Source organism: Ahaetulla prasina, chromosome 1 (assembly GCF_028640845.1).
Source record: "Ahaetulla prasina isolate Xishuangbanna chromosome 1, ASM2864084v1, whole genome shotgun sequence".
Lineage (NCBI taxonomy): Eukaryota > Metazoa > Chordata > Lepidosauria > Squamata > Colubridae > Ahaetulla > Ahaetulla prasina.
The window spans coordinates 368,298,733-368,422,248 of NC_080539.1; the positions used below are offsets into that span (position 1 = coordinate 368,298,733).

Below are 123,516 nucleotides of genomic sequence, written 5' to 3' on the forward strand. Positions count from 1 at the left end.
TGTGAACTGTAGTTGTAAGTCACTTTTTTCAGCACCGTTGTAACTTTGAACGGTCACTAAATCAACAGTTGTAAGTTGAGGACTACCTGTATATACATATACATATGCATATACATACATACATATATATATATAGAATGTGCATATGTGTATTATGTATCTGTAGGGGTATATACTTTCTTTTGAGAGCAGGCAACAATTTCATTTTTAATGTGTACCCACAGTAAAAACTGACAATAAAGGTTATCTTATCTTAGTTAACCCCCATTTTCGTCTTCCTTAGATCCCAGGGACTCTAGCAATTGATGAAGGAGCATTTTTGTAGCTCAGAGTCCTTGGTGCTCACTCTCTGAGAACTTAGACTGAAGTTTATGAACTCTGATCTGGGTCATGTGCTGCAACTAGTTACAAGCTGGTTAAGCTGGCTACAATATGCTGATTTTCCATGCCCACAAAGCCTAGGTTTACAAAATACAACCAGGTTCATCCTCTAAAACAAACAAGCCATATGTTCTGTCTCCGTCCTCACTTTGGAGTAACGAGCTGGCCTACAGCCAGTGGTTACACGGCTCCTATCAATCCTGGCCAAGAAAACTCTGGTGGCTCAACAGACTAAAGCAGTCTGTTGTTAACACAGCTGCTTGCAATTACTGCAAGTTCAAGTCCCACTAGGCCCAAGGTTGACTCAGCCTTCCATCCTTTATAAGGTAGGTAAAATCAGGACCTAGATTGTTGGGAGCAATAAAAGTTGACTTTGTATATAATATACAAATGGATGAAGACTATTGCTCAACGCATTGTAAGCCGCCCTGAGTCTTCGGAGAAGGGCAGGATATAAATTCAAATTTAAAAAAAACCAAAAAAAATGCAGCTGCCTGCCAAACAGATTAAGACTTCAGCTCACTTCGACACGGTTCAGCTAATTTGCTTCCCGTAGAAGTGAGAGCAGTCCCAAAGCTCTTTATATATCCCGTGGGGTGGGGCTCCTGCCCCACCCTTCCCTTTGATGATGCCGCCTCTCTAATCTTCTGAAGCGCGGGTCGGTCCAGGCTTGATTAGTATGATTATCAGCTGCGTCTGTAGGCGTAGTCTGAGGAAGGGAGGAATCAGGGGATGTCGGCCTCATTACGTCCTCCGACTGGCCTGGTTCTGGCTCTTGGAGCCGGGTCAAAGGAATCGGTGCTCCTGAGGTGAGCCTTATCATCCCTTCCCCCTCACTCTCAGAGTCACTTTCGGGCATGGGGCCAGATTCGGAGGCTGGAGCCACACCACCATATAATGACTTAGCAGTGGGGGAAGGCAGCGTTCTGCAAGCGTTATGAAGCTTCAGCCAGCAGGATCAATGGCCAGGGATTATGGGAAATGCAGGTCAAAACATCTGAACAGCACCAGGCTGGCCTTGCCCTGGCGCCGGCCAGCTGTTCTTCTATTTTCCTGTGTTCCGGCTCACACAGAGATCAGCTGGCTGGCACGTATGTGCGTGTTGGAAACCAGAAGACCAGCTGGCGATGGCACGCATGCCCACAGAGAGGGCTCTGCGTGCCACCTCCGGCATGCATGCCATAGGTTTGCCATCATGGTTATATGGGGATTCTGGAGGGAACCTGTTGTGGTCCACCAGCAGCTTGCGGAGCTGTCAGCGGAGTCGGACAGCGATGAGGCGGAGGAAGAGCGTGGGCCAGTCCTGGAGGCTGGGAAAGGCCTGGATGAGGGCTCTACGTCAGAGGCAGAGGTGGGGCCAGGGCCATCGGGGAGTAATGTGTGGACTCCGGAGCCTCCAGAGGTGGACAGTAGTGAGGCAGAGGAACAGGAGGAGCCTGTTCCTAATACACGCATAAGAAGAGCTGCCAGAAGGCAAGAGCAGCTGAAGCAAAAAGGACAACTCGGGAGTAAGGCCAAGAGATGATTGGCCCCTCCCATAAGGCTTAAAATACCAGCAATGGCATTTGGGCTCTTTGCCAGAAAACAATGCTGATAAGACTTGTTTCTTGTCTTGCTGCATTTGTTTCTTGTCAGCGTCTTCTGCTTTTGAACTTTTGCCAAGAAAAGCCTTTTGCAGTTTGCCTAATTAGACCAAGGTTGGTGATAAGACTGAAGAATTGTGTAATGAAGAATTTGCTTTGATTTAGTTTGGACAATGCTGAGAATGAGTTAATTCTCAGCTGTTCTAACAAAGTCTGTTTTTGAACTGATTGCGTCTACTACTACCTACTTGGGCCTGGGTCACAACAGAACTGTATTGATAAGGAAACTTTTCTTATCCAGTTTTGGCTGCTAAACAAAGCATCCATTTTGAATTTGGATTTTATACTTGTATACACAAGTAGTCCTTGACTTACAACAGTTTATTTAGTGACTGTTTGCAGCTACGGTACAACAGCACTGAAAAAAGTGACTTAGGACCGTTTTTCACACTTACGACCTTTGCAGCATCCCTGTGGCCACATGATGAAAATTCAGATGCTTGGCAACTGATTCGTATTTAAGACGGTTGCTTGCAGTGTCCTGGGGGAGGGGGTCATGCGATCATCTTTTGCAACTTTGTTACAACCAGATTCACTTAACAACATTATTACTAACAGCTACAGCGGTTCACTTAACAGCCGTGGCAAGACAAGTCATAAGATGGGGCAAAATGCACTTAACAACAGCCTCACTTAGCAACAGAAATTTTGGGGCTGAATTGTGGTCGTACGTCGAGGACTACCTGTTTTTTTTTCCTGGGCCGGGCGACTTAAAGACCAGAAAGCTATGTTGCGTGCAAAGCACACGAACCATTTGACTAGAAATAAGGGAAATTCTGATGCTATTTCAAACATGCTTCCTACTCAGAATTTCCTGTAGCTTTGGTTCCACTACCTGATCCTGAGACTTAGACATACTAAGCAGAAATGCAAGTTAATTCTCTTCCCACCCCTTTCCTCTAATCTTTGCCTGCTTTCTCATCGCAATCACATGAACCGAGAATTTGCAGAGTCATAATGCCCTCCGCAAAACAGCAAATCCGTTTCACGCGCCTCCGATTATGAGGCAATTAGCAGCACAAAGGGGACAGAGAACAACGGATTGTGCCAGAAGGGAGACCTCGGATTTCATTTTTACAGCCTAGATTTATCAATCCATGATAAACCAGGGTCAAAACAAGACAAGCCCTGGCACCAGGGATTTGTTCAGCTCTTCCCACCGGCCTCCAGAGAAAACTTGGTGAAGGCAGACGATGCTGTGCATTTTGGGGGGAATTGCAAAAGAGCCAGGGAGAAGATAAGGTTGCTTTCATACATTCAATGTTTTATCAAAACCAGACTTTCTCTTCACCCAGAAGCAAATATACCCAAAAGAGAAAAGAGAAAGAAAAATGATATACCCCAGTGGTGGTATTCAGCCAGTTCAGCCAAACCGGTAGCGGGATCTGCGAGTGGGGCCCGCCCACCTGCTCACCCGCTATGCCAGGGGTCTCCAACCTTGGCAGCTTTAAGCCTGGCGGACTTCAACTCCCATAATTCCCCAGCCAGCTTTGAAGTCCGCCAGGTTTAAAGCTGCCAAGGTTGGAGACCCCTGCACTATGCCATCCTTTTTTATTTTTAATCAATTTTTTATTGATTTCCCCCCCCCACACACACACACATACACCCTCATATTTTATGAACAGAGTATTGGCCATATCATATCTTATACAACTTAACATGTCCAAATACATTTGACTTACCGTATATACTCGAGTATAAGCCGAGTTTTTCAGCACGTTTTTTGTGCTGAAAAAGGTCCCCTCGGCTTATACTCGGGTCTATACGGCTTATACTCGAGTTTTTGTTTTTTTTAAGCCCCTCGGCTTATACTCGAGTATATACGGCTTATACTCGAGTTTTTTTTTCTTTCTTTTTTTCACATTTTACCGGACGGCGTGGGGAAGCCCTGCCGGTGCAGTGAGAGGGCGGGGCGGGGGAGCCGCCAGCCTTCTCAGCTGAGGGAGGGAGGGTTTCCCCAACCGGTAGGTGCCTCATTTCCCACCCTCGGCTTATACTCGAGTCCCCAGTTTACCCCAGTTTTTGGGGTAAAATTGGGGACCTCGGCTTATACTCGGATCGGCTTATATTCGAGTATATACGGTAATTACAATTTCTGCCAAAATATTCTTTTTCCATATTTTTAATCATGTCTTAATATTTCTATGCTCATTTATATAAACCACATCTTCTTTCGCCCTCAAGTTCTAATTTCTCCATTTTTACTAATACAATATTCTCTTTGGTTTTTAACTAATTCAATTTTTATCCTGATATATTCAAACATGTTCAGGGGGTTGTCTTTCCTCCATTTCAACTTTTCTGTTTTACAGCAATCTTTCTTCTCTTTCTCATTCCTCTCCCTCCCTTCTTTTATCCTTCTTACTTTCTTCTCTCCTTCTCTACTTCCCCTTCCTTTCTCCACCTCCTCCATTCTTCCTCCCTATCTAACCTTCTCTCCTACTCTTATTTCCCCTCCCTTTCTTCCTCTCCTCTTCAGTTTCTTCTTTTCCTCTCTCTCCTTCTCCCTTGCTTCCATCTCTCTCCTCCTTCTTAGCCACTTTGCCATCCTATTTAGCCACTTTTTCTAAGCTGCGCACATGCGTGCAAGCCATGCGCACGAGCAAAACACATGTGCAGAAGGCTGGGCGCATGTGCAAAAGGTGCACAGTCACATTTTTGATGTGCGGAGAACCGATTGTAAACTTATGTGAAACCCACCTCCGATATACCATGTATTTCTCATCCAGAAGTTGCTTTATTTTTCCTGGAGTTTAAAAAAAAACACCAATTTTGCTAGAATTCCTGTTTTTCGTGGAAACAGATTCAGAAGTGTTCAGAAACTTTAAACAATCAGAACAGCTCAGAAAAAGCTTTTATGATCTTAACTAGCAAAACCATCAAAGGACCAAGAGAAGCAGCAGGGCCAGACACTGTACTCAGTTAGTTAGCTCACAGTGCAGGGGGTCCTCCATTTACGACACAATAGTACCCAACATTTCTGTTGCTAAGTGAGACAGTTAAGTGAATTTTGCCCCGTTTTACAACCTTCCTTGCCATAGTTGGGAAGTGAATCACGGCAGTTGTTAAGTGAGTCACACGGTTGTTAGGTGAACCTGGCTTCCCCAGTCATATTGCTTGGCAGAAGACGGCAGAGGGGGATCACACGATTCTGGGACACTGCAAATAAATACATACCAGTTGCCTAGCACAGGGGTCTGCAAACTTGGCTCTTTTAAGACTTGTGGGCTTCAACTCCCAGAGTTCCTCAGCCAGCAAAGCTTTTTTAAGTCCACCAAGTCTTAAAAGAGCCAAGTTTGCAGATCCCTGGCCTAGCACCCTAATTTTGATAATGTCACCGTGGGATGCTGCAATGGCGGTGTGAAAAATGATCACAAATCCCTGTTTTCTGTCAGTTCTATCTTGAAATGGTCACTAAACAAATGGTTGTAAGTTGAAGGCTACCTGTACTCACTTCTACAAGATGTAATATGAAGCATTTTTTAAAATACATAATTACAGCTATTAGCCATAATGGCCAAATGGCTCTTAATTTGTCATATTTGGAAACGCTGGGATTTTCCCCAGCTGGGAAGGTCAGAATATGAAAAAAAAATAATTTGCTGCACCGGAGCGTAAACCTGAAATCCCAATTATGTTTAATGTTTATAAATTAACTGAAGAGCTTCACGTTAACATCAAAAGGAAGGCTAGAAATATTCCTGGAAAATGTCTCGCTTTAATCTTGGCAGGAACATTGCTCACCTTTTCCCTTCTCTAGCCAACCCCGCATCCCTAAATGTACCGAGGCTGCAAACTTTTCAGCATTTGGCGTACATGGCATCTTCTGGCAGAACCACAATCTTTTCCCAGCCCACCACATATAGGGGGAGGATCTAATCCTGACCCAAAGAACTGCTTGTGTGTAGTTCTAATGTTAAGGTGGAGCAAAACAACAACTCAATTGTGTTAAGTGGAATCCTTGTTGCTCTCTCAGCTTGGCTGATTAAGCTATTGCTTTCTACTTGACTGTTTGTTTGGTGTTAAACCCTGCTTATCTGGGTATTGGCTTTTTGTTCTGTAAGTCTTTTTGTTCTCCTCAGGGTTCTTTAAGGATTTCTTGAATGAGGTAGAAAGGCAATTTAACTTGTTTGCATTCTCCAATCAGGGGACAACCAAGGAGAAACCCACCCCCACCAACATGGGCAGACCAACAGGGAACAAATCCCCCATTCTCACTTGCATGAATGCTGTTAACTAATTTGGGTAACAAATACTGACAGGGTAAGCCGCTAGAACATAAATTGAGAACAAACCCCACGCCCTAGCCGCACTGATGATGTTACCTAGTTGGGTAATGAAATGTCTACAAGCAAGCCACCAAGCGCAGAGAGTGCCAAGGAAGGACCCCACAGTTCAACCCTGAGGTGCCGATTTATTTTCCCCCATTACATGTACATTTTCACAAAAGGCAGCCTTGAGTAACTGTGGCTTGTTTTTGACTACTGAAAAGCCACACTGAATTATTTCCACAGGGAGGTCAGCAGCTCAAGGAAGTTTCAAAACAGATTCTTATCAACTTGTCAATATATAACTTGTCAACTTATCAATATAGCATGTATGTATAGGCACGATAGGGCAACTAGCTCAGACTGCGCTTCCAAATTCAGAAGCTCTACTTTTGGGGTGTAAAATTCATTATAGTAAAGAAACAACAAACTAGAGCTTGGTCTACAGAATCAGGCTGTCAAAGGAGAAGACACAAAGCTTTTCAGAAGATTTTTCTATATTACAAAGGGACAAATTTGTGGAGTAGGTAGGCTCTTTAAACAGTAGGCACTACAGTTCTACTGGAAGGAAGAGTATCTGTGCAGGGTCATCTTAGGCTTCAGAAGACTTGTGAAGTCCTGATTTATCTAACTAGCCTTAGGGGACAAAGCAATGCGGATCTACAAATCTAGTTCTTTGTGTTTTTGTACTTCTGTTTTAATTCATCTGTGGAGATTCTCAATCATTCAGATTATAGTTGATCCAAAAGGCAACTGGATTTTCTTGGACTTTTTTTTCCTTGAAAACATTTCTCTTCTCGTCCAAGAAGTTTCTTCAGAACGTCTTGAATGAGAAACAAAACATTTTTAAAGGGGGAAAACAAAACCTCAAGAAAGTCCAGTTGCCTTTTGGAAAAACACCTCTGGCATATTCTGTTTTAATTTGTAGTATTTTATTTTTATTTAAGAGAATTTCTACGGCCACCCACTTACTCAGGGATCCTCCTAGAATTGCTTGGATGACTTGCACAGTTGATAAATTGTTTAATAAATATAAAGCATAAAAGAGGGTCTGTTATGGGACATTGACTTTGCGCAGAGGGCTCAGTAGATTCCGTCGTTTTGGCCCTTATCCCTAACTAAAATTTAAAAACCAAACCTGCCCAAACATCTTTAAATGCATTTTGCACACATGTAATTTACCATAATCTACCCCAAGGGCTCAAGGCAGCCGCACAGCTGCAGCTGTTTTTTAATCTAAGAACGGTTCTCTAAGGAGCTCCAATAACCCCAGATCACTGTTTTAAGATAAACAATTAAGAGAATAATTGTATCTCTGAAAGGCATCCGAAGACATTAATTTAAAATTACAAGCACCTGCTCTGGGAAGGGGGTAGCTTTCCGTTTCATGATCCTTCTATACTATACTGAAATTTATACCCTAAAAGCATTACTTTACCCCGGTTGGGGCAGGCAAGCAGCTGCAGAAAAGCAATAACCCTGAAGCCCAAATACAGGTCAATCCTCAATGTACAGCAGTTCATTTAGTGACCATTCAAAGGTACAACACTGAAAAAAAGTGACCAGGGACCGTTTTTTCACACCTCCGAGCTTTCTAAGCAGCCCCATGATCATGCGATTAAAATTCAAGAGGCTTGGCAATTGGTTCACACTTATGACCATTGTTGTGTTCCCCCCACAAAGGTCATGTGATCCCCCCCTCTGCAAGCTTTTGACATGCAAGATCAATGGGGGAAGCCAGATTCACTTAACCACCGTGTTACTAATTGATCAACGGGAGTGATTCACTTAACAACTGGTGCACCAAAGGTCGTAAAATGAGGCAGCACTCATTTAACTGAGCTCTCACTTAACAACAGAAATGTTGGCCTCAATTGTGGTCGTAGGTCGAGGACTACCTGCCCACCCAAAGTATTATGGGGGGGGGAACATGGTTTCTGCCCTTTTTTTCAAAGAGTTCTTGGGAATTAAGGTTTAAGCCTCCTGCAAAGAAGACCTTTGCTGCATTCAATTTTACCCTTTTTATTTTATCTTATTTTATAATATATATTATATATATAATATTTTATAATAATATAAAGTATTTTATAACATTTTATCAATTTTATCTTATTACCCCTTGTGTAACCATCACCTCAGGCACTCCCAAAACAATAAAAGCAATCCCCAAAGCCATGCCATTCTAACAAAAATCAATACAAAAATCATATTTTTAATTTTTAATAAAAAGGAGATTATATGGGTCCTCCAACGTAGCCCTTCAGGGCGGCCGCTCTATGGCCCGACCATAGAAAACACCGCCCATGACTAGAGCGTCCTCGACAAGGAGACGCAACTCCCGCTGACAACTTACCATCACTCTTGTGAGGCCGCGCCCAACCAAGAACCCACAAAGAAGCGTCTTAGAAGCGAAACGCCGCAAACTCATCTCAGCGGCCGGTCTCTCCGCTCCTCCTTTTAATCTGCCCTTCACACCCTCTCCGCCTCCCCGTCAGGGCCAATCACAAGATGGCTCCTCCTCGTCGGCTCCGCCCTAGCCCCAACGGTCGAGAACGCCCCTCCTCAGCCTTGTTGACCAATGGAAGGACGGGGTCGCGTGTTGAAACAGAGGGCTGGTGCCGCCTCCTCTCCGGCTTCTTGGAAAGTACCGTCGTCCATTGGTCGAAGCCTACCGTGATTGGCAGCTCAGCGAGCTAATCCGAAGGAACTGCATCCCCAACTGTTTTGGTCCAGCCGTTAGGCAGCGCGAGCACGTTTAAGTTAAAGTAAACTGTCTGGTGGCTACCAAAACGCGCTCATCCACTAGATCGGGGGTCTCCAACTTTGGCAGCTTTAAGCCTGGAGGACTTCAACTCCCAGAATTCCCCAGCCAGCTTTGCTGGCTGGGGATCTGGGAGTTGAAGTCTCAGGCTTAAACTGCCAAGGTTGAGACCCTGCACTAGATGGCAGCAAAGTAGTAGATCTCTCCCCCCCCCCCCAAAATAACCCAGCACCTTTTTTTCATTAAAAATGTGATAGGCTTAATTATATATCAAACATTATCTCATAAGGTACTTCCTTCAGGCAAGAAGGCAGAAGATTATTATTATTTATTATATTTATATTGCAGCCTATTCGCCCATGGTGACTCAAGGCGGCTTACAGAATATAAAAACCACATTTAAAAAGAGTAAAATGAACTAGAATAGAATAGAATAGAATTTTTATTGGCCAAGTGTGATTGGACACACAAGGAATTTGTAATGTATTTTGAACTTTGAGAGGAAATTTTGGGCGGGAAAATTGCACGTTGCTGATTGGTTGAAGCCTCAACCAAAAGAGTATTTAAAGAGGGTTTTTTGCCGGTTGTGTTCGCTGGGGTCACAATAAACTAAAGAGCTGTTGTCACTCACTGGTCTCCTGCCTCTTCATTGCCCAAACTTAACATTGGCGACGAAGGTGGGATGTTGAGGCAGTGAGATTGAAAAAAAAGAGCTGAAGGAACCAGGAATTCGAAAACCCAGCCAGTTCTCGAAGGCGGAAAATAGCGATGTCCAGCTACACGCCGCCAGCGCCATTTGACCCAGCAAAGGAGAAATGGGGGTCGTACATGGCTCGCTTCGAGTGTTTCCTCGAAGCAAACGAACTACAGGGAGTCTCGGACAATCGGAAGCGAGCATACTTCCTGAGCCACTGCGGTCCAGAGGTCTTCGATACGGCGGAGTCACTCTCAGAGCCAACGCCGGTACAATCGGTACCGTGGCAGACACTACAAACAACACTTCGAGCGCACTACGCACCGGTACCCTCAAAGTTCGTCCAACGTTTCGAATTGAGGCAACGGGTACAGCGAGAAGGCGAATCAATAAGTATGTACATGGCCGCATTGAGGAAAGCCGCAAACCACTGTGAGTACAAAGATTTGGAGGATTCCTTACTCGAACAACTCATTTGTGGGGTCAGGGACATCAGACTACAAAGGCGGCTGCTGTCTAAAAGCAACCTGACTTTAGCGATAGCCCTGGACGAAGCCAGAGCTCATGAGATGTCCGCCAAGGCGGCGGAGACCTTGCAAAAGCCAAACGCGCAGGGTGCCGGGACAAAGACTACACCGGTCCACAGTGAGGAAGTCCAGGCCGAATCGGAAGGTGAGGAAGAGGAAGAGGTGTTCCACACTGGGAGGCTGGAGAGAGGTGACCGGGACGAATGTGTGAGTTGTGGGGGGCAACACCAACGGCAAAACTGCAGATTCAGATAGATAGCTTGGGCCTGCCGAGCCCCCCAGCCTTCCCGCCAAAAATTCAAACCGACCAATCAGAGCGCGGGAGCAGCGAAGCGGCCCGGGATTGGTCCATTAAAAAAGGGCGCGAAGTTAAACCAGACCACTGTGAGAGTGGGCCACGCATCGACACGACTAGAGAAGAAAATATTTACCCAAGTCTACATTGAAGGGGTGCAGTGCCCCATGGAAGTAGACACTGGGTCGTCAATCACAATTATGTCCTGGGACACCATCGTGAGAGACTTGCCAGCGATCGCTAAACGTCAGCTACAAACCCAGAAGCTGAGAGTGCAGGACTACCAGGGGAATCGGATCCCTGTTCGAGGAGCCACATCCGTCCAAGTCAAATATGGACAATTCAAGAAGACCCTGCCAATCACCATAGTAAACGGAACTCTACCGAGTTTGCTAGGGCTGGACTGGTTCCGAGCTTTGGGCATGGGAGTGACCGGGGTCCACAGGAGCGACGTCATCTTCAGAGACGAACTACTGAAGGAGTTCGAGGACGTATTCAAGGATTGCCTGGGCAAGTACGTGGGGACCCCTATTTCTTTCAACCTTGACCCCCAAGTCGCCCCCATCCGGTTAAAGGCTAGGAGGGTTCCATTCGCCCTAAAGCCTAAAATTGACCGAGAATTGGACAAGCTAGTAAGCCAGGGAATACTAGTCCCCGTCGATCATGCAAAATGGGAGACACCCATAGTAACCCCAGTCAAACCGGACGGATCGGTCCGGATTTGCGCTGACTACAAAGCAACGCTTAACAAAGCATTGCAGAAAAGTGCATACCCCGTTCCAGTGGTGCAACATTTGCTACACTCATTAGGGCAAGGGCAGGTCTTCGCCAAACTCGATTTGGCCCAAGCCTACCAGCAGCTACCTGTAGATAGCAGCACAGCTGAGGGGCTTTCAAATGTACGCGACTCCAGTTCGGAGTTAGCGTGGCCCCAGGGCTCTTCCAGAACCTAATGGAGCGATTATTACAGGGCCTGCCAGGAGTGGTACCATACTTCAACGATGTATTGGTATCAGCTGAAAACTTAGAGGAACTCGGGGTAAAACTAAGGAAGGTGTTGGGCATTTTTAGGTCTGCGGGGCTTAAAGTTAAGCTCAACAAATGCCACATTGGGGTGAAATCTGTAGAATTCCTAGGATACCGAATAGACAGGGAAGGGATCCACCCCACGGAGAGCAAGGTACGGGCCATTAGAAAGGCCCCAGCCCCCAAAAATAAAACAGAATTACAGGCATTCTTGGGGCTTGTTAATTTTTATGCGGTATTCTTGAAGAATAAAGCAACAGTAGCCGAGCCGCTACATAAGTTGCTAGCAAAGAAAGCTGTGTGGTCCTGGGGCAGAGAAGAGGCTAGGGCATTTGAGGGGGTAAAAAACCTTTTGTCCAGCAATAGCCTCCTCATCCAGTACAATGGCACGTTGCCACTAGTGCTAGTTTGCGATGCTTCACCATATGGGGTGGGGGCGGTGCTCAGCCATAGGTTACCGAATGGAACAGAAGCCCCTATGTCCTCTGCGGAAAGGAACTACAGCCAGTTAGATAGGGAAGCGTTGGCCATAGTCTCCGGGGTTAAGAAATTCCACGAATACTTGTTCGGGCGAGATTTCGAGATAGTCACGGACCACAGACCCCTTCTAGGGCTTTTAGCGGGTGACCGCCCAACACCCGTGGCACTTTCTCCCAGGCTGACCCGATGGACTATTTTCCTAGCGGCATACTCCTACAAATTGCTCCACCGCCCAGGAAAAGACTTAGGGCATGCGGACGCTCTGAGCAGATGCCCTTTACCAGAGACAATTGAAGACCCCACCCCGGGGACACCCGTCTTGCTAATTGACTCTTTGGACTCTGGCCCAGTCACATCCAAGCAGGTGGCTAGGGCATCTTATAGGGACATTACAATACGGACTGTAATCGGTTGCGTGCAAAGGGGACTTTGCGAAAAAACGATCAGAACTGTCTGTTCAAGGGGGGTGTCTGTTATGGGGGGATAGGGTAGTTATCCCAGAAAAATTACGCGAAAATGTGTTGGAACTGTTGCATGTGGGCCACCCAGGGATTATGCGGATGAAGAGTTTAGCGAGGAATTATGTATGGTGGCCCTTAATGGAAAAGGACATCAGCGACAGGGTAGGGAAATCCCAATCCTGCCAAGAGTCGAGGTCGCTACCCCCTACAGCCCCAGTTAGAGAGTGGGAGAAACCCCAGGGGCCATGGTCCAGGATTCACATAGATTTTGCGGGGCCGTTCCATGGGCAGACCTTTTTAATTGTAGTAGATGCCTACTCAAAATGGTTAGAAATCATCCTCATGAAAAGCACAACGGCCGAAGCAGTAATCACAGTCCTAAGGCATCTATTCGTAACACACGGCCTGCCCGACGCCCTAGTCTCTGACAACGGCCCGCAATTCACGGCAAACCAGTTTGAGGGGTATTTAGCGGGAGAAGGCATCAGACATGTCCTCTCGGCACCTTTCCACCCGGCGACGAACGGACTTGCAGAACTTTCGTTCGGAGCACCAAGGAAGCGCTATCTAGGATAAGTCCAGGCGACTGGCAAACGAAAATAGACACTTTCCTGGCCGTCCAACATAGGACCCCTTGTGTAACAACTGGCCGCAGCCCAGCGGAACTCTTAATGGGCAGGAAACTCAGGTGCCCGCTAGACCGACTAAACCCAACTTATACCCCAGACGGGTACAAGGGTATTCAAGGAAAAACCAGGGAAATGAAGGTGGGTGACCCAGTATGGGCACACAACTATAGCGAGGGCCCAACATGGTTAAAGGGGGAAATTCTGGGCATAACCGGACCCAAATCATACGTAGTAGACATGGAGGACGGCCGGGTATGGAAACGCCACATAGACCAGTTAAGAAAACGTATACCAAACAAACTAGAAACCAAACAACCAGGCCCTGACTACCAATTGTTTGAATCTGCAGCTGACTCAAACCCGAAGCGAGCGGAGGACTTATCTGATTCCGATGAAGTCCAGCGACGCCAACCGGTTCCTCCTGAAGGCAACAGGAACGAATCAGCCAATAATCCAGGGCCGGACGGTCTAGAGGAGGAGCTGGGAGGAACAAACAGTCCCTCCGACCAGCTCGACTCTCTCCCAGAGAATGAACTGCGCAGGTCAGAAAGAGTTAGGAGACGCCCTGTCTACCTGCGTGACTACGTAGAGAAATAGCATGTAAATATTATGTAAATAGAGGTACAAAGCGTTCTGGGAGGGAAGGAGTGTAATGTATTTTGAACTTTGAGAGGGAATTTTGGGCGGGAAAATTGCACTTTGCTGATTGGTTGAAGCCTCAACCAAAAGAGTATTTAAAGAGGGGTTTTTGCCGATTGCTTTCGCTGGAGTCACAATAAACTAAAGAGCTGTTGTCACTCACTGGTCTCCTGCCTCTTTATTGCTCGAACATAACAAGAAGGAAGGACTCCCTGGAGAAGAGCCTAATGCTGAGAAAGATGGAGGGCAAAAGAAGAAGGGGACGGCAGAGAACAAGGTGGCTGGATGGAATCACTGAAGCAATCAGCATGAGCTTATATGGACTCCGGGGGATGGTAGAGGACAGGAAGGCCTGGAGGAATGTTGTCCATGGGGTCACGATGGGTCAGACACGACTTCGCAACTAACAGCAAATGAATAAAATAATATTTTAAAGGGAAGTGGTTGGACTTTTTAAAGGGAAGAGTCCTATCTGTTAAGTTCTGGAAGTAACGAGGCTGGAGACCAGGGTAGTGACAACAGCTCTTTAATATATGGTGAACCCAGCAACAGGCTGGGGGAAAAACCTCTCCTTTTATACAGTTCTGCTGGAGGCTTCGTCCAATCAGCAACGTGCTGATTTCCCGCTCAAATATTTAAAGGCACAAACATGAATACATAACACTCCTCCCCTCCCAGAAAACACTTTGCCTCTATTTACATTTTATTTACATGTTATTTTTCGACGTAGTCACGCAAATAACCTGGCCTCTCTAGTTCTTTCAGACCTGCGCGGTTCAGTCCTGGTGGTGTTTTGAGCTGTTCAAGGGTCTGTTTTCTCCTCCCAGCTCTTTCTAAGCCATCGGGCCCTGGATTATTTACAGATTCTTTTTCTTGGCCATCCGCCCTGGATTACTTTTGTCATTTTCCTGTCGTTTCCTCTGGAACCTGATGGCGTCGCTGGACCTCCGGGACCTCAGCTAAGTCTTGCGCCTCCCCCGGGTCATGGTCAGCTGTGGGTTCAAATAAGGAGGGGTCATAATTTATTTCCTGTGGCTTAGGTTGTTCAGTTATCCGTCTCCTTATCTGATCTATGTGGCGCCTCCATACTCGGTTGTCTTGTAATTCGACCAAGTATGACTTTGGGCCGGTTGCTTTTATTATTTGCCCTGCGAGCCAACTTGGGCCGTCCCCGTAGTTGCGGGCCCACACTCGGTCGCCTATGCCCAATTCCCTTGTTTTGTCTATTCCCCCCTTGTAACCCTCTGGTGTGTAATGGGGACTCAAACGGTCAAGTGGGCACCGGAGTTTCCGTCCCATCAATAGTTCGGCTGGGCTTCTGCCTGTAGCAGTGCTTGGGGTTCTGTGCTGAACGGCTAGAAAGAAGTCTATTTTTGTTTGCCAGTCACCTGGCTTGAGCCTGGACAATGCCTCCTTAGCGCTCCGGACGGAACGCTCTGCAAGGCCATTCGACGCAGGGTGGAAAGGCGCAGAGAGGGCATGTCGGATGCCCTCCTCTGCCAAGTATTCTTCGAACTGGGCTGCCGTGAATTGCGGCCCGTTGTCGGACACCAGAGTGTCAGGCAACCCGTGGGTTGCGAATAAGTGGCGCAGGGCTGCGATTACTGCCTCGGCCGTAGTGGATTTCATAAGTATGATCTCCAACCATTTAGAGAATGCGTCGACAACCACTAGGAAAGTTTGGCCATGGAAAGGGCCAGCAAAATCAATATGGATTCTTGACCAGGGCCCTTGGGGTTTTTCCCATTCCCTGACTGGGGCTGTTGGGGGTAGGGGTCTGGACTCTTGGCAAGCCTGGCATTTCCCCACCCTCTCAGCAATCTCTGAGTCCATGAGTGGCCACCAAACATAGCTTCTCGCTAGCCCCTTCATCCGGACGATCCCTGGGTGGCCCTCGTGGAGTAGGTCCAGTACCTTTCCCCTTAGCTTATCGGGGATTACCACACGATCACCCCATAACAGGCACCCCCCTTGAGCCGAGAGCTCATCCCGTTTTTTAACAAACTCCTTATAGCGTCACCGCAGCGGCCACCCTCTTTGTACCCAACCGAGTACAGTCCTTAACATAATGTCCCGGTATGATGCCCGAGCCACTTCCTTAGATGTGACTGGGCCAGAGTCCAAAGAGTCAATAAGCAGGACGGGCGTCCCCGGCGTAGGGTCTTCGATGGCCCCTGGTAGTGGGCATCTGCTTAACGCGTCTGCATGCCCCACTTCTTTTCCTGGTCGATGCTGCAGCTTGTACGAATAAGCGGCTAAGAAAATAGTCCATCGGGTCAAGCGTGGCGAGAGTGCCACAGGCGTCGGGCGGTCGCCAGCCAGTATCCCTAGTAGCGGTCTGTGGTCAGTCACGATTTCAAAATCCCGCCCAAAAACATATTCGTGGAATTTTTTCACCCCTGACACAATGGCTAGTGCTTCTTTATCTAATTGGCTGTAGTTCCTCTCTGGGGAGGACATCGTTCTAGAGTAAAAAGCTATAGGGGCTTCTGTGCCGTTTGGGAGTCGATGGCTGAGTACAGCCCCCACCCCGTAAGGGGAGGCATCGCAAACCAGCACTAGGGGCAATGAGTTATGATATTGGATGAGCAGGCTGTCACTTGAGAGCAGGTTTTTTACTGCTGCGAAAGCCCTATTTTCCGACTTTCCCCAAGACCAAACAGTATTTTTTCCTAAAAGCCTATGTAGCGGTTCAGCAACGGTCGCTTTGTTTTTTAAAAAGACCGCGTAAAAATTCACTAGCCCCAGGAATGCCTGTAGCTCTGCTTTGTTTTTGGGCGCTGGAGCCTCTCTAATTGCCTTGACCTTGCTCTCAGTGGGTGAATTCCTTTCTTGTCTATCCGTAGCCCAAGAAATCGTGGATTCGACCCCTATCTGGCATTTGTTTACCTTGACTTTAATCCGCTGTCCGAAAATGCCCAGAACCTTTCTCAAACGCCTCCCCCAATTCCTCCATGTTTTCCCTGAAATCAGGACATCATCAAGTAGGGAACTACCCTGGGAGCCCTTGCAGAAGTCGTTCCATTAGGTTTTGGAACAGCCCTGGTGCCACACTCACCCCAAATTGCAATCGGTGCACTTGAATGCCCCCTGTGCGTTACAATCGCTTGGGCTTCTGTGCGGGCGCTCTACGGGCAGTTGTTGGTAGGCTTGGGCCAAGTCTGCAAAGACTTGCCCTCGCCCCAAAGAGTGCAGCAAGTGTTGCACCACGGAACCGGTAAGCGCTTTTCTGTAAGGCTTTGTTAAGCCGCCTTGTAGTCAGCGCAAATTCTAATTGACCCGTCTGGTTTTATTGGGGTGACGATTGGCGTCTCCCACTTTGCGTGATCGACTGGCACCAAGATCCCCTGATTAATGAGCTTATCTAGCTCCTTGTCAATTTTTGGTTTTAGGGCAAAAGGGACTCTCCTCGCCTTAAGCCTAATGGGGCTACCTGGGGGTCTAAGTTGAAGGAAATAGGGGTCCCCTTGTACTTGCCCAGGCAGTCCTTGAAGACATCTTCGAACTCGTTAAAGAGAATGTCTTTCAGGTTACAGTCACTTCTGTAGATGCCAGTCACTCCCATGCCCAGGGCACGAAACCAGTCTAGTCCCAACAGACTGGGCAGGGTCCCTTCGACGATCGTGATGGGCAGGGTCTTCTTGTGTGGTCCGTACTCGACTCGGACGGAGGTGGTCCCTCGAACAGGGATGCGATTTCCTTGGTAGTCGTGGACGCGTAGCCGTTGTGCTTGCAGGTGGCGCTTCGCGACTGACGGCAGTGACTTCGCCAAAGTGTCCCAGGACATGATGGTGATCGCTGATCCCGTGTCTACTTCGAGCCGGCACCGTACTCCCTCTATTTTTGGTTTGGTGAAGATCTTCTTCTCCACTCGGGTCGAGGCGCGGCCTATGACCACAGTCGTTTGGTTTGAATCCGCGCCTTTTTTGTTTGAGCCAATCGCGGGTCGCCTTGCCGATTCCGCGCTCTGATTGGCCGATTTGAATTTTCGGCGGGAAGGTTGGGCCGCTCGACAAACTTGAGCTAGGTGCCCTTTCTTCCCGCACCGCCGACATGTCGCGTCTTTAAACTTGCAGCGTTGGCGCTGGTGTTGACCACCGCAGCTTCCGCATTCGTCTCGGTCCCCTTTGTCGCGTTTCTCGGTTCGGCAGACCCCTTCCTCATCTTCACCGTCGGATTCGGTCTGAACCTCCTCCTGGTGTACTGGGGTTGGCCTCACGCTCGCCTTTGGTGGGACAGGCTTTTGCAGTGTCTCCGCCGCTTGGGTGGACATTTCATGTGCTCTGGCTTCGTCCAGAGCGGTGGCCAGCGTTAGGTTGCTCTTTGCTAGCAGCCGCCGCCGCAAACGGATGTCTCTGACCCCTCGGATGAGTTGCTCGAGGAGCACCTCGTCTAGGTCGCGGTATCCGCAGTCCTTGGACGCTTTCCTCAGGGCGGCCATGTAGTCACCGATGGATTCGCCCTCCATCTGCCTTCGCTCTCCGAATTCAAACCGCCGCACATATTTGGACGGCGTTGGTGCAAAGTGGTTTTTTAGTAAAGTCTGTAGAGTTGGCCACGACACCGATTGTAACGGCGTTGGCTCTGCCAGGGCTTCCGCGATATCAATGACCTCCGGACCACAGTGGCTTAAGAAATAAGCCCTTTTGCGGTTATCTGGAACTCCTTGCAGTTCGTTGGCTTCTAGAAAGCTTTCAAAACAGGTCATATACGTTCCCCATTTCTCTTTAGCCGGGTCAAACGGTGCGGGCGGAGTGTAACTGGCCATCTCCGCTTTTCTGCCCTGTGTTTGCTGGGTTCGGGTCTATCGTGCTTCAGCTCGGTTCTGGTTCTCCTTAGCCTCGAAATCCCACCCTCGTCGCCAGTGTTAAGTTCTGGAAGTAACGAGGCTGGAGACCAGGGTAGTGACAACAGCTCTTTAATATATGGTGAACCCAGCAACAGGCTGGGGGAAAAACCTCTCCTTTTATACAGTTCTGCTGGAGGCTTCGTCCAATCAGCAACGTGCTGATTTCCCGCTCAAATATTTAAAGGCACAAACATGAATACATAACACTATCTGCTTTATAAAGTTTCTTTCCAATTTTTGTGGTTGACTTTGTATTACTTTTATATTTTAGTGTTAATATTTGTCATTTTAATGGAATGATTTCCATTCTCTTTTTTATCTTGTCAACTGCCTACTAGAGTACCTGATAGCGAGATGGGCAGCATATAAATTTAATAAATAGATAATAGCTGCAGACTCAAAGCTGTATAAATTTAATAAAATATCTGTAGGCTACCAATTTATTTACGCTTTCCAAACCCTATAAAAATAAAAACTTTTTTACAAAAATCCCACCATTTATTGGTATTAAATTAATTATGATTTGTAATGATTAAAAAAAACTGCCTATGATTCATATTATGACCCCATATTCGCCGTAAAAGGCTCTGATACGAAAAGGGGGGGGGGAAAGCTGCGTATGAACCTCGCGACGGACGGCCGAGGCTTGCCAGGAAACATCCCTCTCTAATTTTTTTTTTTCGTATCTCTAGGTCCTCGCCATGCCTACAAGGATTGGTCGTTTTTCAATCCTTACCCGGCCACTCGAGGGGAGGGCCCATTGGGTGGAGAGAGAAAACCACAAAGCTGAGTCCTCCTCGCCTGCGCAGAGCGCCGCGCCTGCGCACTAAGAGGGTGGATAACCATGCGTGCTCTCCCGGCTAGGCGGTAAAATGTAGAGGGCAGCGGGGTGAACTGATGCTGAAGCTGCAAGGGACGCTGCGGTGGGGCAAAGGTGAGTGTTGGAGGGCTGTGGGGCGGGGGTGAATGGGAAATAGCGAGTGTGTGGGGGAGAAGTAGCGAGTTCAAATCCAGCCACTGGAGTGGCTGGATTTGAACTCGCCACCCTTTCCTCTCGGGGTGGGGGGTAATAGGGTCACACCTATGCCCACCTTGAAATGTGGATACCTTCCCGGGCCTCGTTGATTGACAGCCCTTGGCCGATTGGGTTGGCTCGGTTTGGTGCTTGAACCGGAGACCACCAGGAGAGCCACCAAGGCTGCCTGGAAAAACAGGAAGTTGAATTCCACGCCTCGGGATTCAGCCAGACAGGCGCCTTTTGTTGATGCTGAGAAACTTGCCCGGATTGCAAGATGAAGAGATCAAGACTCTCAGGCTCAAAGGAGATCTTGCCTGTTATTGGATCTCCCTTGTTACAGGTAGTCCCCGACTTGCTATCATAATTGAGATGAAAATTCCCCTTGCTTTGCAGCACCGTTGTTAAGTGAGTTTGGCCCCATTGTGCAACCTTTCTTGCCATAGTTGATAACTGAATCGCTGCGGTGGTTAAGTTAGTAACATGGTGTTTTGTTTTGTTTTTAATTTGCATTTATATCCCGCCCTTCTCCGAAGACTCAGGGCGGCTTACACTATGTCAAGCAATAGTCTTCATCCACTTGTATATTATATACAAAGTCAACTTATTGCCCCCAACAATCTGGGTCCTCATTTTACCTACCTTATAAAGGATGGAAGGCTGAGTCAACCTTGGGCCTGGTGGGACTTGAACCTGCAGTAATTGCAAGCAGCTGTGTCTGTCTTAGCAGTCTGAGCCACCAGAAGCCCTTAAGTGAATTGTTAAGTGAATCTGACTTCCACATTGAATTTACTTGTCAAAAGGTTGCAGAAGAATAGAATAGAATAGAATAGAATAGAATAGAATAGAATAGAATAGAATAGAATTTTTTATTGGCCAAGTGTGATTGGACACACAAGGAATTTGTCTTTAGTGCATTTGCTCTCAGTGTACATAAAACATGGTAGAATTTTTATTGGCCAAGTGTGATTGGACACACAAGGAATTTGTCTTGGTGCATATGCTCTCAGTGTACATAAAAGAAAAGATACCTTCATCAAGAAAAGATCATCAAGAATCATAAGGTACAACACTTAACGATAGTCATAGGGTACAAATAAGCAATCGGGAAACAAAATTGGTATATTAAATTGTTGTTGTTTTAGATATAACCTGCTCAGTGAAAGCTGTAACAGCTACGTTTGTAGAGTATCCTAAATTTGGTTTGTATTTCTCTTGGGATTGGGTTTGCGTATTGGATGAGATATTGTATCATCTAGAAAAGCAGGTGTGAATATGACCATTAAGAAGATGTTTTACCTTCGTAATGAAATAGGAAGGAACTTGTCCCCCAACCCTTTAAAGCAGGGGTCTGCCATCTTAAACACTCAAAGAGCCATTTGGACCCATTTCCCACAGAAAAGAAAACACCAGGAGCCACAAAACGCTTCGCGTACCTGATTATTTCTTGAGCGGCCACAAAACGAGCATATGTACTTGAATTAAATGTTTTGTTTTATTTTGAAACTTAATTTTTCTTGGATTTATCCATAGTTGGCCTACCGGGGGTTGAAAAGCTCAATAAATCGCGTGCCAGCGGATGTCGCGCATTGGTGGTTGTGATGCATATTTTGAGTGACAGGGAGCCGCAGCAGAGGGGTGAAAGAGCCACATGCGGCTCCAGAGCCTCAGGTTGCTGACCCTTGCTCTAAAGGTTGGGGAAAGGGTGAGGTGAGGACAAAAGTGCTCATCCCTGATTTTCTGTCTTGTATATGAAGAACCTCTTCAATTTTCAGAGTGCCAACCCCAAGCAGATTAAGCAGTCTGGAGCCCAATAAATAAACAGTTTTGCCAGATCTGAAATTGTTTCTTTGTAGTTCAGAGGAACCCATGGTACCCCTTTTGCTTGCTTTGTCCAGCTTATTTATTTATTTTATTTTATTTTATTAGATTTATAAACCGCCCTTCTCCCGAAGGACTCAGGGCGGTGTACAGCCAAAGTAAAAAAGAAACAATGTACAGTTAAAATAAATTTAAAAACTTATTATACAGTGTGGCCGAAATTAAAATAGTTAAAAATCTAAAAGACCCCAAGTTAAAACTAAAAAGAAATTTAAAATTTAAAACTAGACAGTTTAAGAAAGCCCCGCACGAACAAACAGATATGTTTTCAGTTATATACTTCTTCCCCTACCAGCCTGAAACGTGCAGGTGGAACAAATGGATTGATTGCACATCTGTAACCTCCAGAGACAGAGGTTCTCAGGGTGATAGATAGTAAAGGCCTTAAAAAGGTAAAGGTAAAGGTTCCCCTCGGCACATACATGCTAGTTGTTCCTGACTCTAGGGGGCGGTGCTCATCTCCATTTCAAAGCTGAAGAGCCAGTGCTGTCCAAAGACGTCTCCGTGGTCATGTGGCCGGCATGACTCAATGCCAAAGGCGCATGGAATGCTCTTACCTTCCCACCGAAGGTGGTCCCTATTTTTTCTACTTGCATTTTTACCTGCTTTTGAAACTGCTAGGTTGGCAGAAGCTGGGACAAGTAACGGGAGCTCAGCCTGTTACACGGCAGCACTAGGGATTCGAACCGCCGAGCTGCCGACCTTTCGATTGACAAGCTCAACGTCCTAGCCCCCGAGCCGCCGCGTCCCTTAGTAAAGGCCTTACAAAACCCAAAATAGATTGTTATATAAACCAGTGCTTCTCAACCTGTGATCCGGGGTGCCCTGAGGGGGTCCTGATGTCATCACAGGGTGTTTGCAAAGCCTTGAAATGTTATGATTTAAATCTTGGTGGTCCGTGGCCACAAAAGCAGGGGTGAAATCCAGCAGGTTCTAACAGATTCTAGAGAACCGGTAGCGGACATTTTGAGTAGTTGGGAGAACCAGCAAATACCACCTCTGGCTGGCCACAGAGTGGGGTGGGACTGGAGATTTTGCAATATCCTTCCCCCAGGAGTGGGGAGGGAATGGAGATTTTACAACATCCTTCCCCCAGGAGTGGGGAGGGAATGGGGATTTTGCAATATCCTTCCCCCAGGAGTGGGGAGGGAATGGGGATTTTGCAGTATCCTTCCCTGGAGTGGGGTAGGAATGGAGATTTTGCAGTAACCTTCCCCTGCCACGCCCACCAAGCCACGCCCACAGAACCAGTAGTAAAAGAATTTGGATTTCACCACTGCACAAAAGGTATTTAAAGGGGGGTCCATGGTGAAGAAAAAGGTTGAGTACCACCTATGGAAACAATATAAAAATCCACACTGAAACACCCACATAATGGATAAATAAAAACATTGAGCAGCGATACTTACCAATATACTATCTTCTGAAATTACTGGTATATGGGGGAGAAAGGAAGGATGGGAGAGAGGAAGGAAGGAAGGAAGAGAGAAGAGAAGGAAGGTAGGCGAGAAGTGACGAGAGTGGAAGAAGGGAGAAAGGAAGGGGAGAAAAGGAGAGGAAGGAAGGGGAGAAGAAAGAGACGAAGGGAAGAGAGAAGAAAGGAAAGGAAAGGAAGGAAGGAAATCCAATCACAATAAAGCAGTAACAAACCTTTGGGTTTTTTGAAACACTGATTCAGTTTCTCAAATGCTTTGGAAAATAAAACATGATATCAGCGAGAGGCCATCACATAGGCACCAGTGTAATATGTTTGTTTGTTTGTTGAATTTATATTGATGCCTATTAGACGCTGAGCTTGTCGATCGAAAGGTCGGCAGCTCGGCGGTTCGAACCCCTAGTGTCGCGTAACAGGCTGAGCTCCTGTTCCTTGTCCCAGCTTCTGCCAACCTAGCAGTTCAAAAGCATGTAAAAAATGCAAGTAGAAAAATAGAGACCACCTTTGGTGGGAAGGTAAGAGCGTTCCATGCGCCTTTGGCATTGAGTCATGCCGGCCACATGACCACGGAGACGTCTTCGGACAGCGCTGGCTCTTCGGCTGGCTCTTCGGCTTTGAAACGGAGATGAGCAATATCCCCTAGAGTCGGGAACAACTATGTCGGGAACATTATGTTGTGGACGATGTTTTACAACTGGAGGATCCCTGCTTCTCTCTCACCGACCCGTGCGCTCTCACAGAGAGGGTCTCCTCAGGGTGCCGTCGGCGCGGCAATGTCGTCTGGCGACGCCCAGGGGAAGGGCCTTCTCTGTGGGGGCCCCCACCCTCTGGAATGAACTACCCCCCGGACTTCGTCAGCTTTCCGACCTCCGGACCTTCCGCCGCGGGCTTAAAACGTATTTATTTAATTGTGCAGGGCTGAGCTAGATTTTAAATTATTGGTTTTAAATTGGGTTTTATTTGATATTTTAATTCTAAATTTACGGGCTTGTTAGAATCAGTTTTTTAATTGTTTTATATTGTATTTATATGTCTTTTAAATGCCTGTACACCGCCCTGAGTCCTTCGGGAGATAGGGCGGTATATAAATTTGAATAAATAAATAAATAAATAAATAGTAAGTGCTTTGTGCCTAGGCTCCACTGCCTGGGAAGTCAAGAGGGAGGAAAAGCTGTTGGTTTGTTCTCTCCCTAATGGCACTTGGGAACCGATTCCCATAATGCTCGGCCTTCTTTCATTTTCAGGGAGCCTCCGTGTTGGGGTGAGATGTTACTCAACCAGGGTGAAAGAAGAAAGCCGGAAACTATGGTTACATGAGCAGGTGGAGCTGTTGGAAGGTAAGCCAACAAATCGGAATAAAAATAAATGTGTGTGCAGATATTTATGCGCGGTTCGTGTTCAGACCTGGATGCCTACATATTTGATGTATCGATTGCAGTGTATTTGTAGGCCTGCAAAGGGAGTAACTCTTGAGTAGCTTAAAAGGAATGCAGGTAGTCCTCAATTTACGGCCACAATTGAGCCCAAAAGGTCTGTTGCTAACGAGACAGTTGCTGTGCGTTTTGCCCTGTTTTACGACTTTTCTTGCGACAGTTGTTTTTTTATCGTTTATCATTTTTATTTTATTATATAAAATATAATACAATAAAATAAAATAGGAAATTAAGGGAGGGAAAGGGAAGAAGGGGATGTGAAATACAAGGGGGAAGAGAAAAAGAAAGAAAAGGGGACATTGACTTCCAACTCTTCCTGGTCCAGTGCAAAAGAAAGACACTCCAGCCTCAACTTTTTGCTTCTATCTATTAATACATAAAGGTGGCTCAGGGGCTAGGACGTTGAGCTTGTTGATTGAAAGGTCGGCAGTTCAGCGGTTCGAACCCCTAGTGTCGCATAACAGGCTGAGCTCTCGTTACTTGTCCCAGCTTCTGCCAACCTAGCAGTTCGAAAGCATGTAAAAAATGCAAGTAGAAAAATAGGGACCACCTTTGGTGGGAAGATAACAACGTTCCATGCACCTTTGACATTGAGTCATGCCGGCCACATGACCACGGAGATGTTCTTCGGACAGCGCTGGCTCTTCGGCTTTGAAACAGAGATGAGCACTGCCCCCTAGAGTCGGGAACGACTAGTGCAGTGGTTCCCAACCTTTTCTTGTTTGAGGCACAACCTTTTCTTGTTTGAGGCACCCTTGGAAAGCCTTTCAAAAGTTCCCGGCACCCTTATAAGGAAATAGATATTTAAAATCTCCGTAGCTCAAAAGTTCCCGGCACCCTCAAAAGATCTCACGGCACCCCTTAGTGCCGCGGCACACTGGTTGGGAACCACTGGACTAGTGCGTATGTGCGAGGAGACCCTTTACCTTTATCTTTATTAATACATAACTAGCCATTTCTATAGCACCAAATCTTTCTAATCAACAAAACCAAGATCAGAGTTTCATTTCTTTTCTTCACAACCACAAATTCCAGAAGTGATAACCAAATAAGAACATATTTTCCTCTTTAAGTAAAGTAATCAGTTTAACCATTCCTGCTTTATCTTCCTTGCTATGGAAATATTGTGCATTTCTATTTGCACCTAGCAATCTTTGGGAACTGTCACCCACTTTTATTTATAAAATTGTATTGTATTCTTTCAAATTATTTGGCCTTACTGGAAAAAAAAGGGGGAAGGCTTTTTTTTTCTTTCACCCTCCTCTTTCCTTCAAAGTACTAAACTTTTTTTTAAAAAAGCACTTTAAAAAAAACCAAAACTTTCTAATACATCTTATTCTTTGACTTTAACATAGTCAACAGCTTTAAACTTCAACTACCCTATTAGAATATTTTTTTTTATAAACATAAACACAAGGTATTGGTTACCACCTTTAAAGCGCTCCATGGCTTAGGACCGGGCTACTTACGGGACCGTCTACTGCCGGCCTCTATCTCCCAGCGCCCGGTGCGTTCCCACAGAGAGGGACTCCTCAGGGTGCCGTCAGCCAAACAGTGTCGACTGGTGGCCCCCAGGGGGAGGGCCTTCTCTGTGGGGGCTCCTACCCTGTGGAACGAGCTTCCCCTCGGGCTTCGACAACTACCTGACCTTAGGACCTTTCGCCGCGAACTTAAAACCTATTTATTTCGTATGGCTGGACTGGCCTGATTTTAAATTCTAAATTTAAATTTTAATTGAACTTTGATGGGTTTTAAATTTCTGTAATTTTATGGGGTGTAATGTTATTTTAAATTTTCTGGCAAATTTGAATCAGTTTTTTAAGGGTTGTTTTAATTATGGTGTATGTTTCTGTTTGTATTTTATTTGCTTGAGTCCTTCGGGAGAAGGGCGGTATACAAATTAAAACATCATCATCATCATCATCATCATCATTATTATTATTATTACTATTATTATTATTATTATTATTATTATTATTATTATTATTATTATTATTATTATTATTATCATCATCATCATCATTTTTAATCATACAGAGTTTTTCTTTAAACCGGCACATCATTTTCTTTTAACTTTCTCTTGATACAGATACTCTCAAGTACAGTTTGTATTTCTATCTTGCCACAGCTGTTAAGTGAGCCACTGTGGTTGTGAAGTTAGTAACATGGTCGTTAAGTGAATCCGGCTTTTCCGTTGACTTTGCTTGTCAGAAGGTCGCAAAAGGGGATCACACGATCCCGGGACACAGCACTAATCATACATATGAATCAGTTGCAGAGCATTTGAATTCTGATCATGTGACCTTAGGGATGCTGCAGCGGTCGTGTGAAAATGGTCATGAGTCACCTTTTTTTTAGTGCTGCTGTAACTTGAAACAGTCACTAAATGAAGAATTGTAAATCGAAAACTACCTGTACTCCATTCCAGTTGGTGGATTACTTTTCCTAGGAATCTCTTCCAAGCTAGTAGAATATTTCCTGAAAAAGTCAAGTACCTTCCTTTGCTTACTTAGCCACAGTGGTAGCTGTGGCACTTTAGACTTACCGTACATAATTTATTTATTTTATTTATTTATTAGATTTCTAGACCGCCCTTCTCCCGAAGGACTCAGGGCGGTGTACAGCCTTATTAAAACACATAGGAACACAATACATTTAAAATACATTTAAAATGAAATATTTAACCGGCCAATTTAAAACTAAAACGGTCAAACGACCGATATAAAACCCTAAACTATAAAATTATAAATAAATTAATACAGTTTAAAATTCAATTAAAACTAAGTTAAACTAAAATATCAAATTAAAATAATATTTAGGCTAGTCCCGCCTGATTGAATAGCAGAGTCTTCAGTTCCCGCTTGAAGGTACGGAGGTCGGGAAGTTGGCGTAACCCAGGAGGTAACTCATTCCATAGGGTCGGTGCTGCCACAGAGAAGGCTCTCCCCCTGGGGGTCACCAGCTGGCACTGTTTGGCTGATGGCACCCAGAGCAGGCCCGCTCTGTGGGAGCGCACAGGTCATTGGGAGGCTATCGGTGGCAGAAGGCGGTCTCGTAAATAGCCCGGTCCTAAGCCATGGAGCACTTTAAAGGTGAGCACTAGCACTTGAATTGCACTCAGAAGGCTACCGGCAGCCAGTGCAGGCCGCGCAGGATAGGTGTTATATGGGAGCAACGTGATGCTCCCACAATTACCCGTGCAGCCGCATTCTGGACTAGCTGGAGCCTCCCGGTGCTCTTCAAGGGGAGCCCCATGTAGAGAGCATTGCAATAGTCCAGGCGAGAGCATTGCAATAGTCCATAACCACCCCTTAGTGTTTTACTGCAGACTCTGGGCAGTTTACAATGCCAGCCTATTTCCCCCAACAATCTGGATCCTCATTTTGCGAACCGGCGAAAGGACAGAAGGCTGAGTCAACCTTGAGCCCGTCAGAATCGCGCTCCAGGCTGAGGGCAGAGTTCGCCTGCAGTATTGCATTCTAACCACTGCGCCTCTAGGCCTTTTTCCCTCTTCCCTCCCTAATCCTTTTTTGCTTTTGTATCCTGTTCATGAGTCTTTGAGAAGGGATTGCTCTTTTGAATCTCTGCGCAGTGTCCAGATACTTTATAATGAAGGTGGGGGGGGGGGAAACCATGGCCCTTTTATGACTTGTGGACTTCAACTCCCAGAATTCCTGAGCCAGGCAGCTCAGGAATTCTGGGAGTTGAAGTCCACATTCACAAGTTTTAAAAGGGCCACGGTTCCCCAGCCACCCCCTGCTTTATATCATTGGCGCCTTTATATATTTTGTTATGTTCAGCCTACACTGTTATATATATGATATATTTTCTTCTGTCCCTCTCCCCCCCTCCCCCCCCCCAGTATTGGAAGCTAGAGTGAAGCAACTCCGGGCTGATAATGAATCGGACATCCTGAAGCCCAAGATCCAAGTATGCCAGATCAAGAAATTCAATTACTTTCCAGGTGCCCACCTGCAGAAGACTGCCGTACCCCAGACACCTCAGGGCAAGCCCGTCGTCCCAACGGATGAAGCCGCCCACCTCCTCAAAGTGAAAACTTGGAAGGCCAAAGTGAAGATGGAAAAACAAGCCAGTAAAATGAAGCGTTGGGACTTGAATACCAGAACCTTAGAATCTATCCTGTCTTCTAAAACACTGGTGGAAAAAGCTGTTAAGTGCTCCCCGAAATCTGCCACGCAACCTACAGCGGATGGCTCCGAAGCGCAATCGGACTGCAAAATGTCCTTGATGGGGATCCCCGTCTGGGACAAAAATCAGCCTCCCGATTCTTCTGCCCTCCGGGCCTCGGTTGAACCTATGCCGATGCTTAATGGGAGATTGCTTCCAGAAATGAAAATCTTCCAGGATGATATTCGGATGACCATTTTAGCCTACATGGACACTTCCCTGTTCAAGGGCCAGAAGAGGAAAGCCTTGCAGTGTTTGTTATATTTCCACCATACCCCGGGGCTGAAGAAGTTTCTGACTACACAGATGTTCAGTCTCCTCATGTGTCATTACGCCAAGCAGGTTTTCTTTTTTTCTCTCTCTCTCTTTTACTGATACATACTGTCAGGCTTAACCCAACTTGGTCCGTTAGGAAAGAAAGACCCTCGACTCCGTTTGTAGCCAAAAGGTTAACTTTTACTAATAGGCAAGTGGTTATAGGGAGCAAAGCCGGATCTTAAGAGTTCGCGCGCAAATATTCCCTAGTTAAGTTTCCCTTCTCTGTTCCACTCCCCTGTTATCTCCCCATTGTCAGGTCACATTCAAAGATGGTGTTTCGGTAACTCTCCCTGCAATGGCTGGGCAGGCGTTGCATGCTATTTTCCAGGCCTTTGGGATGTCTTGGGACAGCAGGACCACTGTCGGTTTTGCCCCCATATCTCCCTCCCCCCATGACTTATGGCAGGCTGACGTCTAGCGAAGCATAGCGAGTGAATGATGGCAGTTCTGACATAACACACACACACACACACACACACACACACAAACCTTCCAGGGAGGTTGTGTGGCATACAGGTGATCTTCAACATACGACCACAGTTAAGGTTATCATTTCTGTTGCTCAGCATGGTGGTGGTTAAGGGAGTCGCCCCTGATTTTATGACCTTTTTGCCACCAAATCACTGCAGCTGTTAAGTGAATCACGCCGTTGTTAAGCGAATCCAGCTCTCCCCCGTTGACCTAGCTTGTGGGGAGCCAGCTGAGAAAGTTGGTGATCACAGGATGTCCTAGGAATCATGGGCATCAAAAGCGCGGCGTCACGTTGCCGTCACGCGACGTTTTTCCTATTCGCGGAGCTGGGGTGGGAGTGGCCTGCGTGCGACACATCCAGCCTTCAGGCCGCCAATTTGACATCCCTGCTCTAGGATGTCACCATCTTCATAACATACAGTACAATGCCGGTTGACGAGCACCCCGATTTTGATCATGGGGATGCGGCAGTGGTTGTAAGTTTGAGGGAGCGGTCGTAAGTTACCTTTTTCAGTGCCATTGTTTCAACTAAACAAACAGCTGTAAATTGAGGACTTCCTGTGTGCTGTCCTGGGGGAGGAATTTGAACCCGGATCTCCTGAATTGAATATTTGTTTCTTTGAGCCAGCTTGGCCACTGTTGACGGAAGGAAGGGAAGGCCATTCCAACTGGTCAAAGGCCAGCCTGTTTAGAGGGTGGGTGGGTGGGTGGGTGGGTGGGGAAATCTGCCATCCCCTTTGCCCCAAGAGGAGTAAAAATGGAGGGCGTGGGTCATAGACCAAGGTTCTCCAACCTTGGCAACTTTAAGACTTGTGGACGGAAGGAAGGCAGGAAGGAAGGAAGAGAAAGAATGAAAGAAAAAGAAAAAAAGAAGGAAAGAAAAATAGAGAAAGAAAGGAAAGAAAGAAAGAAAAAGAAAGAAAGAAAGAAAAAGAAAGGGAAGGAAGGAAAGAAGGGTGAAGGTCAGCTGGGTGGTAGAGTTTCGGAGTGCAGGGGTGACTGTGAGTAAGTGGGGGGCAGTTGTAGCTTCTCGGTGTGGCAAAGAGCCCCCAGAGTTGTGTGGTGCTTTGGCTGCCTGCTGTCCTTCAAAGTAGGGGTCTCCAACCTTGGCAACTTTAAGACTTGTGGGCTTCAACTCCCAGAGTTCCTCAGCCAGCGGCCCCTCCCTCCCGGAAGTCTAGAGCAGGGATCTCCAACCTTGGCGACTTTAAGACTTGTGGACTTCAACTCCCAGAGTTCCTCAGCCAGGGGCCCCTCCCTCCCGGAAGTCTAGAGCAGGGATCTCCAACCTTGGCGACTTTAAGACTTGTGGACTTCAACTCCCAGAGTTCCTCAGCCAGGGGCCCCTCCCTCCCGGAAGTCTAGAGCAGGGATCTCCAACCTTGGCGACTTTAAGACTTGTGGACTTCAACTCCCAGAGTTCCTCAGCCAGGGGCCCCTCCCTCCCGGAAGTCTAGAGCAGGGATCTCCAACCTTGGTGACTTTAAGACTTGTGGACTTCAACTCCCAGAGTTCCTCAGCCAGTGGCCTCCCTCCCGGAAGTCTAGAGCAGGGATCTCAACCTTGGCGACTTTAAGACTTGTGGACTTCAACTCCCAGAGTTCCTCAGCCAGGGGCCCCTCCCTCCCGGAAGTCTAGAGCAGGGATCTCCAACCTTGGCGACTTTAAGACTTGTGGACTTCAACTCCCAGAGTTCCTCAGCCAGCGGCCCCTCCCTCCCGGAAGTCTAGAGCAGGGATCTCCAACCTTGGCGACTTTAAGACTTGTGGACTTCAACTCCCAGAGTTCCTCAGCCAGGGGCCCCTCCCTCCCGGAAGTCTAGAGCAGGGATCTCCAACCTTGGTGACTTTAAGACTTGTGGACTTCAACTCCCAGAGTTCCTCAGCCAGTGGCCCCTCCCTCCCGGAAGTCTAGAGCAGGGATCTCCAACCTTGGCGACTTTAAGACTTGTGGACTTCAACTCCCAGAGTTCCTCAGCCAGTGGCCCCTCCCTCCCGGAAATCTAGAGCAGGGGTCTCCAACCTTGGCGACTTTAAGACTTGTGGACTTCAACTCCCAGAGTTCCTCAGCCAGGGGCCCCTCCCTCCTGGAAATCTAGAGCAGGGGTCTCCAACCTTGGCGACTTTAAGACTTGTGGACTTCAACTCCCAGAGTTCCTCAGCCAGGGGCCCCTCCCTCCTGGAAATCTAGAGCAGGGGTCTCCAACCTTGGTGACTTTAAGACTTGTGGGCTTCAACTCCCAGAGTTCCTCAGCCAGCGGCCCCTCCCTCCCGGAAGTCTAGAGCAGGGATCTCCAACCTTGGCAACTTTAAGACTTGTGGACTTCAACTCCCAGAATTCCTCAGCCAGCGGCCCCTCCCTCCTGGGAGTCTAGAGCAGAGGTCTCCAACCTTGGCGACTTTAAGACTTGTGGACTTCAACTCCCAGAGTTCCTTAGCCAGCGGCCCCTCCCTCCTGGGAGTCTAGAGCAGAGGTCTCCAACCTTGGCGACTTTAAGACTTGTGGACTTCAACTCCCAGAATTCTGAGAGTTGAAGTGCACAAGTCTTAAAGTCGCCAAGGTTGGAGACCCCTGTCATAGACCACTGGAGTGGGGAAAGCTGGGTTTTCATCCCGGCTCAACCATATATCTTGTCACGTTACCATCTCACCTGTGGCTTTTTGCTCGGGATGGTGAAATACAGGGAGTCCTTGACTTGCAACAGTACATTTAGCGTCGGTTCAGAGTCACAACAACGGCACTGAAAAAATGTGACCCAGCACCATGGTTCAAAGTGGCGACCTTTGCATCACTCCCTACGATCACGTGATCAGAATTCAGACGCTTGGCAGCGGCTTCATATTTATGACGGCGTCGGCGTCCCAGGGTCGTGAGGTCCCCTTTTGCGACCTTCTGGCGAGCAAAGTCGATGGGTTAGCGATAGTAATTTGGACCCGGTTGGAGTCGTAAGTCGAGGACTCCTTGTATTGCAGCAACCCCCACGGTCTCGTGTCATAATTTGAACGCTTGGCAAAATGGCTCGCGTTTATGACGGTCTCAGTGTCCCGGTGTCGTGCGATTCCTTTTTATGACCTCCCAACAAGCAAAGTCATTGGGGATGTCGGATTGACGTAACTGTCTTGTTGCTAACTTAACAACCGCAATTTGACAAAGGTGGCAAGGAAGGTTGTAAAATGGGGACGGAACTCACTTAATAACTGTCTTGCTTAGCAGTGAAAATGTTGGGGTCAGTTGTGATTGTAAGCCAAGGGCTACCTGTATGCGGTATGAATTCATTGTGTGTGTGTGTGTGTGTGTGCGCGTGAGATATACAGATTACCGTATTTTTTGGAGTATAAGACGCACCTTAGTTTTTGGGGAGGAAAATAAGAAAAAAGCTGATCGGCAGGTGGATTGGCCTCCCGGAATACCCCCAATCAGCTGTTCCCAGAGGTGAATTTTAGAAACAGGTTCCTTGGTTGTGAACTCTGCGCTTTGCTTTTTTTGGCTTTTTTTTTTTTTTTTGGCTTTTTTTTCCTGCTTCTGAAACTTCTGAAACTCTTGTTTCAGAAAAAAACTTTTTTCTGCCTCTGAAAGCCTCCGAAACAGAGCTTCAGAAAAAAAGCCTCTGAAGCTCTGTTTGGGAGCTTCTTTTCTCAAGCTCTGTTTGGAAGCTTCTTTTCTGAAGCTCTGTTTGGGGGCTTTTTTCCTGAAGCTCTGTTTGGGGGCTTTTTTCCTGAAGCTCTGTTTGGAAGCTTCTTTTCTGAAGCTCTGTTTTGGGGCTTTTTTCCTGAAGCTCTGTTTGGGGGCTTTTTTTCTGAAGCTCTGTTTGGGGGCTTTTTTCCTGAAGCTCTGTTTGGAAGCTTCTTTTCTGAAGCTCTGTTTGGGGGCTTTTTTTCTGAAGCTCTGTTTGGGGGCTTTTTTCCTGAAGCTCTGTTTGGAGGCTTCTTTTCTGAAGCTCTGTTTGGGGGCTTATTTTCTGAAGCTCTGTTTGGGGGCTTTTTTCCTGAAGCTCTGTTTGGGGGCTTTTTTTCTGAAGCTTAGTTTCTGATGCTTTTTTCAGCCTCTGAAACCTCAGTTTGAAAGGCTGGGCAGGGCTACATTCTTACCCGCTAAGATTTTTACCCTCGTTTTTTGGGGGAAAAGGTGCGTCGTATACTCCAAAAAATACAATATGTGTGTAAGTATATATATGTATATGGTTTATGTGCATTTATATATAGGCAGCATACATAAATTATATGCCTTTATATGCAGCATGTACAGGTAGTCCTTGACTTATGACCACAATGGAGCCCCAAATTTCTGTTGCTAAAAAGACGGCGGTTAAGTGAGTTTTGTTCCACTTTACATCCTTTCTTGCCCCAGTTGTTAAGTGAATCTTTGCAGTTAAGTTAGTAACATGTTTGTTAAGTGAATCCGGCTTCCCCATTGAGTTTGCTTGTCAGAGGATTGCAAAAGGTAAGTCGCATGATCCCGGGACACTGCATCCGTCATAAATCGGTTGCCAAGCATTTGAATTTTGATCACGTGACTATGGGGATGCTGCAATGGTCATAAGTGTGAAAAAAATGGTCACAAGTCACTAAGTTGGAACTTCAAACAGTCGTATGTGGAGGACTACCTGTATAGATTATGTGTTTCTATGCAGAATATCTAAGTTATGTGTTTTCCTTCCTTCCTTCCTTCTTTCCTTCCCTTTCTTCCTTCCTTCCTTCCTCCTTCCTTCCCTTCCTCCTTCCTTCCTTCTTTCCTTCCCTTCCTTCCTTCCTTCCTCCTTCCTTCCCTTCCTCCGTCCTTCCTTCTTCCCTTCCTTCTTCCTTCCTTCTTTCCTTTCCTTTACTTCCTTCCCCTCCTTCCTTCTTTCCTTTCTTCCTCCTTCCCTCCCTCCCTTCCTTCCTCCTTTCCTTCCTTCCTTCCTTCCTTCCTTCCTTCCTTCCTTCCTTCCTTCCTTCCTTCCTTCCTTCTTTCCTCTTTCCTTCTTTTCCTTCCTCCCCTTCCTTCCTTCCTTCCTTCCCTCCCTCCCTCCTTCCCTCCCTCCCAAAGGTGCTTTTTCAAGAGACAACTAGACTTTCTGGTTTTTTCCTTTGAAGATGTTTCACTTCTCATCCAAGAAGCTTCTTCAGCTCTGACTGGTGGTGGGGAACGGAAGGATTTATACTCCTTTGCAGAAAGCTGGTCATTTGCATCCTTTTTGAGCAGGGGTGTCAAACTCAGTTTAATTGAGGGCTGTGGCGGGGGCGGGCGGGCGGGGGAGGTGCCTTGGCCAGCTTGATGTCATTCATGTTGGTGCCTGCGGTGGCCCGAGTGCTCTGCGAATGAAAACGGGCTCCTGAGCTTTGTTTTTGGCTGTGACAGCCTCCTGCAACCCTCTGCCAGTAAAAACAACTCCCGATCTCCATTTTCACTGGCAGAGGCACCATGGGCCAGTCCTTCATTGTTTCCAGGGCAGCCCTGCAGGCTAGATCTAAGCACCCTAGATGATGTGGTATCCCTCCCCCTCTGTTGAGAGAGGACTCTTCAATTTCGACATAATAGCCTCTTTTGATCCTTCTTTGAACCCAGCGGTCCTCTCTGTCCAAAATGTGGACGTTGCTGCCTTCAAAAGAATGCCCGTTGTCTTTTAAACCCAGTCAGAACTGAAGAAGCTTCTTGAATGAGAAACGAAATGTCTTCAAAGAAAAACCAGAAAGTTCAGTTGCCTCTTGGAGAAAAAGAAGAAGAAGAAGAAGCACCTTTGGAACAGGGGTGAGATGCTCCTGGTTCTGACCGGATCTCGCGATCCGGTAGCGATCGTGGCTGGTGGTTCGGCGATCCGGTAGCGATTTCCGAACCACCAGCGACACCCGCCCGCACGGGTGTCATAACTTCCTGGTTTTAACCTGGTTTTTTAACCTGGTTTTTACCTTCTGCGCATGCGCAGAAGGTTTTGCGCATGTGCAGAAGGTCTGCGCGCACATGTGGCGTGTGGACTTCCGATCCAGTAAGTTCACCCCTGCTTTGTGACAACCATGAGCTGGATGGCTGAGAATCTCCATAGACATAGGCACACATTCAGACACGAACAGACACACAATTTGTATGTGTCCGTGTATACAGCTCCAATTTTTTAGTTGCCCTCTTTTATACTGCCTTCCTTAGCAGTCTTCAAGGCAAAATTGCTTTCTGGTCTTGTTATGAAAACCCTAAGAAGGAAAAATGAAAAACGAAAGCAGAGCAGTAGAGGCCCAGCTGCCAGAAAGGCTCCGCTTGGTAGCCACTCCTGCACTCTGCCTCATTTCCATGGAAGACTAATGGCGGTTTAGCCATAATCGTAGAGCAGGGAAAAGTCCAACTTTGGTAACTTTAAGCCTTGCGGACTTCAACTCCCAGAATTCCCCAGCCAGCCCTGCCATAATCTGTTGATTGTAGTTAAATGCATCTGGGGTAACCTTTTTGGGGTCGCGTTTCTGGGTCCACCCAATACGCTAATCCCCAGTCGAGCTTAATGTGTTATATAAATGGGGCCATTGAGTGTTTTTCAATGTTATTTCAAGAAGTAGAACTCCTGTTTTGGATTCTGGATCGTGTTATGGTTCTTTTTTAAGGGATGGGGGATGGAGGGGGGGTTAGATAGAATTAGCCGGATCGAGTCTGTGGTTGCATTTCATTCCTGTTTCCTTCTCTGCTTAGGGTGCGCTTAAGAAAATTGGCTGGCTGTTTTCCATGCTGGAGGAAAATAACCTCAAGCCGAATCAGGATTGTTATATGGCTGTGCTAAATTGCATGGGTCGAATCAACACCAAACCCCATATCATTTCAAGGTAAGGAGCTGCGTTGCTTTTAAATAGTGTTTCTCCACCGTGCCCATGTTAAGGTGTGCACCTCAACTCCAGCATGGCTGGCTAGGGAATCCTGGGAGTTGAAGTCCACACACCCTCAAGCTCTGTCAAAGTTGAGAAACATTTTCTCTTAGAAGTACGACAGTGTTGAGATGCTGTTCCGGTTTGAATTGGGCTGGGAAGTGGGAGGGCTGAGAGTTGGAAGGGACCTTGGAGGTCTTCTAGTCCAGGGGTCTCCAACCTTGGCCACTTTAAGACTTGTGGACTGTAACTCCCAGAATTCCTCAGCCAGCTTTGCTGGCTGAGGAATTCTGGGAGTTGAAGTCCACAAGTCCTAAAGTGGCCAAGATTGGAGACCCCTGTTCTAGTCCAATAATATAAAAAAGAAAAATAGCGCACTAGCTGTGTAGCTCTGAAGATGATACAGCTCACCAAATTAGGAGGCAGTCTTTTCCTGAATACAATCATCCTCAAGTTATGACCACGATTGGGATGAGAATAATCCATTCTTAAGCAAGGCAGTTGTTAAGTGAGTTGTTGTGGCTCCAGCCCCACCCCCCACCCCCACCCCCGGGCCTGGCCCCCTGCCAGAGAGTGACTCAGAGAGTGAGGGGAAAGGGCCGTCAGGGCTCCCTTCTGCAGGGCCGGCTTCCCTGGCTCAGCTCCAAGAGCCAGAGGCAGGCCAGGTGGAACAGGTGACGAGGCCTCTGTCTCCTGTATCTCCTCCCGCCCAGGAAACGCTTCCAGACCCAGCTGAGGACAATCAGTCCTGGTTAGATCCCAGGTTTCGTAGACAAGAGAGGCGGGAACAACAGAAGCAGGGGTGGGACAGGCCTAGAAAGTGCTGAGTCACAGAGCCACACCCCACAGGGTATAAAAGCAGGAGAGGCTGCTATACTGCTTCGTGACGAACAAATCAAACTGCCTAGAGAGAACTTGAGCTGAAGTGCTGCTTATTCCTGACTTCCTGGTTGAGATGCCGGCATCAAGAAAGATAACAAAAAAACCTTGGCAGACGCTCGCTGGGTTGCTGCCAGAGCTGATAGCTGCCGTGGACTCAATTGCCGGCTAATTGAGTCATTTCTCGTGCCTCCCGGACTGAGGTGGGGGGGGGGACAGAACATGAGTCGTGCCTGATTTTACAACCTTTTTCAGCACAACTGTGAAGCGGCTTGCTGCTGTTGCTAAGTGAATCGTACAGTCATTAAGCAAATTCAGCTTCCCCCATTGACTTTGGCTGTCAGAAGCCAGCTGAGAAGGTTGCAGATGATGATCGCAGAACTTGGGGATGATGCAACCCTCATAAACACATGCCGGTTGCCAAGTGCCTGAATTTTGAACACGTGACTGTAGCGATGCTACGACGGTTGTAAGTGTGAGAACCGGCCAACTTTGAACGATCGCTAAGCAAATGGCTATGAGCCAACGGTGTGTGGCAGCAGCCGCCAAAAAAGCCAATACAATCCTTGGTTGCATAAACAGGGGTATGGAATCAAAATCACGTAAAGTATTGGTACGACTTTATAAAACTTTAGTAAGGCCATATCTGGAATCCTGCATCCAGTTTTGGTCACCACGTTACAAAAAAAAGATGTTGAGACTTTGGAAATAATGCAGAGAAGAGCAACTAGGGTGATTGAAGGCTTGGAGATTAAAACATGTGAAGAACGGTTGCAAAAACTGGGTATGGCCAGTCTAGAGAAAAGAAGGACTAGGGGTGACATGGTATTCTAGTTGTCAGGTTCTGGACAGATGCTTGGAAAAAAAGACAAACCAGGTTTCTGGGCGTAGCAATCTTTATCCGGCGCTCCGGCATGTTCCAACCATCAATCACAGAGAAGAAAAATAGTGATATTGCACAGTGCTCCCCTCTACCTTTTAATGTCTCCCATGCTCCACCTGTGACTCCATCCCTCCCCCAGTTGCTCCCCCAACACGCTTTCAGCCTATAGCACAGCCTGTTCTGTCAACCTCCGCCTCTGTCCAAACGATGGCTTAATTAGCCGGCACTATCAGCTCTGGCGGCAAAAGAGCCAGCGTCTGCCAAAAGCCCTCGTTATCTTCCACGACGCTGGTGAGTCACAAACTTCAGCTCTAGTCAATCAGTGGATTTGCCTGTTACAAAGAGACACACCAGCTCTCGCTGCCTTTTATATCCTGTGGGGTTTGGCTCCATGACTCAGCACTTCCTAGGCCTGCCCCACCCTTGCTTCTGTTGTTCCCTTCTCTCCTGCCTACGAAACCTAGGGTCCAGTCAAGCCTGATTGCTGTCAGCTGGGTCTGCAGGTGTGGCCTGGGGAGGGGAAGAGTCAGGGGATGGAGGCCTCATTATTTCTTCCACCTGGCCTGCCTCTGGCTCCTGGAGCTGAGCCAGGGGAGCCGGTGCTCCAGAGATAAGTCCTGACGGCCCTTCCCCCTCACTTTCCAAGTCACTGGCCTGCTTCTGGCTCCTGGAGCTGAGCAAGGGAGACCGGTGCTTCTGAGGTAAGTCCTGACGGCCCTTCCCCCTCACTGTCCAAGTCACTTTCTGGCAGGAGGACCGGCTCGGGGGGCACAGACACAACACAGCCAATACACCGCCCCTAAGTCATGCTGGCTGGCTTAGTTCCTCATACAAGCCGAGACTTAGCAAATCTTCCATGGTTTGGCTCTTTGGGTTGTTCAGCAGCAGTCCTAGTCGATGGCGTGGCCCGGATGAATCCAAATTCAATGTTGGACCCATATGTGAGTCACCAGGCCCCGCCTGAATAACAGCCTCGACTATCATTGAGTTGGGGCTGATGCTATTATTTGAGAGGCCACAAAGAAGAGTGGGGGGGGGGTCATCTTCCAAAGCACCAGAGAAGGCAAGACAAGAAGCAGTGGATGGAAACTAATCAAGGAGTTAAGGAGAAACTTCCTAACAGAACAATTAACCAGTGGAACAGCTGGCCTCCAGAATTTGTGGGTGCTCCATCACTTGAGGTCTTTAAGGAAAGACTGGGCAGCCACTTGTCTGAAATGGGATAGATCTCCTGCTTGAGCAAAGAATTGGACTAGAAGACCTCCAAGATCCCTTCCAACTCTATTCTGATTGGTTGACTACCTGTACCATCCCACTGGGGAATGGTGAAAGGTGCCTCCAGACCAAGCAAGCATCGTGTTAACTCCTGACAACCTGCGGTGCTGGCAGAGAACGACTTGAGATGCCGTGGAAGCAATTCTCAATCGAAGACACCACTCCATCGTTGAAATGCCGCAGAAAAATTACTCGGCGTTGAATCCTGTTACAAAAGATCAGCCTACATAAACGGTCTAGACAAAAGTACAGTCGGAAGCATCCGGCAAGATAAATCACTTTGCAGCAGCCCATAATTGAAATACTACTGTCCTCTAGTCAACTTTCTATCCTTTAATCTTAGGATAATCGTAGAACGTCAAGGAAGGATATTTATGTTGTTGCTAGGAGTCGAAACCACTTGATAAGAGCATAATCAATCATAGACGGTGGCATGAGGAGAATGAATGTTATTTTAAACTAGGTCAGAGAGGCTGCGATAGTGGAAGAACCAAAGCATATCTCAAATGCTTCCTTGGGGGGGGGGGTATCGTAGCCATTCACTACAAACTTTGATTGATTGATTGATTATGTCAGCCATCCCAGCTTGTTCAACTAGAAAAGAAAGACATTTGAATCCGTTGTTAGTGAAAGTACCGGATCTGAGTTTTCGTGCCCAAAGCCTCTGATTAACTTCTTCCCATCTTCCCTGCCTGGTTATCTCCAACTGTCCAATCACATTCAAAAAAATTGTTTTGATAACAGTCCCTGGCTTGATGGGCTGGGAGGTGTTGCATCCCATGGTATGACCTTGGAACAGCCACTCTGGACGGCACAAGGAGTTTTGATTCCTTTTATGTTAGCCCTCCTGCCCCCGTTGCATATGGCAGACTGGCAGCTGGTGAAGGACTGCTCGTGCAGCAGGATGGCAGTCCTGACAGATTGATTGATTAATTGTCCGCCCTCAAGTGATATTGACTCTTGGCAATCACATAAATTGATGTTATCCAGGATAAGTGTTGTGTCTTGCCCGCCCTCAGAGCAGCCGGGGCCTTCTTATCTGCTCCCGAACACGGAGGAATGTATGCCTCCCGGCCTCAGTCCTGGCTCCATGCCCAGACAAACTGCAGAAGAAGGAGCACCTCCCTGCCCCAGCCCTGACTCCATGCCCAGGCAAACGGAGCAGCTAGACCTCTCCCCCTCCTCCACAGCATGTGAGCCTGAGGAGGGTTTATTACCAACAGCTGATTGGAGTGATCCTCGCATCAGAAGATTGGATAGGCGGCGGCAACAGAAGGAAGGGAGGGGCAGGCCTTAATGAGTGCTGAGTCATGGAGCCACACCCCATGGCCTATATAAAGGATCTACTTTCTGGCAGTCTCTGAGTCAGGCAAAAGTCGAACTTATCTTGCTGAAGTCACTTACTGGTCTCCTGCCTGCTCTGAGGACTTTGCTAGGACTTTGGGCAGAGCTGCAGAGGCAAGCCTGATTCGGATTTCCCTGACCCGGCCGTCAGCGGAGGAGTGGGACACGACAATAATCTAATCCCAACCTGGTCTCCCAGTGGTGCAACCCGTCCCATCGTAAATCAACTCCACCCCTTTTACTGCTGCTCGTCTTTTTCTTCCCTTTCCTTCCATCTGTCCCAACTTCTCATGGAAGTTTATGATGCATTCGAAGTAGGATAATTTTGAGCCTGATGATGGATGCCTCGGACGAGAGAAGTTTGGAATGATTTATTCTGTCGTCCATTGGGTTGCTTCCTTGTCTGTCTGCGGGATTCTCAAGAACCGCCTTGCCTCTAGAACAGTGGTTCTCAACCTTTATAGTGCTGTGACCCCTTTAATACAATTCCCCACGATGTGGCGACCCCAACCATAAAATTATTTTCGTTTTGAATTTATCGCGCCTGAAGCCGTATTGGCTAGCGATCTGAACTACTTGCGATTGCCTTGAGGACGGAGGCATTAAAGTGGAGACTCCTCCCCTATTAAGCTTATCGCGCCTGAAGCCAGATTAGGCTAGCGATTGGGAGTGATTGCAGCTGGCTTGAGAGGGAGACATCAGATTTCTCTCTTTTTTAATTCATTGCGCCTGAAGCCGAATTCGGCTAGCGATTTGAAGAGCCCGCAGCTGGCTTGTGGAGTCAATCATTGGAGCGCGATTCTTCAACTCGCAAGTATAGTTCCCATATTTCCGATGGTCTTAGGTGACCCCTGGCAAATTGTCATTCGACCCCCAACGGGGTCACGACCCACAGGTTGAGAACCGCTGCTCTAGAAATTGTGGGTCCTCCATCACTGGAGGTTTTTGAGAAGAGATTGGACGGCCATTTGTCTGAAATGGTATCGGTTCTCCTGCTTGGGGCAGGGAGTTGGCTTTGAAGACCTCCAATTTTTGTGTTCTGACCCAGGCTTCCTTAGAAAGTATAAAGCACAATCTTGGTCCCGCAAAACCTCTTTTATTTATACGTCTGTAAATCACTTTCATTTACAGTCCGCAAGGCTTGATAAACAATCTTTCAAAGGAAGGTTGTCAACACCCACCTATCTCACGTGGAACGCTGACAAAGAGCTAATTTCCAGACTTAGGGCAAGGCCACACTTGGCACAAAGTCACAAACAGAATTTTCAAATCTTGAATCAGCCAGATGAACTAATTGCTTCTTGCAAAAGCTCACGTCCTGTTTGTGTCAAGGTTCCAGAAAAACCTCTTCTGCATAAAGAAAACTCAGAAGCCATTGTCTTTAAGAGTTCTTTACTAGCATGAGGAAACTGGCACACGATGAGTGAAATTCCAAAACTGAACTTCCGGATTCTTTTCCCAGTTATACAACCCCCAAGAGTCCCACCCCCCTGACCCCTTTGATGGTCACATGGTCCCACGTTCTCCCAGTTCATTCGAATATCTTCTCGCCACTCTTCCTGCAGATGTGAACACCATCCGACCTTGACCGCCTGAAGAATGTTACCATACCCCTCAGCCCCCCTTCTTCCCCTCAGGGGAAAAATGTGGCAGCGTCTGGAAACCTAAAGTCTAGTATGGTTTCCAGGCCTGACAGGCGTCCCCCCTTGGAAAAGAAGCTATATCCTAGGAAAGAAAACAAAGAGTTGATAAAGAAGAGTGTCAATGGTCTACACTTCCCTTCTACCCCCCCCCCTCCCCTCTCCAAGAGGTTTTTTAGGTTTGTCAGGGAAAGTGTCGTGAAATTATTTAATCAAATTGTCCGCATTTACTTTCCAACTTTTGACCCAAGTAGATTCAGAATCCAGGCCTGACAGTTTGCTTCTCTTTATGTCTTATGGGAGGGGCCAATCATCTCCAAGCCTTACTCCCAAGTCCACCCTGTTTTCTTAATTGTTCCTGTCTCCTGGCAGCTTTGCGCATGCGCACACTGGGAATGGGCTCACGCTGTTCTTCTGCCTCGCTGATGTCAAACTTCGGAGGCAGCAAAGAACTACCAGCTGGCCCTGGCCCCCTCTCTGCCTCCGACTCAGAGCCATCGTACGAGCCTTCCCCAGACTCCAGGACTGGCCCACGTTCCTCCCCAACCTCCTCACTGTCCGAATCTGCTGCCAGCTCTGCTGGCGGGCCACAACAGTTTGTTCCAACTCTTATTATTCTGTTATACTCCGCAATATCATTGTTCCAAAGGGTCAACATTCTTTCTGTCCTGCTACTGTGGACTTATTTATTATTTATTTTATTTTATTTGATTTTTATTTCAACTTGCTATCATAGAGTGGCACCATAGAGTATCACAGAGAAAAACTGCAGGATGTTGACCTTTACGACAATCATTCTGCCCATGAATCCAGCCAATATTCCTGATCTAACTTCAAATACCATCTGCTCAGGATGATGGGAGATCTTATTAGCAAGCTATGCTGAGGAATTTCCTTAGTCTAGATCAGTGTTTCTCAACCTTGGCAACTGTTAAGGCGTGTGGACTTCAACTCCCAGAATTCCCTAGCCAGCCATGGCATTGGAAAAAAGTGACTTACACTTCCTTCTGCTGTTTTGGGTATCTCCACGAATTATACTCCAAGAAACCAAATTCCCTTTAGGGCTTAATATTTCCTTTTTATTTTTCCTTGCTGTATTCACGTTCCCTACTCAATTTAGCTGCTATTTCACCGCCGGGACATCTTTTGCCAAATTAAAATTAATTTCATTTTCCTGTGAGTTGGTATTCACTCACCCGGCTTCAATATTCCGTCCAAATCACCGCTCCTGCTCAAAATCTTGATCCGGTTGCCTCAGCTTAATGATGGCCGCTATGGCCATCTCCCCCACCGCCGAGTCAAAGAGTTTTTTCTGACCTCCGAGGAACTTGCCGGTTCCTCTTGGTCTTCCGAGATGCCTCTCTTTCTTCCCCGTCTCTACAGGACAGATCTGGTCCGAAGACCCCTCGGTATCGGTTTGTCAGCCCGGGATTTCGTGAAGCTCACCAGAGCTTGCTATTTCCCGACTGTCTCACCGCAACGCTTCTGGTTGAATCTCGACCAATCCTTAACACTTATGACCATTGCAGCACATCCATGGTCACATTATTAAAATTTGGGTGCTTGGCAACTAGCAAGTTTTTTACAAGGGTTGCAGCATCCCGAGGTCATATGATCACCGGTTGCAACCTTCGACAAGCAACATCAATGGGGGATGTCAGATTCACTTAACGACTGCATGATTCTCTTAATATCTGCGGAGATTCGCTTACCAACCATAGCGAGAAAGGTCATAAAACTGGGCAAAACCACCTTCGCTTAGCAATGACAATTGTGGTCGTAACTTGAGGCATATCTGCATCTGTGCCCTTAGCCTCCTGTGTAAGCCGTCCTCGATTTGCGATCACAGTTGAGTCCCAAATTTCTGTGGCTCAGCGAAACAGTTGTTAACGAAGCTGTGTCCCGTTTTACGACCTACCTTGCTGCCGTTGTCAAGTGAATCACTGAAGCAGTTAAGTTAGTAACACAGTGGTTAAGTGAACCTGGCTTCCCCATTCATTTTATTTGTCAGAAGGTCGCAAAATCACGTGACCTTCAAGATACTGTAACCGTCATAAATACGAGTCATTTGCCAAGTGTCTGAATTTTGATCAGGTGACCACGGAGGTGCCATAATGGTCGACAGTGTTAAAAATGGTCGTAAGTCAGTTTTTCCAGTGCCTTTGAAACTTCCAACCGTCACTAAAGGGATGGTTGTAAGTCAAGGGCCGTGGTAGCTCAGGCTGTAAGAAGCCTGTTATTAGAACACAGCAGCCTGCAATTACTGCAGGTTCAAGCCCGGCCCGAGGTTGACTCAGCCTTCCATCCTTTATAAGGTAGGTAAAATGAGGACCCAGATTGTTGGGGGGGCAATAAGTTGACTTTGTAAATATACAAATAGAATGAGACTATTGCCTTATACACTGTAAGCCGCCCTGAGTCTTCGGAGAAGGGCGGGATATAAATGTAAATAAATAAATAACTAAATACAAAAAAGAACGACTTGCTCAGGCTCTGCTCTCTCCAACAGATGCATCGAGCAGCTGGAAAGTGAGGGTTTCTCCTTGCAAAGCTTCTTCAAGGATTCCACCTACGAAGACAACGAAGTCATGATGATCCTGAGGGCCATCCAGACGGTCAAGCCAGACTTCCAGCCAGAATTCTTTTCCCCTCCGACCTCCACCATCCCGCTACTGGAAATATTCTACAAGAAGGTAAAATTGAAGCCTTCGCTACCTCCGAGGGGGTTTATTTGATAAGTCTTGTTTCCCCTCCCCCCTTGCCATCCCTCTGCTAAACACCCAATTTTCACAGCACTGTCTTAGGCCTAAAGATATTTACCCGTGTAATAGGGCTGTGATGCTATCACTTTGTTGTAGCAACACAGCAATGTACAATGTATGTACACTGAGAGCTTATGCACCGGAGACAAATTCCTTGTGTGTCCAATCACACTTGGCCAATAAAGCTGTTCTATTCTATTCTATTCTATTCTATTCTATTCTATTCTATTCTATTCTACTCTACTCTACTCTACTCTACTCTACTCTACTCTACTCTACTCTACTCTACTCTATTCTATTCTATTCTATTCTATTCTATTCTATTCTATTCTATCTCTACCTTATTCTATTCTATTCTATTCTATTCTACTCTACCATCAGCTGGCTTGTTATCGACTGCAGCTCGGGAGTTCCAGGCTTCCATGACGGCCTTGGACCTGATTCGAGTAAATGATGGCCCTACACACATGGGGGGAGGCACGCTGGATTTGATTTATATCTCTGGACAGTGGCTAAATGATCTGGAGTTGGGTGATTTAGTAACAGAACCTATGTCATGGTCTGGTCATTTTCTCCTTCGCCTAGACTTCCGGACCGCCACTCACCACCGCAGGGAGACGGAGCCTATACGTTGGTTCCGTCCCAGGCGCCTGATGGACCCTGAGAGGTTCCTGACGGAGCTTGGGCCATTCCCTGAGGATCTGGCCCGCGGCACGACTGAGGAACTAGTCGCGGCCTGGAAACAGGTCGCGGCTGGGGCCCTGGACCGTGTCGCGCCTTTGCGGCCTCTGACCCGGCGCAGATCTCGTCCGGCCCCTTGGTTCTCTGAGGGGCTGAGGGAGATGAAACGCCGGAGAAGACGCCTAGAGAGCACCTGGAGGTCCAGTCGTTCCGAAGCTGATCGGACACTAGTTAGGTCCTATTCTAGGACCTACCTGGTGGCAATGAGGGAGGCGAGGCGTTCCTACCAGGTCCGCCTGGTTCGGCAGTTGCGCCCCTTCCTTGATCGGGATGCCTTGTGCACAGTCACTCACGCGCTCGTTACCACTCGCTTGGATTATTGTAATGCTCTCTATATGGGGCTCCCCTTGAAGTGCACTCGGAGGCTTCAGTTAGTCCAGAATGCAGCTGCGCGGGTGATAGAGGGAGCTTCGCGTAGCTCCCACGTAACACCGCTCCTGCGCAGACTGCACTGGCTACCTGTGGCCTTCCGAGTGCACTTTAAGGTGTTGTTTACGACCTTTAAAGCGCTCCATGGCTTAGGGCCTGGGTACTTACGGGACCGCCTGCTGTTACCATATGCCTCCCACCGACCCGTACGCTCTCACAGAGAGGGACTTCTCAGGGTGCCGTCCACCAAACAATGTCGGCTGGCGGCCCCCAGAGGAAGGGCCTTCTCTGTGGGGGCTCCCACACTTTGGAATGAGCTTCCCCCAGGCTTACGTCAAATACCTGACCTTCGGACTTTCCGCTGCGAACTGAAATATACCTTTTTATTCGCGTGGGGCTGGCTTAAATTTTAAATTTTAAATTACATAAATTTTATCGATTTTAAATTTTCTACTAATTTTAAATGGGGTTTGGTTTTATAAATTTTAAAGTTCTAGGCTAATTATAATAAGTTTCTTAACTCGTATTTTAAATTGTATATTGTGGTGTTTGTATTTTATTGTTGCCTGTACACCGCCCTGAGTCCTTCGGGAGAAGGGCGGTATAAAAATCAAATCAAATAAATAAATAAATAAAATAAATACTCTACTCTATTCTTATTTCTTATTCTATTCTATTCTATTCTATTCTATTCTATTCTATTCTATTCTATTCTATTCTATTCTATTCTATTCTATTCCATTCCATTCCATTCCATTCCATTCCATTCCATTCCATTCCATTCATCTCAACTCTTATTCCTTAATTCTATTCTATTCTACTCTATTCTTATTCAACAACTAGACACAAGAACAGTTTTTTCCCGAAGGCCATCACTCTGCTAAACAAATAATTCCCTCAACACTGTCAAACTATTTACTAAATCTACAATACTATTAATCTTCTCATCGTTTTCATCACCAATCTCTTTCCACTTATGACTGTATGACTGTAACTTTTTGTTGCTATCACTAAGAGTTAAATTGCAACCTGTGACCATCATTTGTGTTGTAAATGTTGTACCTTTGATGAAGGTATTTTTTTTCGTTTTCTTTTACGTACACAGAGAGCATATATTTATTTATTTATTTATTTATTTATTTATTTATTTATTTATTTATATTTCTATACCGCCCTTCTCCGAAGACTCAGGGCGGTTTACAGCCAGAATAAAATAATTACACAAAACTTAAAAAACAGAATAAATCTTTAAAAATCTAATTCAGTTGGCCGAAATTTAAAAATAGTGAAATAAAATTATAAAAAACAAGCCCCAATAAAACCCCCGTTAAAATTACCATTAGGCCAGCCCTGCTCAGTGAAACAAAAAAGCCTTGAGCTCGCGCTTAAAGGTCCGGAGGTCAGGGAGTAGACGTAGCCCCAATAGACGTATGCACCAAAACAAATTCCTTGTGTGTCCAATCCACTTGGCCAATAAATTCTATTCTATTCTATTCTATTCTATTCTATTCTATTCTATTCTATTCTATTCTATTCTATTCTATTCTATTCTATTCTACTCTACTCTACTCTACTCTACTCTACTTTTACTTCTTATTCTATTCTATTCTACTCTATTTTTATATCTTATTCTATTCTATTCTATTCTACTCTTGTTGTGTCTTGTCCGCTCTCACCGCAGCCGGGGTCTGCTTATCTGCTCCCGAACACGGAGGAATATATGCCTCCCGGCCCCAGTTCTGGCTCCATGCCCAGACAAGCTGCAGAGGAGGGAGCATCCCCCGGCCCCAGCCCTGGCTCCATGCCCAGGCAAACGGAGCAGCTAGACCCCTCCCCCTCCTCCACAGCATGTGAGCCTGAGGAAAGTTTACTTCCAACAGCTGCTGATTGGAGTGACCCTCGCATCAGAAGACTGGATAGGCGGAGGCAACAGAAGGAAGGGAGGGGCAGGCCTTAATGAGTGCTGAGTCATGGAGCCACACCCCATGGCCTATATAAAGGATCTGCTTTTTGGCAGTCTCTGAGTCAGGCAAAGTTGAACTTATCTTGCTGAAGTCACTTACTGGTCTCCTGCCTGCTCTGAGGACTTTGCTAGGACTTTGGGCAGAGCTGCAGAGGCAAGCCTGATTCGGATCTCCCTGACCCGGCCGTCAACGGAGGAGTGGGACACGACAACTCTACTCTACTTTATTTTTATTTCTTATTCTATTCTATTCTATTCTATTCTATTCTATTCTATTCTATTCTATTCTATTCTATCTCTACTCTTATTCCTTATTCTATTCTATTCTACTCTACTCTACTCTACTCTATTTTTATTTTTTATTCTATTCTATTCTATTCATCTCTACTCTTATTCTCTATTCCCTATTCTATTCCACTTCACTCCACTCCACTCCACTTTTTATTCCACCCCACCCCACCCCACCCCACCCCATCCCATCCCATCCCATCCTATTCCATTTGTGTCTTTGCCTTGTATCTCATCTTCAATCAGGAGTAAAATCTCCTTCTCTACATGTTGCCTTGCAGTGTGGTGTTAATAGCCAGGAATTAAACTTGACTTGAGGGCGTATTTTTCTTTAAAAAAAAAAAAATAAACGAGCAGGATTTGCCTACCTTCAGCTGAGCCTTTTTTTTTTTTTTTTTTGCCTTTAATTCTGAGCCTTTCCTCTCTCGAACCCACACATAACCCCAAGTGCCGTGATGTGTTTTTTTGTGGCTCATCTCCACCACATGGCCGTCATCTCTTCCTCACACCTGAGGGAAACACATTTCAAATCACCTGGCATATGGTTGGGAAATATGGCCACTTTACAGCCTGTAGACTTCAACTCCCAGAATTCCTAAACTGGCCACGCTGGCTGAGGAATTCTGGGAGTTGAATTCATCCGGCCAAGTTGCCAAGTGCCCAAAGTATGATCACATGACTTTGAGGAGGGACAGCCTTAGAATTTTGAATCTGGGTCGTAAGTACAGGTAGTCCTCAACTTACAACCAAAATTTCTGTTGCTAAGCAACGATAGTTGTTGAGTTTAGCTCCATTTTATGACCTTTCTTGCCACAGTTGTTAAGGGAATCACTATGGTTGTTAATAACACAGTTGTAAAATAAATCTGGTTTCCCCGTTGATTTTACTTGTCAGAAAGCCACAAAAGGGGATCACGTGACCCCGGGACTATCATAAATATGAGTCCGTTGCCATGCATCCAAATTTTGATCACGTGTCCATGGGGATGCTGCAACAGTCGTAAGTTTTTCAGTGCCATTATAACTTTGAATAGTCACTAAACATATGGTTGTATATCGAGGGCAACCTGTATCCTCCAGGTAGGTCTATCAGAACTTCAAACTCTTGCTAAGCAATTGATCATAAGTCAAGGCGTCTGCATTACTTGCATCGGATGAGGAGAGCACATCTTTCTCCTTCTGTCCTGGCCACTTTTTACCAAGGCAGGATTGAGATTGTTTTAACAAACTGCATCAGTGTTTGGTTTGGTGTCAGCCGTGCCTCAGATAGAAAGTCCATACAGAGAGTAGTGAGGACAGTGGAGAAGATTACAGGAAGCTCGTTTCCCGTTATTCAGGATACTGCTTGTAAGCACTATGTGCTTAGAGCTCAAAGCGCTGTGAGAGACCCCACACACCCACTTTTATTTATTTATTTATTGGATTTACATTGCTGCCTATTTGCCCCGGGCGACTCAAGGCGGCTTACAGAATATAAAACCTCTACCTATATAAAATATAAATATAAAACCCTACACCATTTCAGACAAATGGTTATCCAACATTTTTTAAAGATTTCCAGTGTTGGAGCATTTACAACTTCTGCAGGCAAGTTGTTCCACTGATTAATTGTTCTAACTGTCAGGAAATTTCTCCTCAGTTCTAAGTTGCTTCTCTCCTTGATTAGTTTCCACCCGTTGCTTCTTGTTCTACCCTCAGGTGCTTTGGAGAATATATAACGTTGTGTTTCTCCTAAAAGAAGACCCGGTTTTACTTTCTATTTGACCCCCCAAAAAATGGCTAGGCCTTCTTTCTGGCGGGTTCTAATTATTGACTCACCTCCCGGCAGTGGACCCAACAGCCCCACCCAGCAGGAGGAGCCCACTGCTGGCCCACTTCTTCTGCGGCCGTTTGCCTCCACCGGCACGCATTGCTCCAGCATCCGTTTCGCCTGAAGGTGAAACGGAGGCCGGGGCGAAGCGTGCCAGTGATGGCAAGCAGCTGCAGAAGAAGGCGAGGCAGGTGTCGGCGTGTGCGAGGCCTGGTAAGTAGGGCAGCTCCACCACCCCCCGCATCCCCACCCTAACTTATTTTTTAATCTATGTGCCTCGCCCCACTCCCTGTACCCCGGGGTGGGTAGGGTCTTAATTAGGCCTAATTTTGTGGGTGGGGCTTAATTTGATTGCATGGGCTCCAAAACCTGATCGGGCTTCTTTTCAAGGTGGGTTGTCTTTTTGGAGAAACACGATATAGTATAGTGCAGGGGTGTCCAAACTTGGCCCCTTGAAGAATGGTGGACTTCAACTCCCAGAATTCCCCAGCCAGCATGAGCTATAAATATAAGCAAATTGCTGGCTGGGAATTCTGGGAGTTAATCGACCACACTTCAAGGGGCCAAGTTTGGACATCCCTGGTATAGTGTATAGTATAGTATAGTATAGTATAGTATAGTATAGTATAGTATCCTATACTATACTATACTATACTATACTATACTATACTATACTATACTATACTATACTATACTATACTACACTATACTACACTATACTACACTATACTACACTATACTACACTATACTACACTATACTATATAGTATAGTATAGTATAGTATAGTATAGTATAGTATAGTATAGTATAGTATAATAGTTTCAAAGTATTTCTAGCAGGACTGCCAGATTCTGTAACAGCTTTGTTCCCTATGCCATCCATCTGGTAAACTCGCAGGATTCATTTTTCTCGTCTTATATGTGTGTGTATGTGTGTGTGCACACACACACACAGACACAGAGGGACGTGGTGGCTCAGTAGATAAGACAGTGAACTTGTCGATTGAAAGGTAGGCAGTTCAGCAGTTCGAATCCCTAGTGCTGCCATGTAACGGGGTGAGCTCCCGTGACTTGTCCCAGCTTCTGCCAACCTAGCGGTTCGAAAGCACGTAAAAAATGCAAGTAGAAAAAATAGGGACCACCTTTGGTGGGAAGGTAACAGTGTTCCGTGCGCCTTTGCCGTTGAGTCATGCCGACCACATGACCACGGAGACGTCTTCGGACAGCGCTGGCTCTTCGGCTTTGAAATGGAGATGAGCACCGCCCCCTAGAGTCGGGAACGATTAGCACATATATGTGAGGGAAACCTTTACCTTATACACACACATACACACACGAACTACACTGTGTTGTTTCTCTGTGTCATATAATATATGTGAGTATATGCATAATTTATATATATATGTGTGTGTGTGTGTCATGTTTAGGTAGTGTATGTTGGAGGTGGTGAACTTTTCAGAGTTGTATGCGATGAAATTTCATTTTAATGTATGCCGATTAGTGTACATTTAAAATGGCAAAGTTATTCTAAGTTCTAAGTCTAAAGTTTAAGGATCATCACGGATTTCTTCCTCTTTACTTTCCTCTCAGAAAAAGTCCGTTTCTTACACCAAGCTCAATTTCACAGCAGAAGAGCTGCAGCAACGGTTCCGAAAACAATACAGCTCGGAGGCGTCCGACAAGGTCACGGTTGAGTCAGTGGAAGCCACTAAGCCTATCACAGCTACAACTATCAAAGCGGTAAAATTAATTCCTGAGGAAAAGGTTGCATTTCCAGCCAGAATGAAAAGGGAAGGGAGAAACACAGGACGTCCTCGAGTTACGACCATAATGGAACCTGCCCCTCATGGTTGTAATGCGTGACTGTAGTAAAATATTATGACCTTTTCTTGGGGGGCAGCCGTTAAGCAAACCAGTGCTTCACTATGGGCACGGTTTTGCCAAAAACTGAACGCGGTTGCCGGTTTTCGGCAAACCCGTTTGTAAAATAGAGTCAGGTATCTGTGGGATGCTGCAAACAGCCGTAAATGTCGCCCGGTTGCCAAGCGCCCGAAGTGTGTCACATGACCACTGGACTCTCTGACCGTCACCATTTCAAATCTGTGGGTAGGTCCATTGACACCTCAAACAATCGCTAAGCGACTAGTCATAAATTGAAGACTACTTCAACCAGGATTTATTTTATTTATTTATTTATTTATTTTGTCACAACATCATATAAAAAGATTATATAGTATATAAACATATATATGTGTAAATATTAGGAGGTATAAGCATATATATAAGAAAACATATATATATATATATATATATATATATATATATATATATATATATATATATATATATATATATATATCTATATCTATATCTATATCTATATCTATATCTATATCTTTGGTTGTTCGGGTTTTCTCCCGTGTAAAATTGGAAGTGTCTTGGCGACGTTTCGACGAAGTCTCATTCGTCATCTTCAAGCTTCAGCTTCGTGCTTCCAAAGACCAAAGACCTCACATATATATATATATATATATATATATATATATATATATAGGTCTTTGGTTGTTCGGGTTTTCTCCCGTGTAAAATTGGAAGTGTCTTGGCGACGTTTCGACGAAGTCTCATTCGTCATCTTCAGGCTTCAGCTTCGTGCTTCTGGGAGCAATGTGTGATCGCAGCTGTTTCTTCCTTTTAACTGCTAGTGGGGGTTTGAACTGATTGGGTGGGAGCTTGGCTGTGCTCTGATTGGATGGGGGTTTTTCTGTGCTCTGATTGGCTGGGGTGTGTCCTGTGTTGGTTGGGGCTTGGTTGTGCTCAGTCTAATCTGTGCTGCAGGATTTGAGCTGGTGAGCTGCACTGCTGCTGTTTGGCCGTGGTGGTGGTCGTGCTACATCTTCGTAGTGGGTGTCAGTCTGCTGCATGTATGGATTGGAGGGTTTGAAGTGGCTAATGTTGCAGCTGCGGTCTGGCTTCTGGTCCTTGGTCGTGCTTCCTGATCAGTGTGGGTTTGGGTGTGCTTTCTGGGTGGATGTGTGGTGGTGACATCCTGTGTGGACCTCGTGAGTGTGGGTCTGGTGTCATTCCTCGTGTTAGGGACACGTTTGTCAATAAGGGCAGGTTTCAAATGGCTGGTAGGCGGAGGTATCATCTCGTTTGTTCATGCTGTGGTGAGATGAACGCCCACACAGCATGAACAAACGAGATGATACCTCCGCCTACCAGCCATTTGGAAACCTGCCCTTATTGACAAACGTGTCCCTAACACGAGGAATGACACCAGACCCACACTCACGAGGTCCACACAGGATGTCACCACCACACATCCACCCAGAAGCACACCCAAACCCACACTGATCAGGAAGCACGACCAAGGACCAGAAGCCAGACCGCAGCTGCAACATTAGCCACTTCAAACCCCTCCAATCCATACATGCAGCAGACTGACACCCACTACGAAGATGTAGCACCACCACAAAGCCAAACAGCAGCAGTGCAGCTCACCAGCTCAAATCCCCTGCAGCACAGATTAGACTGAGCACAACCAAGCCCCAACCAACACAGGACACACCCCCAGCCAATCAGAGCACAGAAAACCCCATCCAATCAGAGCACAGCCAAGCTCCCACCCAATCAGTTCAAACCCCACTAGCAGTTAAAAGGAAGAAAAAGCTGCGATCACACATTGCTCCCAGAAGCACGGTTGAAGCCTGAAGATGACGAATGAGACTTCGTCAAACGCCGCCAAGACACTTCCAATTTTACACGGAGAAAACCAACAACCAAAGACCTATATACAAACACCCGTGAAAACCTCAGAAAACAAATATATATATATATATATATATATATATATATATATATATATATATATATATATATATATATATATATATATATATATATATATATATATATATATATATATATATATATATATATATATATATATATATATATATATATATATATATATATATATATATATATGTAGGTCTTTGGTTGTTCGGTTTTCTCCGTGTAAAATTGGAAATGTCTTGGCAACGTTTAAGTCTCATTCGTCATCTTCAGGCTTCAGCTTCGTGCTTCTGTTAAAGTGTTCAGTTTTGGCGATAGTTCTGGTCTTTTAACACCCCCCAGCCAATCAGAGCACAAAAACTATATATATATATATATATATATATATATATATATATATATATATATATATATATATATATATATATATATATATATATGTAGGTCTTTGGTTGTTCGGGTTTTCTCCCGTGTAAAATTGGAAATGTCTTGGCAACGTTTCGACGAAGTCTCATTCGTCATCTTCAGGCTTCAGCTTCGTGCTTCTGGGAGCAATGTGTGATCACAGCTTTTTCTTCCTTTTAACTGCTAGTGGGGGTTTGAACTGATTGGGTGGGAGCTTGGCTGTGCTCTGATTGGATGGAGGTTTTTTTGTGCTCTGATTGGCTGGGGGGGGGTGTTAAAAAGACCAGAACTATCGCCAAAACTGAACACTTTAACAACAGAATAATCAGATAAGCCATTGAGACAGAAAAACGCCCACACAGCATGAACAAACGAGATGATGCCTCCCGCCTACCAGCCATTTGGAAACCCGCCCTTATTGACAAACGAGTCCCTAACACGAGGAATGACACCAGACCCACACTCACGAGGTCCACACAGGATGTCACCACCGCACATCCACCCAGAAAGCAGACCCAAACCCACACTGATCATGAAGCACGACCAAGGACCAGAAGCCAAACCGCAGCTGCAACATTAGCCATTTCAAACCCCTCCAATCCATACATGCAGCAGACTGACACCCACTATGAAGATATAGCACCACCACAAAGCCAAACAACAGCTATGCAGCTCACCAGCTCAAATCCCCCTGCAACACAGACTAAATTGAGCACAACCAAGCCCCCACCCAAACAGGACACCCCCCCAGCCAATCAGAGCACAAAAAAACCTCCATCCAATCAGAGCACAGCCAAGCTCCCACCCAATCAGTTCAAACCCCCACTAGCAGTTAAAAGGAAGAAAAAGCTGCGATCACACATTGCTCCCAGAAGCACGAAGCTGAAGCCTGAAGATGACGAATGAGACTTCGTCGAAACGTTGCCAAGACATTTCCAATTTTACACGGGAGAAAACCCGAACAACCAAAGATCTACATACAAACACCCGTGAAAACCTCAGAAGACATATATATATATATATATATATAGGAAGAAGAAAAGAATGGTTGCAGGAATTGGATATGAGCCGTGGTGGCGCAGTCGTGAGAATGCGGTATTGCAGGCTAATTCTGCCCACTGCCAGCAGTTCGATCCTCACCGCCTCAAGGTTGACTCAGCCTTCCATCCTTCCGAGGTCGGTAAAATGAGAATCCAGATTGTCGGCGGCAATATGCTGACTCCGTAAACTGCTTACAGAGGGCTTATAAAAACACTATGAAGCAGTATATAAGTGCTATTGCTATGTGTAGTCAAGTGTGCAAAACCCTGAGGAACCTGTGCTCAGTTAATCTAGCCTAGTGGAAAGAAGGACCAGGGGTGACATGATAGCAGAGTTCCGATATTTAGGGGGATGCCACAAACATGTTGTGGTCAGCCAGCAGTCTGCAGAGTGGACAACAATGAGGCTGAGGAAAAGCGTGGGCCAGTCCTGGAGGCTGGGGAAGGCCCGGATGAGGGCTGTGCGTTGGAGGCAGAGGTTGGGCCAGGGCCATCTGGCAGTGATGTGCGGACTCCAGAGCCTGATAATAGTGAGGCAGAGGAACAGGAGGAGCCTGTTCCTAATGCACGCATGAGAAGAGTTGCCAGAAGGCAAGAGCAGCTCAAGCAAAGAGGACGACTCGGGAGTAAGGCCAAGAGATGATTGGCCCCTCCCATAAGGCTTGAAAGACCAGCAACGGCGTTTGGGCTCTTTGCCGGAAAACAACATTGATACCTTCGTTTTGTTGCATTTATTTTGTATCTGTATCTTCTGAACTTTTGCCAAGAAAGGCCTTTTGCAGTTTGCCTAATTGGACCAAGGTTGGTGATAGGACTGAGGAATTTGTGTTGGGAGGAATTTGCTTTATTTTAGTTGAACTACGCTGAGAATGAAGTAATTCTCAGCTGTTCGAATAAGGTTTGTTTGTTTTACATTGACTGAGTACTACCTACTTGGGCTTGGGTCACAACAACATGAGGGGGGGGGCAACTTATTCTCCAAAGCACCTGAAGGCAGGACAAGAAGCCACAGATGGAAACCAATCAAGACAAGAAGCAACCTAGAATTAAGGAGGAATTTCCTGACAGTGAGAAAAAAGTTAAATCAGTGGAACAACTTGCCTCCAGAAGTTGCGGGTTGAAGTTTTCAAGGAGAATTTGGACAATTTGTCTGAAACAGTGGAGAGTCTCCTGCCAGAATAGGGGGTTGGACTAGAAGACCTCCATAGTCCCTTCTAACTCTGGTATTCTGTTATGTTTCTAAGGCAGTGCCTTGACATGATGGTTGGGCAGTTCTCCGAGTTGAAGTCAGGTTTTAGTAGCAGATCATCAAAAACAAGTAACAGCAGCTACAGGGTGGCCTTTATCCAGGAGTGGGCAATTATATTTTCCCAAGGGGCTACCTGAGAAACTGGGAACATTTTGGAGGGTCGCGCCCACTCCTCCCCCCCCCCATTACCCCACTGCTGCTCACTAACTGTAAGAAAATCTGGTATGGTCACATGATGACTCACTTAATGACCGCATCACTTTACATAACATAACATAATAACAGAGTTGGAAGGCACCTTGGAGGTCTTCTAGTCCAACCCCCTGCTTAGGCAGGAAACCCTACACCACTTCAGACAAATGGTTATCCAATCTCTTCTTAGAAGCTTCCATTGTTGGAGCATTCACAACTTCTGAAGGCAAGTTGTTCCACTGATTAATTGTACTAACTGTCAGGAAATTTCTCCTTAGTTCTAAGTTGCTTCTCTCCTTGATTAGTTTCCACCTATTGCTTCTTGTTCTACCCTCAGGCGCTTTGGAGAATAGTTTGACTCCCTCTTCTTTGTGGCAACCCCTGAGATATTGGAACACTGCTATCACGTCTCCCCTAGTCCTTCTTTTCATTAAACTTTTTTTTTATTATTTGAATTTATATCCCGCCCTTCTCCGAAGACTCAGGGCGGCTTACACTATGTTAAGCAATAGTCTTCATCCATTTGTATATTATATACAAAGTCAACTTATTGCCCCCAACAATCTGGGTCCTCATTTTACCTACCTTATAAAGGATGGAAGGCTGATTCAACCTTGGGCCTGGTGGGACTTGAAGCTGCAGTAATTGCAAGCAGCTGTGTTAATAACAGACTGTCTTAGCATCCTGAGCCACCAGAGGCCCTAGGCATACCGAATTCCTGCAACCGTTCTTCATATGTTTTAGCCTCCAGTCTCCTAATCACCTTTGTTGCTCTTCTCTGCACTCTTTCTTAGCAAGCAAAATTCTGGTCCCAATTGTAGTCATAAATCATAAAGGCTTCCTGTACAGTTAATAATCTTTTCTATTCTCATCTGTTTCCAAAGAGGGAAATTTTGAGCAAGATTCGTTCTGAGTGGGAAGCAACTTTGCTTCACAACCTGTCGAAGCTCAAGAAGCAAGAGAACATCTGGCATACGTCCAAACTAGATGTCTATCCGTTTCTCTGTGTGCTGACCGAAAAGGAATATGTAGAGCTTATGATGCAGGTAAGTTGTGTTATACTGGTAGAAAGAGAATATTTGTAGCTCAGGGCTGAATTGTGGGGTCCTTGGTGCTCTCTGAGCTTGGTTATTTTCTTGCAGACGTTTCATGACCCAACTAGGTAACATCATCAGTGCTAGAAGGGAGAGGGGTTTGCAGAGAGGCGCAGGAAGAGGACTGTGGGGTCATTGGTGCTCTCTGTGCTTGGTTGTTTTCTTGCAGATGTTTCATGAACCAACTAGGTAACATCAGTGCTAGGAGGGAGAGAGGTTTGCTCTTTGTTTATACAGATAGTCCTCGACTTACAACAGTTTGTTTAGTGACCATTGGAAGTTACAACGGCACTGGAAAAAAGTGACTTATGACCATTTCACACTTATGACCACTGCAGCATCCCCATAGTCACGGGAATAAAATTCGGATGCTTGCCACCTAACTCATATTTATGACATTTGCAGTATCCCAAGTTCACGTTGATCCTCTTTTGCAACCCTTCTGACAAGCAAAGTCGGCGAAGAAACTAGATTCACCTAACAACTGAGTTCATAATTTTGTTAAGTGATTCACCTAACAAAAGTGGCGAGAAAAGTCCTAAAATGGAGCAAAAACTCACTTAACAGATTTCTCTCACCTAACAAGATAGGTTTTGGGCTCAGTTGTGGTCGTAAGTCGAGAACTTACCCGTATATAGCAGCTTTTACCTAATTAAAAAGTGAAAGTTTTCCCCTTTCCCCAAGTCATCAGTCACATGGTCCAAGAGAGGTGCTGGTTGGTTGCTTGGTTACTTCACTACTCCTCTCCCAGCCACCCGTTGTCATGACCTTGGTTCCCACAGGAAAACTTTTTGCTTCGACTGCAAAACCCCAGTTGACTATCTCCCTCCCTCTCCCATCTAGTGGCAAACCTGAAGCCGCAAAGATGGCCCCAGCTAGGTTCGCTTCAGGGTTGACCTCATATAGTAATTAATAAATGAATGCTTTAATGGTTTTTTAATTGCTTTGGTTGAGTTCAGTGGCTATGGAAATTGAATAAACAAACAAAGGAACAAATAAATAAAAGATCCCTGGTGGTGCGGTGGTTAGAATGCAGTATTGTAGGCTCACTCTGCCCACTGTCAGGAGTTCGATCCTGACCGGCTCAAAGGTTGACTCAGCCTTCCTTCCATCCTTCCTTGGTGGGTAAAATAAGGACCCAGATTGTTGTGGGCAATAGGCTGACTTTATAAATTGCTCAGAGATGGCTGTAAAGCATTGTGAAGTGATACATAAGTCTTAAGTGCGATTGCTGAGGTGGCACAGAGCCGAGGTGGCACAGTGGTTAGAGTGCAGTACTGCAGGCTACTTCAGCTGACTGCTAGCTTCAGTTTGGCAGTTCAAATCTCACCAGGCTCAGGGTTGACTCAGCCTTCCATCTTCCAAGATGGGTAAAATGAGGACCCAGATTGTTGGGGGCAAGAGGCTGACTCTGTAAATCACTTAGAGAGGGCTGTAAAAACACTGTAAAGCAGTATATAAGTGCTAAGTGGAAATATAGAGAAGGAGGGATGGATGGAAGGTAGGAAGGAAGGAAGGAAGGACGGACGGACCGTGGTGGCACAGTGATGAGAATGTAGTATTGCAGGTTGACTGCCCACTGCCATCAGTTCGATCCTGACAGGCTCAGGGTTGACTCAGCCTTCCAGCCTTCCGAGATGGGTAAAATGAGGACCCAGATTGTTGAGGGGGACAGTAGGCTGACTCTGTAAACTATTTAGAGAGGATTGTAAAGCACTGTGAAGCAGTATATAAGTCTCAAGTGCTAGGGAGGGAGGGAGGGAAGGAAGGAAGGAAGGACTGTGGTGGCATAGTGGTGAGAATGCAGTATTGCAGGGTGACACTGCCCACTGCCAGGAGTTTGATCCTGACAAACTCAAGATCAACTCAGCCTTCCATCCTTCCGAGGTGGGTAAAATGAGGACCCAGATTGTTGGGGGACAGTAGGCTGACTCTAAACTGCTTAGAGAGGGGTGTAAGGCACTGTGAAGCAGTATATAAATCTACGTGCTATTTCTATTGCTGTTGCTAAATAATAAAAACACAAGTAATAAAGTAAAACTGAAACAAACATAGAACGATGCCTCTTACCTTTTTAAAAATGAAAATAAAATTGCTACAGATCTGTATCTTCGAGTCTTTTAAGTTGTCTTTGTTTTATCTTGCCTTCTTTCCAGACGGTTTTCAGCCTGCCAGCCCTTGGGGAATGCGTCAGCATCTTAGCGAAGGATCTGGGTACCAGAATCTACAATAAATACACCATTCTTAGAAAAAGCTGCACCATTTCAGAGGACAGTTTTGAGAAGACCTATGATAGCTACGTCAAACTTTTGGCCAGGGATACTCAGGTAGCCGAACTTCAGTTGCCTTAGGTGACACCTTTAACTAAACCATCTCTAATTTCTGGATTGAGAGGATTCTTTCATGAGAGGTTTTTTTGGGGGGGTTTCGACAAGTCAGGTGTTCTGTCCCCCTCGCCTCAGTCTGAGCGATAGCTTAATTAGCCGGCACTATCAGCTCTGGCAGCAAATGAGCGAGCGTCTGCCAAGTCCTTCTGTTATCTCCCTTGATGCCGATGAGTCAACAAACAGTACTTCAGCTCTAGTCAAGCAGTTGATTTGCCTGCTACGAAGAGGCATAGCAGTCCTTGCTGCTTTTATATCTTGTGGAGTGTGGCTCCATGACTCAGCACTTCCTAGGCCTGCCCCACCCCTGCTTCTGTTGTTCCCGCCTCTCCTGCCTATGAAACCTAGGGTCCAACCAAGCCTGATTGCCATCAGCTGCGTCTGAAGGCGTGGCCTGTGGGGGGAAAGAGTCAGGGGACGGAGGCCTCGTTATCTCTTCCACCTGGCCTGCCTCTGGCTCCTGGAGCTGAGCCAGGGAAGCCGGTGCTCCCGAGGTAAGTCCTGATGGCCCTTCCCCCTCACTTTCCAAGTCACTTTCTGGCAGGGGGGCACAGACACAACATCAGGGCTATTTTGTGCCAAAACTAGAATTTTCAGAGTTCCTTTCTAAGGTTGATTTAGAGGAGATGTTTTCAATTTTTTTTTTCAACTCATGGAATCTATTAGTTTAAAAAAAAAAAAAATTATCCTGAAAGCTGAACGAGAAGCACTAGCGATTAGAAAATCGGCAGTATAATGTAAATTAAATTAAATTTACAGATAGTCCTCAACTTACAACCACAGTTGAGCCCAAAATTTACATTGCTAAGTGAGTTTTGCCCCATTTTACGACCTTTCTTGCCACTGTAAGGGCCTCTGGTGGCTCAGGCTGCTAAGACAGTCTGTTATTAACACAGCTGCTTGCAATTACTGCAAGTTTAAGCCCCACCAGGCCCAAGGTTGACTCAGCCTTCCATCCTTTATAAGGTAGGTAAAATGAGGACCCAGATTGTTGGGGGTAATAAAAGTTGATTTTGTATATAATATACAAATGGATGAAGATTATTGCTTAACACAGTGTAAGCCACCCTGAGTCTTCGGAGAAGGGCGGGATATAAATTCAAATAAAAAAAAAAAAGTTTAATGAAAAGAAGGACTAGGGGAGACATGATAGCAGGGTTCCAATATCTCAGGGGTTGCCACAAAGAAGAGGGAGTCAAGCTATTCTCCAAAGCACCATGACCATGGGACAAAGCAACAGTCATAAATATGAACCAGTTACCAAGCATCTGAATTTTGATCCCACGATCATGGGGATGATGCAAAGGTCATAAATGTGAAAAATGGGCATAGGTCACTTTTTTCAGTGCTGTTCTAACTTTGAGTTATCACTAAATAGTAATAGCACTTAGACTTATATACCACTTCACAGTGCTTTACAGCACTCTCTAGGCGGTTTACAGTATCAGCCTATGGCCCCCAACAATCTGGGTCCTCATTTTACTGACCTCGGAAGGATGGAAGGCCGAGTCAACCTTGAGCCTGGTGAGAATCGAACTGCCAAATTGCAGGCAGCCAGCAGTCAGCAGAAGTAGCCTGCAGTACTGCATTCTAACCAATGTGCCACCGTGGCTCTTAAATAAACTGTTGTAAATTGAGGATTACCTGTAATGTTAAATACAACATTCATATTTACCAGCCCACAAAAAATTAAATGGTTATTTTAGATTGTTCTAGAGGTTAATGTGTTAACCAAACAATTCGAGTTGGTTAAAGTGCTGATCTAGCAGTTTGAAAGCATGCAAATGCGAGTAGATAAATAGGCACCACTCTGGTGGGAAAGGTCACCGCGCTCTGTGACGTCACGCTGGCCACATAACTGTGGAAATGTCTTCAGACCGCGCTGGCTCAATGGCCTTGAAACAGAGGTGAGCACCGTTCTGTAGAGTCAGCAACAACTAGGAGGGTAAAATCCGCAGGGACTCTTCGTAGCAATAGCATTTAGACTTATATATTACTTTACCGCCCTCTCTAAGCGGCTTACACAGTCAGCCTCTTGCCCCCGACAATCTGGGTCCTCATTTTACTGACTTTGGAAGGAGTGAACCTTGAGCCTGGTGTGATTCGATCTGCCAAACTTTTGGCAGCTGGCAGTCAGCAGAAGTAGCCTGCAGTACTGCATTCTAACCACTGCGCCACCGCAGCTCTTGCATTGCACAAGAGCTAAAACCAAGGAGACAGACGGCACCAAGGGTGAAGGCTTCTTATCTTAGCAAGTCCAGTGAGCAGTGCAGTGAGTGAATCCAAACAAGTTCAGGTAGCGAGAGCTGTGGTGGCGCAGTGGTTAGAGTGCACTATTGCAGGCTGACTCTGCCCACAGCCAGGAGTTTGATTCTCACCAGTTGACTCAACCTTCCAACATTCCAAGATAGGTAAAATAAGGACCCAAGTTGTTTGGGGGCAAGACACTGCCATTTGTAAACCGCTTAAAAGAGGATTGTAAAGCACTGTGAAGTGGTACATAAGTGCTATTGCAAGTGTTGCGGTCCGTCAGCAGCCTACGGACCTGGCAACAGAGTTGGACAGTGATGAGGCTGAGGTGACGCCAGGGCCATCGGGGAGTGATGTGCGGACTCCGGAGCCTCCAGAGGTTAACAGTAGTGAGGCAGAGGAACAGGAGGAGCCTGTTCCTAATGCACGCATGAGAAGAGCTGCCAGAAGCAAGAGCAGCTCAAGCAAAGATTCGACTCGGGAGTAGGGCCAAGAGATGATTGGCCCCTCCCATAAGGCTTAAAAGACCAGCAACGGCGTTTGGGCTCTTTGCCGGAAAACAACATTGGTAGCTTCGTCTTCTGCTTCGTCTCCGTCTTGCATTTATTTTTGTGACTTCTGAACGTTTGCCAAGAAAGGCCTTTGGTGGTTTGCCTAATTGGACCAAGGTTTGTGATAGGACTGAGGAATTTGTGTTGGGAGGAATTTGTTTTAATTTGAGTTGAACGACGCTGGGAATGAAGTAATTCTCAGCTGTTCGAATAAAGTTTGTTCATTTCACGGACTGAGTTTCCTACTACCTACTTGGGCCTGGGTCACAATAGCAAGTGCTATCAGCCTCCCGGAATGTAAGCTTCACCCTGTTCCTTGCCTCTGCAGGTGAATAATTTTTTGCCACGGGAATATTGGGAGAAGCTGAGAGCAGAGGTGGGTTATAGCCCTTCTTTGATATCCAAGCAAGCCGTCTGGCCCCCAAGCCTGTTGATTCAGTTGGGCTTTCAGCTGATAGAACTGATGGTCCAAACTCTCAAGCTGGACAACAGCCTACTGCCTTCGCTCCCCGAGAAGTCCGTCATTCCTGTTCTGTATCACGTCTATTCTTTCCGCGGAACCAAGCAGGTGAGCAACTTGGGACGGCTGGTCAGGTGTGCAAAGCCCTGTGGCGCAGGGGTGAAATGCTCCCCGATCGGACGGGATCGCGCAATCCAGTAGCGATGACGGCTGCTGGTTCGGAGGATCGGTAGCAAAAATCCCTGGTCCCGCCCCCCCTGCCTCTGCTGAGCTGCACCATCAGCAGAGGGGTTTTTTTTTACTTTTAAAAGCTGGTTTTGCTTCAGCTGAAACCTGCCTTTAAAAGTAAAAAAAAGCCTTTGAGGATTCTGCCCCTCAGCTGAGATCGGCAGCCTTTAAACTTAAAAAAATAAAAAAAAATAAAGGCTACTCAGGGGATCTCACCTGAATTCCCCATCAGCAGAACCTTAAAAAACATGTTTTCTGTAGAAAACATGTAGAAAAACTCCTTTTAAAAGAGTCTAAGACACTTACCTGATTACTGATCGACCTCATGGCTTTTCTCACAGCCGGAAAGCCCCAGTTTCGCTTTTAGCACCAGACTGAACTAATCTAAACTCAGCTAATCTATTTCACCACTGAGTGATTAATGCTGTCTGGCTGAAGAACTCTGGGAATTGAAGTCCACAATAAAATAAAATAAAATATAATAATAAAATAAAATATTTGTGCAGCTTTCTGAGATTTGGTGTGTTTCTGTAGTGTTTCACTCTAGCTACACAAGCACACAAAATCTCAGAAAGCTGTATGTGGTATTTTTGTGTGTGTGTGTGTGTGTGTGTAAAGTGTGAAAGTTGGTTTTTGAGCTTTTTGTGGCTGTGAAGTGTGAAGTGCAGCTGCTTTTACATTGTGTGTGAGTCAGTTGTGTTGTGTGTGTGTAAAGTGTGAAAGTTGGTTTTTGGTACCTCTTATTGTTTTTTTATACTTTGTTTATTATTTTTATTATTTATCGTTATTGGCCACACCCACCCAGTCATCTGACCACCAAGCCACGCCCACCAATTAAGCCACGCCCACAGAACCGGGAGGGAAAATTTTTAGATTTCAGCCCTTCTGTGGCGCCTGTGCTCACTTAGTCTATCTCAGGGGTCTGCAAACTTGGCTCTTTTAAGACTTGTGGACTTCAACTCCCAGAGTTCCTCAGCAAACTGTCTGAGGAACTCTGGGAGTTGAAGTCCACAAGTCTTAAAAGAGCCAAGTTTGCAGAACCCTGGCCAACACCATGTCTAGTGAAGAGAAGGACCAGGGGTGACATGATAGCAGTTTTCCAATATTTGAGGGGCTGCCCCAAAGACGAGAGGAGTCAAGCTAGTCTCCCAAAGCACCCAAAGACCAGAAAAGGAACAATGGATGGAAACTAATCAAGGAGAGAAGCAACTTAGAACTAAGGAGAAATTTCCTGACAGTGAGAACAATTAGCGTCATGATGGTGAACCTATGGCACGCATGCCAGAGGTGGCACACAGCGCTCTCTCTGATGACACACGAGCGGTCTCCCCAGTTCAGCTCCGCTGCGCATGCGCACACGTCTTCCGCCGGCCAACTGGTTTCAGGTTTCTGCCACGCATATGTGGGGAGGCACATGCGGAGGACCTCACACACCTGTGCGGGGATGGGTGAGGACATGCATGAAGGTGCGCACATACGTGGGGGTGTGTGTGCATGCAGGGGCTGCGCATGCAGGGGGCGGGTGTGCGCGCTTTGGGCACTCGGTCCGGAAAAGGTTAGCCATCAGTGAACAAGTGGAACAACTTGCCTCCAGAAGTTGTGGTTGCTCCAACACTGGAGGTTTTTAAGAAGAGACTGGATGACCATTTGTCTGAAGTGGCAGGAGGTTGGACTAGAGCAGTGGTCACCAACTGGTGGTCCATAGACCGCTGGTGGTCTGCGAGAATATGTTGGTGGTCCATAGAAAAATTATTTGCATTTCTTATATTGCACTAAATACTACTTATCTGTTCTGTTTCCCTCCCCCAATACTCCCAACAAAGAGTCAGTCAAAGGCCTCCTTTTCTAATTTATTTACATAGATAAATGTTCTGGCCACGTCTACCCACGGGCCTGCCAAGTCTCTGGAGATAACGAGGAAATTATAGATAAGGCCAGAGTTACTCACGAATATATTCTTCCCTCCATTGATACAGTTTGCCCGCGCAAATTCACTGCTTTGTCCAAGACAAAAAACCAGGAAGTTCCACCTCCTTTTTATAGTCTCTGCAGATGTCACTGCATGACCATCATTCTTTGGCTTTGTCCCAACGCTTCCTCTGCTGCCGGTCACGTCTGCGCAGTCTTGCATCACTCCAAAACTGTTCTTGGGGCGTTGCCAAATCAGAAGAAGGCCCGGGAGAATCAGGCCTTGCCAGCCCCCCCTCCTCCCTTTGGGTGGGTGCCAGGGAGGGAGAGGGCCCAGGAGAAGCAGGCCTTGCCAGGTCTCCTCCCTCACTTTCTGAATCATCCGAGTCCAGGAGTCCGAGTCCAGGAACCTGGGTCACAACATTATCTTTTTAAATAAATTCATATTAGTGGTTCGCGGGATTTAAAATTATGAATTTAGTGGTCGCTGAGGTTTCAAAGGTTGGTGACCCCTGGACTAGAGGAACTTCAAGGTCCCTTCCAACTGTGTTATTCCATTATTCTGTTAACAAGCAATGGAAACTAAGTAATTTTCCTGTTCCAATCACAAATATTAATGTTCATACAATTTTACATCTATAATATTAAAGTCATTCATTTCTATTACTCATTTCCCAACGATAAAAGAATTGAAGTAAGAACTTATAAGCATAAATGAAATGTAGTAAATGCAACGTACGAGATTGGAATATTTGAAATGTTTTTAATTGCAAATATGGAACTTAGCTAAAATATTTGAAATTATATTATATTGTGAAGATTAGTTTAAAAAGCAATGGAAAAATTGGGTTTACTTAAAAAAAATGGAATTGAGAAATAGAAATGAATGATTTTAATGTTATATATTTAAGTGAATTGTAGTAATGTATTTGACTGTAATATTTGGATAAGTTGATAAAGAAAGAAATGGAAAAGAGGGAAGGAATTGGGTTATACATGTAAAATTGTATGAATATTAATTTTTGTGATTGGGACAATGAATCTAGGGAAAATGCTTGAAACTATTATGTTATAAAAACAGAACAATGGGAAAATATTTGAATAGGAGGATTGATTTTAAATTAAAGGGTTTTTAACTTGGAGGAAGCAATGAGAGGAGAGGGGGGAAAAGAAGAGAAAAATTGTTTAAGATTAGAGATTAGGGCGAATGGGAAGAATTAATTATATAACAGAAACAAGGAAAAGAAAATTAAAATTAAGTTGACTTTGTATATAATATACAAATGGATGAAGACTATTGCTAACATAGTGTAAGCCGCCCTGAGTCTTCGGAGAACGGTGGGATATAAATGCAAATAAAAATAATTTTAAAAAAATTGGAGAGAAAGCATATTATGGCAAAAAGTGAAATATATAAATTGTGTTAGGACCTGGGTACTTACGGGACCGCCTGCTGTTACCACATGCCGCCCACCGACCCGTACGCTCTCACAGAGAGGGACTTCTCAGGGTGCCGTCCGCCAAGCAATGTCGGCTGGCGGCCCCCAGGGGAAGGTCCTTCTCTGTGGGGGCTCCCACCCTCTGGAACGAACTTCCCCCAGGTTTACGCCAAATACCTGACCTTCGGACATTCCGTCGCGAACTGAAGACACATCTTTTTATTCGCGCGGGGCTGGCTTAAATTGATTTTAACAAACTTTTAAATTTTTAGAAATTAATTTTAAATGGGGTTTTTTAGCTTATTATATATTTTACTTCTCAGGCCAATTTTAAAATAAGTTTTTTAACTGCATTTTAAATTTGTATATTGTACCGTCTGTTTTATTCTTGCCTGTATACCGCCCTGAGTCCTTCGGGAGAAGGGCGGTATAGAAATTAAATAAAATAAATAAATAAATAAATAAAACTAAAAGCTGTACAAATTTATGACTTGGCCAATACTCTGTTTAAAAGAAATGTATGTTTGTTTGTTTGTGTATGTTTGTTAAAAAATAAAAAACTTTTATATATATATATATATATATAAAAGAAACAATGGAAACTAATCAAGGAGAGAAGCAATCTAGAATTAAGGGGAAAAAAATCCTGGCAGTTAGAACAATTAATCTTGCCTTTAGAACTTGTGGGTGCGCCATCACTGGCGGCTTTCAAAAAGAGACTGGACAACCATTTTTCTGAAATGGAATAGGGTCTCCTGCTTGAGCAGGGGGTTGGACTAGAGGACCTTCAAGGTCCCTTCCGACTCGGTTATTCCGGAAAAGATTTCTGTAAAGCCAGTGAATTTGCCAAAGGTGGCCTGCCAGGGCCCAGGATAGCCCCAAAATAGTAGCATGCTTTTTCCAGGTAGCTCTTGACTTACAACCATTTGTTTAGTGTCCGTTCAAAGTCACAAAGCCACTGAGGGGAAAAAAGCGACCGGGTTTTCATACTTACCACCATTGCAGCATTCCCCCCCCCCCCATGGTCACGTGATCAAAATTCGGTCACTTCGCCTATACGGTCACTAACCGAATGGTCGTAAGTCATGGATGACCCTGTAGTATTAAGTGTCGTGTCCCACTCCTCCGCTGACGGCCGGGTCAGGGAAATCCGAATCAGGCGTGCCTCTGCAGCTCTGCCAAAGTCCTAGCAAAGTCCTCAGGGCAGGCAGGAGACCAGAAAGTGACTTCAACAAGATATGTTTAGACTTTGCCTGACTCAGAGAATGCCAGAAAGCAGGTCCTTTATATAGGCCATGGGGTGTGGCTCCGTGACTCAGCACTTATCCAGGCCTGCCCCTCCCTTCCTTCTGTTGCCTCCGCCTATCAAGTCTTCTGACGCGAGGGTCACTCCAGTCGGCAGCTGTTGGCAATAGACCTCCTTCAGGCTCACATGCTGTGGAGGAGGGGGAGGGGTCTAGTTGCTCCGTTTGCCTGGGCATGGAGCCAGAGCTGGGGCTGGAGATACTTCCTCCTCTTCAGCCTGTCTGGGCATGGAGCCAGGGCTGGGGCCGGGAGGCATACTAGGACATTCCTCCGTGTTCGGAAGCAGATAAGCAGGCCCCGGCTGTGGTGAGATTGGGCGAGACACAACATTAAGGAGGATAGCTTTTCTTTTTCTTTTTTTAATTTGAAAAAAATCCCTCTTTATTTTCCCTTTTGCAGATAGGTTTCATTAAACCTCACTCTATCCTGATCCGGATTCTTCAGGAGGCTTCGGAGACGACCCTGACCTTTGACTCCTTCATCCTCCCCATGCAGTGTCCCCCCGTGCCCTGGGTCTCTTCCCACTTCGGGGCCTACACTCTTTCTCCCGTCAAGCTGATGCGATGCCAGGACGGGGTAGTCCAGCACGAGCTGCTTTTGGACGAGTGCCCTCACGACCATCTCTGCTTGGTCCTGGATGCGCTGAACTTTCTGGGCAACTGCCCTTGGAAAGTCAACCAACCCGTATTGGATGTGATCATCTCCATCTTCAACGATAAAGGCGATGAGAAGTTGGACATCCCGCCGCCACCATCGTGGGAGGCCAAAGAGCTCGCCAAGCAGCTGGCCGAGAGTGCGCCAATGTCCCGAATGGCTCTCAAATGGAAGATGGCCCAGTGCCGTAAGAAGACCAGGGAGACCTACAGCCTGCGGATGGACATGCTCTATAAGTTGTCCATTGCCAAGCACATGAAAGACGAGGTCTTCTGGTTCCCCCACAACCTGGATTTCCGCGGGAGGACATACCCGTGTCCCCCTCACTTCAACCACCTGGGGGGCGACTTCACTCGGGGGATCCTCCTCTTTGCGGAGGGGAAGCCCCTTGGACCACGCGGCCTGGATTGGCTGAAGATCCATCTGGTCAACCTGACTGGGCTGAAGAAGAAGAACTCTCTGAAGGAGAGGTTGACCTACGCCAATCACATCATGCCGGACATCTTGGATTCGGCAGACAACCCGCTAATGGTATACGTTCAATGGAGGTGCCATGTTTGGGGGAAGCGTTGCCCTTCTCGGGCACACTTTGTGGGTTACCAGGAGTGGGCAGCTTGTGGGAGGGCTGGGGGCAATTAATCCGTGGGATGACTTGCCTCCAGAAGTTGGGTGTGAACATGTGTAGAGGAAGGTCACTAGTGAAGGGGGAAAACGTCAGTGGTGAAGCTAGGCAAGCAGGACTGGGATTATGATGTTTCTTGCTCTTGGAGATAGCTTGTGGGTCCTTTCTTTCATCTTCCTTCCTTCTTTCCTTCCTTCCTTCCTTCCTTCCTTCCTTCCTTCCTTCCTTCCTTCCTTCCTTCTTCTCTTCCTCCTCTACTTGCTGCTACTTCTCCTCCCCTTCCCTCCCCTGCCCTCACCCCCTCCGTTCTTCCTTCCTTATTCTCCTACCCTTCTTCTCTTCTGATCTCTCCTTCATCCCTTGCTTGCTTGCTTTCTTCCTATTCTTCCTTCCTGTCTTCTTTTCTCTTCTCCCCTTCCTTCCTTTCTCCTCTACTTTCTCATCCCTTCCCTTCTCCTTCTCTTCCTCTCCTTCCCTTCCCTCTTCCTCTCCTTCTCTTCTCTTCCCTTCCCTCTTCCTCTCCTTCTCTTTTCTTCTCTTCTCTTGTCTTTCCTTCCTTCCCTTCCCTTCCCTTCCCTTTCGTTGCATTCAGTTCATACTCAGTAAAAGTACCTTTCTCTATAAACATGGAGTTGGGGGGGTCTTTCTTTCTTGGGTTTTGAATGGAGGCACGGCTGACATTCTCCTTCCTTGAAGTCTCGTGGCTACAAGTACCGAACTTGTCGATTCTTCCCTGCAGTCACATTTCAAATTTGCTTCTCTTTCTCCGGTGACAGGGCAAGAGGTGGTGGATGGACACCGACGAACCGTGGCAAGTTTTGGCGTGTTCCATGGAGATTGCGAATGCTGTGCGGTCTCCCAAACCTTCAGAATACATCTCCCATTTTCCTGTTCATCAGGTAGAGTGCCTTGTGTGCTTGGAGATCTTTTTTTCCTTTGTTTTATACCTGGGCAAGCGATGATGAAAACCCCAAGAGGCTTTGAGGCAGCACCTGGATTATTTTTTTTATTATTATTATTATTATTATTATTATTATTATTATTATTATTATTATTATTATTATTATTATTATTATTATTATTAAATTAGTTGGCCACCCATCTCGACACACGACGACTCTAGGCAGTATTTATTTACTAACTAGCTGATAACCCGGTGTTGCCCGGGTATTTATTTATCCCAATCCTGTATTAGACAGGAAGAGCAACTTCACCATGAACCCTGATTTCGGTGAGAATTAAATTATTTAAAAATGTTTTCCCTGCGCCCCCAAAAGCATCAAGTAAAATGATACCACCTGTTTTGCTAGCTGATCCATGATCATTTGGTATGTTTTTTTCTGATCTTGATTTAGCAGTGGCTTCTTGTCTGTGATATATGCAGTAAGCTGCTGGATGTTGTAGTTCTCTTTTCTGGTGGGTACTCCTCGTTGAAAATGTGTGGGCCAAACATAATTTCTAAGGTTGGATTTTCCCCCTTACCAGAGGGAGCCCCCTTCTGGAGTACTGTGAAGCTGTTACCATGGCAACTCCACTGTACTGTACAGTAGAAGCCATTTTAAGGCAGTCCAGCAGAAGCCATTTTAAGGCACAACAGGCTGTATCTTAACAGAACACACATACACCAAGGGCAGTGGTGGGATTCAAATAATTTAACAACCGGTTCTCTGCCTAATGATTTCTTCCAACAACCAGTTCACCAATTCTCAGAAAGTTAACAACCGTTAACCATCAAACCGTTCACCATCAAATCTCAAAAATACACTTTTCCCAAAAGGTTTCCACAATTTTGGCAACTACTGTATACACTAGATTGCAATGAATGCAAATTTGAATGGTGCAATAGAGAGAGTCTTCGCATACTGACCGTACATACATACATGTACATATGTATGTACATACAGCATGCCTACTGTCCCTGTCCTAATGTTCCCTTTAATTGTATTCATTTTATGTATTCAATTCATGCTTATATATATTATCTAATATGTAGCTGACAAAATAAAAAAATAAAAAAATAAAAAAATACTTGGGGCCAGGGATGTGATCAAAGGCGCCATGTCATGTGACCACGCTGATTTATGACAGCAGTGATGGATGGCATACAAGCTTAATATATATAAATAATTTTAATTATGCATTATTATGTCTAATTTTATTTAATTATAATTATTACCATAATAATTATTAATAATAACAAATCATTAGGTGCAGATCCCAGGAGCCACTCCAGAGCTTGCTGGGTTTTGTGATTCAAGCTAATTTTTAGTATAATTGTTCTGTCCCCCTTCGCTTCCGCCCAAGCAATGGCTTAACTAGCCGGCACTATCAGCTCTGGCAGCAAAATAGCGAGCGTCTGCCAAGTGTCTCTGTTATCTCCCTTGACGCTGATGAGTCAAACAGTACTTCAGCTCTTATTTAAGCAGTTAATTTGCCTGCTACGAAGAGGCACAGCAGCTCTTGCTGCCTTTATATCCTGTGGGGTGTGGCTCCATGACTCAGCACTCCTTAGGCCTGCCCCACCCCTGCTTCTGTTGTTCCCGCCTCTCCTGCCTACGAGACCTAGGGTCCAGCCAGGCCTGATTGCCATCAGCCGGGTCTGGAGGCATGGCCTGTGGGGGGGGAAGAGTCAGGGGACGGAGGCCTCGTTATCTCCTCCACCTGGCCTGCCTCTGGCTCCTGGAGCTGAGCCAGGGAAGCCGGTGCTCCCAAGGTAAGTCCTGACGGCCCTTCCCCCTCACTTTCCAAGTCACTTTCTGGCAGGAGGCCGGGCTCGGGGGGCGCAGACACAACAATAATTTGCGACTCCAACCAAGATATTTTTGGGTGGGGAGTCAAGATGCCACTTTGTCCAACGTCTTCTGTTTTTTCCAAATTGCTGGCATTGGCTAATTCTCTCCGACGAACTTTTCCTCTCCTCAGGATGGTTCATGCAATGGGCTTCAGCATTACGCCGCACTCGGGCGCGACGTGCTTGGCGCCTACTCCGTCAATCTCGCCCCGTCTGGACGTCCTCAGGATGTCTACACTTCAGTGTCTCAGGAGGTGAGGCTGTGGCTCGGTGGGAAAAGCTGCTGGCATAAGCACCTTCATCCTTCTTTCATCCTAACCCTAAATTAAACTTTCATCCTACCTCTTCTTTCATCCTAACCCTACATTAAACTTCTGAAGAGTGCAACATCAGCGGTATGTACAGGTAATCCTTGACTTACAACCATTCGTTAAGTGGCCATTTGAAGTGTCAACAACTGTTCTCACCCAGCTCCCCAAACACAACAAACCCTCTGAAGTTAACCCAAGGATTCCTTTATTAGGAGTGCCAGCAGACCTGGCAAAAAGTTTCTCTCTCACTGCATGCTAACAAGTCTGTCCGTCCATCTGGGAGATGAATGGTTGTCTGCCACATTTATTCATCTCCGCTCCCTGCCTTTTATCCCCAGAGCTAGGGTGGGGCTACCCTGTAGGGAGGTTTACTAGTAGCTGACTTTCCCTGTATACCTTAGCTAAGTGCCCCTTTCTGCCACAGTGTAAACAGGTAGCGTTTTTAAGTCTGCAGACAGATCTCTGGTGATTACCACCACAACCTATGCAAATAGTACGAGGGAATTCTTTCTTACCCGACTGACCCTTTTGCGGCATTGTGTGAAGGCAGTTGATGTCGCTGTCATCGCCGGATACTTCTCCGGGGTCTGCTTCCTCCTGGTGAACAGTGAGGGGAGCATTCGAGGCAGGATGGCTGTTTCTCTGCTGGATGTCAGCTGTGGATCGATCTGACAGCTCTGTGGCGCGGGCTTTGTCAACCGCTGCTTGTAGCATCAGTTCAGTTCTGGGCAGGAGGCAGCGCTGTATTCGGAAGTCTCTCCGGCGACAAAATGGTCTAACAGGACGTCGTCGAGGTCTCGGAATTCACAGTAAAGGGCAGTAGCCCTCAGGGTGGCTATGTATTGTAATATAGACTCTCCCTCAGCCTGGTGTCTGTGGTAAAAAGTGTGCCGGCAGGAAATTCTCAATGGCATAGGCGCATAATGATTTCTAAATTTCGCCAGTAATACTTCCCAGATACCAAAGTTATCAGCTGGTGTGGCATGAGAGCCTCTGCGGTATTAAACATTTCATTTCCTTAGAAACTTAAAAAATAAGTTTGTTTTCAGCAAAATTGTTAGCCCTCAGAAATTATTTGAATTGGGTTAATTAAGAGTCCCAAGTTTCGGTAGCCTGATTAATAGCCACGAAATGAGTTAGGGCTGCCATTCCGTCAGACTGCGAGAACTAGAGATATGTATGAGGAAATGTTTTTTGTTTAATGGGTACAACCTCTCGTCATCTGTTCAGCTCTAGTGGCTTGTACTGTGGCTATTAGTGACTTCAGCCTTGGTTAGCGGTGACTTGATAGCTCTTACAGAGTGACTTTGCTCGTTCCGTTGCCTCATTCACATCCCACCTTCGTCGTCAGTTGTTCTGTCATGGAGAACGAGGGGGTGCAAGAATGGAGGCAAGACGGAAGGTAACGCTAACAAGGATTTATTGGCTAACAAATGGTTGCCGACGAGGCAGCTAAGAAGCTGCCTGCTCAGCTGTCGGCATCAGCTGAGTTCAAGCAAGCCCGCTCTATTTATATTGGGCTGTCAAACACAATGACCAATCAGGAACAAGTGAGGCATCCCCTAGTGGACCGGGAGAGAATTGCGAACACAACACTCTTCCTTCCCAAGGACCGGCCCACACATTTCCACTGGTCTCTCCTCTGCCTTCTGTGCATCCCTGCGTCAGGCACTGGACCCAGCTGTTTCTCCTCTTTCTCATCAGCCACCTCCAGACCTGGGAGATGTTGACTCTCCATCTGAGGGCTGATGGACGGCCCAGGCTCTGCCTCTGTCTCTCTCTCTCTCTCTGCCAGCTCCACTCCCTCTTCCTCCTCGGAGCTCTCAGTTTGCCTTGATGCTGACCCTGACTCCCATGCCTTCTTCTCCTCTGATTCGGCTGCTGGAGGGGCTGGCAGCCAACAGGCCACAACAACGACACTGAAGAAAAAGTGATTTAGGACCATTTTTCACCCTTAAGACCGTTACAGCAACCCCATAGTCACGTGATCAAAATTCAGACGCTTGGCAACTGGCTCATATTTATGACGGCCTCAGAGTCCCTTTTGCCACCTTCTACAAGCAAAATCAGTGGGGAAGCCAGATTCGTATAACAGCCAATCACCTGCAGTGATTCGCTTAACGCCGTGGCAAGAAAGATGGTAAAAATGGGGCGAGATTCACGTAACAACTCTCTCACTTAGCAATAGAAATTTTGGGCTGAATTGTGGCCGTAAGTCAAGGACTATTGTAGAGGAGTAAATCCACTGGCATCTTGCAGAAGGACTAGAAAGCAGTAGGGAGCCTCCGTGATCAGGAATGGTTTATCTCCAGAATTCCAGGCTGTTGTAATATATTAGCAACAGCAACAGCCTTTTGAGTTTTTCAAAGCTTTCTGGAATCAGATGTCCATGGCACAGTTGAAACAGGTGGTAGGACTCCTTTTTGGTGGTTCACAGCTTGCATCCGTTGTCCTACTGTTGACAAATGCTTGAGCAGTGGGTTGGACTAGAAGGCCTCCAAGGCAGAGGTCTTCAACCTTGGCAGCTTTAAGACTTGTGGGACTTCAACTCCAGCTATGCTGGCTGGAGAATTCTGGGAGTTGAAGTCCACAAGTCTTAAAGCTGCCAAGGTTGAAGACCTCTGCTCCAAGGTGTCTTCCGACTCTGTTATTCTATTATTCAAACAGAGCAGCAAAACGGAGTTCCTAGAATGAATATATTTTTCTGGAGCTCCTCTAGGATTTTGTCTCATTGGTGATACCACCAACTAGCTGCATAGAATAGTCTTTTATTAACTTTCCATGCCTGTTCACTCAAAAACATAGTTAACTAGGAAAGCACTAATGCAACCCCAAACAGTCTGCAGTCTGTAAAAGTACATTATCTCTTGCCTGTTTTACCAATTTGAAAAACGGACCTGTTTTATGACCCATTACATTACAACCATGGGCAGGGCGTTACGATTGTACAGGTAGCCCTCGGCTTAGTGCCTCAATTGCATCCAGAATTTCTGTTGCTAAGTGAGACATTCCTTGAGCGAGTTTTTTCCCCATTTTACGGCCTTTCTGGCCGCACAGCGGTTAAGCGAAGTGCTGCCGTTGTTAAGTTAGTCACACGGTTGTTAAGTGAATCCGGCTTCCCCACTGTCTTCGGAAGGTTCCAAAAAGGGGATCATGTGACCCCGGGACTCTGCAACCGTCATCAGTCTGAGTCAGTTGTCAAGCTTCTGAACTTTGATCAGATGACCGTGGGGATGCTGCAACGGTCGTAAATGTGAAAAATGGTCATAAGTTGCTTTTTTCAATGACGTAACTTTGAATGGTCACTAAATGAACTGTTGTAAGTTGAGGGCTACCTGTATGTTGAGAAGTATTTTGGTTTATATATATCAGGGGCCTCCAACCTTGGCTACTTTAAGCCTGGCGGACTTCAACTCCCAGAATTCCCCAGCCAGCTTTGCTGATATATATTAATATAATGTATATATATATATAATATAAGGGGTGTGTGTGTGTATGTAGGTCTTGGCATATTCGGGTCTTTTCCCATGTAAGGTTGAGAGTATCTTGGCGATGTTTTGATGAGGTCTCACTCATCATCTTCAGGCTGGTGCTTTCAGCTTTGTGCTTGTGCGAGCAAAGCATGGTCAGAGCTGCCGTGTCTCTATAAATACTGGTGAGGAGGTGGGGACTGTTGCTGTAAGCGGGTTGGTTGGCTGTGTGGTTGCATCTTGATTGGTAGATGGAGTGCGTGTTTGCAGATTAGTCGGCTGTTTCGTAGCATCCTGTGTGGGTGTGGTCCTAATTGTGTGCCCATTAGTCTTTTGTGTTGTAACGACCTGATTAATGGGCTTTCAACCTTATATGGGAAAATGCCAAGACCTATAGGACAGAGCATAACTGCTTCCCTTTTGCCTTTCAGCCACAATCCAGGAGCCCTCACAGGCAGTCGCTTTCAGGACAAACTATTTTTGTGTTAAATTTATATTTACTGACAAAGAAATAAAGGGAGACTAGTATAGATCTATTTCAAGCTATTTAGTTCTCATTGGCTAGCCATACCCTTCTGGGATTCAAACCTGGGCTTGCTTGCGTAGTAGGCAGATGTATTGGCCTCTAAGCCACAGGTTCTCCTCGCTTTGTCAGCTGTACCAGGGGAAAGATTAAGTGGGGTTTTTTTTCTATCGAAGCAACCTGGTCTACCCAAATATGGGAAGGAGCATACTGCTCCCTCCCATATTTATATTTATATATTTATACATCTATTAACAAGGGACCGGCTGCAACAATTGAGCCTCCCTTGTGCATGTGGGGCATTGCTTTGGCCAATGCAAGACTCAAGATCCCTGGTCCTCGGAGCCTGCTTAGAAGCATCTCCCATCCGCTACCATTTTATCCTCATTGCTTTCCCCAACGTAGGTGGAGAAATCTCGGCAGAAAGACGCAGAAAAGGGACTCAGAATTGCTCAGGTCCTGGATGGCTACGTTACTCGGAAGGTGGTGAAGCAAACCGTAATGACGGTTGTCTACGGAGTCACCCAGTACGGGGGGCGCCTCCAGATAGAAAAACAGCTCAAGGAGATCGAAGACTTCCCGAAGGCGAGTATTCTTCTCCCCCACCCCCAAAACAAAGAGTAACAAAGCCTAGCATCCTGGGCTGCAGGGAGCTCCTCTCCTCTTTCTCAACCTCAGCAACATTTAATGAATAGAATAGAATAGAATAGAATAGAATTTATTGGCCAAGTGTGATTGGACACACAAGGAATTTGTCTTGGTGCATATGCTCTTAGTGTACATAAAAGAAAAGATACCTTCATCAAGGTACAACACAAGGAGATCGAAGACTTCCCGAAGGCGAGTATTCTTCTCCCTCACCCCCAAAACAAAGAGTAACAAAGCCCAGCGTCCTGGGCTGCAGGGAGCTCCTCTCCTCTTTCTCAACCTCAGCAACATTTAATGAATAGAATAGAATAGAATAGAATTTATTGGCCAAGTGTGATTGGACACACAAGGAATTTGTCTTGGTGCATATGCTCTCAGTGTACATAAAAGAAAAGATACCTTCATCAAGGTACAACATTTACAACACAATTGATGGTCAATATATCAATATAAATCATAAGGATTGCCAGCAACAAGTTATAGTCATACAGTCATAAGTGGAAAGAGATTGGTGATGGGAACTATGAAACGATTAATAGTAGTGCAGATTCAGTAAATAGTCTGACAGTGTTGATGGAATTATTTGTTTAGCAGAGTGATGGCCTTCGGGAAAAAACTGTTCTTGTGTCTAGTTGTTCTGGTGTGCAGTGCTCTATAGCGTCGTTTTGAGGGTAGGGGTTGAAACAGTTTATGTCCAGGATGTGAGGGATCTGTAAATATTTTCACAGCCCTCTTCTTGATTCGTGCAGTATACAGGTCCTCAATGGAAGGCAGGTTGGTAGCAATTGTTTTTTCTGCAGTTCTAATTATCCTCTGAAGTCTGTGTCTTTCTTGTTGGGTTGCAGAACTGAACCAGACAGTTATAGAGGTGCAAATGACAGACTCAATAATTCCTCTGTAGAATTGGATCAGCAGCTCCTTGATCCAATTCTATTCCAATAGAATAGAATAGAATAGAATAGAATAGAATAGAATAGAATAGAATAGAATAGAATAGAATAGAATAGAATTTATTGGCCAAGTGTGATTGGACACACAAGGAATTTGTCTTGGTGCATATGCTCTTAGTGTACATAAAAGAAAAGATACCTTCATCAAGGTACAACATTTACTACGCAAATGATGGTACAATTTAACACTTAATGATGCAACACTTAATGATAATCATAGGGTACAAATAAGCAATCAGGAACAATCAGTATCAATATAAATCATAAGGGTTACCAGCAACAAAGTTACAGTCATCATCATCATATGAACAGACTTCAACTCCCAGAATTCATTGTTTTCAAAAGTGAAAGCTTAACCCTAAATGTTTCAGCCAAGGTCAGAATCCAGATTTTCGAACAGCGGTTACTTTCCAGAGGGGGAAAAAAAAAACATTACATCACAGCCCCTATGAATAGATTGCAGTGAGGTGAGTTCCTCTTCCACTCTGGGTAATAATCATAGAGAAAGTTTAAAAAAAAAACCAACTAAAGGAAGAGAGAAGGGGTGCCTAGAGTGGCTTTGTTTTTTTGCAGGGCCTTCTAGGATTGTGTCGCTGTTTCAGAAAGGAGAAGGGATCATTAATTCCTCCTCTCAAGACTAATAAGCCTATATGGCTGATCACGGTTGATTATTTTGACCCCGGAGTGATTTGGGAATGAAAACAACCCATCAATCAGAGTGAACTGACTGGTCAGTTATGTCGTTAGGGCAGGGGTCTGCAAACTTGGCTCCTTTAAGACTTGTGGACTTCAACTCCCAGAGTTGAAGTCCACAAGTCTTAAAGGAGCCAAGTTTGCAGACCCCTGGGTTAGGTTATTGGTATAATATGTGTTTAGGTCCTCCTTGACTTACAACCATTCATTTAGTGACCATTCAGAGTTAAAGGACACTGAAAAGGTTGTTAAAAAGGTTGTAAAATTGGATGTGACTCGATTCTATTCTCAGTTGTATCCTTTAGTTGAGGACTGCTTGTATACCCATTACTCACTATCAATAGCGCTTAGACTTACATACCGCTTCACAGTGGTTTTACAGCCCTCTCTAAGCAGTTTACAGAGTCAGCACATTGCCCCCAATAATCTGAGTCCTCATTTTACCGACCTGGGAAGGATGGAAGGTTTGAGCTGGTCAGAATCGAACTCTTGCCAATGAGCAGAGTCAGCCTGCAATACTGCAGTCTAATCACTACACCACCACATCTCTTCTAAGCATATCATGTGAACACAGCCATATATTCCTTTTACTTTCTGAACCATTCTTTTTTAAATTTCTCGCTGAAGTTTTTTATCTGCTTGCTTTGATGAATGGGCTACTGAAGTTTTGAATAGGTCAGTTGTCTTTTCTGTAGATCAGGGATCCCTAATCCCTGAACCAGGGATTGGTATTGGGCTGCGGCATGCCAGCAATCGGGCCGCACAAAGAAGTGAAGCCCCATCCATGGGATGCAGACAGCAAACAAAACCACAGCCAATGTTTTGAGAGTGCTATGGTGGTAGAGTGGTGAAAATGCAGTATTGCAGACTGACTTTGCTCACTGCCAGGAGTTCGATCCTGACCAGCTCAAGATTGACTCAGCCTTCCATCTTTCTGAGGTCGGTAAAATGAGAACCCAAATTGTTGGGGGCAATGTGCTGACTGTGTAAACCGCTTAAGAGAGGGTGGTAAAGCACTGTGAAGCGGTATATAGGTCTTAAGTGCAAGGGAGGGAGGGAAGGAAGGAAGGAAGGTAGGAAGGACAGACCATGATGGCACAGTGGTGAAAATGTAGTATTGCAGACTGACTCTGCTCACTGCCAGGAGTTTGATCCTGATCGACTCAAGATTGACTCAGCCTTCCATCTTTCCAAGGTGGGTAAAATGAGGGCCCAGATTGTTGGTGACTCTGTAAACTGCTTAGAGAGGGCTGTAAAAGCACTGCATATAAGTCTATGTGTCTATAAGTCTAACTATAAATATCTAAGTCTTCATGCTATTGCACTTCCTGTCTACAGTTCTTATAAGGAATCTTTTTCCCTGCTCCTAGGAGGATGTTTGGCAAGCTTCCAAGTATCTCGTCCGGCTAGTCTTTGAATGCCTTTCCGAAATGTTTTCCGGGTCTCGGGAAATTCAGGTAAAACTCATGAGTGCAAATTAAAGGAACTTGCTTGCTCCTTTTCCCCTTTTTTAGTCTCACGCTCTCTGGCCTGGTGCAAGCGCCATGCTAAAACGATTAAGAGTTTAATGTTGGTTTACAGGTAGATTGTTTGAAGCTGCAACGGCACTGAAAATAAATAAGTGATGGCCGTTTTTCCACGCTTAGGACTGTTGCAGCATCCGCGTGATCATGTGATCAAAATTCAGACGCTTGGCAACTGGCATGTACTTAGGATGGTTGCAGTGTCCCGGGGTCATGTGATCCCCTTTTGCAACTGTCTGATAATCAAAGTCAAAGGGGAAGCCGGATTTACTTTCCAACTGGGGTTACTAACTTAACAACTGCGGTGATTCCCTTAACCACTTTGGCAAGAAAAGTTGTGAAACGGGGCAAAACTCACTTAACAACCGTCTTGCTTAGCCGCTGAAATTTTGAGCTCAATTTGTGGTCGAAAGTCGAGGACTACCTGCATTCAATAAGTCAAAATCCTTTGGTTTTGCAGAAACTACTAGCAAGAGGGGGACAAACTTTGGGGGATACGAGATTGCATTTGTTGTGGGGCCCCAGTAGTGAAGCGATGAGAACTGTAGTGCTCAATAAACTGTAGTTTATGTTTCTCAATAAACTGTAGTTTATGTTTTGCGGGGGATAGGCAGTTGGGTAGAGTTGTTTGTTTATTATTATGTGACCTTTAATTCTGCCTTTATTATCCTTTATAAATAATTCATGGTGAAAAACATACCTGATACCTCTTCCTCCTCCTGTTTCCCCCACAATAACCCTGTGAGGTATATTGGGCTGGTAGAGAGTAACCAGTTCAAAATCACCCGGTTGGCTTTCATATCCACCGAGCCTGCTCTCATTCCTAAGACAGGACTAGAATTCACCATCCCCTGGTAATTGGCCCAATGTCACCAAGACTGCTCTCATTCCTAAGACAGGACTCATCATCTTCTGGTAATTGGCCCAAAGTCACCAAGACTGCTGTCATTCCGAAGACAGGAAGACAGGGCCGGTGAATGGCGCAGGCTGGTAAGGCCTGTTATTAAGAACAGCCTGTTATTAAGAACACAAAGCCTGCAATTACTGCAGGTTCGAGCCCGGCCCAAGGTTGACTCAGCCTTCCATCCTTTATAAGGTAGGTAAAATGAGGACCCAGATTGTTGGGGGGGCAATAAGTTGACTTTGTAAAAAATATACAAATAGAATGAGACTATTGCCTTATACACTGTAAGCCGCCCTGAGTCTTCGGAGAAGGGCGGGGTATAAATGTAAACAAAAAAAAAAAAAAAGGATTAGAACGCACCATCTCTTGGTTATTAGCCCAAAGTCACACAGCCGGCTTTTGTGCCTAAGGCAGAACTGTAATTCACCGTCTCCCACTTTCTTGAGCTGTGGTGGCGCAGTGGTTAGAATGCAGTACTGCAGGCTACTTCTGCTGACTGCCGGCTGCCAGCAGTTGGGCAGTTGGATTCTCACCCACTCGAGGTTGACTCGGCCTTCCGTCCTTCCGAGGTGGGTAAAATGAGGATCCAGATCATTGAGGACAAGATGCTACTTCTGTAAACCACTTAGAGAAGGCCATAAAGCACTGTGAAGCAGTATATCAGTCTTAAGTGCTATTGCTATTGCTATTCTAGCCTGGTGCCTTATAATATGTTATAATAACTGACACGTTTGGGGTATAGTTCCCGGACTTCTTAACTCATATAGTGTTCTGTCCCCTCCCGGCCTCAGCCACGCGAGCTGGCTAAAAGAGCCAGTAATTGAGTTCATGGCTGCTATCAGTCCTGGCAGGGAATCTGCAGCTGCCTGCCAAAGTCTCCCTTATCTTGGGGTTGCCGGGCAACCAGGAAGTCAGCAATCCAGGCTGAATGTTCAGCTCAATTCTCCACGAGTCAAAGAGTTAAGCTCACTTCTCCACGAGTCAAATAGTTCAGCTCAATTTTTGCTCGTCACGGAGCAGAAGAGCAGCCAGGGCTGCTTTTATATTCTGTGGGGTGTGATTCCGTGACTCAGCACTCTCTAGGCCTGCCCCACCCCTTCCTTTGTTGCAGCCGCCTCTCGTATCTCTGAAACCTGGGATCCAGCCAGGCCTGATTGCCATCAGCCGGGTCTGGAGGCGTGGCCTGGGGGGGGAGAGTCAGGGGACGGAGGCCTCGTTATCTCCTCCACCTAGCCTGCCTCTGGCTCCTGGAGCTTAGCCACAGGAGCTGGTGCTCCAGAGGTAAGTCCTGCTGGCCCTTCCCCCTCACTTTCCGAGTCACTTTCTGGCACGGGGCCCGACTCGAGGGGCGCAGACACAACATATAGCTAACAGGGTGCTGGTGGGGAAATTCAAAGCTGTAGGCATCTCTGAGGAAGGCAAAGACCACATTGTGGAATTCTTGCCTCACATCCTCCCAAAATTCCAAATATAGTAATAGCACTTAGACTTATATACCGCTTCACAGTACATTACAGTCCTCTCTAAGCGGTTTACAGAGTCAGCCTCTTGCCCTTTCAACAATCTGGGTCCACATTTTGCCCACCTCGGAAGGATGGAAGGCTGAGCCAACCTCGAGCCCTGTGAGATTCGAACTGCCCAATTGCAGTCAGCAGAAGCAAGCTACAGTACCGCACTCTAACCACTGGGCCACCTCTTGGTTCCTTTCTTAAGCTGTTTCCACCGCACCTCACCCTCTGCTTCAAACCATCTGGTTCACCTTCTCTTTTGGTCCTGCAGAACTGGCTGACCGAAAGTGCCTGGCTGATTTCCAAGTCCGGCCAGACGGTGGAGTGGGTGACGCCGCTGGGTCTGCCCATCATTCAGCCTTACCATAACAAGAAATCCATATTGGTAAGAACTCTCTAGGATGTTTGCTTATGTCACTCAAAGCTCAGAATCCAGGTTGAATCAGGATCCACAGGTGCGCCCAGTGGGAGGTATTAACTCCAGAACTACAGGCCGTCCTCGACTTACGACCATTCACTTAGAGACCGTTCGAAGTTACCACGGCAGTGGGAAGAGACCCGTCCTCACACTTAAGACTGCTGCAGCATCCCCACGGTCACGTCATCAAAATTTGGGCACTTGCCATCTGGCACGTATTTACAAGACAGGTAGTCCTCGACTTACAACAATTTGCTTAGTGACTGTTCAAAGTTACAATGGCGCTGAAAATGGTGACTTATGACCATCTTTCCCACTTGTGACCGTTTCCCATGATTTACATTCAGAGGGTGGACAACTGGTTCACATTTATGACCGTTGCAGTGTCCTGGGGTCACGTGATCCCCTTTTGAGAGCTTCTGACAAGCAAAGTCAATGGGAAAACTGGATTCACATAACGACTGTGTTACTACCTTAAGAACTGCAGTGATTCATTTAACAGCTGCAAGGACAGTGGCAAGAAAAGTTGTAAAATGGGACAAAACTCACTTAACAAATGTCTCACTTCACAATATAAATTTTGGGCTCAATTATGGTCGTAAACCGAGGACTATTTGTAGTTGCTGTATTCTGGGGTCATGCAATCACCCTTTGCAACTATTCCAAGGGGCTTCCGACAAACAAAAGTCAATGGGTGAAGCCGGATTCGCTTAACAGCTGCAGTGATTCATATAACAACCGTAGCAAAAAAAAAAAAAAAAAGGTCATAAAATCAGGCTTGACTCAGTTAAGAACCACTTTGCTTAGCAATGAAAATTCTGGTCCCCAGTTGTGGATGTAAGTCGAGAATGACCTATACCAGGGGTCTCCAACCTTGGCAACTTTAAGCCTGGAGGATTTCAATTCCCAGAATTCTGGGAGTTGAAGTCCGCCAGGCTTAAAGTTGCCAAGGTTGGAGATCCCTAGCCTATACAGTCCCAAAAAGACTTAAACCTTTGGCTTAAAGCAGAAAGTTCCTGTTCCCCCTGGTTGGGCTACAGAAGAGATCTTGGGGATTAGTGCAGGGGTGAAATGCTCCCGGTTCAGACCGGATTGCCCGATCTGGTAGCGATGGCGGCGGGTGGTTCGGAGAACCAGTAGCAAAAATCTCTGGCCCTGCCCCAGCTGAGCTGCGCGATCATCAGAGGGTTTTTTTTTTTACTTTTAAAAGCATTTTTTCTTCGGCCGAGAAAAAGCTTTTAAAAGTAAAAAAAAAAAAGCCTCTGATGATCACGTGGCTCAGCTGGGATTGTCAGAACCCTTTAAAAGCTTTTTTTTAACAACCTCTTCGGCCGAAGAGGTTGTTTAAAAAACAACAACGCTTTTAAAAGGCTCCTCTGGCGATCACAGCTGAGTTGCCTGATCGCCAAAACCTTTTAAAAGCATGTTTTCTCCAAGCTCTTCGACCGAAGAGGTTGTAGAAAAGATGCTTTTAAAATTTAAAAAAACAAAAGTTGGCCACGCCCACCCAGTCACATTAGCCCCCCCCCACCACCACCAAGCCATGCCCACAGAGCCGGTAGTTACAAATTGTACATGTCACCTCTGGATTGGTGTCTTCCATATTGTTGATTATTATGATTTTTGCAAATCACCTTGGCTAAATCTGTAACAATCCAACAGGAATGACAGGTAACAATCCAACTCCTTTTCCTTCTCCCTCCCTCCCATCCTCCTCCTCCTCCTCCATCTCCCTTCTTTTCCTCTTTTCCTCTTCCTCTGCTCATCCAGTTGTCTTTTTCCCTCCTTCCTCTTTTTCCCTCTCCTTCATCTCTTCTTCTTCTTTTCTAGTCCTCCTCTCACTTCTCATCCTCTTCTCGTTCCTTCTTTTTCCTTATCCCTCCTCCCCTCCTCCTCTTCTTCTCCTCTTCCTCCTTCTCCACCATCCCCCCTTTTCCCCTTTTCCCTCCTCCTCTGTCTTAAATATCTTCTCCTCCTTTTCCTCCTCCTTTTCTTCTCCTATTCCTGTATTTTTTTTCCTCCTCCTTCTCTTCCCCTCCTTTTCCTTCTCCCTCCCTCCCCTCCTCCTCTTCCTCCTCCATCTCCCTTCTTTTCCTCTTCCTCTGTTCCTCCAGTCTTCTTTTTCCTTCTCTCTCCCTCCCTCCTCTTTCCTCTCCTCCCTCCTTTTCTTGTCCTCTTCTCACTTCTCATCCTCTTCTCTTCCTTCTTTTTCCTTATCCCTCCCTCCCATCCTCCTCTTCTTCTCCTCTTCCTCCTTCACCACCATCCCCCTTTTCTTCCCCTTCTCCCCTTCCTCCTCCTCCGTCTTAAATATCTTCTCCTCCTCTTCCTCCTCCTTTTCTTCTCCTATTCCTGTATTTTTTCCTCTTCCCTCCTTCCTCCTCCTTCTCTTCCCTCCTTTTCCTTCTCCTCCTCCTCCTCCTCCTCCTCCTCCTCCCATCCTCCTCTTCTTCCTCTTCCTCTGTTCCTCCAGTCTTCTTTTCCTTCTCCTCCTCCTCCATCTCCTTCTTTTCCTTCTCCTCCTCCTCTTCTCCTCCTCTTCTCCTCCTCTTCTCCTCCTTCTCTTCCTTCTTTTCCTTATCCTCCCTCCCTCCCATCCTTCTCCTCTTCCTCCTTCACCACCATCCCCTTTTCTTCCCTTCTCCCTTCCTCCTCCTCCGTCTTAAATATCTTCTCCTCCTCTTCCTCCTCCTTCTCTTCCCTCCTTTTCCTTCTCCTCCTCCCTCCTCCTCTTCCTCCTCCATCTCCCTTCTTTTCCTCTTCCTCTGTTCCTCCAGTCTTCTTTTCCTTCTCCTCCCTCCTCCTCTTCCTCTCCTGCCTCCTTTTCTAGTCCTCTTCTCACTTCTCATCCTCTTCTCTTCCTTCTTTTCCTTATCCCTCCTCCTCCCATCCTCCTCTTCTTCTCCTCTTCCTCCTTCACCACCATCCCCTTTTCTTCCCTTCTCCCTTCCTCCTCCTCCGTCTTAAATATCTTCTCCTCCTCTTCCTCCTCCTTCTCTTCCCCTCCTTTTCCTTCTCCCTCCCTCCCCTCCTCCTCTTCCTCCTCCATCTCCCTTCTTTTCCTCTTCCTCTGTTCCTCCAGTCTTCTTTTTCCTTCTCCTCCTCCTCCTCTTTCCTCTCCTGCCTCCTTTTCTAGTCCTCTTCTCACTTCTCATCCTCTTCCTTCTTTTCCTTATCCTCCCTCCTCCCATCCTCCTCTTCTTCTCCTCTTCCTCCTTCACCACCATCCCCTTTTCTTCCCTTCTCCCTTCCTCCTCCTCCCTCTTAAATATCTTCTCCTCCTCTTCCTCCTCCTTCTCTTCCCCTCCTTTTCCTTCTCCCTCCCTCCCCTCCTCCTCTTCCTCCTCCATCTCCCTTCTTTTCCTCTTCCTCTGTTCCTCCAGTCTTCTTTTTCCTTCTCCCTCCCTCCCTCCTCTTTCCTCTCCTGCCTCCTTTTCTAGTCCTCTTCTCACTTCTCATCCTCTTCTCTTCCTTCTTTTTCCTTATCCCTCCCTCCCTCCCATCCTCCTCTTCTTCTCCTCTTCCTCCTTCACCACCATCCCCCTTTTCTTCCCCTTCTCCCCTTCCTCCTCCTCCGTCTTAAATATCTCCTCCTCCTCTTCCTCCTCCTTTTCTTCTCCTATTCCTGTATTTTTTTTTCCTCTTCCCCTCCTTCCTCCTCCTTCTCTTCCCCTCCTTTTCCTTCTCCCTCCCTCCCCTCCTCCTCTTCCTCCTCCATCTCCCTTCTTTTCCGCTTCCTCTGTTCCTCCAGTCTTCTTTTTCCTTCTCCCTCCCTCCCTCCTCTTTCCTCTCCTGCCTCCTTTTCTAGTCCTCTTCTCACTTCTCATCCTCTTCTCTTCCTTCTTTTTCCTTATCCCTCCCTCACATCCTCCTCTTCTTCTCCTCTTCCTCCTTCACCACCATCCCCCTTTTCTTCCCCTTCTCCCCTTCCTCCTCCTCCATCTTAAATGTCTTCTCCTCCTCTTCTCCTCCTTCTCTTCCCCTCCTTTTCCTTCTCCCTCCCTCCCCTCCTCCTCTTCCTCCTCCTTCAAACAGAGGCAGGAAAACCAGAAAGCTGAGGCCAGATGAAACGTGGGTGCTGGCTGGGGTTTTCCCCGGGGTGTGGGGGAGCCTTGCAGTCAAGAGCACCCCCTCAGTAGCCTCCAACCCAAGGAGGATGGGGAGAGTGGTAGCATGACTCAGCATTTTGCAGTGCTGGAAGGTATGAGTCACAGCCATTGAGGGGGGGGATGACTCAGCAGGCAGGACAGCCAAGGGCGATTTTGCCAGGAGGAGCAAAACAGCTGTTGAAGCTTCGGGAAGAAAAAGTGAAATTCTGTCTTGCCCATGGGTTTATTTATTTATTTATTTATTTGTTTTGTTTTGTTTTTTGTTTTCTTCTCCACCCTTTCAAATACACAACCCTATACACATTGCAAAAATCTCAGCCTCTTCCTACCTATTTCTAAAAAGAAATAGTGGTGGGGTTTGTTTTTGTTTTTAAGAAATCAGAGCTGGTTATATGGAGGCTATGGTTACCTCTTATTTCCCCTCCCTCTCCGCACCCCCCCTCCCCCCAATCCATTTCTCTGGACCAGTATTGCTCAGCCTTGGCCCCTTTAAGATGGGTGGACTTCAACTCCCAGAATGCCATGCTGGGATTGACTCTGTGTTTATATCCGTTGCCCTGAAGAATGGAAGGGCCTTATACTCTGGGCCAGGGGTCTCCAACCTTGGTCCCTTTTAAGACTTGTGGACTTCAACTCCCAGAGTTCCTCAGCCAGCTTTGCTGGCTGAGGGACTCTGGGAGTTGAAGTCCACAAGTCTTAAAAGGGACCAAGGTTGGAGACCCCTGCTCTGGGCTCTCTCAGCAGGTGGGGCTGGTCAGAGAAACAGCAACTACACAACACTTTGAGGCAGAGGTCTCCAACCTGGGCAACTTTTAGTCTGGAGGACTTCAACTCCCAGATTTCCCCAGCCAGCTTCAGCCAGAGTTGAAGTCCTCCAGACTAAAAGTTGCCCAGGTTGGAGACCCCTGCTTTGAGGAATTGACACCTGAATTTGCATTTTTCCCCCTCTCCCATCCTTTCTTCCTCCCATTCCCTTTCATGTCATGTCCTTAAGATTGCAGAGGAATTGACTTTGTAACGACCTATTCTTAAATTATACATATGTGTATGTAAAAAAGAGAGGGGCGGGGCAAACCTCGCTCCCTTCTAGCACTGATGATGTTACCTAGTTGGGTAATGAGACGTCTGCAAAAAAACAACAACAACCCAACCAAGCTCAGAGGGTACCAACCAAGACTGAATGATATTTGCCTGTTGTCAACAAAGCACCATCGCACAGGACATACAGGAGAAAGGTTTTGGGGGCAAAAAGCTATCAAAACACAACCCCTTTTGGAGGGTCCCAATGCTTCGTTGTGCGCTAAGCTGCTTCCAAACTGTTGTTTTGAGGAGAAGAAGAAGATGGGTCGATTGTTATCATTTTGGAAGTGTTTTATTTAAAAAAAAACAACTCAAAATGGAGCGTTTCAAACACTTTGAGAATGAGGCAGCTCTGCTTCGGTTGTTTCCGACCTGAAGCGATCTGTTTTTGCACTTGAGACCGATTTTGAAATGTGTCAGCAGGTCACTTTTGCCAAAAGGGTAACTGGATTTTGTTAGGTTTTTTTTTTCTTCATTCTTTGAAAACAATTTGCTTCTCACCCAGGAAGCTTTTTCAGTTCCAACTGACTTTTGGGGAATGGAAGGATTTATATCCTCCTTATATCCTCCCTATTTATAACAGAATAACAGAGAGGGAAGGGACCTTGAAGGTCTTCTAGTCCAACCCCCTCAAGCAGGAAACCCTACACCACTTCAGACAAATGGTTATCCAATCTCTTCTTAAAAACTTCCAGTGTTGGAGCATTTACAATTTCTGGAGGCAAGTTGTCCCACTGATTAATTTTTCTGTCAGGAAATTTCTCCTTAGTTCTAGGTTGCTTCTCTCCTTGATTAGTTTCCATCCATTGCTTCTTGCCTTGCCTTCAGGTGCTTTGGACAATAGGTTTGACCCTCCTCTTTTGTGTGGCAGCCCCTCAAATATTGGAAGACTGCTATTATGTCCCCCCCCCATTCCTTCTTTTCCTTAAACTAGACATAACCCAATTCCTATAACTGTTCTTCATGTGTTTTAGCCTCCAGTCCCATAAGCACCTTGGTTGCTCTTCTCTGCACTCTTTCTAGAGTCTCCACATCTTTTTTATTTTGAGGTGACCATATCTGGATGCAGTATTCCAAGTCTGGTTTTATCAAGGCATTGTAAAGCAGTAGTAGCACTTCATGTGGCCTTTATTCTATCCCTCTGTTAATGCAGTCTAGAAACTGGCATTTACTTCCAATTTCCAGCAAAACACCCCTTAGCAGGGGTGAAATCCAGCAGGTTCTGACAGGTTCTGGAGAACCGGTAGCAGAAATTTTGAGTAGTTTGGAGAAGCAGCAAATACCACTTCTGGCTGGCCCCAGAGTGGGGTGGGAATGGAGATTTTGCAATATCCTTCCCCCAGGAGTGAGGAGGGAATGGGGATTTTGTAGTATCCTTCCCCGAGGAGTGGGGAAGGAATGGGATTTTGCAGTATCCTTCCCCCAGGAGTGGGGAGGGAATGGGGATTTTGCAGTATCCTTCCCCTGCCACGCCTACCAAGCGATGCCCACAGAACCGGTAGTAAAAAAATTTGAATTTCACCACTGCCCCTTAGTAAATAATGGATTCACGCAGTGACCACGGCAGTCCCTTAAAAATGCTTAACCGCCACAAAACCATGTGCAAAGTTTTTTATTTTTAAAACACATTAAAACGAAAGACAAAACATACAACATTTATATAGATATCACTGTTTATCAGCTATTCAAGACAGTCCTTTCCTATTATTTACACATATTTTAGTTCTGTCTTACTCTATTTTTATTTATCTACCGTTCCTATTTTCTAACCATTCATACCATTTGCGCCAGACCTTATAATATTCTGTGTCCTCTTTTTCTTTAATTTCTTCTGTAAGTTTGTCCATCTCTGCATATTCTAATATTTTTTTAATTAGTTCTTCCTCTGTTGGTGGATTTTTATTCTTCCAATTTTGGGCATAGGCTGTACGTGCTGCTGTTAATATATGGAGTATTAAATATTGCGTATCGTTTGTATAATTTTCTGTTGGAATCCCTAATAAAAATTGTTCTGGCTCTCCCTTTATTAGTTTCTGTATTATTTCCTGTAACCACTGCTTAATTTTGGCCCAGAATTGTTTCGCCACTTGGCAGGTCCACCCGAGATGATATGTTCCATAATTGCTCTTGCATTTGCAACACTTTGGTGAGTTATCGGGGAACATCTTTGCTATTCTGGCTGGTGGTAGATGCCATCTATGGAACATTTTCATCTGGTTTTCCTTGTATGCTGTCGATATTGTCAATTTCATGTTTGTTCTCCACATCTTTTCCCACTTCTCTAATTCTATGGTATGGTTAAAGTTTCTTGCCCATTTAATCCTGGTATCTTTCACTATTTCCTCTTCCATTTTATACTGTAACAAGAAATTGTATGTTTTACTAATTAATTTTTGGTCCGTCCCATATATTATTTTATCCAATTCATTTTGTTCCAATTGAATCTGATTAGTTTTAGAATCTTCTAAATATTTTGATCTGATTTGGAGATACGTCCACCATTCGACTTGTCTATTCAGATCTTTAACCGCCACAAAACAGGTCATAAAATTGAGCGCTTTCCCACGGTGACTTGCATAACAACCATCACACAACCAAAATTTTACACTCGGTTACGGTAACGGTAATAAGTCAAGATCTAATTCTGTATGGGTGCATCCCGTTAGTTGGCAGGAATTGTACTCAGATTAGGTAATTACAGATAAATACTCTGAAAATCACTCTTGGTCCTTGTGCTCTTCTCTGTGTTGACTTCCAGAAATACTTCTTATAACCAAAATTGCTTTTTTTATCTCTTCCCATCCAGGTAAAAGGTGACTTGCAGAGCCTCCATTTAAAATCGAACTACAACGTGGGCCAGTGAGTATCTCTCTGAAGTAAACACTTTTCTTTCAAGTCCAGAGTGGGAAATCTGAGTGGCAGGACAAGAAGCAATGGATGGAAACTAACCAAGGAGAGAAGCAACCTAAAATTAAGGAGGAATTTCCTAACAGTTAGAACAATTAATCAGTGGAACAATTTGCTTCCGGAAGTTGTGAATGCTCCCATCACTGGAGGGTTTTAAGAAGAGATTGGACAACCAGATGTAGGATTTCCTGCCTGAGCAGAGGGTTGGGCTAGAAGACCTCTGTGGTCCCTTCCAACTCTATTATTCTGTTATACTGTTAAGATCCAGTTCTCTTTCATTCCAGCTGGCACAGTCTAGGAGGGACCTCTATGGTTATTTGCACCTCCTCCGATTTAAAAAGAAAATGCCATTGATCAGACATGCTTAATGAGGGGAGAGGTTATTTCTTCTTTCAAATTATTCAAACCCTGATTTTGAACTAGGAAGTGTACATTTTATTCGTTTATTAGATTTAGACCGGTGTGATGGCATAGTGGTGAAAATGCTCGCCTCTCACTCGGAAGGTTGAGAGTTCAATTCCAGGCAACGGAATTCTGAGTCCTTAGGGAGATAGGGCGGTATATAAATATAAATAAATAAATAAATAAATAAAACGGGCAGATGCTTCTCTATCAGGGTGCAAAGAGAAAATATCTGCTGTGAACCTCGCATAGGCGTCAGGAAGGGCAACTGGGCAGTAAACGCTCAGCTCCATTCAGTCGCCCCGACTTCATCCTGAATAAAGGGATTACAGGGTCGTAAAAAGGGAGTTTTGTTTGTTTATTAGATTTGTTTACAAACCCAAAATATTGATTGATTGATTGATTGATTAGTTTGCAAATCCAAAATATTTACTAGATTTGCTTGCAAATCCAAAACATTTATTTATTTTCCTGTTTCTTAACTATCCATCTCTTGTCAGAGGTTTAACTTAAATCAATTCAGTTTATGTATTCCCTACCTGGTATCAGATGGGGCATCTGAAGGGTTAACCTCACTTTTTTCCAGCGATACTGATTGATTGATTGATTGATTGATTGATTGATTGGATTTGTTTAGCCACCCATCTCAAACCAGTGACTGTGGCGAACGATCATACATCAAATTCTTCGGGTGCTTCATGAGAAAGCCTGTTGTGCAGTGTTTCTCAATCTCGGCCAATTTTTAAGAGGGAGGTGGACTTCAATTCCCAGAATTCCCCAGCCAGCGTGGAATTCTGGGAGTTGAAGTCCACAAGTCTTCAAGTGGCCAAGTTGGGAGAGCCCTGGGCTAGATTAACGGGATTGGTTTGATTGAAATGTTGGTCGCAGCTACAGAAGGGTCTCGATTAGGGTGAGTGAGGTGGGCCTGGAATTCAAAAACTGCTCTGCTCTGCCTTACCTATAGGAAGCCAAATACAAGAAAGCAGAAAAATGCCTTCCCGCCCAACTTCATCCATTCTCTGGATTCCAGCCACATGATGTTGACGGCTCTGCATTGTCAAAAGTAAGAAGGGAATTTGAGAGGGCGGGGGAAATCCCCTTTGTGTCGTGACCAAGGCCCAAGTATTGATTACTAAACTCAATTCAGTCCTCAACAAACTTATTTTATTAAAACAGCTGAGAATTAATTCATCTCAGTTTCGTCCCAAACAAATTCTTCATAAACAGCCCTTCAGCCTTACCACCAACCTTAGATGTCTTTGGCAACTTGCCAAAGGCTTTTCTTGGCAAAAACCGCACAAAGTTCAAGAGACGCGGACAAGAAGCACGGAAATCAACGTTGCTTTCCTACAAAGAACCCAACGGCTCGTTGCTGCTCTTTTAAGCCTCATGGAGTGGCCAATCATCTTCTGGCCTTACTCCTGAGTTGTCCTTTCTTCTTCAGCTGCTCTTGCCTTCTGGCAGCTCTTCGCATGCATGCACTAGGAACAGGCTCCTCCTGTTCCTCTGCCTCTCTGCTGTCCGCCTCTGGAGGCTCCGGAGTCCACGCATCACTCCCAGATGGTCCTGGCCCCATCTCTGCCTTTGATGCAGAGCCCTCGTCCAGGCCTTCCCCTGACTCCAGGACTGGCCCATGGTCCTCCCCAGTCTCCTCACTGTCGGACTCCGCTGCCAGGTCCGCAGGCTGCTGGCGGACCACAACACTTCGATGGGTATGCCCATTTTTAAAAAATTGTCCTGCATACTACAGGTACATCTCTACTTACGACCGCAATTGTGCCTAACACTACTGTTGCTCAGTGAGACATTTCTTAAGAGAGCTCCCCCCCATTTTACGACCTTTCTCGCCACAGTGGTTAAGTTAGTAACCCGGTGGTTGAATTTGGCTTTCGCGTTGACTTTGCTTGTCGGAAGGTCACCAAAGGGGGTGTCACAGAGCCCAGGACTCTGCAACCGTCGTAACCATGAGCCAGTTGCCAAGCAGGTGAGTTTTGATGACGTGACCATGGGGATGCTGCCACAGTCGTGCGCGAAATTCTCATAAGTCACATTTTTCAGTGCCGTTGTCCCTGCAAGTGGTCAGTGAACGAACTGTTGTAAGTCGAGGATTACCTGTATTTATGTATACAGGTAGTTCTTCTCTTACGACCGGTCTCTTAGCAACCATTTGAAGTTCCCATGAACTCCAGAAACGAGACTTATGGTTCCGATATGCAGCCCCCCTCTCCCCCGCCCCCAGGCATGGTCAATATCTGACGCGTGAGTTTTGATCACATGGCCATGGGGATGCCGTAACGGTCGTAAGCGTGGAAACCAATCATAAGTCACTTTTTTCAGTGCCGTTGTAACTTCAAACGGTCACTAAATGAATGGTGGTAAGTCAAGGACGGCCTGTAAATTCCGCAATGAACGTTGTGGGATGGACTAGATCAGGGGTCTCCAACCTTGGCAACTTTAAGCCTGGAGGACTTCAACTCCCAAAATTCCTCAGCCGGCAAAGCTCCTGGGAATTGAAGTCCTCCAGGCTTAAAGTTGCCAAGGTTGGAGACCCCTGGACTAGATGATCTCTGAGTACATTCAAATTCTTTATTGTCTCATTGATTGGGGCTACTTCGTTCTCTATTATCTTAACTATTGTTCAAATTTCCCCCTTGCCTTGCCTGTTTCTACTCGCAGTCAGTAAGCCAAGTTGAGGCTTGCCCATAGCCTTTCTACTTCCAGTTACAGGTAGTCCTCGACTTACCACCGTGCATTGAGTGACCATTCGAATTGATAAGAGCCCTGAAAAAAAAGGGACGTATAGCCATTTTTCAGACTTACGACCGTGGCAGCATCCCCACGGATGCCGAACAACCGACTCACCTTTATGACGGTTGCAGTGTCCCGGGGTCATGTGACCCCCCCTCCCCCCCTTCTTTGGCTGACAAGTAAAATCAACAGGGAAACCAGATTCACTTACTAACTTAACACCTGCAATGATCCACTTAACAGCCGTGGCAAGAAAAGCCGTAAAATGGGATAAAACTCAATTAATGTATTTCTCAGTTAGCAACATAAATTCTGGGGCTCAATTGTGGTCCTAAGTCGAGGGCTACCTGTGAGTTCTGGGACTCCTGGAACATGAGCTGTCATTTCCTTTCATATTTACCATCCATATTTTCCCCCCACTCTAAAAGAATTAAGAGCAGGATTTTGAAGTGGGAGGGGGGAAGCAATCCTATACAGCAGGGGTCCCAAACCTTTCGGATCTCAGGGACCACTAAATTCATAATTTTAAATCCCACGGACCACAAATGTGATCTGCCTAATGACCGGCTGGGTGGGTGTGGCTAGGTGGTCATGTGACTGGTGGACGTGGCCAACTCGATGTCACTCATGTCGTGGGGCACCTTGCCCGCTTCTACTCGCGCCCCCCCTCCTCACCTGCCCGCCTGGGCTCCTTAGGGCCCCAACAAGAAGCAGTTGTTGGAGCTAAGCAGCCACCACGAGAAAGAGTTGGCAAAACAGCTCAGTTCAAACTGGATCTGACCGAGAAGGAGGCTCAGCAGAAGCACCTCACTGAGGACTAGGAGCATAGGCTTTCCAAGCAGAGGGAAGACCTGCAGGAGTGCAAGGCCAGGTACCAGCGCCTGGAGGCTTAGTTGGCTGAGATGAGCAGCCAGTTCCAGGCCATGATGCAGTCCCATTGGAATGAGGCCCTCCGGCTCTTCACCACCAGCGGCACTTCCCTCCATCCTTCGCCCAAACCCCAGCACCAGGAGGCTGAAGCAGACCCCAAGTCAGAATTTCTGCCCCCCCCCCGCCGACCCACACAAAAAGACCCCGAAGGAGGAGACTCTCTGCAGCAACACAAACGTTGATTGCACATATCTGGCCCAGGGGCCGTAGTTTGAGGACTCCTGATTTAGTGCAATATAAAAAAAGCAAATAATTTTTCTGCAAACAACCAAAATTTTCTTACGGACCACCAGTGGTCCACGGACCACCAGTTGGTGATCGTTGCTGTACAGCAGTGGTAGTCAACCTGGTCCCTACCACCCACTAGTGGGCGTTCCAGCTTTCATGGTGGGCGGTAGGGGTTTTGTCCGATACTGAAGCACTTTCCTTTTTTTAAAATTTAATTGACTTTTTAAAAAGAATTCATAGCATTATTTAAAAACATTTTTATTAAGTTTTCATAAAATTCCCCGGGACAATTTAAATTTCTGAAAATATACTATTTGTATCACCCGCGCATGAGTTTAGTTCACGTTACCTAAGTGAAACTAGGTAACTAGTGCGACCGCAAACAAAAGAACCTCATCCCAGAATACCTCGCGCATCTCTCCCCACACCACCCAGCTGTAACAGACAAGCAGAGCCGGTAGCCAGCGCACCCCACCCAACCCAATCCACAATGCGTGAGAGGCATGCACAGACGACGATATACGGCGCATTACTGTGGAACTGGTGAGCGGTTAGAAAATTTTACTACTAACAGAGATACAAAAATGGGTGGTAGGTATAAAAAGGTTGACTACCCCTGCTGTACAGTATATACCAGGGGTGTCAAACTCAAGGCCCATGGGCCAGATCCGGCCCGTGGGGTGCTTAAATTTCGCCCGTGGGGCTGGCCTAGAAATATCAAAGAACCAGCCCGCAGGATCTCTGCCGCCCAAAACAGGCCACAGGTGGGGGGGGGGACATGGCCCATTTTTGGCCAGCAGAGAGCTGCAGGAGGCCGTGGAGGCCAAAACCCGGCCCCATGAGGTCCACACACAGCCCATTTTCGGCCTCCGGTAGCACTCTGCTGGCCAAAAATGGGCCTCGGAGGAGCCATGGAGAAGTACAACGCTGATCCGGTCCTTGAAGAAATCCAGTTTGACACCCCTGGCATACACAATCCTAGCAGAACGGCAGCCTAAATAGCCATTGCATATAAACATAGAAAAAAATGCAAGGTCCACGACCGGCCTTCGGCAAAACCAATTGGCTGAAAAAGCTGATAAAAGGGCCCACATGGGCATTCCGTAGCAATTTATTTCAATAATGAATTTCTACACTTATCATCTTCCAATTTGCGCTGTCAGTCTGCAGCTAGCAATAGTTAGTTGAGGGAAGTTCAGTTGCCAACTCATCCGATTGCTTGTCTTTGCTTTCTGCTTATTTTAAAACATTTAAAGAATAAATAACTACCGTATTTTTGGGAGTATAAGATGCACCTTTCCCCCCCCAAAAAAAGAGGGTGAAAATCTGGGTGCGTCTTATACTCTGAATGTAGTTTCGCCCAGCTTCTCAAACGGAGGTTTCAGAGGCTGAAAAAAGCATCAGAAAGCATCAGAAAGGAAGCCCCAAACAGAGCTTCAGAAAAGAAGCCCACAAATGGAGCTTCAGAAAAAAAGCCCCCAAACAGAGCTTCAAAAAAAAAAAAAAAAGCCCCCAAACAACTTCAGAAAAGAAGCCCCCAAACAGAGCTTCAGAGGCTTTTTTTTCTGAAGCTGCTTTGGAGCCTTTCAGAAGCAGAAAAAAGTTTTTTCTGAAACTGAGTTTCAGAGGCAGGGAAAAAAAGCAAAAAAAAAAAAAAAGCAAGGCACAGAGCTCACAACCAAGGAACCTGTTGCTAAAATTCACCTCTGGGAACAGCTGATTAGGGGTATTCTGGGAGGCCGATCCACAATACACCGGCCGTGGTGGCTCAGGCTGTAAGATAGACTGTTATTAAAACACAGCAGCCTACAAATTACTGCAGGCTCGAATCCCACCAGGCCCAAGGTTGACTCAGCCTTCCATCCTTTATAAGGTAGGTAAAATGAGGACCCAGATTGTTGTGGGGGGGGGCAATAAGTTGACTTTGTAAATATACAAATAGAATGAGACTATTGCCTTACACACTGTAAGCCGCCCTGAGTCTTCGGAAAAGGGCGGGATATAAATGTAAATTAAAAAAAAACAAAAACCTGCCAATCAGCTTTTTTCTTATTTTCCTCCCCCAAAACTAAGGTGCGTCTTATACTCGGAAAAATACGGTACATACATTTTAAAAAAAAGAGAGAGAAAAAAACATACAGGTAGCCCTCCACCATTGGGATCAGAATTTCCCAGATGGTCATAAAGGGATTCATACTCAATTTTTATGACCCTTTCCCCCTGGTTGTTAAGAGAATCACTGCAGTTGTTAGGAGAATCAGGCGGTTGTTCAATGAATCCAGCTTCCTCCATTTTTTTATATTTTTTTTATTTACATTTATATCCCGTCCTTCTCCGAAGACTCAGGGCGGCTTACAGTGTGTAAGGCAATAGTCTCATTCTATTTGTATATTTACAAAGTCAACTTTTATTGCCCCCCCCCCAACAATCTGGGTCCTCATTTTACCTACCTTATAAAGGGTGGAAGGCTGAGTCAACCTCGGGCCGGGCTTGAACCTGCAGTAATTGCAGGCTGCTGTGTTCTAATAACAGGCTTCTTTACAGCCTGAGCTATCATTTACTTTGCTCAAGGCAGCAAATGCTGATCACGTGACTCCAGGACAGTGCAACCGACGAGTCACAACACGTCATAAATACATGCCGGTTGCCGAACACCCAAATTTTGATCACGTGACTCTGAGGGGGCTGTAAGGCTCGTAAGTGCCGCCCACTTGTAAGTCACTTTTTTCACTACCCGTTGTAACTTCGAATGGTCACTAAATGAATAAGTCATCATAGTAGCTATACAGGTAGCCCTTGACTTGCGACCACAATTGAGCCCAAAATTTCCCTTGTTAAGTGAAACGTTTGTTAAGTGAGTCTTGTCTCGTTTTACGACCTTTCTTGCCAGAGTTGTTAAGCGAAATCACTGGAGTTGATAAGTTAGTAACTCGGCTATTAAGTGGATCTGGCTTCCCCCTTGGCTTTGCTTGTCAGAAGGTTGCAAGAGGTGGTCACCTGACATTGGGACCTAGCAACGGTCATAAATGTGAATCGGTAGCCAAGCATCCGAATTTTGATCATGTGACCATGGGGATGCTGCAACGGTCATAAGGGTGAAAAACGGTCGCAAGTTATTTTTTTCAGTGCTGTTGTAACTTTGAATGGTGATTAAACCAACTGTTGTCAGTCATGGTCTACCTGCATTTGCTGGAAAATTAAATATCAATAAACACTTTGTAGGTCTCCTAAAATTTAGAGTTCATTATTTCATTGATTGGATAATAGACAATATCAAACGAAAAACCATCCTATCACCTTGAGAAACAATTGTAAATCCCTACAACACCATCAACAGGAATCTTCCTATTGATACCACCATGTGGGTTATAGAGGGAGCCCCTCGTGGCTCCCGTATGACACCAATCCTGCGCAGACTGCACTGGCTACCTGTGGCCTTCCGGGTGCGCTTCAAGGTTTTGGTAACCATCTTCAAAGCTCTCCATGGCATAGGGCCAGGTTATCTACGGGACCGCCTACTGCTACCGAATACCTCTCACCGACCCGTGCGCTCTCACAGAGAGGGATTCCTCAGGGTGCCGTCAGCTAGGCAGTGTCGTCTGGCGACGCCCAGGGGAAGGGCCTTCTCTGTGGGGGCTCCCACCCTCTGGAATGAACTCCCCCCAGGACTCCGTCAACTTCCGGACCTCCGAACCTTCCGTCGCGAGCTCAAGACACATTTATTCATCTGTGCAGGACTGGACTAGATTTTAAATTTATAGGGGTTTTAATTGGTTTTTAATATTTATATTTATATTTTTAATAATTTGGCATTAGAATAAGTTTTTTAATGGTTATTTTAATTTGTACATAAATGTTTTATTTGCCTGTGAACCGCCCTGAGTCCTTCGGGAGATAGGGCGGTATACAAATATGAATAAATAAATAAATAAATAAATAAAATGTTCACCATTATGTAAAATAAATTCCTCCGATCTTTTTGAAAAGAAAGAAAAAGGACAAGAAAACGTTTAAAGATACTAAAAATGATTAGTCGAAACAATATTCAGTTCTAAATCTCATCCCATTGTACCTGACTACATCAAATTATTGATAAACATTGACCTTGCTTCCAAATACTCTCTTAATATCAAATATTTCTCCCTTCAAAATTGGTCTCTAAAGGTATAATTTTGCCTTATAGGGTGAAACTCATCTGCCTCTCTTCTTTTTCAGGGCCGGGCTAACCTTCGTCTCTGTGCATGACTGTTTCTGGACACATGCAGCCACGGTGGACATAATGAATAAGGTAAGAATAATGCCACCCAAACACCCCTCGCTGTATCCTGCCTTCTTATCTACCGCCAATTTGCTTTGACTGTTAGTAGTTCAGATTCTTGTAGAGAGCGTTTGCGTACAACGAACCTATAAACAGGTAGTCCTCGAATTATGACCCACACATCCGCCCCTCAGAAGCTCGGCTGGCAAGGCCTCTGGATGCCCAAACGGAGCTTCCGAGGGGCGGAGCTGCCCCTCGGAAGCTGCATTTCGGCCAGCAACATGCAAGACAAATGCTGCAGAGACTCTGCGGTTGTTCATAAGAGCGAACGAGTGCCATGGTGCTGCAAGATTTGTAGTGTCAGGCAGTGGTGGGATTCTTCCGGTTTAACAACCGGTTCGGTGATCATGTGTGCCCGCGCCAGACATGCACTGCACGTGCTCAGTCCAACAAAAAAACACCTTCCGCATTAGTGCTAGGGAATTAAAACAGCTGAAGGGCGGCGATCCGCTTTGCTGTGCGAAGATAAAGGTAAGTAAAGCACAGGGGCGGACGGGCGGCCCCAGCTGATCGTCAGAGCAATCCGGTTCGCTCTCAGCTGATTGTCTACTGGTTCATCCAAACCGGAGCTACTGGTTCACCCGAACCAGTCCAAATCCCACCCCTGGCGTCGGGCCTTGTTTGCAAACGTTAGGGAGCGCTTATCCCATAATTTCGAATGTTCACTAAGGGAATGCTCATAATCCGGAGATTACCTGTATTCCAGGTGTGGTTTTACTAGGGTTTTACGAAGCAGTTCTTTATAAAGGATCTTGCAACCATTCTAAAATAATGGAAGTCTGCCAAGTGCCCAAATTTGGATCACATGATCATGGGGCTGCTCCAATGGCCATGAGTGCAAGGAGTGGTTATGTCGTAAGTCGAGGACCGCCTGTATTCCGTGGGGGTTTTTCTACATGTTTCAGGAAGGATGTATTAAGCGATTTATCCTCTGAATCCTAGATATGCCGCGAACAATTTGTCACACTACACAGCCAACCTATCTTGGAAGACCTTTCGAAATTCATGTTGCAGAAATACTGTTCCAACCCCACGTAAGTTCCGTGGACCTTTTGGGTTATTTATTTTCTCTTTTACGTGCCCATTTGACATTATTTATTTATTTATTTATTTAATCATATTTATATACCGCCCTATCTCCCAAGGGACTCAGGGCGGTTTACAGGCACTAAAAACAGATAAATAGAATATAAATACAATATAAAACATTTAAAAAACTTATTCTAAAGCCCGTCCAATTAAAAATAGAAATAAAACCCAATTTAAAACCCAAAATTTAAAATCTAGCTCAGTCCTGCACAATTAAATAAGTATGTTTTAAGCCCGCGGCGGAAGGTCCGGAGGTCCGAAAGCTGACGAAGTCCGGGGGGTAGATCGTTCCAGAAGGTCGCAAAAGGGGATCATGTGTCCCTGGGACACGGCCAACGTCATAAATGTGAGTTCAGTTGTCAAGCGGCTGAATGCAAATCACGAGGCCATGGGGATGCTGCAACGGTCGTTAAGTGTGAAAAATGGCCATAACTCACTCCTTTCAGTGCCGTTGTAACTTCGAATGGTCGCTAAGCAGACTGTTTGTAAGTCAAGGGTTACCTGTCAGGCCTGGAAACCATACTAGACTTTAGGGTTCCAGACGCTGCCACATTTTTCCCCTGAGGGGAGGAAGGGGGGTTGAGGGGTATGGTAACATTCTTCAAGCGGTCAAGGTCGGATGGTGTTCACATCTGCAGGAGAAGTGGCGGGTTCGAATGAACTGGGAGAACGTGGGACCATGTGACCAGCAAAGGGGTCAGGGAGGTGGGACACTTGGTGTTTGTATAACTGGGAAAAGAATCCGGAAGTTCAGTTTTGGAATAATGTCAAGGTTCCAGAAAAACCTCCTCTGCATAAAAAAAACTCAGAAGCCATTGTGTTTCAGAGTTCTTTACTAGCATGAGGAAACTGGCACCCGATGAGTGAAATTCCAAAACTGAACTTCCGGATTCTTTTCCCAGTTATACAAACCCCAAGAGTCCCACCCCCCTGACCCCTTTGCTGGTCACATGGTCCCACGTTCTCCCAGTTCATTCGAATATCTTCCCGCCACTCCTCCTGCAGATGTGAACACCATCCGACCTTGACCGCTTGAAGAATGTTACCATACCCCTCAGCCCCCCTTCTTCCCCTCAGGGGAAAAATGTGGCAGCGTCTGGAACCCTAAGGCCTAGTATGGTTTCCAGGCCTGACATTACCTGTACAGTCTCACTCCGGTTTGCTCCAGGGTAAATCTTACTGGAAACAGGAAAGCTTATTCCAGATTGTTTTTAGAGCAGCAGGCATATAAGTGTCATTTTGCCTGTAAAAGAAGAGGAGGGACTCCACTTTAAGAGGATGCTTGCCCTCTGCAATTTTTATAAGCGTTTAGGGGCAGTCCTTGACTTACAACCGGTCACTTAGCGACCGTTCGAAGTTGCGACTTACCTATAAAAAGGGAGTTACGACATAATTATGAGGGTCTGACAAGTGGACTCCACAACTCACCCTTGCAGTCGTCACGGGAACACATTTCGGGTACTTGCCAACCCCCACCGCATTTACAGCTGTTACACTGTCCTGCGGTCAAGCCGCTATCTTTGATGAAGTTTTTGCTGAAAGTGTTTTGGCTAAAACTGCCTGTTTTTATGTTTGATGGGAATCGATTATCGTATTTTTCAGCGTATGAGATGCACCTTTTTCCCTCAAAAAAGAGGGTGAAAATCTGGGTGGGTCTTATACTCTGAATATAGCCCTGCCCAGCCTCTCAAACTGGGGTTTCAGAGATTGAAAAAAGCATCAGAAATGAAGGTTGACAAAAAAAAGCCTCCAAACAGAGCTTCAGAAAAAAAGCCTCAGAAACGAAGCTTCAGAAAAAAAGCCTCAGAAACGAAGCTTCAGAAAAAAAGCCTCCAAACAGAGCTTCAGAAAAAAAGCCTCAGAAACGAAGCTTCAGAAAAAAAGCCTCAAAAACGAAGCTTCAGAAAAAAAGCCTCCAAACAGAGCTTCAGAAAAAAAAAGTCTCAGAAATGAAGCTTCAGAAAAAAAGCCTCAGAACGGAGCTTCAGAAAAAAAGCCTCCAAATAGAGCTTCAGAAAAAAAGTCTCTGTGTTGGAGGCTTTCAGAGGCAGAAAAAAAAAATTCTGAAGAAAAAAAGCAAAGCACAGAGCTCACAACCAACAAACCTGTTGCTAAAATTCACCTCTGGAAACAGCTGATTGGGGGTATTCCGGGAGGCCGATCTACCTGCCAATCAGCTTTTTTCTTATTTTCCTCCAAAAACTAATGTCCGTCTTATACACCGAAAAATACGGTCTTTATCCATGAGTTTGAGGAAAACTGGCATTGAGTTCCTCTTTCATTGACTTGTTCCTTTTGCCTCCCAAAGGATACCTGAAAGCGAAATAAAGAAAAAGAAAGCTGCCCAGGCCTGGATCCAGGACCTGAAAGATTTACTGCCTAAAATCCCCAAGAAAGGTAAGACTCAAAAGCCCCCTTGATCAGTGGTCACCAACCAGTGGTCCGTGGACCACTGGTAGTCCGTGAGAAGATTTTGGTGGTACACAGAAAAATTATTTGCATTTTTTTATATTGCACTAAATACTATTTTTCTTTTTAAAAAATTCGTATTAGTGGTCCACAGGATTTAAAATTATGAATTTAGTGGTCCCTGAGGTCCGGAAGGTTGGTGACCCCTGCCCTTGATTTGTGAGATCAGGTATTTAGGGGATTCTAAAGGAAGGCTGTGCAAACCCTTGATGGATGTCCCTGCTTAATCATTTTAAAAGATGAAAACTTTACCAGTCGAAGGCAATATTTCTAGCTCGTGGTTGACCGGCGGGGTCCTTGATGCTCTCTGAGCTTGGTTGTTTCCTTGTAGACGTTTCATTATCCAATTAGGGAACATCATCAGTGCTAGAAGAGGATGAGACTTGTGGGAAGGGGGAGAAGGAGGAGGAAGAGAGGAAGGAAGGGAGGGAGAGGGAAAGGAAAGAAAGAGAGAGAGAGAGAGAAATAGAGAAGACTGTGGGGCCGTTGGTGCTCTCCGAGCTTGGTTGCTCCTTGCAAACGTTTCATTACCAAACTAGGAAACACCATCAGTGCTAGAAGAGGATGAGACTTGTGGGAAGGGGGAGAAGGAGGAGGAAGGGAGGGAGGGAAAGAGAAGCGCCCTGTCCCCGCGCATGTGCACGTCCCCCAAGTGCATCCCGTCCCCCACGCATGCGCGGCAGAGACCCAAAGACCAGCTGGGCAGCGAGAGGCGCGTGCGCAGCGGAGCCGAGCTGGGGCGATGGCTCGCATGCCCACCACAAGAGGGCGCCGCGTGCCAACTCCGACACGCATACCATAGGGTTTGCCATCACGGGACTGGGTTTTTAAGAGAATTGCTGCATTTGTTAAGTGAATTGCTGCATTTGTTAAGTGAATCATGCGGCCGTTAAGTGAATCCGGCTTCCCCCATTGACTCTGCTTGTCAGAAGCCAGCTGGGAAGGTCACAAATGGGGATCACGTGACCCCCATTTATGACAGTGCAACTGTCCTTTCAAGCGCATACGATGAACCTTCGTTACTTCTTTTGCAAACGTTCATTTGGGGAGTTGATGGAGTTTTAGGATCAGGTGGGGTGTCAAAAGCCAGGTGATTGAAGTCCCGTGGTGGCCACGATTGGTGAAAATTGACAGCACTCTATTCTTATTGTTTTGCGGGGCGACATGCGTAAGAAACTGTATTTTAAGCCTAAAATAGCCTTGCCACGGAACAGACTCCGCAGCCAGCTGTGCTCACATGCACGATGCCTCCCCCTCTTACAGCACCCACCTCTCACCCACCCCTCATGTTAACCATGACTTGAAGGATGCTCCTCTCCAGCTGTACAATAGCAAGATTCAGCCTGGTGATCCAATGAGTCATTGGCTTATCTCCAGTTGCTAAATTCCTTGGTCCAAGCCCCAATCGGCTTCTTCCATGTGTTAAGACTGAACTGATTGCATTGTTCTAGTAGCAGTTGCCTGAATACACAACCAGGGCCTTTGGGCTGATATTTGTTTTAGAATAAAATAGAGCTGGAAGCGACCTCGGAGCAAGGGTGAAATGCTACCGGTTCATTCCAGTTCGGACAAACCGGTAGTTGATTAAAAACTACCGGTTCGGGCGAAACAGTAGTAAAAAAAAAAAAAGAAAAGCTACCGGTTCAGTTGAACTGGCAGTTTTAAAAGCTACCAGTTTGGACAAATGGGTAGGTAGCTACCAATTTGGTTGAACTAGTAGTTAAAAAAAGCTTCCGGTTCCTCTGAACCGCAAGACAAGGAGCAAGGCTATCAACGTTGTTTTCCGACAAAGAGCCCAAACGCCGTTGCTGGTCTTTTAAGCCTTATGGGAGGGGCCAGTCATCTCTTGGCCCTACTCCCGAGTCGAATCTTTGCTTGAGCTGCTCTTGCCTTCTGGCAGCTCTTCTCATGCGTGCATTAGGAACAGGCTCCTCCTGTTCCTCTGCCTCACTACTGTCAGCCTCTGGAGGCTCTGGAGTCTGCACATCACTCCCTGATGGCCCTGGCCCCACCTCTGCCTCCGACGCAGAGCCCTCATCCGGGCCTTCCCCAGCCTCCAGGACTGGCCCACGCTCTTCCTCAGTCTCATCGCTGTCCGACTCCTTTGCCAGCTCTGCAGGCTGCTGGTGGACCACAACAGCACCATTCACTCCCTTTGAAGGGAAAAAATCCCCACTTCCTTTTAATTCTGCGGCTTTCTCTGATTTGCTGGTGACTGCAGAGCTTCCAAGCTACATGTGGCTCCTGTAATCTGCCGCTTCCACACCTGTGTCAAGGTTGCCATTTTATTGGCAATTGTGCCAGGCTGATGTTAGGAAAAGACTCAGATGAGAAGGGGGGGGGGGAGGAAGGCAGTACTGGGGCCTGCAAATTTTCTCAGCAGCCTGCTTGTCCATATACCTCACCCTCCCACCTTTATTTTATTTTATTACTTTTTAATTTACTTTTTAATTTTATTTTATTTTCTGTGTTTGCACGTGTGTATCACTTTTATTATTTTTTTCAAATAAGCCAGGGAAAATACCTAATATTCCTTCCTCTTCTTCATTTCTCTTCAACAACCCAAAGTCATCCAGCCAACTTTCAGGCCTAGGGTAGAACTAGAACTCCCAGTCTCCTGGTGATTGGCCCAAAGTCACCCAGTTAACTTTCTTGCCTAAGGTGGGGACTAGAACTCACCTTATGGTTTATACTGATATTGATTGTTTCCTGATTGCTTATTTGTACCCTATAACTATCATTAAGTGTTGTAAGTGTTGTACCTTGATGAAGGTATCTTTTCTTTTATGTACACTGAGAGCGTATGCACCAAGACAAATTCCTTGTGAGTCCAATCACACTTGGCCAATAAAGAATTCTATTTTGTTCTTTTCATCTTCCCCTGCCCACTCTGTGGCATTTATTTTATTTTTATTTTATTTTATTCGATTTTTATACCGCCCTTCTCCCGAAGGACTCAGGGCGGTGTACAGCCAAATAAAAATCCACAATATACACATTAAAACAAGATTAAAACAAAACATATTACAGGGTGGCCGAAATTTAAAACAATTTAACAAACCTTAAAATATAAATAACCCCAATTAAAATTTAATAAAACTTTTAAGCCAGTCCCGCTTGAATAAATAGGTGCGTTTTCAGCTCACGGCGAAAAGTCTGAAGATCAGGCACTTGACGTAAACCAGGGGGAAGTTCGTTCCAGAGGGTAGGTGCTCCAACAGAGAAGGCCCTTCCCCTGGGGGCCGCCAGCCGACATTGTTTGACGGACAGCACCCTGAGAAGGCCCTCTCTGTGTGAGCGTACGGGTTGGTGGGAGGCATATTTATTTATTTATTTATTTATTTATTAAATTTTTATACCGCCCTTCTCCCGAAGGACTCAGGGCGGTTTACAGCCATGATAAAAACAACAACAGGGTACACATAAAACCATAATTTAAAAAACTTATTTTACAGATGGCCGAATTAAAACATTTAAAATAAACCCAAATTTTAAAATGTTAAAACATTGAAACTAATTAAAATCCTATTAAAATCCTATGCCAGTCCTGCGCGAACAAACAAATAGGTCTTCAGTTCTCGGCGGAAAGTCCGAAGGTCCGGCAGTTGCCGAAGTCCAGGGGGAAGTTCGTTCCAAAGGGTGGGAGCCCCCACAGAGAAGGCCCTCCCCCTGGGGGCCGCCAGCCAACATTGCTTGGCGGACGGCACCCTAAGGAGTCCCTCTCTGTGCGAGCGTACAGGTCGGTGGGAGGTATTCAGTAACAGCAGGCGGTCCTGTAAGTACCCTGGCCCTAAGCCATGGAGCGCTTTAAAGGTAGTCACCAACACCTTGAAGTGTACCCGAAAGACCACAGGTAGCCAGTGCAGACTGCGCAGGAGAGGTGTTACATGGGAGCAACGTGTGGCTCCCACTATCACCCGCGCAGCTGCGTTCTGAACCAACTAAGGTAACAGCAGGCGGTCCCGTAAGTATCCAGGCCCTAAGCCATGGGGCGCTTTAAAGGTGGTAACCAAAATCTTAAAGCGCACCTGAAAGACCACAGGGAGCCAGTGCAAACTGCGCAGGAGTGGTGTTACAGTGGTGTTACATTAAAGCAAACTGTGGGTGCCTTGTTGTTTGAGAGAGAATATTGGTGCCCTCCCAAGCACATCCTGTGCAGTTCCAGGGGGTACCCCTGTTGGCAGACATGTACCCACCTGCAGAGAGAATCTATGGCACACAGCCATGATCTGTCACTTCCATTGTTTTTTGTTCCTGTTGGACTCCCAAGCTGAGACTTTTAAGCAGCTTTCCCCACTCCAGGCCTTGAAGTTTAAATGAACCTCCTCCTCTTAGTGTTCATCCTAGGATATCTTTATATTGAGCGAAGAAAAAAAGGAAAAACCCAGAAAGAATTAACGCTTTTTCAGGCAAAGAAATTTTATTAAAAACCCTCAGCTTTCGAAAGCTGAATAAAATTTTATCTCACAGCTAGTCTTTCGATCGCAGTGGAACCCCACATTTCCATTGCTAAGCGAGATCATTAAGTGAGTTTTGACCCATTTTACGACCTTTCTTGCCCCAGTTGTTAAGTGTATCACCGCAGTTGTTAAACTAGTAACACAATTGTTAAGTGAATCTGGCTTCCCCCGCTGACTTTGCTTGTCAGAAGGTCGCAAAAGGGGATCGCGGGACCCCCTGGGATGCTCCAACCGTCATGAGTCACTTACCAAGCATCCGAATTTTGATTGTATGGCCATGGGGATGTTGCAACGGTCGTAAGCGTGAAAAACGGTCACAAGTCACTTTTTCAGTGCCGTTGTAACTTCAAACAGTCACTAAATGAAGTGTAAGTCGGAGCTCTCTGTATGGGCTGCGGATTGCCCATTTCCGCTGTTAGTTAAACCACAAATTGTTCTCGACTTAACCACTGTACGTACTTATTCTTCCGTGCAGGACTGGCATAAAATTAAAAACTGTTAGTAATTTTAATGGGGTTTTTTATGGTTTTAATGTGTCTTTTAATTAATGGGCCAAATTGAATAGGTTTTTTAAAGTCGGTTTTTAGCTGTATATTGTATGTTTTTTATTGTGTTTTTTACTTGGCTGTAAACCGCCCTGAGTCCTTCGGGAGAAAGGCGGTATAGAATTCAAATTATTCATTCATTATTCATTCATTCACTGTAATTACAGTCATAAGTCATGCTGGTCATTAAGCAGATGACCCCATTTTTGTGTCCAACTTTACAAGCTTTTTTGCAGCAGCCGTTAAGCAAAGATATTCCAAACCAGTATACCTTCTTTTTTCTTATTTCCCTGACCTCTCCTTTTCTCTCCATCAGGTGACTTCAAATTAGAGAAGGTGAAGAAATCAATCTACTTTTTCAACTGATTCTACAAGATCATCATCTTTCTCCCGATCTTCTGCATTCGGACTTAGACCCAGCCGGGGTATCCGATGGACAGACATAAGGAGCTGTTGCTTCCCGTTTCTCTCCAGTCTCCCTGAACGGGACTGAAAACCTACTTGGTTCCTTAAATTTGGTCCCTCTCTCGGTGCTTCTGGAGGGAGTCACACTGGCAAGGAATTCCTTCCCCATGGAGGAGGTGGAATTACATCACCCCCAAAACCTGTGGTTTTTAAGAGAAAAATAAGGTACTTATGTCTAAGGGTGCAAACAGCATATGTTTCTCCCTAAATTGTCTGGAGAAAGGCCTCAGTTTGGCCTTCCTGTCTTTTCTGGAAGAAAAAAAAATGGTTCATAATTGTTTTCAATTTTGGGAATTCTGGTTTACTGAATCCACCAAGACTGCATTCTTCCCCGCCGTTTTTTGAATTTTTATGCACTTTGTTCCTGTTGAGGGAACTGGACTTGCTAGCCTTCCCGACTCCATCCCGGTAATTTCCTCTGGCAATTGCAAATAAAGTAAATATTTGAAATTTTAAGTTGAGCTTTTTGATCGTCCTTCTAGGTTTTGCTGTGAGGGAGGGGTGGGGAATGTGAGCTTAAGAAAAAGTCTTCGGCTGCAAAATGCTGGTCCCCACGATACCAAAAAAAAAAAAAAAAGGCGCAGAGACCTAAAAAAGGGCCTCTGTGGCTCAGATTGCTAAGACAGTCTGTTATTAACAGCAGCTGCTTGCAATTACTGCAGGTTCAAGCCCCACCAGGCCTAAGGTTGACTCAGCCTTCCATCCTTTATAAGGTAGGTAAAATGAGGACCCAGATTGTTGGGGGCAATAAGTTGACTTTGTATATAATATACAAATGGATGAAGACTATTGCTTGACATAGTGTAAGCCGCCCTGACTCGTCGGAGAAGGGCGGGATATAAATGCAAATTTTAAAAAAATGTGCAAAGAAGAGCAACAAAGATGATGAGGGCTCTGGAGGCTAAATCGTATGAATGGTGGTGGAAGCTAAGTATGTTTGCCTATCAAAGGGGAGGATTAGAGGTGACACGATAACTGTCTTCCAGTACTTGAGGATCTCAAAGGTGCTTTTTTCTGGAGGCAACTGGACTTTCTTGTTTTTTCTTTGAAGACGTTTCGCTTCTCATCCAAGAAGCTTCTTCAGCTCTGACTGGATGGTGGAGACTGGAAGGATTTATACTCTTTGCAGACAGCTGGTCATTTGCATCCTTTTTGAGAGTCTTTGAGGCCACCTGGAGGTTTATCTGTGTCCTCAGGGTCACCTGAGTGGTCCTCCTGGTTCCTATAGTCTGCAGTTTTTTTCCTCTGGAATTCCATTCCTACTCCCACACCGTTCAAAGGGTATTCATCCCAAATTCTATAGCTAAAAGTCTGTAGAGATTCTCAGTCCTCCAGGTCAAAAGCACCTTTGGGACAACCATGACCTGGATGACTGAGAACCTCTTACACACCAGTACTTGAGGAGTTTTCACAAAGAAGAGGGGGGTCAACTTGTTCTCCAAAGCAGTTGAGAACAGGACAAGAAGTAAAGAGACATCCAACCTAGAACTCAGGAAAAATTTCATGTCAGCGAGAAGAGTCAGCCAGCGGAACGACTTGCCACCAGAACTTGTGGGGGCTCCATCCCTGGGGGTTTTCAAAAAGAGACTGGATAGCCCAGTGGTAGTCAACCTGGTCCCTACTGCCCACTAGTGGGTGTTCCAGCTTTCATGATGGGCGGTAGGGGTTTTGTCCGATACTGAAGCACTTTCCATTTTTTTAAATTTAATTGACTTTTAAAAAAATTTTCATAGCATTATTTAAAAACATTTTCATTCGGTTTTCATAAAATTACCCGGGGACAATTGAAATTTCTGAAAATATACTATTTGTATCAACCACGCATAAATTTAATTCACGTTACGTAAGTGAAATTAAATGGCGTTATAGTGCGACTGGAAACAAAAGAGCCTCGTCCCAGAATAGCTCCCGCATCTCCCCCCACACCACGCAGCTGTAACAGACAAGCAGAGCTGGTAGCTGGCGCCACCCCCCCAAAACCCAATCCACGATGCCCGAGAGGCATGCGCAGATGATGATACACTTTATAAATCACCATTACTGTGGAACCGGTGGGCGGTTAGAAAATTTTACTACTAACAGAGATACAAAAGTGGGCGGTAGGTATAAAAAGGTTGACTACCCCTGGGGTAGCCATTTGTCCAGAACGGTAATAGGTTTCTTGCTTAAGCAGAGAGTTGGACAAGAACAGGGGTCTCCAACCTTGGCAACTTTAAGACTTGTAGACTTCAACTCCCAGAATTCCTCAGCCAGCTTTGCAAAGCAAAGCAAAGCCAAGCTAGCTGAGGAACTCTGGGAGTTGAAGTCCACAAGCAAAGCAAAGCAAAGCCAAGCTAGCTGAGGAACTCTGGGAGTTGAAGTCCACAAGTTTTAAAGTTGCCAAGGTTGGAGACCCCTGGACTAGAAGACCTCCAAGGTTCCTTCCAATTCTTGTTACTCTGTGGTATTTATTTATTTATTAAATGTATATGCCTCCCATAAGGCGACTCTGAGCAGCTTACAAAAGATAATAAAGATAAATATAAAAAAGAATTAAAATTAAAAAGAGCTGCATAAGAGCTGAGACTAAGAGGAGGGATTGCACTGGGGGGTTTTTTGGTAGCTGAAGCACATTGCTGGTTCCTACTTGGTCTGTGGATGATAAAATAGCAGTCTTCCTGTCCTTGAAGGGTTGTTGTACAGAAAAAGGGGTTTAAGCAGGGGTCTCCATCCTTGACAACTTGAAGAGTTGTGGACTTCAACTCCCAGAATTCCTCAGCTTCTGGGAGTTGAAGTCCACAAGTCTTCAAATTGCCAAGGTTGGAGACTCCTGCTCCAAAGCACCTGAGGGCAGGACAAGAAATAACAGATGGAAGATCATTAAAGAAAGATCCAACCTAAAACTAAGGAGAAATTTCGTGACATCATCATCATCATTTAATGACCCCATAATCCCTTGGTCCCTTTAAGACTTGTGACTTCAACTCCCAGAGTTCCTCAGCCAGCTTTGCTTGTGGGGTGGAGTCTAGGCAACTGAGCTAGCAGTACATTTGGTGGCCCGATGCCCTTCCAGTCGCCAATGCAGAGTTTTGTTCAGCAGATATATTCTCATTGTGCCCAGAGAGAGAAATATCTGCCTCTACCTAGCATCGAACTCACAGCCTCCTGATTGTGAAGCAAGAGTTCCACCTCTAGGCCACCACACCACTCCGGAAATTTCCTGACGATAAGAACAATTAATCAATGGAGCAGCTTGCCTCCCAAAGTTGTGATTGCTCCGTCCCTGGAGGTTTTCAAAAATAGACTGGACAACCATTTGACCAATAGATTACCATCTCCTTGCCTTGAGCAGCAGGTCGGACTAGAAGGTCTCTTGAGGTCCCTTCCAGCCCCATGCTCTGATGTCCTCAGGAGGCTGCCTACAGGCTTGTGTTCTTGCCCTCTGCTTGGGCTTCCCCGTTGCCTGGTCTTGGCCTTTCGACTTGTCAGTCAAGGGTTGACAGATCTCTGCAACAGTACAACATCCTCAGAATAGCCTAACTCTGGTAAATCATATCTTTCTGTGCCTCTTTCTAAAGAGCAGGATAGTTTTCCTGCAGGGAGAAATGGTGTTATTTTATGCTTTTGATGCTCAAATGGTAACCTTTTCTCGAAGGGAAAAGTAGAAGACCTTCTCTTTGTAAGGCACAGTGATGAAGTGTGCTTCACCAAATGCAGGTTTGGAAAACTTGGACTATCTATTAGATCAGCGGTTCTCAACCTGTGGGTCGCGACCCCGTTGGGGGTCGAATGACGATTTGCCAGGGGTCGCCTAAGACCATCGGAAATATGGGAAGTATACTTGCAAGTCGAAGAATCGCACTCCAATGGTTGACTCCACAAGCCAGCTGCAGGCTCTTCAAATCGCTAGCTGAATTCAGCTTCAGGCGCGATGAATTAAAAAAGAGAGAAATCTTTGCTCTGATGTCTCCCTCTCAAGCCAGCTGCAATCACTCCCAATCACTAGCCTAATCTGGCTTCAGGCGCAATAAACTTAATAGGGGAGGAGTCTCCGCTTTAATGCCTCTGTCCTCAAGGCAATCGCAAACAGTTCAGATCGCTAGCCCATACGGCTTCAGGCGCGATAAATTCAAAACAAAAATAATATTACGGTTGGGGTCGCCACGTCGTGGGGAATTATATTAAAGGGGTCGCCACATCGTGGGAATTGTATTAAAGAGGTCGCAGCACTATAAAGGTTGAGAACCACTGTATTAGATAAAAGAATAACAGAGTTGGACGGGACCTCGGAGGTCTTCTAGTCCAAACCCCTGCTAAGGTAGGAAATACCTTTATACCAGGGTTCTCCAACTTTAAGATTTGTGGACTTCAACTCCCAGAAAGGGGAGATGAGGAGGAAGTAGGGAGGAGGGGGAGAAAGGAAGGGGAAATAGAGAAAGAGTAGGAGAGGAGAGAAGAAAGTAGGGAGGATGAAAGAAGGGAGGGAGGGAGAGGAGGGAGAAGGAGAAGGATTGCTGTAAAAAGGAAAAAATGAAATGGAAGAAAGACAACCCCGAACATATTCGAATATATTAGGATAAAAATTGAAACAGTTAAAAGAGAATAAAAAAAGAATGAATATTAATAAAAGTGGAGAAATTAGAACTTGAGGGCAAAAGAAGATGTGACTTATGTGTCGTGTCCCACTCCTCCGCTGACGGCCGGGTCAGAGAAATCCGAATCAGGTGTGCCTCTGCAGCTCTGCCAAAGTCCTAGCAAAGTCCTCAGGGCAGGCAGGAGACCAGAAAGTGACTTCAGCAAGATATGTTTGCCTGACTCAGAGAATGCCAGAAAGCAGGTCCTTTATATAGGCGATGGGGTGTGGCTCCATGACTCAGCACTTATCCAGGCCTGCCCCTCCCTTCCTTCTGTTGCCTCCGTCTATCAAGTCTTCTGACGCGAGGGTCACTCCAGTCGGCAGCTGTTGGTAATTGACCTTCCTCAGGCTCACATGCTGTGGAGGAGGGGGAGGGGTCTAGTTGCTCCGTTTGCCTGGGCATGGAGCCAGAGCTGGGGGCTTGAGATACTTCCTCCTCTTCAGCCTGTCTGGGCATGGAGCCAGGGCTGGGGCCGGGAAGCATACTAGGACATTCCTCCGTGTTCGGAAGCAGATAAGAAGGCCCCGGCTGTGGTGAGATCGGACGAGACACAACATTATGGAAATGAGCAAGGAAATATTAGGATATGGATAAAAATTACGAAAAAAGAATATTCTGGCAAAAATTGTAGCTAAGTAAAATGTATTTGAATATGTTAAATTGTATAAGAAATGATATGGCCAATACTCTTGTTCGTAAACCAGGGGTCTCCAACCTTGGTTGCTGGCTGAGGAATTCTGGGAGTTGAAGTCCACAAACTTGCCAAGGTTGGAAAAGCCGGTCCTATATCGTTTCAGACAAAATGATTTGTGGGCCTCCAGATGTTGACTCCGCCCTTTCAAAATCCAAAATCCAGGTAATCCTCAATCTACAACCAAATTTGGGACCAGAATTTCCAAGACCGTTGTTAAGTGAGCAGTCCCGATTTCATGACCTTTCTTGCCATGGTGATTAAGTGAATCACTGCAGGTGTTAAATAAATCATGTGGTTCAGTGAATCCGGCTTTGCTTGTCCAAATGTCACAAAAGGCGATCACATGACCCCGGGACACTGCAACCGTCATAACTATGAACCGGTTGCCAAGCGTTTGAATTTTGATCATGTGACCATGCGGTGGCCATGTGAAAAACGGTCATAACACTTTTTTTTTTCCCGTGCCACTGTAATTTTGAAAGGTGTTGTGACCCAAGTTCCTGGACCCGGACTCCTGGACTCGGATGATTCAGAAAGTGAGGGAGAAGACCTGGCCAGCCCTGCTTCTCTTGAGCCCTTTCCCTCCCTGGCACCCACTCAAAGGGAGGAGGAGGGGCCGGCAAAGCCTGATTCCTTGGAGCCTCCTTCTGATTTGGCAACGCCTCAAGAACAGTTTTGGAGTGATGCAAGATTACGAAGACGTGACCGGCGTGCGCAGCAGCGGAAGAGTTGGGACAAAGCCAAGTCATAATTGTCATGCAGTGACATCTGCAGAGACTATAAATAGGAGGCGGGACTTCCTGGTTTTTTGTCTTGGACAAAGTAATGAATTTGCGCGGGCAATCTGTATCAACGGAGGAAAGAATATATTCGTGAGTAATTCTGGCCTTATCTGTAATTTCCTTGTTATCTCCAGAAACTTGGCAGGCCCGTGGGTAGACGTAGCCAGGACATTTATATATATGTAAATAAATCAGAAAAGAGGCCTCTGACTGACTCTTTGCTGGGAGTATTGGGGGAAGGGAAACAGAACAAAAGGTCACTAAACGAATGACTGCCTGTAATATTTTAAGGCAGAAAGCAAAAACTCGTTTCCTGACGGGCACGCCCCGATATGAAGACAGCATCCACATGTTCTCGGTAGACTTGGAAATTAAGCAGATTTGGAAAAGACCCATTTGGATTCCATTTTTATTTATCCTCATCTTCTTTTAATGACCCTATAATCCCTTACGGAGTGAAGTCTGGGCAACTGAAGGAGCGTTTACTGGCCAGATGCCCTTCCTGTCGCCAATGCGGAGTTACATTCAAGAGATATATTCTCATCGTGCCCAGAGAGAGAAATAGTTTGATCCACCTAGGATCAAACTCATAGCCTCCTGAGAGCTCCACCTCTAGGTCTTTCCATTTTTATTTATGCCAAGGAGAATTCTGGTGGCCTCTGGTGGCTCAGACTGCTAAGACAGTCTGTTATTAACAGCTGCTTGCAATTACTGCAGGTTCAAGCCCCACCAGGCCCAAGGTTGACTCAGCCTTCCATCCTTTATAAGGTAGGTAAAATGAGGACCCAGATTGTTGGGGGCAATAAGTTGACTTTGTATATAATATACAAATAGGATGAAGACTATTGCTAACATAGTGTAAGCCGCCCTGAGTCTTCGGAGAAGGGCGGGATATAAATGCAAATAAAAAAAATAAATCTGTTACTGTGGTTTCATGTCCCTAAATTCTCTCTACCTGTCTATGTTTTGATTCAGCAGGGTCTAAATTTAGAATGCATCTGTTTAAAGGAAACGCCCATTTGTTTGGGGAAATGAAATGATTTGAATAAGCGTATCTTTCATACCATAATTAGATTTTACATGCAATATTTTTTTTCAAAAAAAAAACCCCAGCTGCTGCTGCAGCGGTAAAGGCTTCTCCATTGGCTTTTTCTACAAGGGCCCAAGGCTTAACAGCAATTTAATTACTTATAGAAGCTCAGCTTCCTAATACCATTATATTCTCTGTCTCTGCCAGTTGCTCAAATTCCTACAGTGTGACACAAAAAAAAAACAAAAAAAAACGGGAGGGGGAATTGAGCAGGTACTTGCAACTCGTTTATGAATTTTTTAAAAAATGGAGCTTTTTTAATCTGAAAGGCGATCAGCAAATGTAAGAATCAATTGGACTGAGAAGGAGTCAAGCTATTTTCCAAAGCACCTGAAGGCAGAACAGGAAGCAATGGATGGAAATTAATCAAGGAGAGATTCAACCTAGAAGGAAGGAGAAATTTCCTGTTAGTGAGAACAATTAATCAGCGGAACAGCTTGCCTCCAGAAATTATGGTTGCTCCTGAGAGGAGAGAAGAAAGGAGGTAGGAAGAAAGGAGGGAGGGAAAGGAGAGGAGAAGAAGGGATTGCCGTGAAAAGGGAAAGATGAAATGGAAGAAAGGCAACCCCAAATATATTTGAATATATATTAGGATAAATTGAAATAGTTAAAAAAAAGAAAAAGAATGAAAGGGAATAAATATGAATAAAAATGGAGAAATTAGAACTTGAGGGTGAAAGAAATGAGCAAGGAAATGTTAATAAACGGAGAAATTAGAACTTGAGGGTTTAAAAAATGAGCAAGGAAATATTAGAAAATGAATAAAAACTATGAAAAAATATTTTGGCAAAATCTGTAACTAAGTAAAATATATTTGAAAATATTGAATTGTATAAGATATGATATGGTCAATACTCTGTTCATAAATGATGTATGTGTGTAGGAGGGGAAACTAAAAAAAAAATCAATAAAAACTTGTAATAAAAAAAAAAGAAATTATGGTTGCTCCAACAAGGGAGATTTTTAAGAAGAGACAAAACAGCCACTTGCCTGGGATGGGATAGGGGGGATCTCTGCTTGAGCAAGGGGTTAGACTAGAGTACCTCCAAAATCCTTTCCAGCTGTTATTCTGTATTCAAGGCAATCAATCTCTCCTATTGATCTACCTCCCAGAATCGTTAACAAGAGATCAGTGTGGGAAGAAGAGGATAGCAAATCCTGTCTATGCCATCGGGAGTTTCTAGCAGCAATGACCAGGTGAAAATTGAACGATTAAAAATACATGCTGTTGATGCAGCTATGTAAGATTTATTGGCATTGTATATTATTAATGCATTAATCTAGCCCTGTAAATACATATATATTGCTTCAAAGGCACTGGTCTCAAGTTTGTTTGTTTGTTTGTTTGTTTGTTTACATTTATATCCCGCCCTTCTCCGAAGACTCAGGGCGGCTTACAGTGTATGTCTTGCCATCCATAGTCTTAGCAGATGAGAATTTTGGGGGTTCATAAATGAAATACAGAAAAGAAACAGAACTAGGATTTTTTTTTTAAAAAAAGAGAGAATTTATTTCAGAGCTAGTTTATACTTCAGTATTGAAGTCTTTCCTGAACTGATCTCATCCTTTATAAAGAATAATATGTCATCACATCCTGTGGTGGTAAATTCCTCCAATTATCTTGCTGAGGAGGGAGGTCAAAGCAGTGTTTCTCAACATTAGCAATTTTAAGATAGGTGGACTTCAACTCCTAGAATTCCCCAGCTGGAATTCTGGGAGTTCAAACCCACCTATGTTAAAGTGCCATGGTTGAGAAACACTGGGTTAGAGTTTCCTTTTATAAATCCAAGATCACAGCCAGTTACTCAGTAACAGTAACAGAGTTGGAAGGGACCTTGGAGGTCATCTAGTCCAACTCCCTGTATTAGGGATTAGAACTGCCAAACTGCCAACCCTTCTGATCGACAAGCTCAGCGTCTTAGCCACTGAGCCACCTAGTCAGACTCCCTCATAGAGAGACGTGCAGGCAGTGGTGGGATTCAAATAATTTAACAACCGGTTCTCCGCCCTAATAATTTTTCCCAACAACCAGTCTGCCAAACTGCTCAGAAAGTTAACAACCGGTTCTCCCGAAGTGGTGCAAACTGGCTGAATCCCACCACTGCGTGCAGGACTCTCGGAGATGGTCAAAACGATCATGCTTTTTGGGGTTGGACTGGATGACCTCTACATTTCCTTCTTGCAGCTCCAAAAATCATCAATCCCTTTTAACTGCTTGCTGACACTTTGTGCTTTCTAAATGAAATCCCTGCAGATTCACCTCGGCGATCTCCTCTCCCCACCTCGCTCAGATCCTGGCCCTCTCTGCATCGCCCGACAAAAACAATCCCCCAGTTTCTCTCTCACACACACACAGCCACAACCTCCACAGCCACGCTGCCTCCCTTGTCATTGGCCTCATTATCCACTAGAAGCCTGGGCTGAAACATTCACCAGGGGGGGAAACTGCCCAAGGAAAGGCAGACAGCGGACGTGCTAAGCAAAGACAAACAGATCCACTGCACTGCATATGCTGCTCGCAATTTAATGTGTCTTTTTTCCCCACACAGAAGAAGGTTTGTGGGAATCCGAGCCTGCTTAGCTTAGCAATGGCTGTTTGGAAGTGAAATTAAGCCAGGCAGGGAAATCAAACTGTTAGCGCAGCCTGGTAGAATTTACTGTCACAAAACGCAAGTTCGGAGAGGAGAGCATTTAAAGAAGAGCAACTAAGGTGATTAAAGGGCTGGAGACAAAAACATAGGAAGAACGATTGCAGGAACCGGGTATGGCCAGTCTAGAGAAAAGAAGGACTAAGGGGGACATGATGGCAGTATTCCAGTATTTGAGGGGCTGCCACAAAGAGGAGGAAGTCAACTTATTTTCCAAAGCACCAGAAGGCAGGACAAGAAACAACAGATGGAAACTAATCAAGGAGAGACGCAACCTAGAACTAAGGAGAAATTTCCTGACAGTGAGAACAATTAACCAGTGGAATGACCTGCAACCCTGCAACCCTGCAACCTGCAACCCAACAAGAAAAACACAGACTTCAGAGGATAATTAGAACTGCAGAAAAAACAATTGCTACCAACCTGCCTTCCATTGAGGACCTGTATACTGCACGAATCAAGAAGAGGCCCGTGAAAATATTTACAGACCCCTCGCATCCTGGACATAAACTGTTTCAACTCCTACCCTCAAAACGACGCTATAGAGCACTGCACACCAGAACAACTAGACACAAGAACAGTTTTTTCCCCGAAGGCCATCACTCTGCTAAACAAATAATTCCATCAACACTGTCAGACTATTTACTGAATCTGCACTACTATTAATCTTCTCATAGTTCCTATCACCAATCTCTTTCCATTTATGACTGTATGACTATAACTTATTGCTGGCAATCCTTATGATTTATATTGATATATTGACCATCAATTGTGTTGTAAATGTTGTACCTTGATGAAGGTATCTTTTCTTTTATGTACACTGAGAGCATATCCACCAAGACAAATTCCTTGTGTGTCCAATCACACTTGGCCAATAAAAATTCTATTCCATTCTATTCTATTCTTCTTGCCTCCAGAAGTTGTGGGTACTCTAAAACTGGAGGTTTTGTTTTTGTTTTGTTTTTTGTAATAAGTTTTTATTTTATTTTACAGCATATAAAAATTCCAACTTCAATTGAACAGCATGTCGTCTGGGTACAAGTCCTTTTAGGAAGTAATAATCAATGTGTTTACAACAATATTCATTGCATTAAAATCAGTTATGCTAATATTAATAACAGTAATAATCATACTATTTGTTTAACCAATTTAACATGTCTTCCTTGTATCCTGATCCTTTCATATATTTCCCTGTTTCTAGCTCCTGTTTTTGTCAGCTATAACACTGGAGCAGAGGTGGGTTTCAGCAGGTTTTGACCAATTCTGGAGAACCGATAGCGGAAATTTTGAGTAGTTGGGAGAACCGGTAGTAAAAATTCTGACTGGCCCTGCCGCCATCGATTCTCTGCCTCCCAAGTCCCAGCTGATTGGGAGGAAATGGGGATTTTGCAGTAACCTTCCCCTGGAGTGGGGAGGGAATGGAGATTTTACAGTATCCTTCCCCTGCCACGCCCACCAAGCCACACCAATCAAGCCATGGAGGTTTTTAAAAAGTCTTTGGACAGCTACTTGTCTGGAATTGTATAGGGTCTCCTGAAGGAGCAGGGGTTGGACTAGAAGACCTCCAAGGTCCCTTCCAGCTTTTTCCAATTTATTAATTAAAATCTTATATCCTATCCGATCTGATGTGATCAGGCCCAAATTTGAGCATAAGAGGATTCTCTCTGGAATGGGAACTTTATGTCCACCTGCCTGCAATCAGCTAAATAAAAGTGGGGAACTTGATCTTCAGAGTTGCCTATGGTATGTAAGTCTCCTTCTTACTTAATTGTACTATCTATAAAATAGGAATTAAAGCGGAGATAAAAGAAGAAAATTCTATGTGATTCTAAACATGGCAATATTTTGAGAAATACGTAAACAAAAATAATGAAAACCGACACCTTCGCAAAATATATTAGTGCCTTAAGGCTGACTTCCCTTTCATTCTTTTTTACTTTAAAATGAGAAAATGACTTCCCATTTGCTTTTTAAATTTAGCTGAATTCCATCTTGGGTTTTTCAGAGTATTATGGGCTGTGACATTAACACAGTTCTCATTTGTCATCCCTGAGGCTGTCTAAATGAGAAGAGAAGGAACCATTTCCCACCCACCCCTCCTGGGGAGATACTAGCCAAGGCCTAAAAAGAACACCGCACTTTCTGAGTGCAAGGATGGTATATTCACCAAATTTGATATGATGTTCATTTGCTCTCTGCGAGCTTAATCTAATTTACCACCTTGTTATTTTGGGCACTGTCCGTCCATTGGAGTTTCACTTTGGAACAAGGAGAAAACAGGCAATTTCTTCTCTGTCCTGAATCTTTCCTTAGTTTGGCTGTGGCTGATAGATGTGGCGGTCCAAACCTGGTTAATTTTTTTTTTTAATTTACATTTATACCCCGCCCTTCTCCGAAGACTCAGGGCGGCTTACACTATGTTAAGCAATAGTCTTCATCCTATTTGTATATTATATACAAAGTCAACTTATTGCCCCCAACAATCTGGGTCCTCATTTTACCTACCTTATAAAGGATGGAAGGCTGAGTCAACCTTGGGCCTGGTGGGGCTTGAACCTGCAATAATTGCAGGCAGCTGTTGTTAATAACAGACTGTTTTAGCAGTCTGCGCCACTCAAGGACCCTTTTTTTGCTTTTAGGTTAACCAAGATGATCCTTTAGTCCCTGAAGAAAAGTATTCCCTTTATTCCATTATTCCATTAACCATGATGAGGAATAGAATAGAATAGAATAGAATAGAATAGAATAGAATAGAATAGAATAGAATAGAATAGAATAGAATAGAATTTATTGGCCAAGTGTGATTGGACATACAAGGAATTTATCTTGGTGCATATGCTCTCAGTGTACATAAAAGAAAAGATACGTTCATCAAGGTACAACATTTACAACACAAATGGTCATAGGTTGCAATTTAACCCTTAGTGATAGCAACAAAAAGTTACAGTCATACAGTCATAAGTGGAAAGAGATTGGTGATGAAAACGATCAGAAGATTAATAGTAGTGAATAGAACAGAATTTTTTTTTATTGGCCAAGTGTGATTGGACATACAAGGAATTTGTCTTGGTGCATATGCTCTCAGTGTACATAAAAGAAAAGATACATTTATCAAGGTACAACATTTACAACACAAATGATGGTCAATATATCAATATAAATCATAAATAGTTTGACATTGTTGAGGGAATTATTTGTTTAGCAGAGTGATGGCCTTCGGGGAAAAAACTGTTCTTGTGTCTACTTGTTCTGGTGTGCAGTGCTCTATAGCCTCGTTTTGAGGGTAGGAGTTGAAACAGTTTATGTCCAGGATGCGAGGGGTCTGTAAATATTTTCACAGCCCTCTTTTTGACTCGTGAAGTATACAGATCCTCAATGGAAGGCAGGTTGGTAGCAATTATTTTTTCCTGCAGTTCTAATTATCCTCTGAAGTCTGTGTCTTTCTTGTTGGGTTGCAGAACCGAACCAGACAGTTATAGAGGTGCAAATGACAAATGACAGTTATAGAGGTGCAAATGACATAATCATGGTTAGTCAGCCTTAAGCCATTGGAACAACTTGCCTCCAGAAGTTATGAGTACTTCATCACTGGAGGTTTTTAAGAAGAGATTGGACAGCCATTTGTCTGAAATGCTATACAATCTCCTGTTTGAGCGGGCGACGGTGGTTGGATTACTAGAAGACCTCCAAGGTCCCTTCCAACTCTCTTATTTGGTTACAGGTGGTCCTCAACTTACATCACATTTAGTGATCGTTCAAAGTTGAAAAAAATGACTTATAAGTTATGACCATTTTTCACACAACCGTTGCAGCATCCTCATGGTCACAGGACCAAAATCCAGTTGCTTGGCAACTGACTTACGATGGTTGCTGTGTCTTGGGGTCATGTAATCATGTTTTGTGACCTTCTGACAAGCAAAGTCAATTGGGGAAACCAGATTAATTTAACAGCTGTGGTATTAACAACTGCAGTGATTCACTTAACAACTGTGGCAAAAAAGGTCATAAAATGGGGCAAAAGTCCTTAACAACTACCTTGCTTAGCAACAGAAATTTAGGTTCCACTGTGGTCGTAAGTCAAGGACTACCAGCATTTGGGGAAATTGTGTTTTCATTTTTCTTCTTTCCATTCTTGTTGACATATTTCCACAGATATTATTACTTTTTTAACCTTCATTCTTTCTTCTTCTGGCTCGCTTCCTTTTATCCCCGCAATTTCATGTCATTTATTTATTTATTCCCTTAACACATTTCTATAGCCCTTCATCCTTCAGACCACTCCCAATCAAATCATTTTAACAACTGTAATTAAAACACAACCCATTAAAACATAATTGCGTTGCCATCTGTTTTTCCCTTCCTCTTCCTGCTTTTTCCCCCCAGCAATTTCTTCCTGCTTCCTGTCCTTTCTGATGTATTCCTGCCCTTTGTAGACGAGCCTCTAGAAACCTTG

General features: G+C 45.5%; 2 protein-coding genes across 4 annotated transcripts in view; one reads left to right on the forward strand and one right to left on the reverse strand.

Moving 5' to 3' along the window:
- GPX4 (glutathione peroxidase 4) overlaps positions 1 to 8,802 on the reverse strand; it is a 33,262-nt gene extending 24,460 nt beyond the window's left edge. The window contains exon 1 of the mRNA XM_058163545.1: positions 8,646 to 8,802. Within this exon, the coding sequence (XP_058019528.1) occupies positions 8,646 to 8,720 (75 nt within the window). The 5' untranslated portion in view covers positions 8,721 to 8,802. The remainder of the gene's footprint in view (positions 1 to 8,645) is intronic.
- A 10,661-nt stretch (positions 8,803 to 19,463) lies between these two features.
- POLRMT (RNA polymerase mitochondrial) lies at positions 19,464 to 109,383 on the forward strand. Of its 3 annotated transcripts, XM_058163546.1 has the most exons (21): positions 19,464 to 19,587; positions 24,229 to 24,321; positions 28,280 to 28,947; positions 36,046 to 36,176; positions 44,746 to 44,929; positions 51,759 to 51,908; positions 57,734 to 57,895; positions 60,100 to 60,270; positions 63,457 to 63,696; positions 68,868 to 69,653; positions 70,521 to 70,643; positions 72,667 to 72,789; positions 77,245 to 77,424; positions 80,501 to 80,587; positions 83,337 to 83,450; positions 91,479 to 91,531; positions 92,946 to 93,044; positions 100,103 to 100,175; positions 101,148 to 101,239; positions 103,603 to 103,691; positions 109,085 to 109,383. In XM_058163546.1, the coding sequence occupies exons 1-21, from the start codon at positions 19,551 to 19,553 to the stop codon at positions 109,132 to 109,134; spliced, it is 3,705 nt and encodes a 1,234-aa protein (XP_058019529.1). In that variant the 5' UTR covers positions 19,464 to 19,550; the 3' UTR covers positions 109,135 to 109,383. The 3 variants fall into 3 exon arrangements, with proteins under 3 accessions (XP_058019529.1, XP_058019530.1, XP_058019531.1); XM_058163547.1 differs by lacking the exon at positions 63,457 to 63,696; XM_058163548.1 differs by lacking the exons at positions 19,464 to 19,587; positions 24,229 to 24,321; positions 28,280 to 28,947 and adding an exon at positions 33,207 to 33,553.
- The last annotated feature ends 14,133 nt before the right edge of the window (positions 109,384 to 123,516 follow it).

Coding starts and splice junctions, on each gene's coding strand:
- POLRMT (XM_058163546.1), top strand. CDS start 19,551: ATGCTGAAGCTGCAAGGGACGCTGCGGTGGGGCAAAG. Junction 57,896..60,099: donor ATGTAGAGCTTATGATGCAG/GTAAGTTGTGTT, acceptor CCTTCTTTCCAG/ACGGTTTTCAGCCTGCCAGC. Junction 103,692..109,084: donor GCCTAAAATCCCCAAGAAAG/GTAAGACTCAAA, acceptor TCTCTCCATCAG/GTGACTTCAAATTAGAGAAG.